Raw genomic sequence first — 144,179 nt, 5'->3', positions numbered from 1 at the left:
CTGGTTGTCATGGGGGGGGGGGGGGGACAAGAGTGTGTCAGTTAAAAGGTCTGTAACACTTTTCATGTTTGTTTATTGGTATGTATTGTACTCAGTGTTTCCCCGGTTATCATATTTGATCAACCTAAATAACATACATTTGTTATGATACAAAATGTTGAAGATGATGACGAAATAATGATGAATAATGGTAGTAATAGAAATGGCCATTACATTAAAAGTGATACAAACAAAAACAACAACAGCAGCAGCAATGTTAATAACTACATCATCAAAACCTACAATGATAAAAACAGCAACAATACTAATAATAATATCAAGAATTATCGCATTTCATTAACAACGTTTTTGAGATTCTTAGATAGATTTCGTGAGTGCAAGGCTGTAAGAACAATACAATTAATTATCTAGAAACATTCCTTCTCGAGTTTTCATTCATTTTCTCGTAAACCTGTAGGCAAGTCCAAATTATGTTGTCCAATATACATTGCCAACCACACCGAAATGTTAGTATACATTATGAGTGCATGAAGTTGATAACTTTAATATGACTGAGATTAGACCAAATATCAAAGACATTTATCGTTTAAATGTTTATAATTACATTACTTGGGTAACGTATGTGACACAAACAACCCAATACTTACACAATCGCAAGGAGTTTCGAAAAATCAACCTATACCCCAGTTTCAATAGAATTGTGTTTCACCTATTAAAACGTGCGAACAGCCGAACACGATTCTTATAGGCAATCACAATATGGCATTAAAAATGTCATCAAGTTGATTTCCTCAAAGTCATTGCGATCGGGGCACTATAGCGTATTTGAAGGAGGGATAAGGGACTGGGGTGGGGATTTCCCCTCCCGTCAGATTTCCAACCAAGAAAGAGAAATGCCGCTTCACCTATAGTCAGCAGGTTGGGAAGCACAGTAAATCATGGAACACATTTTTGAGGTTTAATTTTCTTAATCAAACCAGTCATTTAGGGCGACCGATGCTTGCGAAACGTTTTCAAAAAGTAATTGGTAAAATTATTCATGAAAACCAGTCCGGTTACATAAGAGGTCGTCTGGCGGCTTGCAATGTAAGACTTACTAATTTTGGGCCTGTTTTTCAGAAGTGGGTAACAATTTTATACACAAATATTGCAAGTTCTGTAATTCTAAATGGTTGGTTATCTGAAACTTTTAGTGTTTTGAGAGGAAAAGCCAAGGGTGTCCCCTCTCGGCCTTATTGTTTGTAATGGCCGCAGAATTAATGGCGAATAAAGTAAGAGAAAATAAGGAAATCAAAGGTCTAGATATTGATGATAAAGTTATTGATCTGAAATTGCTGCAATATGCAGATGACACCTTATTTTATGTATCTGATATAAATTCTTTTGAAAATATTTTAATCGAATTAGAGGTTTTTGGCGATGTTGCAGGACCGAAGTTAAATAGAGAAAAGACTGTCTTGATTTGGATTGGAACAGCCTGTCAACTAAGGTCGTTATCTTGTTTTGGCTTACATTGGGCAGATGAGCCAGTAAAATACTTAGGACATCATATCGCACCTGATCTGCAGTGTGCTTTAAAGATAGATTGGCAAAATAAATTAGAAAAAATGCAAAAACTGCTAGATAACTGGAGAAAAAGAAACCTGACTTTGTTTGGAAGACTGACTATTATTAAATCACTTTCAATTAGTCAAGTTATACATTTAATGATTGTTGATACAATACCGTCTACTTTTATGATAAAACTTAATATCCTGATATTTAAATTTCTTTAGAAAAGAATAAAACGATGTATTGTTACTGAGGATTATTGTGAAGGAGGAATACGAATGATCGATGTGAAAAGGCAATAGTGTTTAGTTTTAGGCTGAAGTGGCTTGGGATGTTTTTAGATAATACAACAGGAAATTGGAAAGTTATGTGTAAACATTGGTTTGACTGTTTGGGAGGGCTGCATCTACTGCTGAATTGCAATTATACTGATTATACTTTAAATATCTTAAAAATTAGAAATGTCCCTAATTTTTACATAGAAATATTACATGCGTGGTACCTAAAATAAAAATTCACATCAGCTGAATGTCAGACACAGAAACATGTCGACGAAAATATTTTATGGTATAATCAAGATATTGTTTTTGAAAAGAAAATGTTATTTTATGAAGACTGGTATTATATACTTAAATGATATCTTTAAAAATGGTACTTTTGTTTCAGTAAATGAATTATTTATCCGCCTTAAAACTAGAAGAAGTAAACAATTTTTGATTTTTGACTAGACAAAGCTACAAAATTCAATTCCAAAAATTTGGATAAATGCATAGGGTACCTTTGGGTTTCAAAGACCATAATTTCTCTATCCCTCACTTTGTATTTGGAAAATCAGTTAAGCCTGTTAGTCTTTTGAGTAGTAAACAGTGGTATAATATGATAAGTTTTGAACAAATTAAAATAAATAAATGTTGTTTGTATTAGGAAGATGTCTTGGAGAAGGACGTTAAATGGTCCTCTGTTTTTAATAGGAATTTGATTGGGATTAAAGAATTTTGTCTACGTGAATTTAATTTCAAGCTCTTATATAATATGCTACCAGTTTGTAAAAATCTGTTCAAGTGGGGTCGCTCATATACGATGACCTTTGTTTAAAATGCAAAAAGACTGAAGATGTGCTTCATGCTTTCATTTCATGTAAGACAAATGAAACCTTCTTTGAATATTTAAAGGACTTAGTTTTACGTGCTTTCAATCTTAAAATAGAGATAGATATTGTTTTATTACTCAAAATGAATTCGCAAACCGAAATCGATTTGATAATGACGATTGCTTTTTGGTCGATTTATAAAATGATTATTTTTCGTAATAAGTATGGGTATGATAATAGAGATTTGAGTTTGATTTATTTATTTAAGAGAGAAATGACTAACAGAATAGAAATAAACGAACATTTGAAAGTACAACATATGCAATTTCCTGCGAATTTGCTTAGTTATATTTGAATAAATAATTTGTGTATTATTGATGTTCCATTGATTTGCTAAATTGTAAGCAAAATTTTGTTATTGTTTGAATATTGAATAAACACCTCTAAGAGGCAAAGTGAAGAAAAAAAATGTTGTCCAATATACATTGCCAACCACATCAAAATGTTAGTATACATTATGAGTGCATGAAGTTGATAACTTTAATATAGCTGAGATTAGACCAAATATCAAAGACTTTTATCGTTTAAATGTTTATAATTACATTACTTGGGTAACGTTTGTGACACAAACAACCCAATACTTACACAATCGCAAGGAGTTTCGAAAAATCAACCTATACCCCAGTTTCAATAGAATTGTGCTTCAAATATTAAAACGTGCGAACAATTGAACACGATTCTTATAGGCAATCACAATATGGCATTAAAATTGCCATTAAGGTGATTTCCTCAAAGTCATTGCGATCATGTCACTGGCCTTATTAAAGGAGGGACAATTGGGTGAGGGATTTGTCCCCCCTGACAGATGTCCAACCAAGAAAGAGAAATGCAGCTTCACTATTAGCATGCATGGAACACACCAAGTTGTAGACACATTTTAAAGATTTACTTTTCTTTCTCAAATAAATCATTTTGAGCGATGCCCCCACCCCCTCCTGCGACGCAATCCAGGGCCCTCCTGACGAAAAGTATAATGGCGGCATTATTATTAACCGACGAATCCGTAGAGTAATAAATACGTGTATTCGTCGGTTCATAATAACGCCAACGAATCATGGCGACAGTAAGTTGAAATGTTTTGTCCCTGGGGCCAATTTCTGGATATGCCGCTGGATCGCATTATATATCTTATGATATCATAGCATATAATATGTTCATCATTAATGTTCCCTGAATGTTCCCTAAATGTTCCCTGAATGTTCCCTGCAGGGGGAAAACACCTCTCGAACCCCGTAGGAGAGAACAACATCCTCTCTAACTTTTCGATTTCCATGCTACCAAATTTAGAAGTCATATGTAGCAAATTTCGTGGATATCACAATAACTTCCGCAGACAGGGGCTTGGCAAGCTTTCCCCTTTTTAGTCTCGATTCAGCTAGCCGGATAATTTTACCTCGTGCTTTTTTGTCTTCGACCACGTTAAGTTTTGAATTGTCAGGAGCAATCGGAACTCTAAGCTAACTTGTAGCAGATGAGTGAAGATTATCTCAAGCGAGAACAGCAGTTTCATTCCAATTTTTTAATATCCAATAAAGCAAAATATTCACATTGACCAATTTGGGTACTCCACGTCCTGTATAAGCCTAATGATTCAAATTAATGTTTTATGAATGTGTTGGTTTTGGAGAACACATTAATTGATGAAAAGCGTTACGAAATGTTAAACACGTTCGCAAACACTTTCGAAAAACCAATTTGAGGCAGTTTCAAAAGCCATGTCCATTGTGACTGTATTGATATGTTTGAACATGGCATTATTAAATTATTAAGTAATCAGAAAATGATTTTTATGGGAAATAGAACAGGGTATTAAAATTGCCCTTGTGGTGATTTTCCTCACGTCTTGGTGATTGCGTTGTTTATACAAGCGCATAAATTCAATTTTAATTCGATTCAATTTGGTCTTGTTTCTAAATCGATGTTAATCACAAACAAATGTAAATATATTTCATATACATCGATAACAGACATAACGATAAAGCAAAGAAAGCAAATAAACTACCTTAAATATATACACGTATAAATCAATCCAACAATAATATTTGGAGCCAGAATCGCTCCTGATCACGTGATCCTAGCACCCATCATCAAATGTTGGAGTATGGCCGAGGGTGATGCAGAGGTAGAAGAAAAATAAACTGAAGAAGAAAAGGTTTGTTGTAAAGCTTGTGAGCAGGCTAGTTATTAAGTGAGTAAGGTTCTGATTCATCGGGATATGGAGCATGAATGTCGAAGATTTTAATGTTCAGAAGAGAATGAACTATTCAACCCTCCCAACAGCGAACAGAGTATAGAAGATCAGTAGAAAATACATACAAGCAGTTGTACGTAAATATAGACCGCGGGTATACGTGCAATCTAGACTGCCACCCCCTCCCTAAAGACGAAATACCCAAAGCAAGTATATGAAACAAAATTATGATATAAAAACCACAAGCATAAATAATAATGGCTACATTTAGAACACAAAATTATATTTTCCATACGAAAAAGATGCTAAAGGCGCATATAGATCTACCGTCACCTTTATGTTTGCCTTTAGCCAAGCTGGTCTATGGCACTGCAAGCATTCAACGAATTACTTCCTACCATGCAGGTAACTATTTACTACACCTCAATTGGTTGAGAGTGACAAGCGTAGATCATTATCTAGCCAAAGGATATAGGCGCCGTGGCTGAGACTTGCACCGCGGACCTTGTGATCCACAGTCCAGTAAAGGTAACCTCTCTACCGACGTACCTGTGTAAAATGTGCGTCCAAAAGATGGACATAATACATTTTATATATGTTTTGTTTGATATGTAGGGGGAAATGCTAACAGTTCGGGAGCCCTACCTTAAACCATTGCGTTACCTACTCACGTTGCGTTATTTTGGAGCGTGATGTCATCCATGTTTCTCTTCGAAGCTCCGCCTCCTCTTTCCCTTCTCCTCGCCCCTGTGTCCCCTCTGAATGACCGATGGGAGGAGAGTGAATCGAAGGCTAAGGACACGTGATATCCGAGGAAGGTGGATGAGGTCATTGGCAAGAAATGAGCTGGAAAACCAAGAAAGAGGATATGGCGGAGAAAAAGGGGAAGAAGAAGAGAGAAAGAGAGAATAAGATAAAGAGAGTTAAAGGTGAAAGGTAAAGAAAGAGAGATAGAGATACAGAGAGAGAGAGAGAGAGAGAGCGAGACAGAGAGAGACATACAGAGAGGGAGATAGATAGAGGAGAGAGAGAGAGAGACGGACAGACAGACAGACATAGACAGAGATAGACAGAGAGAGAGACAGAGACAGAGAGAGAGAGACAGAGAGAGAAAGTGACGTAGAAAGGTTGATACCGTAGGTGAATTCATTCTTCTCTCTATAAATATGAGGTGTATGTCGTTCATGTGATGGTTTAAAACGGGCTAGCCAGAAGCCTTGTAATTCAAATTGAACTTTTTGTTGCGATGAACACATGGCTGCAAGGACATGTCGTTAATTAAAGGGAAAGTCCACCCCCAAAATAAGTTTGTTTCGATAGAGGCAGAATAATAAGAAAATCAGGTGAGTGAAAGTTTGAGCAAATTCTGAATGAAAATAAGAAAGTTATGAATTATTGAAGTTGTGATCAATCATATACAAATTGGCAACTCTGTGACTTATTATACGAGCTCTCCTTCATTTGCTTTGTGCATAATATTCCATAAAATCATGTTTTCTTCGTTATTGATGACGGAATATATATTTGTTCCTTGCAGGGGGAGTATAGAAACATATTTTCAATTATTATATTTAGGGTGCATGTATGGTTGAAATTTTTCTTGAGGGAAAATGAAAATTTTAGATTTTTTTAGTACTGAGCAAATGGAAGTTGAGCTCGCATGATACGTCATAGAGTTGCCAATTTGTGTTTGATTGATCACAACTTCAAAAATCCTAACTTCCTTATTTTTAATCGGAATTTGTTCAAACTTTCACTGACTTGTTTCTCTCATTTTTCTACTCCTATTAAAACTAACTTAATTTCAGGGTGGACTTCCCCTTTAAAGATGATTCATTGTAGATCACATGATCATCTCAAGCCAATCAACAGCTGGAAATCACTCAAAAGAACAGCTAACCCTTAAAAAAGAAGATTGTTATAAGATCATCATACCGTAGCAGATTTTACCGTTGTATATAGATATATATATATATATATATATATATATATATAGACTGTCACAAATTCAAAAATAGTTCATATCCAAAAGATGCATTTCTATAAATGTGCAAATCATATACCCCTTAAAAGGCCAACATTATGAGTCTCCATACTCCAATGTTACTATGAGATCACACTGATCTATTCTCGTTTATAAAACAGGACCGTCACACAAGCTAGGAAAACATTTTGTAGAATCAATAGGTATGTAGCCGAAATATCTATATTTATTTCTTTGTTTTATATTTCTTACTTACTTGTCATTTATTTATTTACACCAGTTGTATTAATGAGTTGGTTTATCAATCATTAATCAAGTTTTCATTTTAAATATGTATTTATTTATTTATTTATTAGTTTATATATTCATGTTCTTCTTTGTTATTGTGTTCATTAAGGTATTTTTGTATTTATTATCTATCCATCTGTCTATTTATTTATTTATTGCTGTTATCTCAAAAGGTAAAACAGGGCTGGGTTATTTCCAAAGATTTTGTAGCGACTGTGGCATTATTAGCTGACGTAAAGCTTTGCAAAGTTCTCTGATCGCGATGGGACCCTCGCGTGATACATAAATATTTATTCATTATTTCGTAAATACGTGCAGCTCAGGTTTCATCGTGAGAATCATCAAACATTTGACGAGATTATCGGCCTTGTTTGGAAAGACATACATCAACCTAAGCAGACATGTGCACATGGAATGAAAATAAACATAAACATTGTTTACTCGTGACTTGCGTTTTTTTATCAGGTTTCATCAATAAAATTCATCATTAATCGGAACAAACACGAGAGGACCGGGTGGGGAGGGGGGGGGGGGGGGGTTATACCTTGGCTTAGATTATGAATCATTGCTGATGATAAACTAACTTTGTAACGAGTCAAAAAATTACACGACACGCTAACGACTTGATGATAAAGGGATGCTATAGACTGTGACAGTGGCGTAACTGCATGGAACAGGGAGGAGTACACGCCCTCCCCTATTGGGTGGTTACTAAGGGAGTGGGGTGGGGGTTGGGGTTGAGAAAATTTAAAAGAGAGAGGGGGAACATGAAAAGAAAACGATATGACCCCTTCCATAACCTCACATAATTTATTATTCGATTGCCTTGCTCTCTCGCATTCTATCCATCTGCACGGATGGGTACGTGCCCCCCCCCCCCATCTGATGGTGCCCCGAAAGTGGGAAAGGGGAACTTCAGAAAGGAAAGAGACAGGGAAGGGAACATGAACAGAAATTGATACAACCCCTTCCCAAACCTTTTCTCGTGGTCTTGTTTTCGCATTCTACCCGTCTAGTACAACAACCAGCCACCCCTCCCCTCCCTCTAAAATGACACCAATGCCCCTTCAATAGCTGGACTCTCGCTACACCACTTGTGACACAACCTCACTTCCCTAAATTTAGTTAATCGCAACCGGCTTCATCAAGACAGTGAACAAGTCGCATACACCTGGGTGCAGAGAGACAGCTGCACAGGAAATGCCTGTGAACGAATACGTTCAGAAAAGAACACACAATCTTGAAAATACTGTCATTATTTAAGGTCACGGTCAAAGTCTATCGTTATTTTCTACGTTTGAAAGACAAAACTTTACAGGGGGCCTATAATTCTGGAAGAAATATGAAAGGTATCAGCCTCAGAGTGACCTTAGCTTGCAGGTACAATGCAAAACTTTAAATCGAATAGTAAGGACAAATGTATTCCAAAAAGAATGATACAAAACTTGGCTATAGTATGGAAAAGAGCATATCCTTTAAAATAAGCCATTCCCAGAGAAACACAGTCGGATGCTAAGTGCGGAGTGGGATCAGGAGATATAAATAAAGATTCCTAAAAAAAAGGCGATAAAAAACCGCGCTTTTTTTCTCTTTTTCCTGATCACATAATAGTGTCAGCGAAAGGTCACGTGTAAAACGGGAAATTGACAAAAATGTCGGTGGAGTGACAAAGCCAATAACAGGTCACGTGTCGTGAGTCACTTTCATGCTTTAAAAGATGCTTTCTCACTGTCCAACTTGTCGCAGATACTTTTACAGAATGTCTATATTTAATGATTCCACTTCTCGATGAACTGACACCCCCCCCCCCATCTCTCCGATTTCTCCCGCTGAGACCACGATATAAATTTAATATCTCTACGAAAAGAATTCAAGAGTTTTGGATTTGACCGATTTGGCCGATCCAGGAAATGATAGGGGGTCCAGAAACTTACACAGTTGTGTGGGCATTTGTTTGTATGTACTTAAAAGTTATACCATGTTAGGTTTCCAAAGGTGTACAGGTCCAATGCTCCCCCCCCCCCCCCCCCATCAGCAGGCATCCGCCTATTCTTTTTGCCACTGAGATTAGTCACGCTTTTTATGGAACTGAAACAAGGCGGTTACACACTCAACTCAATTGGTCACTTATCTTACTTGAAATAAACCTCTCTCGTAATTAAAATGATGTAATTTCATGGGAGTAGAGGCCATAACGTCAATTGTTCGCAAGAACATCGTAAGACTAAGATATATATAGTGTTAATGGCAGCAATGGCCTTCTTGCAGGCAGCCATTAAATAGAAGTCTTAGCAAAATGGAGTTTGAGCAGTGTGGACAATTCTTCCCAAGCAAACGCATTTAGTACTCAAGATAGATTCTTCGCAAAAATAGCTTACTACGCTTCACAAGGAAAGGGATAAAGGGCGGGAAATAACGATGGCAAAAATTATTCGAATCTTTTTAACGGGAAACACGGTGGGCTTGAGAAACCGCTGAAGGACTCATACGTGTACTTGAAAGCAGGAACAGAAGCTGAAGGGGAGGGGTATGAGGCATGATTGGAAAAGGTCAGTTCGATCTAGAGCAAGTGCCAAAAATAGAGTAAACTTAAATGACTAAATATATGATTTTAACTTGATCTCGTATGATTTTATTCTGAATGCTTTTTCAGTTACTTGGTAGAAAGATCTTAATAATGCGACATTTCTAAAGTAGGTACCTTTATCGTGTGGAAAATTTTGAAAATCAAGAAGACTAAAAGCGGCTTAGCGAGGGTCCAGCCAAATATTGAGGGGCCCTGACATCATGAGGAAGGGGGAGGGGCACCATTTAATAAAATGCGATTTAGGAAGTCTATTGATTAGAGGTAGGGTGTGGGAAGGGGGTCTTATCATTTTCTTTTACGCCCCTCTCCTCATCTGTTCTCTCTTTTTTAGCCCCCCCCCCCCCCACATGGATACGCCCATGAAGACAGATAACGTTGAGAATGTTCACGATGAATGAAAAAGGAAAGTCAATTTATGGAAAAAGTTAAAGGAGGAAATATAAGAGAGAGAAATTTCTTAAAGTAATAGATACAGAGACCGCGATGTAAGGAAAGTGTAATTGGAGAGGAGGGAATCTTTGAGGATAAACAGTGAATAGTTTGAGGAAGAAAAGTACAAATCCACAAAGGAGATATAACTATACAAATTAATAATCACAAAAATATAGATTATAAATGTGAAATGAATCTTCAGCAGTTAATAGCATTTCGCGCCGATCAACCCACTCAAATAAACAGCTCCTAATTGGAAACACTGTCGAAACAATCCCCAGTTAAGCCTCTATCGTCTACAACTTGTATTAAAGTCTCGGCAGTGAACGGATATGAAACCTGAGAACGAGAAATGACGAGGAAAACTTGTTTAATTCTCTAAGAAATTATTATTGTCCATATTAGTGATACTCCTGGCCCGGGAACGAATTCACTAAACCCGCATGACGACGCTGAATTTGAGCTTGTTTGGACAGAAATAAAAGAGTTTGGAGGAGAGTTCGATCCGCGGGTTCTCAGAAGACCTTCAAATGATCGAATTACACACAAACAAGAAGGGTTCATCGAGATGCCAAGTTAAAGCACATGATTCAAGGAGAGTCAGCAGAAAGGGGCCACTCTGACAACCAGATGAACAAAATTACAACCAAAACAATAACAATGAAGAGTAAGATACCACGTTGTGAATAAAGTTAGAAAGGAAGGGACTTTAGAAATGTAATTTAATGAGGGATGTATTTGGTTTAGGCTATATGTATTTGGAAATTAAGTTACAAGTGGTTGCGATGGGAATTATGATATCAACATTTTAAACAAACTTATTTCATCTAATTGAACTTAATTTGTCACTTCCCTGCAACAAAATAAATTTAAAAAATCCAACATGAAAGATCATTTCAAGCAACTACTTTTACAATTCGATAAAAAGTGTTTTATAAAATAAAGGGAGTTGTAAATATAGTGAGTTTGATGACGATTTTGGGACTGAATATAGGGGTTTAAAAAATAGGTCTTAAGTTAGTAGGGGACGATAACAATTAAAAAATAATAAGACAACAGACTAGAAGAAGACGAGAAGAAAGTGAAACTTATTTGAAAAACAAAATGGTGAAGAATGAGGGAGAAGGAGAAGGAAGGAGGTAGGTGAGTGGTAGAGAGAGAGAGAAGGACGGAGGGAGTATTATGAAGACGGAATGACAGAAGAAGTAGCAGAACATTTGAAAAGACGTTTAATATCCAAGAGAAAGGCAGAATCCAAGAAGTGGAAAGACGGAACAAATCGAGGAGAGATGAGAGGCAAGCATTCTCGTATACGTCTTGAGAATGACGTAATCCTTCAGGGATCACGTGTTAATCACATCGAAGGGATCACGTGACTTCCACAAAGCAACCAACCAACCAAAGCTTTTTCCTCCACTGAGTCGCTTCTCCCACGTGACACCGATGCAGGGAGAGATAAGAGAAATTGATATATTTATTCTTTGTACAGTCACTCAATAATACTTTGTCTTCAGGGATAACGTGATTAAACGTGACGAATAGATAGAGAGAAACAAAATGAGAGTGTGCATGAGATGGTGTATGAAGAGTAAAGGTGGAAGAGGAAAGGAGTAAGAGGAAAGCGATAAGAACAGCGGGAGGGAGAGAGAGAGAGAGAGAGAGAGAGAGAGAGAGAGAGAGAGAGAGAGAAGTGGACAATAATCAACATCACTAAATATAAGAGGAATAAACACGATATTAGTGTACAACAAAATAATATTCAAAGACAATATTTTTCCACACTGTGATTATCTGAATCATAACCATGCGACGCTGTTATTGGACTGTAATCTTTGCTGACTGCGCAAAGCATCTTAAGAATGATTTCAAATATTGACTTTAAATCTTCTTCTTCCCCATTGAACTCATTAAAACTGGAAAGCAATGTACACATGACCTACAATTCAACCATAATCGATTGTGACCATTATCATCTGGCAACTGCAGGTTGATTCCTTTTACTTACCTTTCCACTCATTATTTCTCTTTCTTCGTTTTCTGTATTATTTCGTCATATTCTTCGCCTCCCTCTTTCCCCGATGCTTCCTTTCTTTCCTACTCTATCCCGTTTAAACATCCCCCAAATCACCCACCCGCTTTCCGCCATTTATAATATGACTTCATCTCTCTCTCTCTCTCTTTCTCTCTCTCTCTCCCGCTATCTCTCTCTCTTCATCTACCTAGCTCTCTTTCTTTCTCCTTCTCCTTCTCTCTCTCTCTCTCTCTCTCTCATCCTTTTCTCTCTCCATCTATCTATCTCTCTCTCTCTCTCTCTCTCTCTCTCTTCTCCAGCTTTCACATCTATCCTCTCTCTACTCATTAAATAATTTTCACTTAACTATTGCTAAATTTACATAAAACCAAAGGAATTGACTGAAAAAAGTAGATGCATTTGCAAGAACGAGAAAAATATAAACCAAATGCTGATTATGTGTTTAAAAGATGAAACGTATATGATCAAAGACAGTCTTAGCTAATTAAGAGGGCCGAATGGAACTGTACCTTTTTTTAAATTTGGAATTAGAAATAATATTTACCATCAATATCAAAAAGATTTGATAACCTATCCCCCCCCCCCTTCCCCGTATATAAACAAAAAGAAATTATGTTGTTTACTGGTTGTTGCCCGTAGTGAAAATTTCTAGCTACACCACGGGCGGGGGGGGGGGGGTGGATGGGACTGTGGTGCGTAGAAGGAAAATAGACTGGCACTAAACGAGACGGCTGGTTGCAAAGACAAATATATTGTGTTCGACGGGTAATGGGTAACTTTTTCACAAAAATATCCCTAAACATGGGTCCGATTTTTCAAAATTGTGGAAAATTGTCGAGAACCCCCCCCCCCCCCAAAAAAAATATCCTTGAAAATGGGTAGGGGTGTTCAAATCTGAACACCCCCGCCCCCCCCCCCCCCCGGTGTGACTGTCGCCGACTTGAAGCCTGACAAAAAGCGAGTCACAAGTTTAGAAATCAGTGTTTGCAAACTGCCACCATTGTATGAAGTACCATTTAGAGAACTGGCAACAACAAACAGCTTATTTAGTGGATATCTTGGCCCCATTTTGAAACTTGAAATTTAGCATATGAATGAGAATTAAGTTAGCCAAGCCCATGTTTATCGGCCTACTCGTGGTTCAAATCACTTGTACTTTGTTCATTACTGTGTAGTTTATACAGGCCTACTCACCTTTAGATGGATTTCTTCCTTTTGTAATATTGGCACGTGATGCTGCCCTGATCAGCTTAATTCATAATTACCTCAAAATTCACAGACGTCTTTAGTTACTTCAGTAACAATACATATTTTTAGATAGGATTTGTATAGGCCTAATAAGTAATATCATGACGGAGTTAGTTCAGCTCATCTTTACCAAAGCACTTTGGTTCGAAATCACACAAAACGCGGTCGCAGAGACTTTCGAAAATTAAACTCAAGTTGAATTGCAATATAGTTATACCTCATAGAAATTATGTTAAGATTACGTAATAAGTCAATGCAATTCTCACACATTTCAATAGGTGACGCACACGCCTACTTAATAATTGCCTATGGTTGAGTTCTCGAAAGTCTTCACGATCCTGTTAAAAGTTAGTGACTTGAGACAAGATTTATCGAAAAGTTTATATTCTGCACGTTCCAAAGTCATTTTGATAGTAATTCGTTTTTATTCCATCTCTGACCGGTTACTCAAATACAGCCATAATCATTATGGTCGTTACAAAGTTTGCACTTATTTCAGACAGAATATATAGGGGAATTAAGCAATTGAAGTATATATTATTTTCTCGAGATGCCTCATAAAACGGCATGTTTACATGTCAAAGGTCTGAAGTTGATTTTGGTAATGCATTTTGACAATTTTAATCTTAGTGCTGTCCGTTCAAGAAGCATAGCATAGTTCAGGGTATATTGATATTAAAGATACAGGGGATTAACCCTGCCTTTTAACTCAGCTATTTCTCGCACTTTCAATTTAATTCAATAAGGGAGTTTACAGATAGCACATGGTACAAATGACCCCAAATATCCACAGATCTTTTACACATGGAGAAGTTCCACTTTGAGCATCTTAAAATAATAACTGCCAAAATCCTAGATGTGCTTCATGAATACCTTTTGTTTGCCCTCTTGAAAAGAATACTTCCACCTGCGTATCTTAGAATGTACCGTTGGGGCATAAATGAATAATGTTACATAACTTTCATGAGCGCATATCCAGTATTCATCTCTGTAGGTTTTACCTTTTTCGTACAAATGACCTTTATCTGCTCATGCTCAGACTGCAACCGTAAACTGGCTTATTCAAATGAACATTTATTTTCTTCCATTCAATTTGGCAACATATTTTACATTTGTTCAAACAATACAGTTTATATGTAGAAACGTAAATATAATTTAAGAACTTGTATTACAAGGCAGAAGGGGTGAATCCCGGTAAGCAGTAATGGGTATGCCCGAATACACAAATACATAATATACATTATAAATAGAAGAAAGGAAGAAAGGGATAGACAAGGAGGAGAAGAGGATAGAGAGCTTGGAGAAATAGAAAAGAAGAGGACTGCAACATAGTAGCAATGGAGTGTATGGCATGCATAGACAACATAATGGCAAGATGTAGGTGAAGGGTATAATGTGGAAATATTAGACTGCATTGTTATAGGATAACACTGGATTTATCACCCCTACTTGCATGTAGGGGTAGCGATATAACAGCGATAAAAGACATCCTTATTGAATAATAATTTTTTTTTTATAGTTTTAGAGGATAAATATATTTTGATATGTTTTAACAAGTCTCTTTCTTTCTTTTTTCTTTTCTCTCCTTTTATTAGATTGGTCTTTTTGTTAGAAGGATCATTTTTTATGTTTTATCGACACTAATTTGGTAGACTGTGCGTGCAGGCAGGGCCCTCAGAACATGGACCATCTACTGTGCTGTCACATGCTGGCTGACACATACACTGGGAGGAACCTGGCAGAGACCAACGACGTGGTTCTTACTTTTGCTAGATATTGGGATGTAGTTGCGTGATGAACCGAAATGATGATGACGATGAATGTTTTCATCTGTAATTTCATTTCCAACTTCTGTTCCAAACAACGCCTTTAGATGAATCAACTAATCTAGAACAAAATGTACTATTATACAGTGAAACCTGTTTATAAAGACCACCCAAGGGAGACAAGAAAAAAGGTCTTTATAGGCAGGTGGTCTTTATGTACAGGTTCCTTTAGTACATGTTTCAATTAGAAACTATTTTTTAGGGGAACAAAAAATGTGGTCTTTGTAGACAGGTGGTCTTTCTATAAAGGTGGTCACTAAAGCAGGTTTGACTGTACAAAGGTAATAGAAAACATTAACATCGTATGAATGAATGAGGAATAATTATAAGAAGGACAACAATATTATTAGTAATGTGTTGTACAGGCTCTGTGTATTACACTTCCTCAAGGGGTCAATGTTCATGCCCTCTTTATCGAGTAGGACAACCTGAAATTATATTTATAAAATGATAGCATTTAGATAATACCTCAAAGTAAGAAGTGTGGTTGAAATATCCAAATATATTTCAAATCGGTGTTGATCAAGTCATTAAGAACATTTTCTTTGATCATGAAAATGTAACTGTTGGTTTGGATCAAGAGGATCAAGTACAATTATAATTCAGTCCAATTTATTCACAAAGAAATCCTTTTCAGAGTGGACGGGTTAAGTGACTTGTTTCATTTCACATTTAGGATAAGAAAATGCCACTTTAATTAGTAAAATTATATCGTGTAGCTCATATTCACTGTTCATCTGAAAATTTGATCAGTGTAAAGAAGCAAAATGTGCTTTATCACACCGGCAAACGTCATGGAAAGAGTTCAATGTCAAAATATTAAATGGTGTAATTTAATGAGATTCTTTAAAAAAAAAGTATCGTAGGCATGTTGACAATTTTAATCCAATCTAAAATTCAAACTCAAACCTAGTTTGGAACCAGGAGGCTTGATGGCCCAGTGGTAGACCAGTGGTTCGGTGCCCGGGGTCTCGTGTTAGAAACCTAATCGATGAACTTTTAACCTGTGGAAAACATTGATCCTTATATGCAAATTTCTCGGACAAGTCTTAAAACCGTAATTCCTGTGTTTAGGGGTGGGGCTTATCTACAAGCATATGTGCCTTCTCAAAGTCGGAAAAGGTGACCACGAAACATGAAATCAATTATGCCGTATAATCTATTTTACCCTTGTTACTCAGGGCGTGGGTTTTAAAGAAATTGCACTTACGTCTTCAAGGGCGGATATTCTAGAAAAAACTGTTAAATCCCTTTTGTACTGAACTATTATAATCACCATACACCCACGCAGAGGTCATTGTCACGTGTATATTGTACATGCTTAACCACAGACCATCTGGGGCTTGAAGGGGCTATTACTTGTTGGGTAGAAAGAGAGATAGATAGGTAGAAAATAGATAGATAGATAGATAGAGAGACAAAAAGAAAGATAAATAGATGATAAGGATGATAGATAGAAAGAAGGAAACAGAGAAAGATAGATAAATAGCTAGATACATACGAAGATGAAAAGATAAACAGAAAGAAACGAACATTAAAAGATAGACAAAAGAAAGATAAATAGCCTAGATAAAAGATAGAAAGTAAAAAAAGAAGGGAAAATAAAGAGATTTAACAATTACATGTATATTTTAAAAAAAATATGTGAAACAAAGATAGGGAAATAAAGAGACAAAAAGAGAGAAAAGAAAAAAATATAGATAGATAGATAGATAGATAGGCGGTTAGGTGTATCTTTTACCGATTGAAGTTTTACCGGACAAATTTCTGGGCATTGTCAAGATGACTAAATCTTAACCAAAACAGTTTTTCTAGAGTTTACAAATGAATGAATAACTCATTGTCAAACGATCCCCTTTTGATTGTGTCATTAATTGCGATAATCAAGCCAGGGAAAACAATTAGTGCATATAAGCCATACTTTGCAATGTTTGCGCGGATCGTTGTGCTGTCATTTTATTTCATAGTAAAGTCTGGCTCATATACAACTGGTCAAAGAGCGTGCTAGTCGGCGACGCATTACAACGCCAGGCAAATGACACCTCAAATGCGTCGGTCATAATGTCTCCGTTAAATTGAACACACATCTTCCTATATATAATGCCATCTCCAATCAACACATGGTATAACGGATTCATTGACTATCCTTTGTGATAATCCAGGGCCCTGCATTCTTAAAAGGAGTTGATACCAATCGCAGCTATGTACATAAGATACAGGAACCTGCAAACTTGCAATTGATTGGAGGACTTGCGATTGATTTGGGTCAATCGCAACTCTTTATAAGACGGGGCCCAGGGTCATTGTGACTTTGCTATTGTTAAAATGAAAATAAACAACGATCATAAATCAAAATCTTGAGATTTTTTCAACGATTCATAAATTATTTCATTTGAAAAATGCTTTCGAAAATCAGCTCAAGGGCAATTTCAATACCCTATTTGTATATCCCATAAAAATCTTGTTCTGATTACGTAATAATTCATTGCAATGTTGGGAAATTTCAACAGGTGATAAACCAACTGTGAACATGGCTATTGAAATTGTCTGAGGTTGATTCACCGAAAGTCTTTGACATCGTGCTCAAATTAAACACTTAACATTTCCATAAAGTATGTCCAAGTCGTCAACTTGACAATACACTGGAGAAACACGTTCAAGAGCATTTCTGTTGTGCTGACGTCATCAAGCTTCGACCTTTCAAGTCACACCTATAAACGAACAATAAGCACGGGACAATTTGTACCTGATCCCATTTCTCTCCTAAGCCCTTATACTCATCTTTCGTCAGCAAACTTGAGGACTTATTCTAGAAAGAAAAAAAAAACGTGTATCGAGCTGACATCACTCCAGTTACGTAGACGAGACACACACCAGGGCCCCCGTCTTTCAAAGAGTTGATATTAATCGCAACTCATTTGCCATTGAATCGCAAGTATGTACAGAAGAGATAGGAGATTGCTAAATTGCGATTGATTGGAGGACTTGCGATTGATTTGGATCAATCGGAACTCTTTGTAAGACGGGGCCCGGGATACCTAGTCGATGCGCCAGTGCCCTCTAGGAAGGCATAAATCCGTACTACCAAGTCCATCGGAGAGGACTTAAAGCCGTCAGTCCTCAGGCTGCTTATTTACAAGCAAACAGTTATTTCTTAGCAGTCCGTCAGGTAAAACAAAACAAACCAACTAACCAAACCGACTAAAGCTCAATTAAAAAATTAAAAAAAATTATACCCCGAATGGCCAAGTAATTCCCTTTGCACACGAGGCGTCATTTGTCTGACGTATGTCTGCGTCAGCGACTGCGTCAGTGACTGGCGCAGTCCATAACGCACCGTGTGAGAGTAATATTGTATGAAAGGTGAATGCGCAACGAATGCCTACCTCGCATGCAAATACAGGTGCGTAGGCCCCCTACATTGATTTCTTTTATAGATAATGACGCAAATATTATGTGGAGGTGTTGTCACCGGACTATGGATTACAATGATTTGCGGTTCGAGTCCCGCCGCGTCACTATTCTCCTTTGGCAAGAGATTAGTTTTATATTTGCCACGCTTGACCCAGGTAAGGTGGATATTAATTGTTGGGTGCCAGGAGTGCCAAGTCTGATATTTCTATATAAGGAACCACTATCATTTTCATTGAAATGACTTCTCGTGTGCAATGGGGATTACTGGTCGACGAGACTGGGGTATCAACATAGTGATGACGTATTAGCATCGTGACTGGTTCAGCCGCGAGGGTGACTTATCTCATTAAAACATGACGTCCTTTGAACCTTGACCTTTCCCTCATGATCTTCAGTGTCCATCAAAGTGTGACTGCTTTGAAAGGTGTGATAAGGTATCATTTGATTTTCTCTGGTTGCGATCAAAATGAGGATCTTACCTGTCAGTGCTATCTACCGAAGTTGGGATACCTCCAATTTAGCGACACCGTACTGTGAATTTCCTCTTACGTTTTTGGAAAATTCACTTCCTTTTAGACTGTAACTTTCATGTGACATTCATATAATTAAGAAGGGTGTATATGGAGTAGAGAGAAAACTAGGTCATATCGCCCACAAATTGTTGCAAAGACTGAATGCAATGTTTGATGATGAATATTATTATTATTGTACATAATATACACGTCAGCAGATTGAATAACAATGACTTGAGAGAAATATATGCAAGATTGTCACTTTAGGAAGAAAAAATCTTTGAAGCACAATGGGACAAATTATTTGTATAAAGATTTGGCGACACCTGTGCCTGGTAGGCGAAAAGCGAACTGAATCATTGGCACTGTAACCCTCGGGTCTCTCCTCCTGGTATAACTGATTTGGGGTGTGCAGTTTGACCACTACACCGGGGTTTCCCCCTACTCTATACGAATAGTGAATAGATAGATATAGGTGGGAAAAGGGAACAGAGAGAGAGAGAGAGAGAGAAAAGGGGAGAGACGAGACAGACGTACAGACAGATTGTCTTTCTGTGTTTGTCTCCTAATCTTGTTTATACCCTTCTTTTTTTGTATCTGTCTATCCCGGCCCCCCCCCCCCCCCCCCCCCCCACTCAGTGTTATTTAGGGTACGCATATGCGTGTTCCAACCGACCCCCCCTTTTCAGCAAAAGTCCGGTGTGTAAAGTCAATACGGCTCGACCTTTTTCTTTTGTATACGAGCCTTTTTCAGCATCCCCCCCTTTTCAGCAAAAGTCCGGTGTGTAAAGTCAATACGGGTCGACCTTTTTCTTTTGTTACGAAAAGGACATTTTGGCAACACGCATGCGGTCATTTTGAAACCTGAGTGGGGGGGCCGGGCTGTCTATCTGTTTTCCGATCTTCACGTCTATCTTTCTTTCTTTCTCTCTCTCGTTCTTTCCGTCTGTTCCTGTCTCACACGTTGCGATGTTTGCATATCAGTCTTCATCCATCCACAATAATATGTGTCTACTTTTATCTACCCCAAGTAGGCCTATATCAATAGTACTTGGTCTAGCACCTCAGTGGATGGTGACGTTAAAGGTTGGCCCCCAGACGTAAATAATCATATCTGATTGATACACGTCTGTAAAAACCCGATTAAACACACCTACACCTCAGTATAGTGCGAATCCCCATCCGCCTTAGGAGTTATATAATATAACAACATGGCTCTAATAGTTTTCAAACTTTTTAATTCTATTTATTGGATTAATATCCGCAATGTATGCACCATCTCCAATCGTTGGTAAATGTTCCTACCCACGGTCATTTTATCCATATCCATAGCCATATCATACATCTACATGTATTCCCCTCATATAACCTCTTTCTTTATCCGTATTATTTTCTCTCTCTCTCTCTCTCTCTCTGTCTCTCTCTCTCTCTCTCTCTCTCTCTCTCTCCGTATATCTCATGACCATTCCTCTTACTCATCTCTGTCTCTCTCTCCCTCCCCTCCCTCCCCTCCCACCGCCTCCCATCCTCTCTCTCTCTCTCTCTCTCTCTCTCTCTCTCTCTATATATATATATATATCTCTCTCTCTCTCTCTCTCGACCTCACGTTACGTTTTTTACACCACACTTTCTTGTCTCTCCCCTTTTCGCTCATTATTCCGCTCACCAAAACCCCTTTCGCTATAGCTACCAATCTTTCTATTATAACATGGACTTAATTCTGGAAGTAACTGTGCATTAAGCATGGTACCAAAAGACGCTAAATGGATTACCAATTCATGCATTATTATTCTTTTCCCTCGGGATCTTCATTCGATTTAAAATGACAAAATCTACGACAAACATGTACATCTCACAAAATCACATTACGAAGTAGGCGATGACAATGTTGAGTAATTCATCCTATGAAATATTACTTCCGATTCCAATCAACTTTAAGACGGTTATCTGGCACTGTCTCGGACCCATCAAACCCAAAATAGCGCCCGATGATGCAAAATTTAGAACTTTGTGGTCAGACGGCAGTATTAAACGTCCGGGTCTATATTTAGAGCTGCCTTTTATGACCATGGACCTGACATACATTCTTGTGACAGCCATTTTCTTTTTTACAGTCATTTTGTCATTTTTTGCGATGCACGTGATCTCTCTGTTATGTAACAGTTGTCATTACCATCAAACGTACTTAAATCTGCATTTTGATGTTAGGGAGATTCATAGAGGGAGAGAGGGAGGGAGAGAGAGAGAGAGAGAGAGAGAGAGAGAGAGAGAGAGGGGAGGGAGAGAGATGGGGAGGGAGAGAGAGAGGTGGGGAAGAGAGACACGGTGATAAAACACAGTCAGAGAAAGGATTGTCAGAAGTGGAAAGAGAGAGAGAGAGAGAGAGAGAGAGAATAGGGGGTGGAGGGGAAAGGGAGACACACAGAGGTATACAGACAGAGAATTTTAGGCAGGGGGGGGGGGGGCGAAGAACTTCTCATTAACAAGGTAGGTATTATGACCTTTAAAGTGATGAGTATTTATCAGCTGAGGATGATGTTCACGGGTATACTCTTACTTTTATATACCCTTTCCTTTCCTAACTGTGCACCAGTGTTTCTGTGGTGGTATTTAATCAATACACTTCCTCCTTTACCCCCCCCCCCCCTCCTCTGTCTCTCTCTGTCTGTCTGTATGTCTGTCTGTCTCTCTCTCTCTCTCTCTCTTTCTCTTTCCCTCCCTACTTTCTTATCATCGATTAAAAATATATATATATATTTCGCCAGTCTGTCTGTCTATCATTTCCAGTGTTATGTGACCATGGCAGTGGTTGACCTAGATAAAAGGTCTCGTTTTGGCGTCTGTCATGAAATGAATAGAGATTTTTTCATTGTCCTTAAAATGATGAGAGCGCATATTTATTTGTCTGACAATGGTAAAGCCCCATTGGTTTGTAGAGATAGTTCGATGACCTTACAGTTAAAGAAAACGAATTGAATTCTGAATCTGAATTAGATTTGCCATATATAACTCGACATGACAGAAACGATATAGTTTTAGCGAGGAAGAAATCTCTCAATTTTTTTACAAGACATAATCATATGGGTAATTCCAAGTTATCTCGTTTTGGTCTCTCACAGCAGCTTAAACAGCTCATCACAGCTTTAAACCTCTCTCATAACAACCAACTTCACTTCACATATTTTTCTTCACTTTTTACACCAATATGCTAGGCCTTTTGTCGTCATAAAAATGTCAGATGTATTCGACCATCCAATGCTAATTTATGCATAAGAATGTAATTTGTAACGTGTACTCCGCAGTATCCAGATTGTGGCATGCCCATTGCACCTACGAGTAAACCTGTTCACTAAGTGTTACTCTTAACAACTCAAAAACTTGTCAGAGGCTTGCTAGACAAGGCAACAGTTAGTGTGGGCAAAATATTCCATCAATAGAGATGTCACGATGTATAGCATGGGAATCAAAAGGGCAGTAACCAGGGATGCATAAAATCTAAATAAAGTCAAACCTGCTTTAGTGACCACCTGTCTACAAAGACCACAATTGTTTGTTTCCCTTGAAAATGGTTTATTATTGAAACATGTACTAAAGGAATCTGTACATAAGGACCACCTGTCTATAAATACCACTTTTCTTGTCTCCCTTGGATGGTCTTTAGAGACAGGTTTCACTGTATATTATTAAACGGGTCAATTACGCTTGTCTTAACCATGCTGCCACAGAAATATTTACTGATATATTCCAATTTATGCTTGTTGCTCTCCAGAACATCACGATACCAATACTTATTTGATTCACTGGCTATGTAAAATTGCATTCCTAAAGATTGAATCCATTTTTGCATTCATTAATTGTTGCTATGTCGGACAAACTTTTGGTAAGCTTTTCAGTCTTCAAGAGAAGCTTTGATTAAAAAATATGCGAAAATGCAAAATGCATTCATTAGTTGTTGCTATGTCGGACAAACTTTTGGTAAGCTTTTCAGTCTTCAAGAGAAGCTTTAATTCAAAAGTATGCAAAAATGCAAAATTATTAAATAGGACTATTTAGACTGATTGTTGTCATGTACAAAGTAGTCTAAAAGCAGCATTTTGATTTGATGATATTATTAAAAACATCCAAATATAGATACTATATTTAGACCACATAGACTACTTTTTACATGAAAAAAAATCAGTCTAAATAGTCCATGTGGTCTATATATAAATATCTTTACTTTGATGTTTTTAATAATATTATCAAATCAAAATGCTGCTTTTAGAGTGTAATAAAATATGTCGTTCCAACACAACCCTTGAAGAAAAAAATACACGTCGTGATCTGCCTTTTGGTTTGATATCCGTCTATGAAAAGATTTGAAAAAAGACACAAGTTGCTGTGCAAGCAATTTTTTTTTTGATTCGTCATTTTGCATACAAAGCATGTGCACGCTAAACATCGCAGCTTGCACAAAGAGAGCGAGGTTTAGTAAGTAGCTCACAATTGAATGTCCTCTTTTTTTTAGAGTAAAGTTCACATCGGAAGACTCGAAGCTAGGCTAATTATGGCTATTATAATCGTGCTGCCCTGAAAAGAAAAAGATATTTGATACATGATTGATTGAGTATGATATGCTGAGCAAGCACATTTTCTGTCTATTATGGCAGCGCCTTTTGAAAAGATATCCGTAATGCGACTAATTCCCATCCAAATAAAGTTCTGTCATTTTCTGACTCTAAATCTAAATTTCAACGGTTCGCTTCAAACTGGTTTCGATAGGTTTGTACAAAGTATATCAAAGTAATGATATTAATAGAATGTACAGTGAAGGGCACTTTTGGGTAGTTCCGTATTACAACAAAAGAATAGATTTTGACAATAAATGAATTTCATATGAAGATTTATTTAAGGGTACTCATTTCAAGTGATTCATCTTTTTGGGTGATGTAAATGAAAGTGGGCACATGTCCCGACGTATCCCCATTCATTCGAAAACGAAAAGTCAGCCGATATTATGGTATGTTATTTGTTTATCAAAGTTATGCAAACGAGTTGTCATAATAGCCTTTCTTTCTTTCACGGAATCACCTTAGGTTTAAAAATAGACAGATACAGAAAGGAGAATATGGAGCAAAAGTAGGACATGTGAATAAATAGAAGAAAAAACAAGGACTCATACAAACATATACATACAGACCATAGCAACAGTCGTTATGTGCATGGTATTATGTATCATATGTTTCTTTGAGGCAAAAATGATTATCTATTACTTGTCAGTAAGTCATATACATTTATAGGAAGATTTATAATTCATTTTGCAGAAGAATTTATGAATAATTGGGAAACTTAAAGATCTAAAAGATGGGAAACGAAGTAAAACATGGGCAAAATGGAAATTTTTTGAAGCATTCGTAGCTAATTCAAAGAAAGACGATGTATATAGAGATATAGAGCGAGATGGCCTAGTGGTAGAGCAGTGGTCTCGTAAGCGGGAGGTCCCGGGTCCGAATGCAAGTCGAATCGCTAGTGCTCTTTGGTATATAATAGGCTACATTAAGCATCATTAACCTCGGATAGGACTTAAAACCGTCGGTCCCCTGGTCGCTTCCTTCAAGCACACACATATTTTCTCATCAATCAGATTTGTTAAAAGACCGTCAGTATATTGGAAGCAGGAAAAAACATATTTGAAGGGAAAAAAGTTTTCGATACACAATTCTTCGCGAGGATGTCGATTGAAAAGAAATCATCCGTATAAAAAAAATACTCAAGGTATATACAACACTGCAAAGGGGATATGAAAGTGGTATCTTAAAAACTAACAGTTTATAGCAACACTATGACAATGGCCAGAAAAACACCTTTCCCCCTCCCCACAACATACATGAAAGTTTATACAAAAAGAATGGGCATTGATACAGGACAACGCCCTTGATACATACAATAAGCTACTTAGTGGGGAAAAACACAAAATAGCCTGCCATGCATGACGGTCAAGTTTCTTTGCACATGCGATGATGCTGTTAATTGTTTCTCTCTATGTATTGGGCGAAAGGGTTCTTTTCTTCAGAACGGTCTTTAGAAAATGACCAGGTCTAAGAACTTCGACAAGAACAGTTTCCTGGATGAGAGGATTCGAACACAGGTAGTGTCATTCATGAGATAATATGCTGGCAATTAGAAAGATAATGGGGGGGGGGGGATATCATGAATGTACACTTTGAGATAAAGCCAAGCAAAGAAAATTCGTTACTCGTTCAAGTGTAAGTTTAGGACCAGGTTCGGTTTCACTTTGTGCATTAGTCCCGACTAAATCGGGACCAAGCTTTCTAACCACTGGGGATAGGTTCTCATTAGGAACTCTCGTAACATAATTAGTGAATTTTGCTTAGGATCTTCAGCACCAACTGGTCAGAAGGAGAGAAAGGATAAAATCAACAATTTTACTATCAAACTATTTTACGTGCGCGGCCAAGTTCATGGACTAATTTACGACCATCACGCCCAACAGTACAGCTAGAAAATCATTGGATGAACGAGGTAGGAAAAGTGTTTTTTTTTCTCCACACTTTGCACGTATTGATGACTTTTTAGCGTCAAAACCAGGAGTGGTATTTTTGTATTACATCGTATCTAAGAACTAACACGAAATTAGAAGGCTGTATGACTAATACATGTTTGCATATCAACGTGGACAATTTCTTGATTTTTCTCTTATTCTACAAACTTATAGGTATCTTTAAATAATAGTTTTCGAAGCAACTTTAGAATACTTCGCCACAAAAAAAGGGTGGGGGTAGGGGGTGCGCGACGGGCCCAACGGCTCCAAAACACGTACAAAAACGTAAATTTTACCTTTTTAAAACAAAACAAATGTAAATGGCCCCTGGCAACAACAACAACAAAAAGTAAAACAAATTTCTTTTTCTGCAAATGTCGGGGGCAAAAATAATTGTTTTTGTTTTGTGAGTGTTTACTGCCCCCCCCCCTCCCTCCCCACTGAGCGAAATATCGGTTGGGTCAATTTTCAAATTTCGGGGGCAAAATGAAGAGAAAACCAAATTAGTCCCCTCATTTAAAACATTTCATATTCAGGCGATCGGTCACCTCACAATCTGTTGCATCACAACCCTGAATGAGCAATATTCATAACATACAGAACTCATTACAAATATTTGTGGGTATGGGTACTCGGAAAGTTTGTTCACCCCGATAGAGCCATAACTCCTCTGGTCAACTTTCCCTTTCATGAGCCAGTAAGAAAAGAAATTAAAACTTTGATCGTTCAGAACGCCTTCGATGAGAAGAAGGTTTGGAAGCTCTGACGCAGTTTGGTTCCAACCGTTAATCATCTATTCTTTCCAATCCCATCCAAATACCAGGATCCCAAGTCCCTTTACTAATCCCTTCATTAATCCCTTTATTGATTCTGGACCCGATGTTAATCCGTAATTCCAGTCAGGTGTTCGTATTGTTCCGGTCTTGTAAGAGCTTTTTGCCTTTAAGAGACTTTGGGAAGGTAAGAACAATAATAAAACTCACAATGAAGCAAGAAAAAGGTATAGGGTGACGTCCAAATATAAGTTGATTCCTGTTGATGTGCAGGGCTGCATACAAAGCACAGCTTTTACTACACAGCCAGGATAGTGATGCTCCTATGTGTGGCATACATCTCATACCGGTATTTTGTTATTCAAAAATCTAAATAAATTTCATAGATATACAACATATCGCGAACGCTTTCAGATTCTTATCTTTTCCTCTTCCTTTTTTAAATTTAGAAAAGATGAATCTTACTAAATTCATACTTATGTTTGTTTTCTCTACAGAACTGAGAAACAACTTGAACATTATAAATGCCAATTTTCGAAAAGAGATCGGAAAATTCTCAAGACAAGGTAAGATTTAAAAATATCACATAATCGTGATGGAGATTTTCTTACACTCACTCATGTTTCGTCAATGTGTTTCTGAACTAACATCTCTCCACATCGGCATAACATTCATCAAGTTTATTAGAACTTTGATATCTACTCTTAAAGACTAGCTATACATGTATACTTGACTTTAATTTATGTACAAATTACATTACTCAGTGAAAAAGAAGGAGAAAAAGCTTATATATGTTGTATATGTGTCTGATCGAACGAATAACTTTTTTGTTGATGCTTTGAGTATAGCAAGTATGTCGTGAAAAGTATTTCGGATTGCGATAAGGGTTACAAAGGTCAAAGCGACGGGTCTAGGGCGTGAGTTAAACATTTGATTAGTGTTCGAAATTGACCGCTAAACATTTTATTTTTACTGAAGTACTACATGAAAACGGAAAATAAAAGGGTGTGGTCAGTAATAGTCTAACAGTAACATTCTAAACGGTAAAGGTCACCGGTTTCGTTTCAAAATACAATCTACTTTTACGTGTATAATATTATGTTGAAGAAAAAAAAACCTGACATTAGGATTGCACAATTGGCATGGTGAACACTATCTAAACTATCTAAACATGAGCGAAATAGGGAGAGCGAGAGACATACAGACAGAGAGGGGAGAGACAGACAGGCAGACATTTTTTTTAAATTGAAAAAAGAGGTAGAGAGAGAGAGAGAGAGGAGAAAGAGTGAGAGACAGCCAGAGACACGGGGAGAGAGACAGACATAGAGGGAAAGAGAGCGTGAGAGACAGAGATAGAGATACAAGAGGCGGACCAAAAGCAAATGTACGCGTCGTCACATGAGATGGTCTAAAACTAAGTTTTCTCATTATTTATGTTCCCATGTTAATAATAGTAATAATAATAATGGCTTCTAATATAGCGAACATGTCCGCCATGTCATGACGCTCCTGGCGCTGCCAGTTTATTACTCTGGCTTTAGCAAGGCGGTCATTACGGCGCTCTAGCATTTCAAGGCATTTATTTCCTGCCAGGTACCTAATTACATCACCTGGGTTGAATGTGGCAAATGTAGATCAATGTCTTGCCAAAGGACATTAGTGCTGCGTCGGGAATAGAACCGCGAACCTTGTGATCGACAGTCCGGTGACGCATCCACTCACCACGAGACCTCTATTAAAGAATAATATAAAAGTATTCTCCTAAATAAATGGATTGCGCTTGAAGTTCTATTATGACTAGAACATATTAAAGCCCTGCTTTAGACCTATTCTCATGGCACGTCATGTTTGAGTAATACCGTGTGGCCAGTAAGTACCTATTTGTTTGTGAAATTTCATCGGATTTAGGTCTTTTGTGGCAATTTTGATGATTACAAAATCTAATGACATACTCAATAGTTACCTGAAGTGTTGTGATGTTTTAAATAGTGTCCAACTTTGGACCAAATTCCGATTACACATGCCATCTTCGTGGAGTCTCGTGTGTCAATGATGTCCAGTACTTCCTTCATTGTAATTTTTCAGCATATTCATAGTAGCAAATTTGGGTGTACCTTTAGTGACTACAAAAAATCTCACAACCCAACGTTATTCATATTTACTTAATTAGTGATTTGCTTTGTTCTAGACAGCTGTCTATCTCTCTATCCCCCCTCTCTCTCTCTCTCTCTCTCTCTCTCTCTCTCTCTCTCTCTCTCTCTCTCTCGCTCAATTAAAACTACATGACTAGTAGTAGTACACAGTCTTCTGCATAGAGAGCAAGGGCAGTAAACGGAAATAACACGGATTGACCCTGTAACGTCAGAAAGATTCGTGACGTCACGGCTTCTGCCTTTCCGACCGACCGGACATTAATTAATGTGGGGTCGCATGTCACGTGATCCGAGAGAATCCATTAAAAAAAAGTTTTTTATGATTGATAGACTACTAGGGCGAATTCGGATGTAGCTTCTAAAACACACCCTTCCAATGCTTCATAGTAAACGTTCTACAATTCACGTGAATATGTGTGTGTGTTGCGCTCGATATAGGGGGAAATACAGAATAAAAAAGAGAACCCCCCCCCCCGGTCAGGGGCGGCGATCCCGGGGGGACGGGGGGGGGCACGTACCCCCCTCAATTTTTTTAGGGGGGGGGGGGTCGTCCCCCCTGAAATTTGAAAAAGTGCATAAAGAAAATGTATAGCGAATACTAATTAAAGACTGCAACATACTTTAAGGCTCTGGAGGGCCCAAGAGTGCTGCGTTTAGACCTAAAAATGCAAAAATCTTCTAGCTCGGTCGCTTCGCGATCTCGCATAATATCCTTTAGAATCTACAAGTAAATATTGTAGAAAATCTGTATTCCGTTGGTATCACCGTGATACCCACTAGCGTACTGATGGGGGGGGGGGGAGGATTTGCCTCCCCCAAATAAAACTCAAACTTGTTTTATTTCTAATTCGATACCCGTGATTTGCAAATGTTGCTGAAATGACATGATTTTTCTTAGATGCTGCTTGTAAGTGTCGGCTTGCATGGTGATGTAGATATACAGTAGGTTTGCGGTTGCACCATGTGAGAGAGAGAGAGAGAGAGAGAGGTTTGAGGAGTCCTGAAAAGGACTCTGACTCGGTAATCTTTCTTAGAGGAGTGTAGTCCTGAAAAGGACTGTTTGTTATCTTTCTTAGCATATAGTTCTCAGGAGAACTATAGCGCTTGGAGAGGATGAGTGGCTCGACGTTTTTTTTTTCTTGACGTTTCCTCACTTTTGTCTAAATTATACGTTTTTTTGCGTTTGTTGGACAATGAAACATTCCCAAATTTACAGTCAAGCAAAACATATGCTTATTAAAAAGCCTACATGTCAGGGCGCACGGAACGGAAGGTTAGGGGGCTCGAGCCCCCCTCCCCCACTTTTTTTTAAAAGTATGTCAAAGATAAATAGAAAGAAAGAAAGAAAGAATATTGGCCTGCAAGTGTCCAGATAAGGTTTCAAAATATGCTCATCCGACCTTAATTAAAGGCCTAAAACATCTGAGCTTGCAGAGGCTTTGTCCCCTGGACCCCTCAAGGGGCCATATGACGGGCCCCTGGATGCCCATCTGACCGTAATTTAATGCCTAAACCCTTGAAATGTTCGCCCCCTGGATCCCACGCCAATGGTTGTCCTTCCAGTGTTACAAATAAGGTATCAAAATATGTTCAGCTTACTGTAATTAACTGCCCCAAACCCCCAGCTTCCGGTGGCTCTGGACCCCACCAAGGGCCACAGGGTGGGCCCCTGGATGCTCATCTGACCGTAATGTAATGCCTAAAGCCCCTGAGCTTCACGAGGTTCAGCCCCCTGAACCCCACAATTAATGACCTGCCCGATTCACTAATAAGGTGTCAAAAATATGCTCATCTGAACGTAATTAAATGCCTAAAACCCCTGAGTTTCCGGGGGGCTCCGCCCTCACCACTTGACTTCGAATCGCATTAAGTCTTAAGAGATGTAACTGTTTAATTGATTAATTGCTGTCAATTATGATCATTCAAATAGATGAGTGAAAGGACCGGGAATATGGAACGGGGCTAGGTAGTAGTAGCAGTAGTTGAATGAGTAGTAGTAGTTGTTGTAGTAGTTGTAATATAAGTAGAAGAAGTTACGCAAGTTATCCAAAACAAGACGAATATGGCGTGACAGACTTATGGGGATTTATCTGTCATCATATAACGTCAAGTCCTAGTCTTTGAGCTGAGAAGTCTTATACAATTATATTTGTTTGATTAATTAATTGCTGCTAATTACGATTGTTCACGTAGCTGCTTGATAAGACAGGGAATATATTATATCAACATCAATTACCAAAATTAGGTAAACAACGTGTGACATGCAGCGTGAAATATCGCGATAGACTATCGGCTTTTATCTATTATCGTATAACGTTCGAGTCATCAAATTAAGAACTCTTATACGTAACTGTTTAATCAATTGATTGCTGCTAATTATGTCTGTTTATACGTAGCTGCTTGATAAGACAGGGAATATATTATAGCAACATTAATATCAATATTTGATAAACGGTGTGTGACATGAAACATGAAATATTATTTTCTAGAGAGTATTTCCATGTTTTATATTCATATTTTGATATAGTCTGAAAAACAAAGAGTATTGAATACTCAAATTTGCATCCTTTTTAGGTTTCACTTTTGTTCCATCAAGAATGCAAATTTGAACATTAATTGTTTGTATTAGTCTGTAGAAGTAATCAAAACAATCAATAATTAGGAAACATATAAAGTAGTTCTTAAAACTAAAATATTATGAGTATACTCGAATGATTTATAAAAAAATTGAATGTTAGAACAAAGAAGAGATTTGCATATACATTTAAAGCTTATCGTTAACAAAAAACAGAACAAAAATTAAACATTAGAATGAAGAAATTTATGCCATACCGCACCCGTCCCTCCCGAACTTTTCCCCTCGCTCTCACATGTTTTCTTCCCCTCTTTCTGAGGGTAAAAGCTGTAAGTTAAGATAGGCAACCTGTTTTTCCAGACGAAAGGCAAACATTTTTGTTTCGTCACGAATACTTTTGATTAAAGACTGAAAGACTCTTCTCTTATCTCCAGAATGACGAGGCGAGTTTTTCTATGAAGAATTCACAAATGCAAGGACGTAATGAAGCTGAAAATAGCTCGTTAGTCTCATGCTATATTTCCATAAAATATATCCCTTGACTCCATTATGTTTTCTACACCCATTCCTGAACTTGTAGACTTATAAATTATCAGATTTATGTTTCTTTGTTTATATGTTTTTGTGGGGGGGGGGGGAGGGTCTTCAAAGTTCTCTCAAGTATTGGGGGTAATCAACTAGATCACCAATACGAGAAACTAATTGATCAGGTTGAGAGAGAAATAGAAAAGGTAGTCCAAACAATAAAGTGGGAGACATACTTTGGAGACATGGGAGAATATTTTACTGATATAACAATGTAGTAAACAAATCTATTCGTTTTCTCTTTACAAAGCAAATCAAATATGATGTTGATTATCGATTGCAACCTTACAAACATTTTTTTCAAACTCCCAATGAATTGGAAGGCTCATACTTTACGCCACAGTTCTTGTTTAGTATAATTGAATTAAAACAATACATCCGCTTGAGGTTATAAAATAAATCCAACGTCATTTTGATAAACAATAGTTGTCATGGGAACGATAACGCAAACGTAAAAACAATATGGATTATCCACGTCAGCAGCATCATCATCTTGTATTTTTTGTTTGTGTATTCTTGCAGGGAATCAACAACCTCGTGATTCATTAATATCAAACAAGAAAACTACGTCAATGGCTTGTTTTGTTTTCTTCAGCCTAGTGTTGTTTTTGTTTTTGTTTATTTCATTCTTTTACTATTCATAGACTTGAACGTCACTTCTGAAGAAAGACAAACCTGTGATGTCTATAAGGGGGAAGGATTGGCAGTTTTGTTCATATTTAAATCTAAAGAGGAGAATTGCAGCTTATGTTATTGGTACTATCTTTTTATCTATCAATTTGTAAATTTGCAAAACGTAAATAGACGTTAATGCTTTAAAGGCAATGTAAGCACTAGTCAACTTTCACAAAATATTTATATAGAATCTTACCATTTTGTGAGTGAAATACTACAACTCTTTAATCTAGAAATGGCATGGGGCATGTCGTGGAACAACTCACTTTGTAAATGTCATAAGTTTGGGTATGGGGGGGGGGGGGGGGGTCTAAATGAGAAATGTACCCCAACACCTAACTTTCAACTTTCTATCGTAATGCCGTTTACGGTGTAAATTCTCCACATGAGTGATGTGATAGGAATTTCATTCATTTTTTTCTAACCTTTGACCTTTACGGTCAGCGGATGAATTCAGAGATAAGAAATATGAATAGATATGCGAGCCCAATGGAAGAATGATATTAATCGATCTATGATCCCTATTAAAAATGAATAAAAAATCAGCCATTTTTAAAATGGCTGATTTTTTATTTTCTATAAATTATAGTCGATTGGAGCAGCTTGTTTCGAAGGGGTTGCTGTGAATCGTAATAAGCAACAGTCGGTAGCTGAATAAGGCTAGCGTTTCATTGCTAATCTAGAAGATTATATAGATTAGCTATAGGCGTGTCAAGTAACACTTCATCGACCACTGTCTGTACGCTTCAAACTTATTAGAGAGATGGAGAGGGAGGGAGAGAGACGATTTTATCAAACTTTTAATACATTTTGGAGACAAAGAATGTTCACAGTATACTCTTTCTGGCATTTAAGGGCAAAAACACAACGTCTTCGCCTCGTCGCAACAAGAAAAGTGAAAAATTAATATAACTTGTAGATACGAAAAAGAAATCTAGTTATCGAAAAAGAAACATCAAAGGGCAGATTGTAGTACCCATGGCGGGGCTGATCGTCCAAGGAAGTATCATGGTATAAAACTTCTTAAATCGACGAACTTCGACATAAATATAATTTTAGTGCCATAAGTCCATTTGTCCATTTATGTGGGCTGGAATTTTCTTATCACTTCTTCACCGAATCAAATAGTTTTACAACCTGATAAATGCCAGTAAGATCAATAACTTATAGGGATGCCGCATCTAGGGTGCGATAATTTTAAGTTATGATTATCAATATTGATCTGATGTATTTGACATGCAGTCTTAGGTGAACTTTTCCTGAACTGTTTCGTCCTTTTCTTGAACAGTGAAACACGCAGCTGCAAAAATGCAGGAAACACGTGATAATGTGGTGTTCAGATCTATTTAGACATAGGTGTGTCGCTATGTATAAACCAGGGGCGTCGGTAGGGCATTTTGAATCGGGGGTTGGGGCGGACGTCGGTCCAATCTATTTCGTTAGCCGAAGTAGTCAACAAGTAACAACAACAACAAACAAACAACAAATCAGATTTTCACATTTTTTACAGAATTAAAAAGGAAAATCCCCCAAAACCCCAAAAGAGGATAAAGAACGAACAAAATATAATTCAATTTTTTGCAATTTATCTCACCAAGGCTCGATAAAATTCAATGGGAGGGGGGGGGGGGCACACCCCATGTTTTCCTCCACAGCGTCACTGTCTATAAGACAGAGCAATGACTGTTCTTGCTATTGTTGATTGTTTCATGTTTCCTATTTTTGACTAGGCGAATACGTAGGTTACTCATTATTTTGTGGTCGGTTGGCAATTACGCAGTTTCCAGTATATTATTTCATGTTCTATTTGGATTTCGATGTTTTGTTGTATTTTTAGGCATATGTAGTTGAAATAGAAACAGACAAACGATATGAACAACGTAATTGATAAATTTTCTTAAGGAATTTTATTGCCGACATTCCTTTGATAATTTGTTTTTGATTTTCATGTGCTAACAAAATAAAGATGCCCATATCCAGGGATTTCAGCTTTCAAACAGTAACGAATTTCTTACCGTTTGTCTGTTTCTTGTACAACTACAAATTTGATCTTTCAATGTTCTGCTGTCTTTTCAGCTCGAAATTAAGTTTGGAAATCATGGATTCATTTCGCTTTTATTTTTGTTCCTTTTTTAAAATTTTAGATTGAGCAGAATAATTGTAGTACCACAGGTTCGCCTATAGCCAATATTACATGAGAGTAGGAAGCCGTTAACGTTTTAACCTCGATTAAGAGGCTAACATAGAATATCTGCCAAAAGAGAGATTTTCATTTATTATCCCCTAGAAAGTGTGAAGAAAAAAATGGTTGCGAATGGTAATAACTGGATGGGCAGGAAATAATGGATAAAGTAAGTAGAGTGGAAACAGGAACAACGATAATTATGTCTAGGATAATTCTTGTCTCTTCTATAAATATCCTTTCTCTGGTTCCACTTCTCCTCTCCCCTGCCCCCTCCCATCATTTCCCTTATACTTCCCGTGTCTGCAGCTGTATGTTCTGACATTATTTAAACATTCGCTGCCCCTCAAAAAATCCCTTCCCCTTTCGTTAAGGCTTGAGCAACCTCGCCATGATATAATCAACCGATAAGTGGTAAACAAGCTTGTTACATAATTTGCACGAATGGTATCAACTGGCAGAGAAGTGATTCGGTGGAATTGTATGATAAACTTTAATTGAATTGAAAAGGTTTATTCATTGAAAAAAGAAGAAATGTAGAAGGAAAAAGAGAGTTGATATAGTCTAACAAAGCCTGAAGAAAATTAATCACACACATGCAATCGTGAAATCTTGAAAATGTTTAAGCCTTGGATTGGATCAAAGTGCAGACCAGGTAGTTATTGCACGTGTTTTGTTTACCATAAAGAGTTGATTTGAACATGGTGGATACGCCACTGCTCCATCACCCCACCACCACCACCACCACCAACACCACCACCACCACCACCACCACCATCAACACCACCATCACCACCACCACCACCACCATCAACACCTCCACCACCACCACCACCACCACCACCACCACCACCACCACCACCATCAACACCACCACCACCATCACCTCCACCACCACCACCACCACCACCTCCACCACCACCACCTCCTCCACCACCACCAACACCAACTCAATAATTGCAGATCATCTACATCAGTACCCATTTTTGTATGCATGGGGCATGTTTTCTTAATCTTCATGTTCGCAATTCACTTTAAGATTCACTCACAAGAACCAAGACAAATGTATTCTATGGTGAATTATAAATTGGGAAAAGAAACCTACTTATTATTGACAAAGGTTAATACTTTGTTTTCTTCAATTCAACATGGATGCGAAAGTTATTGAGATGCATTTTACAATGCGTGTTTGCCACATGCCCCAGACAGCAACACAGTGTGAACATGAGATGTGACAAATGAAGGAAAAAAATTACTTGAATAAAAGTTAGTTTGTATTGCTATTTTATAAAAACTGAACGCATCGTGTACATCTTTTGTATTGCCTTACATTTTGCCAAAATGCTAAAGACACAAAAAGAAATTCGGTTCAGAAAGGACAATAGACTGCAATGTTACGTGCGTGTGTGTGTGTATGTGTATGCGTGTTTTTTTTGCCAACCATTTTTCGTGAGTTTTTCGAAATTAGCAAGTGCTCACTTGAGCGTAAAGGATTGTCGTTATATTTAGTGCCATACGATTGAATATAGACCATCACCCGTAATTTCATTAGAAAAATATCGCGAATAAGATGACAGAGGATACTTTCAAAGGGTGTACTTTTTTATACCCACAGTAGATCTCATTCGTTTCGTTTACAAAAACACCACAAAATCACCTTCCCTATTTACGTCAGAGACTATAATCAAATCATGATCTCGATGAAAACATATTGTTATCATTCCAAGGATTGAAATATTTACTCTAACAAATTTAGTGTTTGAAAGTGCTTGCGTTTTTTCCTCCCTCCCTCTTTCCCTTTCTCTGTATTATCTTCCCTCTCTCTTCCTCTTTGTTTCAATTTTTCTTCCCATATCTTTCTTGCTATTTCTCTGTTTCTTTCTTTTCCTCTTTTTTCTTCCATCTCTCTGTTTTCCTGTCTAGGTTTGTATCTCTCTTGATCTCTCTCTCTCTCAAGAAATCGAATGTCATATATAAGATGAGATGAACTATTGAACTTCGATCTAGGTCTTGTATTATGGGGAATTTGAGTCGTTTATAATTATATAATTAAACAGTGTTATCACACTCTTATCACATTCTAAAGTGTGCTGAGAAGAATAAAATGGCAGGTCGCCAAGACAGATACAAAGCTTGCTACTACCACTACCAAGACCTCTTCAAAACCATCCCCTGATTCGAACCAGAATTATGTTCCATGTATTCTGCTATACGATGGGTCTATTAAGTCGTATTCAACAACAGAAAGATAGAGCTCTTTTTACGTTAAAAATCTACTTTAGACCGAGCTTGAAAAAAAAGCGAAGGGTTGAAGTTTTAGTAATCAGTTCCTCCGGGCCCCGTCTTACAAAGAGTTGATATCAATCGCAACTTATTTCTGATTAATATCAATCGCAACTATGTACATAAGAGATAAGAGACTGCAAACTTGCGATTGATTGGAGGACTTGCGATTGATTTGGATCAATCGTAAGTCTTTGTAAGACGGGGCCCTGCTATATACGGTCTAAGTCTAAGACTTCACCACCAAATTCTTACCACGCTGAGCTATCCCGATCGGTATGGACAGCAAAATCTTATCGTGGATATCATTAAAAAATGACAATATCCTGTCCAAATGGCATTTGAGATCCCTCACCCCGTGTACAGCTAAAGGTCATCTCAATTTGCATGAAATCACACTCACTATGAAGTACTAGACTTGACCAAGTAAGGCTAGTACTGATCGAAGCAGGGCAAATAAAACCTGGTATGGACGCAACATCTGTGACAATAGTCACAGAATACGTCGAGTTAAAGTTCTGTAGGGTTCAGTAAGCAAAGGGAATGAATTTGTGAGATAAAGAGATTCAAAAGGTAAAAGGGCGAACTTAATTTTCATGACGATTGCATAGAAGTGATAAATGGGTAACCCATAGAAAATGAACAAAGAGAAACGTGTTGCTTTTCATTCAGCACGCCCCGGATCTGTGCTCATTGCAAACGCTGCGCATGTTATTTTGTTTGAATACTATATACAAATTGATGTTTAACTTTTTATTTGTTTCAACAACAACAACAAATACAAAACAAAAACAAAACAAAAAACGGTATAATGTGACAAAGATAATTCGTTTTGGAATAGAAGTGTCCGATTTATTTAAATTTCTTGAGGTTGCTTGTTGGTGACCCCAAATCGTTTGTATCATAGTATATGATCATAATAGAATTAAAAATGAGCTTCCTAGTGGAGCCCAAAACAAAATATAAAAAAATACAGCGACGAAAAATCACGCTGATGGAATTGGATGTTCTAAAACAGATAAACAAAATCTCGTGACTTTAGACCTGCACAGAAGACGATACGAAAACATATCGCATGAAAGAAAAAGCTTCAAAGATTTGGAACACTTTCAATGAGAAGAGATGAATGAATTTAGCACCGTTGGATGATATAGACGAAAAGGTGTACTGATATGGAGACCCACTGCAGACTGTCAGACTATAGAAATGTAGTGTTTTAAAAACGACCTACTTGTACGGTAGCCAATGACTTAAACCCTGATTCAAATAGGAAGTTTGGTAACCTGTAGTTACCGCTCCCCCGCTAATTGAATTAGAGGCAACTTCTTACTGACATGTCGATGACTCGTGACACACTAGACGTGACCAAACAACTAAGGCTACTATTGGTGTAGTGATTTCGTCATTAAATCGGCAACGCGAACAAGTCACGGCAGAAAGTGGAGGCGGCGCGCGCATCTTTCGCCAGTGACTACTATATATCGTCTGCTAGCACCCATCCCCTCCCCCTATAGGGTCTCGTGAATCCGCGGCCCCATGCTGTACCCGTTTCAGTCATAGCCTTTTGTAGTAGGCGAGCAGGCTCGGCTAGCTATACCAGAAAACGGGGGCCTCTTGTCATTTGTGAAAAGATTCAAAACCGAGGTGTAGTTAGCGGAGAGCCCACTTCGAAAGCCAAGCAGTGGACGATTAACACCCAGTGGGAAGCCTCCTACTCCTCATCACTCTTCCCCATTTCCCCCTTTGCTTCTCTGAGTCTGAGAGAAAGAAAGATAGAGGTAGACACTGACGGAGTTGGTTGGTAGATCCACTGGCTGAATTGTCGAAGTCTTATTCCTGCCTTTTTGCACTCGGTGAATATCTTCAGTGCCTCTGCTCACAACCATCTCACAGGATTCTTACGGTTGTCACCCTTCCCTATTGTCACAGGTAAGCTTCTTAAGATCATTACGACATAGGTTCGAACATGTATGACTGTTTAATGAGTTAAGTACCATGTAGGCATCATGGCATGCACAACATCATAGTCTGCTACTTGTCTTCTGGGGGGAAGTGAGCAATCAGAAAAATCTAGACCCAAATCTGTTTTCACTTTCTTTCGAGATGCCTTGTAATTGGGGAAGATATTGAACACTTCGCGGTTTGATTGCTACTTCTGAAAAAATCTATTCCCGAAATCGTATCGAAATTGTTTGATTTCAGTCCTACACATTTATATTAAGAGATGCATTATGTCATCATTAGTTCAATATTTTGATATGCAAACTGCCATTGGACGAAGAACTTACAAGATATTATGTAATGCTTTTCATGAAACACGCGTGTTCAAGCGCATGCGTATCGACAGACGTCGCTGAAAGAGTTTGCGTATTCGTTTGCCAAAAATCGAAAGTATTTCACTACAGTTTATCAAATTGTCAAATTTGACTATTGTCGCCTTCAACTTGTAAAGGAAACAAAATTGGTTTCCTATGTTAACTTCTCGTCATGCTTACAGCTGATTGTGACAGTAAACGTCACCTCTTCGAGATTTCATTTGTTATAACTTGGCAAAGATATCTTGTCTAAGTATAGTGTATGCGTCAGAAATGACTTGTGAGGACTTTCGTCTGAAAACCCAGACATTTTTCTTCCAGGACTAATTTTAGAACGTGTATTTCAAAATCTTAAAAGCTGTGTGTACGATCGATGTAATACAATTCTACATTATTCTTTCAATGTCTTAATATAAGTTGCTGTTTCAGAGAGTGTGCAACCACTTTTCAGCTCATTACATTCTGAAAATCAATATTCTGAATTGTTTAAGAAAGATATGTGGACAGATGATGAACCTTATTATTCAACTAAGTAACCAAAGAAAAATGTAATTGCCCATTACAGGAACAATAGTTCTGAGTTTTCATAATAGAATCTGTTTTGAACTTTGCTTGATGAGCATGTCTGTGGCATTGTGTAAATACCATTTTTATTCCGTCGGGCACCACGGGTTAATGTGTACTTAATCCATGTCAGATACAAAATCTTTCTTGCAATTTGACAATTTCCTCTTTTGGGGGTCTAAATGTAAAAATCTAAACCACAATAATTGTCACATTAATATGTCTATACATGTAAATGCTAACAATCCTAATTGAGAGTGTAGGAAACGTTGATGATGTTCAGCTGACTAGCTAATTATAACATCCTATTATTTCTCAAAAACGTTATTCATATCAAATCTCCAGGGGAAACATCAATTTGTTTCATAATATAATTGTAATCGTTATGTCATGATAGCCCGGATACTAACGTGATAATTCAAACCAAGTTGGTCAAGTGAGTTTCAAGGACATTACATATTCTTTAATCTATGATAGATAATAAATTATCTTCAACAATTTGTTTTGGAGTGTTTTCGTTTGTTTGCGTAAGACAACGTATTTGAGAAAGGTCGTCAAATCGCCGTTAATCGTGTTTATTATAACTGATATTGATGAAGTATGCAAATTTAAACTTCAGTGCTATTGTTATACCACTTTAGGACTTGTCATTTATCTTCAGTATCGTACTGTTTGTGTTGGTCTTACTATCTTAGGAAATACGACAAAGTATGGCTCTCTTGTATTTATATACTGTTCAGTAGATGTTTAATATGATCATCGGTGAGAAGAAATTATCAGTGCTGTGTGGTTGTCATTTGAACTCTAAAGTTGTATATAAGAAGGAATCATCATGCTCGATTCCGAGGGAAGTCACTTGATAACTAAATATTTGATATAGGATACAACCTCATGAGTTACTTTTGAAGAAAAATTAAGACAATGCCTTTGCCAAGATAGTAGATATTCAATTTCTGGTGATAATCTAATTGATGTATATTGAAACATTATGATTAATGGGTCGGCAAAGTTTATATCCTACCGTAGTTTCGAGACGAAAATTGATCTATTTAATGCGCGAGATTACGTGGAGTGCCAAATAGACGCTTCTTGCTGTTGATTGCCAAATCCAATTTTACAGATTGTTGTCTGAGCAAGGATCAGGCTAATTGACGCTCTGACTGAAAGAGAAAGTTGAGTTCTGCTGAAGATGGGAAAATAATCTACGAGTTTTCTCATTGTTTGTAAATCATGTGGAAGAAGATGACAAGAAGAAATAGCTGTTCTTCAAGTGCCGTGGCATATCTGAAATATGAAGGAAAGGACGACAGCAACAAGATTTTCGTTGGTTTTGAAATCAAATTTCAGTACGTCCGATTGAAAATCCTGTCATTTTTAAGCGAAGCTTCTTATGTCTTCTTCGAATACATAACTTGTTTATATCTTAATTCGAAGGGTTGGCAAGAAAAGACTTTAGCTGTTGACCACTATCTTTTTTCTTAAAAGTGTATCCTTTCTCTTACATGTTCAACGATGCGAAGAAATCGTCGACTTCAACCTTTGATCAAATTATTGATTATTCTAGTGGATTTTTTTTAGCTGTTGATCATCTCATTCAGATCAATGGATTGGGGGTATTCAGGTGGAGTTAAGAGGAAGAAATAAAAGTGAAGTAATGATATGCAAATTAAATCCGTGATATAAGGGGACTTTTATTGTCCTGATGGCTTTGAAACGTTGGCATCCCTTGTTAAGCTTATACAAACTTGCATTTGAACTACTTTTATAATCAGCTGCTAGGTTGAACAAGATTTACCGCTATACTGTAACGTGACGTTAATTACCAGACGGAAAAAACATCGACTGAAGTAAGACGCCAAACATGCGTCGGCGGTTGCCAATCTAAGGAAGTTGAATTGTTGACACCTGATTAGCGTTTAATTTAGGACTTGAGAATGAGAGTAGAATGGAATTAGAAAGGGGTTAACGACTAACAGTATGCAATGCAAGTTGTTACGTAGGCTATATCAAATTGCCGTATAAATATATGAGAATAGACGGTGAGATCATTCGTCTTCTGGCCAGGATTCAAGTTCAGTTTAATGATTCACTGGATACTCCAAACATTTTTCATTAACAAACCACATCCCAAGAACAAATTATGATAAATGTTTAAATTATTAAATGGGAATATGTTTTATACGGTCTGCTTTACTCCAAACTTGAATAGAGATTTACATGATATTGGTGAAAGAACACAAACACACTTTCCATTCACGTGAATGTGGTAAACGATTTTGATCTTACAATATCATTTAGTGTCGACAATAAACGATATTGCCACAAATATGACTTTATTGGTATATTTGTACTATCTAGGACCGACAGGAATACATCAAAAATCGATTTCTCCAAAATGTGGTCACAAAGTCTCCCTATATATAGCCATAAAATAACCTCATCCTCTGTAAATAGACCCAGTAAAAATAGATCCTGTATTGTTTGTTTTATTTCCGAAAATCATCATAAAAAACAATAACACAATATAACAAAATCAAAGACTTATATAACAATGATAGAATGATAAAACGGTTGGATAGTCCATTTCAGAGCCATTAACCTAATGGCTCTGTTCTTCCATGGAGTCCAATATATATATAATGATACTATAATAAGCAATGATATAACAAAATAGTAAGTCGTAATTAAAAATATTTTTAAAAAAACAACAACATTGTACTCGTACTTAACTTAACTAAATCAAATTAAATTTAATTAAACAAAAAACACTAACAAAAAGCATTAAAATCTATTCAAATATCCCCTACCATCCCTAATTTAACAAAATACGACCCCACCCTTATCACCCACCCTGCTAACAATTAACTTGATTAGTTTTAAAATATTCTACACATTATCTAATTTAGTCTGTTATTAAATTGGTTATGTTTATGGCAAAAGCCAATGGGATTGCGAAATTTAAATATCAAAATAATTGAAGTATTTTTGAACATGTTTATTAAACAAATTTAGTGTGCCTAACTGACGGAGCTTAATAGGTAGTTCATTGTATAACACGGATCCCCGATATAAGAATGTACGTTTACACTGATTGGTTCTTGGTTTCGGAAGCATTAAATTGTCATTATATCTTAGCCCGTAACACTTTTCGTTAAATACAAATGTATCAGTCATATATTTAGGTGCTAGCTCATGAAATGTTTTAAACAGTAACGAACACATATGTCTCCGACGTCGAGATTTTAGGGTTTCCCAATCCAAGGTATCGTGAATCTGCTGAATAGATATATGTTCACCAGGTTTAACCTGAAGAATAATTCTTCCTGCTCGATTCTGAAGTTTCTGAAGTTGATCAAAATGATTATTATTTGCAGTTTGCCAAACAGTATCTGCATAGTCAAAGTGAGGCATAATTACAGATGTATAAATTAGTTTCAGATTTGACTCATTAATAAAATACCTCAATCTCCTCAAGAAACCAATCATTTTCCCAATTTTTTTGTTCAATTGCTCTATATGAATATTCCACTTAAGTTCACAATCTACATTTACTCCAAGATATTTGAAACATTTTACTTGAATTAGCTTAGTGGCATTTATCTCTAAATTGAGAATATCATGCTTAGAAAGCATAAACTTTGTCCCTAAAAGCATGCATACTGTTTTACTGGAGTTCACAAGATTGTAGATGTCCTAGCTCTTCGTTTAAAACTGATTGAATCACATCTACATCTTTGTGGGAATAATACATAACCGTGTCGTCGGCATAAAAGTGCAAATTGCATTTCGTGAAAGACCTAGGCAGATCGTTTATACAAATTAAAAATAGCAGTGGCCCCAGTATTGAACCCTGAGGTACGCCGTAATCAAGGGATAATTCCTCTGACAATGTTTGTCCTATGGAAGTTCTAATACGTCTTTTCATTAGATAATCCTGAAACCATCTTAATGAGGTACCTTGTACTCCAATATCATAAAGTTTTTTAATTAGAATTTGGTGATTGACAGTATCAAATGCCTTATGTAAATCGACAAAGACACACCCAGTATATTTCCCTTGATCAATTGCTTCAAGCCATTCATCAGTTACTTTAATAAGTGCAGTAGTTATGGAATGTTTCGATCTAAAGCCCGATTGCTCCTTCACTAATACATCATTGTCATTCAAGTAATTAAGTAATTGTTTTTGAACAACCCTCTCCAAAAGTTTGTAGTACAACATTAGTATAAATAAAGAGTCTAAATTCGAAACATTTTTGTTTATGTCGAGGGTATTGCGATGAAAGAAACATTACGCCACAGAAAGAATCTTAAAAATCAAAGTTTATTGCCCAATACAAATTAAGATTTAAACTGTAACCGTATAGTTTGACGGGAAAACTGATCGGTTTCTAAGCCTGAGAAAAGAGTGGATTTTGCAAATTTGTAGAAGTTAGAAGGGGAATTCATGGGGTTATTCTACTCTTTTAAGTCTAGAAAAGCCAACCAAATCTCTGCTGACCCCTGTTACTTTTACCCAAACCGCCATTTTACCGGGCGTTTCATAGTATCGAGGTCTGATTGATTCCCTTGTGTTAAGCAGCACGTTTGCAGGCTTGTGACTTGTCAAAAACAATCACAATTTGGCTAACTCTCTTCTCCCATCTTCCTAACCGACTCTAAATCTATCCCCCATCTTGAACGGGTGCCAGCGGGAGCCCTGACACCCAACTTGTGCCCATTTCCGAGCTTAGGACAAATTTGCGGCAACCAGGTCTAAAAATGGCGGCGTGACTCACGAGCGCGCTGAAATGAACAGCTTGTATAACCTCGCGCGCTCTCTTTTTCTCTACTGACTGAGACTTGAGTGAAACTAAGCCATGTTGTCTCTGGGGCAGGCTTGTCTGCCTCGTCTATCTTTTTTTACTAATTTTTGTTAAATCACCAATTTTTGTCAAATTACCAGGGGAAAAATCAGGTGGAGAAAAAGGAGCCGTATGGTTAAACTTAAGCAGTCTTTGCTGTAATCTGCGCCATTTTTTTCTTCTAATTTTGTCCGCACATTTGGGACCACTCAGTGTGGCAAGATATCTGTTCCCCATAGGTTCTGATCAAATGTAGATTAATGCGGGATTGAAATACTTAGATTATCACGTTAGACACCGTTTTATGAATAATAATGATAATGTCACTCAACTAGAATATATTTAAGTATAGAAATGTGTATAAAATAATTAATTTTCTGGGGTTTTCTTGTATACAGGGCCCTTGTGGAAAGCAAAACCCACATTGCTGCCATACATTATTGAATAAAATAGTTTAAATAGTCTTAGGATGATTGTTTTATTTAAACGATTTTCACATTTTAAAATGTCTCGCTGAGTAGGCCTTGATTGTTTTTGAAATCATACTAAAATGAGTTTCCCCACTATATCTCTTGGCGTTTTAAGGTAATATTAGGCAAATTTCATTAAAACACAATTCTTAACACTTTTGCGAGAAGTTTTCCTACATTTGTTATTCTCCATCCAAGTGATGTAATTGGTAGGAAGAAATTCCTTAGATTTTATGCGCCTAATCTGTGTTGTACTAAATAAATCCATCTGTTATCAATGTTATTATCATTATTATTATCATTATTATCATTATTATCATATTATCTGTTTTTCGAATCTAAAGATCTAAAAGTCGCTTTCGAGTCTATTTTGAAAAAAAAGATGAATGATATCCCATATCATATATTGGGCATCACATTTTCGCTTTTTCTTATTTTTAAAGATTCAGAGTAGACTCATTTCTCTCATCATCTACTCGATGCACGCTTTCCGGGCGTAACTGTTAAATGACGAGCACAATCTTACTTTCCATTCCCAAAGACATTAATAAGTCAAAATGGTATGAATAAATATAATCTGTGCGTGCAAGCGATCATCACATCCTGATTATGTCGAGAAACTAAAATTAGAACTTTCATTTGGCGTGGATGAGTAAGAAACCAGGCAAGGCAAGCAAACGTATGATGAAGTCAAGGATTTAAGGGAACTATGATGAAGAATTTAAAAAATGTATGTCGTGGAAATGGGTACGGTTGTGTACAAGGGTTTAGGGACGTTTGGTGACATCCGTTTCAGAAGAAGAAATGGATAAATAGCTGCCATCGCTGAGCCAGAGACGGCGTTAAGCCTAATCTGAAATAGTTTTTCTCTCTCGAAAGGGAGAAAGCTGCTCTCGCTGACTGGAGCTATATCAGAATAGAGAGGAAAAGGGGAACATCAAGGTCGGGAAAGGTTCTGCTCAGGGAGACAAAATTCAGGGATTCTTTTCAGGAAAACGTGGGTTCAAGGAGATTGCTTTTTCTGTCTTAATTTATCATATGGATAAAGGAAATTATTTGTGATATCAATTTTAAGAGGTATACATTGTCAACGATGTGGCGACGAGCAAGATCGTTACAATTCAAAAAGGTAAGAGCATGATGGTTTTTAGTACTTTTGTTTATAGTTTTGAAAAAACCTGGAATTTAAATGATTTTTTTTTAAATATAACCTAGCGATACCTTCACTCAATCAAACAGGTGAAGTACCTTTTTTCAATGATCAGTGCTATTACCAATGGTCCCAATTACACATTTCTCTATAACTTCATATCCTGTTACTTTTTGTTAGTTCGTTTGTTATATATCTATAAAGGTCGATAACCGATTTCCATTTTTAATGTTTTAATAATATTTGTCTAATGTGGTTTAATAGTAAACATACATGCAACAACGAATTAACAAATTTGAAATAAGATAAAGACAGACATGTTCTAAAGCCGTGCAAGGAGACCAAAACTAAACCGCAATGTCAGATACGTAAGGTCGTGAACGTGAAATAATCCCTTCTTATCTCACTAATACTTAAGGTCAGGGGCGTTTTCGATTGAACTAGAATTTGAGATCGTGTGTTACCATGTAATTCCGTGAAATATTGACAGAAAGTTCTAAAATCATATATTTATTATGTAAGCCTATTCAATAATACCGTAGTTCTGTAATTTTATTTTTAAGTAGAAAGATTCATTTGATTTTTCCGCAACTTCAGCAATTTTGTTTTGATAAACAGAGTCGTTGCATAATGTGATTCGCAGAAGTATGGGCAGTAAACAGAATTAAAAGAACATTATAAGTTAGTCATAGTTACATTAGGTTGCATTATCAGTACTCTTCTAACACCATTCTATAAACTTCGACTGAATCAACAAACTAATCTTTATGGATCAACGTCACATTTCATCTATTAAAATCTCTCATTACTGAACATAAATAGAATCACGCACGCACGTATTACCTACCTATAATCAAATACAGAAACTTACAATAACTAGTATGATTCAGATGATGTGACATTTTCAAACGTCAACATTATTGTTTTATCGCGTGATTTGAAATAGAAGTATGACGCAGCGAGGGAGAGCATACATAAAGTATCAGATAAAAAACAACAATGAATTACTGAGAGGGTGACAGATCTGTAAATGTTAGTGTTAGCGGGTAAATCCAGAGTTTTGTTTTGTAGAGATCAGTCACATATCCGGTTATCTGTAATAAAATTGGAAGGATTTTCATTCTATTATTCGTTGCCCCACTTCAAACATGGGGGTTATTGTATTTGGTTTAAGTTGGATCTTTACTTGTGATTTCCTTTTTTGTTCTTTATCTTTTTTTAATAATATACTATGGCACTATTATGCACGGTATTTTTGTTTAGTTCTTAATCGGGATTACATGATTGGATTTGATAGTGTTTGATTTAAACATACCATATCGTATGGTATCGTTAAATGAATCCATACATGTATATATCCGATCATGATGGGTTTTGTTTCTCCAAGTCTTCCAACAATGTCAATATTATTTTCATTGTCCGAAATAAAAACAAAGCGATTCTAGAAATCAATTCGACAAATTATACAACTTACGTCACCTTTTGCATTATTATCTATATTTAATTTGTTACGTAATCAAAAAGAGATGCCCCTCCCCTTCTCCAGATGTATGTCATACCTACTCCACCAACTGTTTTCAAGCATCATGGCGGAAATTTCTAATCAGGACCCAACACTTCGGACAGGTGTGGTGTGCCTTACTACGTCACACCCGCCCCCTTCCATTAAGGTCTTGTCCACGCTGTTGTTGGCTATGTCACTGTCTTGAGCTATTAAACATGACATTGTGTGCGCGATGGGCGGGGAGGGTGTATATAAAGGGGCGTACTCTTTGGGCGGCTGTCCGGAGAAAGTCATGTCAGCTAGGGGTCCGACGAGGTGGCAACAATAACCATCATACTTCAGTCATACCGACAAGACCGTCACCAAACCGACGATATATCGAACAAAATAACACCTTATGCCTAGTGTACAGTAAATTGTTCTTGTATGAGTGGGTATGGCCTTGTGACGAGGGGGTTTCATGGACCGTACACCCTCGGCCGATCGTCCAATGAAAAACCACTTGTATGCCCCTTGCACGCGGCGCGTCATTTACTTGACGTAAGGACTGCGTCATTAACCTGACGTAAGGACTGTGTCAGCAACAGGTGTTCGGTGTTGGCTTTGACGCGCCATACGTGAGGGTGGCATCGTCAACAAATGTTTGCGAAATGAACAGTGCTAACATTGCGATAATTAATGGAGCATGAGCTAATTTCCTCATTAGGCGAAGGTATCAACGCAATAAATGTTTGGAGTTGACCATAAAAAATACAGTATGTATAGGGAACAATCTCGTTTGCGTTGTGTAGGGTTAGCCTTGTATGGCAAACGGGATATTTTAGTTATACTCGCATCCAGGGCATTATTAGAGGGCGTTCTCGTGGATAAAAAGTTTTTAAAAGTTCTGAAATAATGTTACTGTTCCAGCATGCATCGAACAAATGCATATTGTAATTAACCAAGATAAAATCTAACTCACTAGCAAATTATACAAATGCATGTCGTTTTTGATAAAATAATTCTAGAAAAATTCAGCTACTTAAAATCGCCCCTTTACAGATATGTTGAAGTGCAAAAGAAAAAAAAACACCTTATGAACTTTACCTGTGAGAAAATTTCACATAATTACAAAAACTAAAAAAAGAAGAAAATTAAAAATAGTGATATGATTTAGATACAATTGGCTACAATTAATTAAGTCACTTTTTAAAGTCCATTTGATATTAATTGCGTTATATCCTGCGATAATTCATGATGCTCAATTTTCATACCATTAATTTATGTTTTGGAATTCACGTTTGGTTCTATGTTTATAGCATAAACAGAACAGATGAATTTGGAAAGTATTTTCCAAATCTATTTAAAGTAAGTGACATAGCCTGTGCGTGATACCTTTAAAAGATACGCATAGAATCTAATTTATGTTGTATTCTGTCTGTCTTACGTACATATGTAAATGGTAAATGCTAGCTATACTTGGAACTCAAGCTTATAACTGTGTACTTTTCTTACGTAGACGATCATTTCAGGACTCCTAGACATTTAACCAATAATCGGTTATTTCCGTCGACATTCCGGACCACATAGTGATTAGACACGTAGGAAAGCTAAGATTAACCCATTTAAAACGAGATTAAGAATGTCCATCAAACTTGGAGACCAGTATGATATTGTTTTGTTTGCCTTAGTCTTGCAAAAAATAAAGAATGATCTATTTCGATATTTCTCGAGAAAGATAAATATCCAAGGTTGATATTGGCTCGTGATTTTTGCCGGGTTAGTAAACGTCTTATCGGTACGACAATGACGGGTTCTTCTTGTACATAAACTACATTTCGATGTAATTTCATAATATATATAAGACTACACTTCTACTACTATTCCTAAAACACTTATGCCACAGTATTACTATTCCTATTCTACGACAGCTGCTACTACTTACACCATTACTATGTTTCTATATTGTCAGGACGACGTATAGTCAACCTGTTCGATACGTCGAGCCCCCCCCCCCTACTACCCATCCTCTCCAATTGGACCTTTAGTTCTCTAAGCTCAAAAAAGATTACCAACAGTCCTTTTCAGGACTACACACACACACTCAAGAAAGAAAGATTACCGACCATCCTTTTCAGGACTCCACAATCCTTCCCCTCTCTCACATGGTGCAACTGTAAGTCTGATGTATATCTACATCACCATGCAAGCCGAAATTATAAGCAGTATTTACAGGAACATTATAAGAGATTTATTAAATATGTTATAGATATGTGAAAATTGTAAGACTGTTTAACTATCTACAGTAGCCTTCAAACAATTTAGCCACTCATCCAAACGGGTCAAAATAGGGGTACATTTTATCCCTGGACATCTAATTCTAGAACGGAATGTAAAACACGCTTCACTACCCAACAGCCTCACTGCGGGTCATTAATGGTTCCAATCCTTTGTGCTTCCTTTTTATTGTAACATCCGCTCCTGAATATTGTGTCGCTCGTCTTCCCCAAAACGTGTACAATGGCTCTAATCTCCCCATTTTTTTTTCAATCCTCAATACAAATGCGAAGTCCAAAGACACTTGCTTAAATAGCCAAGTACGTGGGCCATACAATGAGGAATGTGTCATAAAAGAAGTTTACTAGCTACTACACCATTTTGCATCGTCGATCGCAGGGTTACGTTTTGGAGTGGTGTTTTGATTTCTATTTTAAAAGAAAACTTGATTTTGAGGACCATAACATATAATGTCTTTCCACCAAATTCAAGTGTATCGCCGGCGTCCTTTAGACTTGGGAGAATGTAGTTTTGACGATGATCGTATTTCGACGTCGACCAAGATCGACGTCCCTGTCTTGTCTATGGTATGTAAAAGTGACTGCCTAATCATGCTACATGTAATAGTCTATCTTGTTGTAGTTTTTCTCAGTCTGTGCGTTTCTTGCCTTGTTTGTATTGTAATACATGCTACATCATGCTGCCTGACTAATATTACAGATAGTGTTGTTGTTGTTGTTGTCTTCCGTGTTGGTCAGTCTGACAACCATTTGGTCTATCACAACGTTTACTATCAGCTAGATAATGTCTTAGTTGATGCAGATATTGTCCTCAACAGTTAATGCATGTTGTTTTGGATAAGTCAATAATGTGCGTGGGCTTTCAATACCCACCATTTATTTTCACAGGGATTAGGATTCGTTCAACTTGTTCACTATACTTCTATTGTGGTTACATGTTTCAATTAGTAGGAAATGAAAGAACAGGCATGCGCATTTGTATAACTTAAATCATACTGATTTATTGCCGAATTTAGGGGGCATGTTCATCGGGAAAAATTGTTGCTGACATTTGCATCTAAATAAAACACAGTTTGTAGCATTAACCCCTGAATAGTGTGGCCTGTGAGCAAGTTGCTAATTAACGAAAACTTTATGATACCTCTCTTTAATGACTTACTGAATCGGGTCACGAATTCAAGACCGGATGAATGTTAATGAAAAGAGGAGAATCTTTCTGCATATGTATGCCTTACCGCAACTCGATATGCCTGCGATATCGGACCGAAAATAGACCGAACCAAAACAAATTACCCCAAAAGACCGAGAACCGATCGGGCATTTTCACGATGTGATTGAGGTACTACCCTAGTAAAGCACACGAGACCGTCACCTGACCGACACTATAGACCACACACAAATTACATGGAGCAGGAGTCGCTCGATTTGGAATCGGTAGGGGTCGGTTTGGCGGTGCGACTTGGCCTTTTAAAGAAAATATGCTAAGAATTAACATTTTAAATAAAAATGCTCGTTATTAAAACCTTTTTCCTTTTCTCTTTGAATTCGTAGGACAGAGGGTTGTTGCAAGAATCACCGGTATCATCTCGAATCCGAAGAGCTCGGGGCAACATGAACGGGCCTGTCGGAGACGACACAGACGTGGTGGTGGATACGGGAGCTGGACGAGCCAGTCGACACATCGACAACAAGGACATATCAAGTAAGAATACTTAAAAATCACCTTTATTAAAGCCTATCTGCACTAGTTCTGCCAGGAGGGATTATACCTCCATGCATGGTCACTGACAGGTGGTTATCTCATTAAAAGGGGACCATGGGGACCAACAGTCACCGAGTAGGCATTGTTTGTTATATAGAGGGCCCAAGTAGCTATAAGTAGTGCAGTGGGGCTTTAAGTCAATGACAGATTTTTCAATGTGTCGAAAAATAAAAACTTTATGCCCCTGTTTTTAAATTTCTCCCCCAGATATTCCTCTCTTTTTTCCTTTTCCCCTTTTTTATACGCTTTATTTAAATTATCACCATGTGTAAATCAGTTAATAAATCAAACAAAATGATACAACGCGGTATTACATCACACGAAATAATAAGAAATAAACATAGTACCAAAAACATTTGAAGGAATGTCTTTCACACGTTTCAGTGCTACATGATTTCATCACTTTTAAGCAGATACTGACGTGTCGTAAAACAATATTCATAAAAATCTGTTTGCATGTTATTCATTGACTTATAAAACTGTACGTTTACCTCACTCAATGGAATTGTGACTTATTCAGGGTCCATAATCCAAAATAAATTTATTTTCATTGTTTATGCACGGATTACGAACAAATAGTTAACTTTTTAACGATTCTGGAAAAATGTATTCTTCTTAGTGATAACAGAGTAGGAACTTGTTTCAATTTGAAGTTCATGATTTTTGTTTTGATTCCAATCTTTCATAATATTTGTTTGAATTATACTTTAATTTTACTTTATAATACCAGGCTCACTCGTAAGGCAGTTCTATATACTGAATATACCATTCGGTATAATAACAAAGGATAAAAAACATAAATAGTTAGATACCAAACGCTTTCAATAATAAGGTGTTTTTTTTCTTAGCTGCCTTGAGTAAATTGCGCAACGATATAAGCTACAAGTTGATGTCCAAAATAAATAATTGGCTCATGTACAACATGTAGGATGTAAAAAGGAGTAAAAGGGAACAAAGAAAAACGGGGCAATACATCAAAGGCTAAAAATCCCTTTAAGGATTGTGTCAGAGAGGACTATATTCATTCGTATATCATTTGATAACCAACGGGGATCATGATAAATGGGGATCTTTGAATACAATTGAGCAACAACTTTTCATCTTTGTCTGCCTCAATTGCATGTGCAATGTCAGCAATTCTCGAGGTATTCATGATTCAGCACGAGATTGTAAAGGAGTCGAACAATCAGACAAACCGCGCAGTCATTGCATTGTATGTCAACACTTTGTGAATATTCTTTTGATAAGATTACTACCCAAGCACTTTTTTTCAGGGGCCTGACTAAATATGGCCTGATGCACGCTCCAGCATGTTCGGTATTAAAAAAATACGTGGATTGAAAAAAACAAAATTATGATTTGATTTTGTTGTTGATTTTGGTACACTATAAATTCTATAGGCATATAGATTTAGACAGAGGGCGCTGTCACGGATTTATTTATAGTAGTGAACAAAGTCTAACATTAAATTTAAAAAAAGATAAGGTTGCTGATTCAATGTAAAAAGCAATGATAAGTCCCTTTATGATTTCTTAGTTGTTATGGAACTGATTAATGTAATTCAGACAGAAAGATGTGTTGACCTAGTATGATGATTTCACGGGTGTGTTCAACAATTTACATCTCCGCCTGATAAACAGGTCCCATTTTTAATGATCAAGTTTTTAGGAATTTAGTTGACTAGGGAATATGTTCGCAACTCATGGGGCAATCGAACATTTCTGATCATGTTTCGATTTAACCACAGCGAGTAACACCTCTATTTAGCAACGAGGAAAGTTTAGATGACCTGGATGTCCTGTTTTTTTAACAGTTGCGGTGAATTAAAACTAATCTAACGGAAGATTAATTATAATGAATTTTCTTTACTAAAGATATTGGAGTTGTATGTTTGCGATTGATCATGTGGATTAGAGAATGTCAATAATGATATTAAAATTTGTTACCTGCCAACATATCTTATTATTTTCTCGTAATATCTGAACACGTATCATTTGTAATAAAGTTATTTGCCTTGATCAAATCTGTTTATTCTGAAAACTGATCCGGATGTCACACATTGACTCTTACATCTCAAATAATATCACAACTATATAATCCGCCAAAGATGAACTGGAGAACTTGTGGGCGAGAACCAAAGTGCAACTGGGGAAAAGCACTGTTGTCCCTTCTCCGAAGCCTCTGCCCTGAACTCTTTTCGATTTACTTTTCTCAGTAAATAATATCTTATCGTTTTTGCCTCGTTAAATCAGGTAGCCAGCAAGGACCCCCTGAAAATTAAAATATGAAAGAAAGCAAATCATGTTCAAGAAAAATCAGTGGACTTATTGAAGCCTTCATAATTTCACAAATCCATTGTTTTCTCTTGTGTCAGAAAAAGGACACTGAAGTCTATCCTTGTTGATACATGGCATGGATGGATTTCCGTTATGCTCACTGAATTTCAAACATGTCGTATATTGGTCTTAAATCCTAAGGGATTAATACATTTTGAGGGGAAAACGACTTATTTGAGCCCCTCCCACTTAGGTGATAATAATATAGATTTAGAGAGATCAATGTTTCAAGCCCCGCCCGTTGTTTGTTTGTCCGATCGGAACATTCTGAACGCTACTTCCGCTCAACGCAAATTGGTGAATCCCTGCAGCAATGGAGAGAAGTGCTCGAAATGCGTACTCTGCCGCTTTAGAAGAAACCTGTACTATAGTAGAAAGAATCGCTAGATAAGCAATAATCTGACTATTAGTTAGCTTGATTAGCATATCTTTTTGATAATGAAAGGAATCTAGACATTGTTTAGGTATCGATTTAATTAGTTAATCGAATATATTCAGAAGGAAGAGTCTATCTACTCAAACATCTAAACGCTCTTTACAAATCATAATAATAACTTACGCAGAGCGCATCCTAGAAAATCGGCATTACACGATGTCATATTGATGTCAAATTGAATGTATTTCTCAAAGAAAGGTCACGAGGTACATTGCATATTTATACCATTTCAATAAAATATGGTTACTTCATCATTTTTTCAGTTAATCATGACTCATAGGCCTAAATCGATATATACAGAATAAGAGAGTGTAACATTCACAAGATCCGGCTTAGAATGTAAGACATATTTGTAAGAGGGATGTCTCTGAATAAGAAAAACGTTTATGTAATGCAATTCAGACATATTCATGAAAGAGAATATACTTTGTGCTAATCCACACGTATATTACTAGGAAAGACTTTGGGCACACTTATGCTGTACACCCTTTCGCTGATAGTATCAGACGCCAAGAGTTTCCCGTAGTGACTCACCTAACGTGCCCATCCTGTCAACACTCTACTAACCTCTCTACACCTTTCTCCTAAATATAATTTCCTTTATCCTTTCATAAACTAATGATAGTTTTCGCAAATGTCAATCGGGTATTATCCATAAAAGAACATTGTTATCTTGATATTATCATCCTCATTATTCTACATTTTGTCATTTTTTCGAAAGACAATGATGATTAATTCACATGAGCCCCGGTAGATTTTCAGAAGTGCTGTCTTGTACCTTAGTCTGGGGTCAAGGCCTATATGATGTTTAGCCATGGTCTCATGATGACCAAAGAGGGGCAGAGAAGGGGGCTAGTCACTCAGAAGTGACCTCTTCAAGATGATTAAAGCTATTTCCTCTTCCTATCATAGGGCCTACCGGTAATTCATGAAGGTAAAAAGATGTGGAGCATGTATTTATTTTAACGAAGCGGTCGTGACGGTTGATTAAAGTTTGCTGTGCACGTTCTATCGAATTGTAACAAGGGCAGATATGTATCTTAAGCTGGCTACCCCATTCAGCATCAATCTGTCCAAGCAAACGTAACACAGCGATCATGGTGATATAGTTCTTCCCTACTAGAAAACCAAGATTTATAAGGTACCCATGCATTTAACTTTGAGCAAGATCGGAAAGACTTTCCAGAAGTCGGAAATGATAAATTCAGCAGCATTTTACGTCACTTTTTGAGATGTGCGAGCGTGACTATGGCATTATTACGTAATCCGGAGAATATTTCTATATAGGCAAATACTATAGGGAAGTGGAATTGATCTTAAGTCAATTTCTTGACAGCCTTTGCAATCGTGATTTTGTGAGGTTTTGAAGCACTTTCAAACCTCTTTTGCGAACCGTTTCATCATTTAATCAAAACAATAAGTTTTAGGAGGAGTATTTTTAGGAAAGAAAAAAAACAAACCTGGTTCTCATGAGTATAGGCGAGGATACCAGGGGGAGTATGCCTTTTGTTTATGATTGTTGACGTCACGTCAGAGAATCGATGGAAGGTGATAAGGCATTCCCGATCACCTGATCTAATCCCTGGGCCTGTATTCATGCTCCCGAGATTAACCTGACTCTGTCCTTGGGACGCCCTCTCTTTCTATTGAACTTTTCATAATCGATGGAAAGGGGACTTGGCTTTGGAAGATTAAACTAAAACTATAATCAGTGGTGACAGCTAAGGTATACTCATGACGTGATGATACTGCCTTTATACAAATTGTCTAATCCAGGTTTTTCTAAGAGGGGCACTGAAAGTCCAACCTTTCAACTTAAATTGAGGTACCTGCGATTTCATTTTATACTTAAGGCAAAACCTAATTACGTTTTTCTTCAGAATCAAATGATTTCTTCCGGCCTTCTAAAACGATGAATCGCAGTTAACAGAACGTTTTAAAACGTGTCTTTTTCTCAATCCTCTAGTAAAAATAGGAAAATACATTTAGAGCTCTTAATTATATTTTCTTATATTACTGCTTTAAAGGAGAAACATTAACTTTTACGTAAATATTTACACTTGCACAGCACAAATAAAGAACAAGGTCCGATACTTTTATATCTTCACCTGAAGTAGACATAAGAACTTGGTACCTTGCCCATCTAAAACAGTTAAAATTTGATCAATGTAATCTATAAGTAGACGTGATTCATTTCCATCATCCAGGGATTTGTGATAAAATAGGAAAATATTAAACACTAATATCTTAATATATATATAAAATGCTTTCGACAGAAAAAGGCGTGCGTCTGCTCTTCTCTTTGTAAGTGATACTGGACACATTATCTTGATAACCTTTACTGAACCACCTAGTCGGTATCAAAATAGTTCTTTTCCTTTTTATTTGTCATATTTCTCGTCAAATGAGATTATACTTATTGATAACATAAGGATTTTCCTGAAAATTCACAATGGGGGACGTAGAAAACAACTATGGTAGAAATAGGAGTTGTGAGGTGGCAGCAGTAACACATTTCCCACGTATTACGTCAAAGGGGATTTCCCCTTTTCCAGAATGCTCGAATACATGTTTAAGTCTGTCCAGTTGTTAGGTGATTCAAGTATTTTACTTTCCCCCTTTGGAAGCCCATCCTATTCGTCATTCTTATTGCAATGGCGTACGTCAGAGAGATAACACAGTATTAAAGGACATTCCAATTTATTTTGTAACAAGTCGAGTCGTGTCATGTTCGTGGAAGCATAACAACAGGTTGGTGAAATCTTGAAAGAAATTGTCAAATAATAAGAAAATTATGGAATGTTTAAAATATAGGATCAGTAAGTCTGTGTCTTCATCCAATTTCGTTCAAACTTTTTACTTTCGTTCGGTGCAACTTGCTACCAAATTCGAATTTTCCTTCAAAGTTTGAATATCCTTTACGAATTTTCGGCGTTGTCGCATTTCTCGAACATGGTTTTCAACAGCCATTAGTCTTGCCAAGAAAGCGCTTGGCCTAGGGTGATACTAATTGAGTTAGAACAAGCCAGGGTCACCTTAAGGTGAGGAACGTTTGGTGAACTTCTATTAATGATCCTCTGGCCTTAAATAAATAGAATAAAATAGACCGACGTTTGAGGTGACAAAAATGAAAAAGCAAACAAGTAAATCGTGTTATGACATCGATGTCTGATAATTCTGGATCAGTGCGAGTCCTTGGCTCGCCATGATGTAAATTTAGTAGAATTATTGTATTTGCACGACAGGATACTCAAAGCCCTAAATAGAAAGAGTTAGAAAGGGGAGCAGTATTAGGTCCTTATCGTTACCGTATTACAAAGCATTTTTACTGCGCAAATCAGAATCATATGTTTTATAGATGTAAGTGATAGCGTTTATGTGTGTCTCTACTAAATATACTTGTTGCATATTGCCATAAATTCCGTCAGCAGTTTCTCAACAACTACATCACGACCAGAACGTGTTCCCTCCTCACTCGCGTTTTTTTCCTTCAGGTGTTTGACAACTTTTGGGATTGTCGTATTTTTATTTTAATTCTGTAAGTTGTTCTTCGATCGTGATGGTGTATTTCGTCGAGTGGGTTGAATAGTAGATTAACATTGATTGTTACTGTGGGAAGTATCAACAAGACTTTTTCTCTCCTAGCTGGAAAATTTTCATCACAGACACACAGGTAAGGCATCTTCTTGTCGAAAAAAAAATCATTTGATCCCCTCGCTTGGACGCAAACCGCTTCATACCTATATTTGTACATGTAACACTAAACTAATCAGCGGTTCCTGACGTTTCCTTTTGGTCACAATAGGTGTAATTTAATTAGGAATTAATTAATGGTGCATTGATTAATTGCTAATTTTCTTGGCTAATCAGTCAATAGAGGGCGATGTTGTCCTTAGAATAGTTTATTCATTCTTAGATACATGTGCCTCTTGATATTGATATCGCCTTCAAGGTTCAGTTAACTAAAAGGATTCTTTTAAATACCATTAACGACAATAACATTTGATTAAACAAGGCCATTTTATTTGAAATGTGTCAATTTTAGAGCGAAAGTTAAGCGTGTCTCGATTAGAATAACCTTCTGGGATACAAGTTTTCAACCTTTCGTCTGATTTCATGGTCTGTCAATAGTTCTCTTTTTCAGTCTTTCATACTTCATATAGTACAGAATGGGACGTGATGGCTCTGTGGTAGAGCAGTGGTCTCGAAACCGCAAGGTCCCGGGTTCGAAACCGATTCGATGCGCTAGTGCCCTTTGGTAAGGCATTAATCCTCATATAAAAGTCCCTCGACGAGGACTCAAAGACGTCGGTCCCCTGGTTGCTTACTTACGTGCATACACATGCTTTCTTAGCAGTCAGGTAAAACCAACCAACCAACCAACCAATGTATCCCGGAAATATGAATTGATGTGTATGAGAAGAAGATGCTTCAGAATACGAATATGTTGTGTAATAGAAGAGTTTGAATGATTTCGATCCATTTAAGGGTTTCAAAAGTAGGGCCTTGTCTGTAACCTTTTGGTTGTAAACCCGTCATGTGGTGTTTACTGCAGTTGCTGCGGAAGCCTACTCACACAAGCCGAGCTTGCCGCTAAATTGAGTTTTCCTGCTATTCATCCACTCGTGTTCGCGGTTCGTGGGCGGACAATGTGCCCCGAGATAGCGTAGATTAAAAGTCAGCTCGACTCAGCCTGGCTGTTAGTTAGCTGCAGCCAGAAAGACCTCCTCACCGCATAGGCACAAGTTGTCACCCAGGCTCTGAGGAAGAGTCTCGAAATAGAAGCTAAAACCAAGTCACACGGGAACCTGGCACACAATAACTTTTAAAGTCAGAGAAGGTAATAACTTCTAAGTCTACTATGTTCCCGTGACTGACTCTGAAGCAACTGTAGCTCCTGATTTAGACTTGCTGTGGTTTTTCCCCAACAAAGAATATTCCAGCAAAATTTATTCTCCTCTTCCTATGGTTGATCTCAATATGTAACCATTTCAGTAGACGATGGAGGTAGACCAACTAGGACCCATGAGGCTTTGTCAGTTAGTAAGATCTGAGAATAGATTGCCCATGTTAACTTTCCCTATGCATGTGACAACATTGCGAAAGGGAAATTGATTATTAACGTCATATAACAAGCTTTCTAATACTTAAAATGTCAGTTCTGGCTGAAAATTTAACACAAAACGGAGATTTCTGATTTGAAAAGCTGTGACCTTTTCCGTTCTTGATGCATGGCAGCTATATTAAGCTTTAGTGGATATTTTCGTGCTATAATTGACTTTTAAAGTAATTTAAATAGAGTACATTACGTTTCCACACAAGTGTGTAATGGCCCCAAGTGGTTAGGAGCTTTTGAACAAATCTTCACGCTTGTCATACTTCATTATGTGACTTGCATATCATATGCATGGTATATAATTTCGATCAATTTTGCTCATATTTCATTATCAAATGTGTGGACATGTGAGTAGACCCTCTCCTTACATTTCTGTCGTTGATCATGATAGAAAAATGTAATTCCGCAGTGGCGCCTTTTCTTAGTAAGATTTGGCACCCCACCCAAATATCCATCATTACATCTGTTTCCCGCTAAACTTTTCACCTCGTTCGCGACCCAACTGAACTTTTGACCTTAATCACGCTAATCTTAAAAGTTCCTCTTTATTTTGGGAATGTAGAATAGAGGTCACGATTATCCCCAAGATCGATGAAAGTTTCCTTTAAAATAGTCACGTGGTGCCGGAAAGCAGGTCAAAACAATGAGAAAGCCGTTTTCTACAAGTTAATCATCCGCAAATGAAGCTCAATTTAGTTTCATTAGATGCAGACATCCCCTCATAAACCCTCCCAGTTTGTTGAGCGTCGAAACGACTGTCTTAGCGCAATTAAAAAGTGCGCCGTCTATTACCCTCACCCATTTCATATACCCTGTCACCAATGAAGTTGGAATACATTTTGATACCTCTTTTCATGAAATGATTGTACAAATGTGATTTATCCTTGATATTAAAGTGTACATCTTGTGAAAACTTTATCATTTCTTTGTAATCAGTATTTATTGATCATTCAAGATTTTAACTACACGCCATTTTTCGGCACGTCTCGGGCAATAGCACGATTGTAACCTCCCATTGAGCTAATAAAAACAACTATGTCTCTCAAAGCAGTCATTATTATTATACTATCAAGAATAAATCATACTGTCATAATCATTTAATGACAAGAGGTTAAAAATAGGTATTTCTACTTCATGGGCAACAGTGTACAAGGTACAGGTTATATTTTGGTTAATTTATCATTTCAAGATCTTTAGTTGTCTCTGTTGAACGAACTGTTTTACATCCTATACACATTTGTTTATATACCCCGGCTATATAATAGTGTAGTTTTGATTATTATCATCACTGTTAGTATCGGCACTTTGGATTCTCAATCCCTCTCATAAATGGTATATGCTCTACTTATATTTTTATGGAAAAATGATAAACAATCCTTATCTATCGAATAAAGGCATTTTGAGAACAACGAAAACGTGAATCAAACAAATCACTTCACAGAATTACATGACTTTTGGGCTAAATGATCATCGAACTCTATGTCAATATTGCAACAATCTTAACAATTTGATTTTTTTCATTTTAAAACGTACATTGCTCCAACTGGAGTCGTTTCATATATGATGTACATGTTCTATTATTGTATTATATGCATGTATTGTATTTATGTAACTCCCTATGTTTTGCATTTGTGGAGAAATGAATTGAATCTTGAATCGATATGCTTGGATGTTATGATCTGATTTATAAAATATATCAATGTAAACTTAGCATGAGATCGCATGACCCATTGTCCTATATTGGCGAATCCCTGCTGCAATGGAGGGAAGCGCTCGAAATGCATACTCGGTCGCTTCAGAAGAAACGTGCATTATACTACAAAGAAGAAAGTCCTATACTGTATAGAGTTGTTAACATTATTTTCCGCGCTTTCTTGGAGATTGACTCCCCCCAAAAGGAAAGATTTCGACTCTCTAAAAAATGTATTCGTAGTGCTAAATGAATCACTGAGTAATATTTTGTTATTACAATGTGTCAGGGCGATACGTTGAGTGCTAAAAGTCCCTTTGGGAGGTTTACTCTCTTTAATCTTGATTTCCAATTTTGCTTATTTCTTCAGTTGAATCATAGTGTTTCCCTGAAAGATAGAGTAAGTCGGAGGTGGTTCACCTTGTTGTAGTAATCTCAACTTTTACAGTTTAGTTTGGAAGGTGTCCCAGTAATCCAATTTCTCTGACCCGAAGTCGATTCCCGAATGATTCGTCCTTGTTCGGTAGACATGGTAGATGGAATAATCTTTGATACTAAGTGTGGAATAAATGACACCCCACTCCAGTAAATACAATCCTACTAGAGGTGTCACTTTTTTAGGATTGGGGAGGGGTGCGGAAAAGTATTTATCAAAAATCTTATACTTTTAGCAGAGGGTAATGATAGTATTCAACGCTTTATTTCTTCCGGAAATACACTCTGTCTCCAGCTGCTAACATAATAACGATTGTGACGATGGTGATGATTATATCATCATCATCACCAAACTCATCATTATCATCACCGTCCTCATCATCGCCATCATCAACAATAACTTTATGATGTAAATGGGAGCGACGCCCTGGGACAACGTATGTTAAAGCTTTTGTGTTTCAGAAATGCACGGTCGTCTTCAAGTCTGTTGTGCTTTGTCGGGCTTTTAAGAGAAGAGTCTGTTGAAAGTGTGTGGTTAAAAGTTGTTTCCGTCTCCGAGACGTATGTGAAATGTACATCACGTAGTTGTTATTTTTATCCAAAATACAAGTTAGTCACATTCTCCAGAGTACACCGGTTGTCAGACTATGTTATCTACCTCGTCGTACCTAAGATGGGCAGACCTTCGAATTAAGAGTCCTGCCCACAGAGGGAAGGAAGACGACAAATTATGTTTGTGGAGACGTTTCTTGTGAGTCATAAGAAAATGACGTTGGTGCATATCCATAAAAACCCTACCAGGGTCGCCGAATTGATCAAGTTTTCGTTATGGCAGCAACCAACCTCTCAGCATTGGTTGTTCTATTTGTTGTGCGCCCTTGGCAACAGGCAAGACGATTTCTTTAGCGGTTATGCTTCCTCTGCGAACCCTCTCCTGTGTGTCCTACTCGCAATGTATGTGTGACTTGTGTGACTTGATGGACTTGGCTGGTTCAAGTGCTTCGGTTTAAGCAACCTAATATGGGCATAGTAACCAATGACAGACTTGAACCATAAACCAGCTTCCATAGTTAAGTTCGAATATTCGTCATTGTCTTATGCTCTCTTATGTGCGTTAATCAGTGGCAGTCGGATTTCTTTTTTTCTAATACACATGTTATATTCTAGATTCTTGCAGTGGCATTCCTATTAATAATTTATGAGACCAATAGTCTTTTAATATCAGATTCATGGATCTTGTGACTTGACTTAAACTCTCCACTTACATCAAGAGGAAAGCTAGGGACAGATCTACACGAGATGTATAATGATGATATTGGTAATGACTATTTGTTAACTCGACAGGAAATTAGATCGAGCATATAAAGGCAACATTCGTTTTAGTCTTCACATGAGCAATACTGGGATTGAAGACGAAATTGGGTTGATCAGTTGCGGTTAGGGAAAGGATAATTTTAGAAACATGCAAAGCGTCTCATCCTCATGCCAACTTTTACGAACGTCATACGTGGTTGATTTTGTATACAGTAGATGAATATTCTTATGGCAATAATGCTTCCCAGTTCCTTCCCAACAAAGGGTACTCATTTAACGGTACGTGTAAGTGATGTTAAGTTAGCTTAGGCACAACATAACCTTCCTTACTTGGAAATCGATTGCCCTCGGTGAGTCAGAGGCTCTTTCGAGAACTGAAAAGAAAATCCCTAAATTCGAGTGAAGATGTGACAGGAATTGACAAAAAGAGAGTAAAAAGGGGTAAGCAGATCGATGACGAGATGAGTCGATGAGAAAAAAAGGGAGCCCCGTCGAAGCACGAAGTTTAGGGTTATGACGAGTATCTTTGCCAGGGTACTGGCTGGTTTCTCCGAAATGTGTAAGCTAAGGAACCATCCCAAAATTGTCTTGTCTCTGTAACGTTACTATGTTGGCTTAAAGATCTTATCATCGCACTTCCTCACCCCCTCCATCAGAATTGCGAGGATTAGAATCTGGTGATCAATTAGTTGAAGTCAGAAAAAGAGTGAGCTTTATGGAGAGGCCATTATTACGTGCACAGATTATACTATAAAGAATCGAAAGAGCGGCATGCTATTGCCAAGATTGCAGATGCTGCAAGATGATGTTGCGAGTCACAAAGATGCAAAGGAAAAAAACTCGAGGAGATCGAGGCTTTCTCGATTTTTGGACTTACTCCAAATTCTGACTGTCTACACTACAGCAGAGTTTGTCTCGTGGCCGAGCTGGCTACTACGATGAGTTCACATCCGCCAGAAACAAGGTGGATTCCTTTTTAGAAATGTTAAGGGGGAGACGAGATGAAAGCTCTTTAGATATTGCTTTGTAAGGAAATCCCTCGCCCTTGACATGCAAATAACCCTGTGAGTTTGTGAGAGCCTTAGTATTTGTAAAACGTCGTTCATCGTTCGTTAGCTAGAATTTCCGGAAAGTTGAACTTCTAAATAGCTGGAGAGAAGAAGCGATTCCCTCCTACGCAGATTTACCGCTGTCAGACTTCTTTTCTTCTTCTTGAAGAGGTAGCATCTTCATCCAAATATCAATCTATCATCATCACGGTAACTATCATCAGCTTCATCGTCATCAGTGGCGTTTTCGTCACTGTTGGTCGTCAAAATACAGACACGATAACGTTTATGCATTTACCAAACATTAAACTTCGTCATCATCCGCGTCAGCTTGTTAAAATGAAATGTGATTGTCTTGGTTCAACAAACAAATCTTACTCGGATGAAGGCGCCAGTGCCAAGTCACCGAAATAGCTCTAGCTCTAGTTAAAGTTATAGTACAATTAAAACCATAACTATAACCCTAACTGTAAATATAACTAGAAATGTAAATATAACTAACTGGTCTTTGAAGTTTGTGAAAAGGTATGGATATCACCGGTTAATACTTATGAGCCTTTAGTACCGATTTTCTTGGATCTAATATGTTATCCTATAACGATTTCATAGTTATGATTATGGTCATGATATTGAGCCGGCCCCCTAAACGCCTACTACCCAGCTTTGCTTTCTGAAAATCTGGCGTGTTTATTCAAAAGTTTCTGTCCAATTTAACATCGTCACAAGTCCTTGAACGCATGAAGGGTGCGATCCATGCTCCACCTAGTCCCATCTCTCATCGACCTACCGTACATTCTCCCGGGCCAGCGAAAGGAATCGAGGGGATATCCAAGCTTTAGATTCTCTCCCGGGCCAGTAGCGGGGGGACTGCCATCAGCGGTTAGGCAGCGTGACTCACTCCATGGCGGCGCTTCGTGGTCGGCGTCAGAACGCTGTATGTGTGACATTTGAATTTTTGAGATGATGTCTCGTCTTGCAGATGCAAAGAGACGTTAGACTGGCGTTAGACGGGAGAGTCACTGTTGCAAATGTTACGATTGAAACTATGTAGAGAGAAGTGAAAACAAATGCAATGTAAAATTACAGAAAGAAGAAAATTAATAGAGAATAAAGGAGAAAAAATTAAACAAAATACTATGAAAGTGAGGCGATTTAAAAAATCTTATTCACTGTTAAAAGAGAGATATACGCACCCATTACAGCGCTCGAGCTTTTTAAGGAATTTATTCCTGCCAGGTACCCATTTACCTCACCTGGGTAGAGTGTGGCAACTGTAGATTAATGTCTCGCCCAAAGTACTGCGACAGATATATCTAGCCCTATCTAAGAGAGAAACATTGGGTGATATTCAGAAATACAAAGAGAATATCTATGTACTCTATCGGTCAAAAAGTGGAGAAGTATGATTATGATAAAGATCAAACGACTTTTTGCTAGTGAAAACGGTACTTACGATGTTCTTGCTCGCATGATCCAGGTGTGAGCTTGTCTAGATAGATGCGTGCTAGTTAAAGACTTCCCATTAGCAATGACTAGAACATATCTCACAGAAGAAACACAACTTGCGAGATATCAATGTTCGCTGACTAACTAGTTCCTGATGGCGGTATACTCGGTGATAACTCGTCCGGTAAGGGTTAGATTGCCAAAAGATAGCCTCTGCTAAGACCCTTTCTGTGTTTGTGGATGAAAACCTGTGAGGACACTGGAAACATATTAGCGATCATATTACAAAGACAAACATCTATTGACGGTTGCTAAGCAAATTAACGACAATGCTCAACTCTTCAAAGAATATTGTTTGATTATAGGACCAGCGCTTAGGCGTTGTTAAAGAAAACTTTTAAGAATTACAGGTACTTAATCGGAACTTGAGACAACATGAAACATGGATTAATTTTGAAAAAGTATGGACGCTTTCAAGAGGTCTATGATAAATATGGTTGATATCGTGATTCAAAAGTCACAGTAGTGTGTTCTCATGAGGAAATTCGACCCCATTCGGGTGTTAGCCCAATAAAAGGTGATGTCAATCACCAAGAATGGTCTTCATTTTTAGACCGATAGGTCTTTTGTAATGCACTGTGTGCCCTGAACCTAGAGCCATACGGAATTCTTATCATAATAAGATTTCCCTCATTCTCAAGATAATATGGCAAGTTGGAGTGTTTCCCGGTGGGACAACGGGCTAGCTGCCCGAGATACCTGTGCACCCATCAATCGGAAATTCAACCAAATTTGGTGTCAGCGAATTATGATGCAATACACATGGAAACTGACTACTATGTGGCAGAAATATTAACGTAAATGTTTTTTTCTTCTTCTCCTTCTTCTCTAATTTGCAGACCACCGATCAGGAGAGATGTACGCAGGTACTGATGGACCGGACCGGAAGAAAGGTCACCAGAACGGTCATGCTAACCCGGTCAGCAACGGACCAAACTCCCCACAGAGTCCAGCGGCCCAAATGAACTTTGAAAACGGTAAGCACCGGTCAACCCTCGTCTACAAACACATACTTTAATTTGACACTTTACCTCAATTCCTAAAACCTTGAGCAGAGCCTAGATTGACGGTCTCTCGCTGTATCAAATATGAGGAGCTGCTAAAGGACAGAGCATATCGTAGTCTCAAAATGCAGGCACGGTCTCAAGGTGCCATATACTCAGTTAACTTGAACCATGATTGCAGATTAAGTTTAAAAGTCAATCCAAATTATATGCAAAGATTGTTACCCCTTCTCAATCTACAGAGGTTGGAGAGACCCCATTACAGCGTGTGCAGTTCTTGTTGGGTGGTGATGGAGAGGGTCGTCAGAAGGACACTCCACCAGTCTACTCTGAAATGGAAGAGTTGTTTTATGATAAAGAGGGTCGTTTACTCGAATGGAAAGAAACTGCAAGGTGAGCTTCTATCCCCATAATGATGATAACAGTAGATTTAATATCTTTATAATGAGGACAACAAATGTAGTAGAGGACCCAATACAAGATAACAATTATGATAAAATCCCACCCTCTTCAACATGCGGCCAGCCATTATGAACATAATAGGGCTTGGCGGTTATGTACAGTCAAGCCACCATTTTACTCAAACTTACATCCATCTTTTGTTCAATCTTTTATCTATTATTTTCCACATAAAGGGGAAGGGTATGTTGCGGCTCTACGCTCATTAAACATGAATATATGCACATCGTCTCACCAATTAAGAATATATCATTTTCTCCCTTTTTTGCTATTCCTTTCGACAAATCACCAATTATCTTCCCTCTACACTCCATTTCTTTGTCACCCCTCTCTCTCTCTCTCTCTATCTATCTCTTTCCTTCTCTCTTTCTCTCTATCTCTCTGTCTCTCTGTCTCTCTTGATCTCTCTGTCTATCTTTATCTCTCTCCTCTCTCTCACCTCTCTCTCTCTCTCTCTCTCTCTCACCTCTCTCTCTTCGTAGATGGGTGAAGTACGAGGAGAACGTCGAGCACGGGGCCGGCCGTTGGAGTAAGCCTCACGTCGCCACCCTATCCCTTCACAGTCTCTTCGAGCTCAGGAAGTTCATCAGGAACGGTGGGGTCCAACTCGACATGGTGGCAGACGATCTGGAACAAATCATTGGTATGTCTTCAAAATGACAACATTTTAGTCTCAATTTTAGGTTAAGGCATGTATCGGGTGGAATTATAGCCAATGAAACATTTGAGGCTACCCTTGTCAGAAAATGGAACACTATTTAAATGTCTGTCAAAATTATTCTTACATTTCACAACATATATTATAGGCATGTAGATAGTAGGGGTCGACCTGTTGATGTTTTGGATTTATGTCCAGTTGAGTACGGTCAGAGTGCTGTATAATTGTTCTATTAACCCTGTTTGAACCAATTTCGAAACGCAAACAGATTTTAATCTAACTTTATGTTGGTGTCGCTGCTTCTTTTTTTTCGTCACCGTTTACACCATCACCATCTTTTGTTGCTCCCTAAATTTGTTCAGATCTCGCACTGGACAACCTGGTTGCCACAAACGTCTTGGAGGAGGACCAGCGAATCATCGCTCGCGAAGCTCTCCTTACCCGTCATCGTCACCACAAACAGAAGAAGAAGAAGGAGCCCGAAAACAAAGCCTACAACAAAGGTCGCAGAAAAAGCAGCATGTTCCCGGGTATGGACCGCGCCATGTCCGATATCGGCCGCAGCCAATCCACCGGAAACAACACAGTCAGCATGGAACAAGGTACGTGAAGCGGTTTCTTTGCGGTTACTATGCGGTCAAAGACGGTCACATTTTGATCATAAGAGCAGTTTGTGTATGATACAGTTTTAGTTATCATTTTGTAAACCTTAATACATTTCGGCTAAGACTAAATAACATAAATAAATATGAACACCATTGATACATGATACATTTTCACTGCGAATGATTGTCATAATGTAATTGAACATACCCATTTATACAATTCAAGACAGAAAGAGTATAGAATGTGAAAAGTGAAAATCGCAAATTTTCTCGTACTTTGCAGAAGCACAAGAAAAGGATGGAGAGATGAGGAAAAACTCAAGCGCCAATGCTCTGTCGAAGATGCCCGATGGCGCCCGAACCGAGAGCCGAGGGTCTGTCGGCAGAGTCGGCACATCGGACAGCCTCGATCAGAAGGAGAAAGAGGTTAAGAATGAGAAGGTAAGACGATTGATCAGGTCATCATCTAATTATATTTGTCATAATAATGATGAATTAAGTAAGTGGGAACCAGTTTCAATAATTCATTCTCCGTCGATTAAAGCTCTGCGGTCAATCTTCTATAATAGTCCTTACCGAATCCTGACGTAATTCCTGAACATTAGCTAAAACCCCACTGCAACTATAACCCTAACCGTATTTCTTTGACATGATAACGCCCAAAAGCCCGAAGCAAATAATGTTGCAGTAGTAAATGTCAGGTCAGTGTTACTACATGTAATCATGGTTAAATTATTTCGTTCGATATTTCCACACTTTCACATATCTTCCTCAAAATTGTTTCAAGGATAAACATATTTGAAAAGACGGTGAAGAGGATTTATTTGACTGAAATCAACAATGCATTTCAAGAATATTCAACAAATTCATAGTCAATAGGAAACATTGCTGTAATCCAATAAATGCCTATCGACTGGGGTGTCCTCCTGACTCCTCCATCCCATAAGACCCCAGTATTGATAACCTGATGACTCTTTATCCAACCTGAACAGGCGAAGTTCCTTCGTAAGATCCCAGCTGGTGCCGAGGCTTCCAATGTACTCGTGGGCGAAGTCGACTTCGTTGAGAAGCCCATGGTCGCCTTCATCCGCCTCAACGAAGGCAAGGTGTTATCGGAGATTACCGAAGTGCCCATCCCGACCCGTTTCGTCTTCCTACTGCTCGGGCCACCTACAACTGACAAGAAGAAGTACCGTGAAATCGGTCGTTGCATGGCAACCCTTATGACAGACGATGTAAGTTATCAACGAATGCAGTTTTTCTTTTAAGGCGGCGGCGCGCGTCGCAAAACGAGCGGTTACACCCTCCAGGGAAAATTTCTGTTGCCAAATTTTTAAGTTTTAAAGACTTGTCTGAAGATCACAGAAACTAAAAATGCATTTTTTGTTTATTTAAAAATTGTTTGAGACCTCTTTCGGCAAATTGGAAGATCTGAAGACCCCTTTGTGATTTTTTTTTAGCAATGTTGAATTATTTTTGCTGACTTACGAAATTTTTTCAGAAATCCCCAATTATCTGTTTACGATGACAACGGGTTACCAATTCATTGCTATGTGCTCAGTTATTCAGTCCAATCAAAGTCCATTTCTTAGTCGAATTATAGTTTACGTTCTGCTAATATCTGTAGTAGATTTGAAGTTATCAAATGAATCACCAGTACATGAATTGTCTATGTAACGTCTATCTTTTTTATCTCACAGGTCTTCCACGAAGTGGCCTACAAAGCAAGAGACAGGGAAGATCTGCTAGCTGGTCTGGATGAGTTCTTAGAACAGGTCACTGTACTTCCTCCAGGTTAGTAAAACATCATAGCTTTACCTAACTCTACAAACTTTAAGTTCAAGTTATAGTCAATTTCTTTCCCCGATTTGAATAAAATCACAAACACACAAACTGACATATGGACAAGCCTGTAAACAGAAACTATTAATTAGATAATGAGATGCAATACAATTCAAATTGTGGTGGGTAAACAGAGGTCAATTAGCCGGTCGAAGGTCAATCTTTTTTTTTGTAAAGCAATCACCAATATATAAGTATATTGCTTTGTATGTTTTTTAATCAAAATGTCAGTTTTCAGGAATATTTAGTCATTTTGTTGTAAATCTGATTATTTCAAAAAACCTCATAGTACCGTACACAATTCTTTCTGTTTACAACATAAACAACCACTCAAGGATACACTTCTAGGTGTTTCTTTCATAAAGCAATCGCGTGACTATCTTTGAAACCGAAATGATTTATTTGCAAACAGGTACCTGGGATCCTAACATCCGTATCGAGCCTCCCAAGCAGACACTATCCTCTGAAATGAGGAGACAATCTCAGCACTTCACCCATCCAATCGACATCATCAAGGAAGAAGAAGAAGACAAGGTCGAGCTAGCAAGAACAGGAAGGTAACAAACATAAAATAAAACCTTGAAACAGACATGGGGCTTCTCGCATGAAAAAAAGTTCATTAAACGTAGTTCATTGCTCCTCAAATCGCACGCCCTAAATACGCGGTCCTGAGTGGTAGAAAATCAAGTTGCGTTTGGGTATTGAGTTGCGTTTAAATGCAAAGTTCATTAAACGTGATCCATTGCTCATCTCATGGAACGCACGCCCTAAATACGCGATCCTGATTGGCGGAAACTCAAGTTGCGTTTGGGTATTGAGTTGCGTTTAAATGCAAAGTTCATTAAACGTGATCCATTGCTCATCTCATGGAACGCACGTCCTAAATACGCGATCCTGATTGGCGGAAACTCAAGTTGCGTTTGGGTGTTAAGTCGCGTATAAATGCAATTCTGCATGAGGCTCATGTACTCCAAATCACGCGTGTCAACCCCAACCAAAACAACGACTGCCGTCGAAGTTTTCCGAAGACGAGTACACTAGATCAACCCCCTCGACTAATTCCTCTCCGAAAATCAAATACATTTTCAAAAACTTTATGTTATTCGTCGTCCAGCGTAATACTACTACTACTACTAATAATAGCCTAATAGTCCACTCCAAATTGTATTAAACCGAAACGGAAATTCTTTTTGCCCGATTGATCGTGAGCCCGGCAGCCACTGAGCAGCGCCAGATCGACGTTGCTCTATCCCTTATTGTTGAACGCCAAACAAGGTAGCAGCAACTCCCATCTTTTAACGTCTTTTGGTATGAGGCGGCCGAGGTTCGAACCCACGACCTCCCGGTTGTGAGGCGGACGCTCTACTGACTGAGCCAACACATCCCATGGACCTAATGATTTAACCCTCACTAATCTTTCCAATTTGATTCCTCCAGACTATTCGGTGGTCTCATCAACGACATCAAGAAGAAAGCACCCTTCTACTGGAGCGAATATTACCACGCCCTCAACATACAATGTTTGGCCTCCTTCGTCTTCATGTACATCGCCTGCATCACTCCCATCATCACCTTTGGTGGGTTGCTAGGCGATGCCACCGAGGACTATATCGTGAGTATATAAGGGAAAGCCCAAGATTAATTTAAGTCCCAATATACTTTAAAGTCATTCCTCAGACTAAGGGCGGATTCATGTTTTTTGTTTTAAAAAGGGGGATAGGGCACGATATATTGAAAGAGTTCTGGCAAGCACACAATTAAAAGGTGAATATTGGGCCAGTTTTTGATAGGGGTAAATTTGTTATTTTCACACCAAGGGTTTGCTACGTTAGCTTAAAGAAGGGGGTACAGGTCGGTTGTGTCCTCTGATTCCGCCATTCTCAACACCATAGTATCATAAATAGTTGGAGCACTGGTATTATGGTGAAGACTGTCGACTCTGATATGAAAGGTTCCAGGTTCGATCCTTGCTGGGCGCTTACATCCTTTGACAAGGTTTTACTTACCCCAAAATGTCCATCTTGACCCAGAGGTAATGAATAATATAAATCATAACTAGCAATGCTGGGATTAAATATTGATACTGATGTGGCTGCCCTGGGTGAATAAGACCGAATTATTATTATCATTATTATCATGCTAACCCTTTATAGGCGGCCTTTGAGAGTTTGATTGGAGCGGCTATCTGTGGAGTTGTCTATCATATCTTCTCTGGTCAACCTCTCACGATTATTGGTAGTACGGGACCCATCCTCATCTTTGAAACCATCATGTACCAACTCTGCGGGTAAGTGCATGGGCAGCTTCATGATCAATTTGCGGGTTGGATTGCAATGAATACGATGTGGACCTCAGTAAACACCCGGTACTCACCCGGTTCTTGATGTAAAATAAACAAACAAATACCAACTTGCAGAGTATTTGTTGAGATGCATAACCAAAATCAAATACTTTCTTGATACAAGGTGTACTTGGAATTTCATAGCTATCATGCAATGTACGGTGCAACCTTTCTAAAATAAAGCTTTTGTTCAGTATAAATGAAGACGTAGAGGTGTCACGGTCTATATTTGAATATGAACCACACGATCGAGGCTAGTACCCATTTGAACAGACATTCATCTTTATATGCCACTCTCGACCTAGGTTAAGTAATTAGGTACCCGGTATGAAAAACCGAAGTAGTAATAGAAGCTCTTTGTATCCTTGAGAAATCGACGAGAATGAAACCATACTTGTCAGGAAATTACATTACGACGAAATATAAAATCTTGGTCGACTGACGGTGTGTATGGAGTCCGTTTGCCGACGTGAATGGAGTATTATAATTTGGTAAACATATCTAATGAGTGTACGGTTTATTCTCTCTAGATCGTTTGGGATTGATTACATCTCGTTCCGTGTTTGGATCGGGTTCTGGACCTGTGTTATCTGTATCGTGTTGGTTGCTACGGACGCTAGTGCCTTGGTTCGTTACTTCACCCGATTCACCGAAGAAGCCTTCTCTTCTCTCATATCCTTCATCTTCATTGTGGAGGCCTTTGAGAACCTGTTTGAGATCAGCCACGAGTACCCAATCAAGACGTGAGTTATTCAAAAAAAGATGCCAAAATTAAATTTATCCAAAACTAAAACATCAATAATGCTAAATATATTACTCATTGCGGATATAGTATCGAAAATAATATCGCTAGTGACATTCGTTTGTCTAAAACATCAAATTTGTCTTATAACATTTTTGTTTTGAATTTCCTTAATACGATTGGAAAAATTTGACGTTGTGAATTGCCATCAGAGCATCGTAATAGGCCTGCGCAGACTTGTGGTTATTTCTTTAAAAAATTAGATGAGATTCAAATTGCTGTCTAATATTGTGACTTCGGAACATTTTTTTCTTTTAATCCGTCGTTCTAGGTATTAAGTGAATGGTTCGCTTAATTATTTAGTATTTAATTACTGGGCATTGTGTTAGATTATGCTTACAAATTAAGCACCTCATGTATAGTGGAACAATGTAACATTAGATCATCTTACTTTGTCACGGCTTTCGAGATTTTTTTTTTCGGGACGAAAACTGTACAAACAATACTAATATCCTTAATAGAATGCTATTATAGATTGTGTTGATGTCAATAATAACACATTTTCTTTCCTTTTTTTCCAATCCCATTTTTTCTCGACTGTTGACAACCACAATCCACGTTCGTCTTCTATACGACCACCAATGTCAACTTCCTCCACCCCCTCGTCATTGCTCTCATCGCACGCAGTCATGTGAAACTGGGCGAGTACTTCGAAGAGCACTCCACGAACGTTACCGACATGTGCATGTGCGAGTACGAGAACGAGACCATCGATCCCGCCATGTACAACTGGACAGAAAAACTCACCGAGGAGGACTGCAAGACCGTCAACGGGACCCTTGTCGGAGACTGTGAAACCCATCACGAAGCTGTCCCGGATGTGTTCTTGTTCTCTTGCGCCCTCTTCTTTGGCACCTTCGTCCTCTCCTACGCCCTCAAGAACTTCCGCAACGCCAACTTCTTCCCCACCAAGGTAAAGATTGCCAAAGAATTGGCAAACGTTTGATAAGTTCTTGTTACAATATTGGAGACTAAATTTTTGGTTGGTTGAAACTATTTTCTTCTTAATATCCTCGACATTGTATCACTTGTGCAGTTTTTTTTTTTTACTTGAACCGTTTCCTTCAAAGTCTATTACAATAAGACGTCAGTTTGATTTCGTTACGTTGAAAAGCAAAACAATCTCGTCCTAAGGATTACAACATCAAAAGCCTAGATCTACCAAAACTATAAATATCATAAACTTCTTGTCCCACTCTTTGAGTTTTATATATTATTTCCCCCACTTTATTTTTCATAAGGTTTCAGCATGTCAACATTTTGGCCACACAACTTACTGAATAATAGAACTGTTCCTGCTCCTATGGCGTAAATGAAGATAACTGTAATTTGCAGTATCATTATAGGTATAACGCTAGCCCTAACCAAACCTAACCCATAACGTCACAGTAACGTCCATTTCGTCATTCCAGTATCCCCTCAACGTCGCAGTAACGTCGCAGTAACATCACATTTTTGACGGGTTTTCTCATGCACAGGTTCGCTACATCATCAGTGACTTTGGAGTCTTCATGGCTTTCCTGGCTATGACTGGAATTGATATCTGGGTCGGCATCCCCACCCCCAAGCTCACTGTACCAGATACATTCAGGGTATGTATCACCACTTCTTTTACCTATAGCACCAGGGTGGCATCAGGATTATGTAGGAAAAGGGGGGGGGGTACAATTCTGAAACGATAAAGATTGAAAGACAAAAGTGTGTACAAATTCTAGGGTGACACAATGATACGTTTAGGAGACACATTTCATTCTCTGTACTTACGGCATTCCTGGTTTGGTTTTTAAATGAAGCGCGGTAGTTCTACAGTCATGTAATGATCATTAGCGCGATACAGAAGAAGCCACATTGTTATCATTATAAGAACTGATATCGTTGTTATCTTCGTTAAATTGAGTACCAAATATGAACCTATTTATTGTTTTAGGTACATCATTAGTTATCTAACACTCTTTCATATAGTTTCATTTGCCCTTGCAATAAACGACCACGTTTTTTTTTACCCTAATGTTTTAAAGTTAGAAGTAATCTTATTCATGTCGGTTCTGTCTCACCATGCTTAGCCTACCCGCGCAGACCGTGGATGGGTCATCCCTCTCTTCAACAACCCATGGTGGACTTACTTCGCAGCCATCGTCCCGGCCCTTCTCTGTTCCATCCTCATCTTCATGGACCAACAGATCACTGCCGTCATCGTCAACCGTCGAGAGAACAAACTTAAGGTAATAACGACCAGGGTGTCATTCATGGATGATACGTTTAATTTGGAATTATGATACAGTCAATGATAAATGATGATGGTGATGATAAGAATATTGATGATGATGATGATGATAGTGATGATGATGGTAAACATAACAATTATGATGACTATGACGTTGCTGATGATGGTGATTGATAGATCAAGTTGAGGATATATTCATCAACACATACATTTGAGAAATAAGATGAATATCGCTAATTATTATCATGATTATGATGAAGATCTATGAAACTCACTCAGGATATTATCACGGTATCAAATAAATCAATGGTGTATCAAAGTAGAAATTTCCTCAATTAAATGACAACTTTTGATTCTCTTCCTGGAAAATACAGAAAGGATTCGGCTACCATCTCGATCTGCTCGTCATCGCCATCCTCCTCTTCGTCATGTCCGTGCTTGGTATGCCCTGGTTCGTCGCCGCTACCGTTCTCTCCATCAACCACGTCGACAGCTTGCGTGTCATGTCCGATACCACCATCCCCGGAGAACCCCCTAAGGTCGTAGGATGCAGGTACGATCACGTCCGGGTCAAGCGTTCTCTTCACTAAATGGGTGGTGCGGGATGATGCCGAAGAATTTCTGTCAAACAAACCGTTCTTTTAACAATTAGTTAAGATTTGGGTTTAAAAGAGTACGACTGTGCCTCCTTACATCGGTCGGGAGAGAAGGGGGGGGGGGGAGAGAGAGAGAGAGAAGGGAAGAGTGGGATATGGATGAATATAGAAAAAAAATGGATAAGGAGATATGAATAGGAAATACAATAACAAGAGAGAAGAAAGAAAGGGGACATTTTTTTTTGACATTTCATATCTTGTTTACATTTTGGGAATTATTCACTATTCATTATGTCAACGCGACTCTTCTATTTTCTTTTTGGTTTGATTCTCTAGGGAGCAGCGTATTACAGGTATCCTTGTGTTTGCCATGATCGGTATATCCAGTCTGCTGACTTCAGTTCTTAAGGTAAGGACCTTGGCTTTCACTTCACCATGTAAAACATGAACATATTGCAATAGAACAGGTTGAATTCGATCATAGTAAGGCAAGGTATTTTACCGACATCGCTACCATTTGTATATGTTCAATTGCGCGACCCGTTGGTAAAGGCTTAAATAAAGTGATTTCCGGCTCCAGTACCCAAACATCGTCACGCGCGCGTCTTGTAGTTGGTGATGCATTGTGGGACATGGCTGTCGACACATCTGGACATTACGAGCAGCAGATGGCAGTCCACGTGAATCTAAAAACGTGTCAATAGAATATGTTGCCTTTAAGCCCTCTATATTAATTATATTCTATGTTGACAGTAATCTTTAAATATATAAGAGAGGATGATTTCAGACATTGCCGGAATGTAAGTGCAACATCTGCATGTAAATCAAACCATTACAGAATATTCTACTATATTGTATCTTTTAGCACAGGATTAACCTCTTTTCCGAATTAGCCCGAAAAAAGGGAGGGCTCAGTCTAATTATACATGATTTATAGTGACATAGATCTCGAACAATATCTCCTTAGTAGAATATGAAAAAATTTGTTGTAAATTTCTAAAAACTTATCATCTACCTTCATGTCTTTTTCCTCAGTTCATCCCCATGCCCGTACTCTTTGGTGTCTTCTTGTATATGGGTATCTCATCTCTGCGTGGCGTACAGGTATGTGTGTGGATTTCTCTTGCTATGGCGGGGACGAGGGAGGGGGGGGGGGTAATTCCCCCGTGACGTCATTAAACCATCGGGGAAGCTGATAAACAAGAGGCCATTTTACATAATCAACCAAAGTTGTTTGGAAGACACCGTTTATGGACAGTTTTGAACAGTGAATTCAATTTAAATAACAAACAAAACAAACAAACTTTAAAACTTAAACAAATTAAAAATTTGAAACTAGTTTTCAAACTTTAAACTAATTTTGTTAACTTTTAAACATTTTTTTAACTTTTAAACTAATTTTTAAACTTTTAAACTAAAAAACTGATTTTTCTTTTCTTCAGTTCGTGGACCGTATGATGTTGTACCTGATCCCAGCCAAACATCAGCCTGACTATGTCTATCTGCGTCATGTCAAGCTATGGAGGGTCCATCTCTTCACACTGGTCCAACTCACCTGCCTGGTCCTGCTCTGGCTCATCAAGACATCCAAGGCTTCCATCGTCTTCCCTCTCATGGTAGGTCCTTACCGTCACCATCGTCGAACTCGAACACGGTCAATAATATTGAATGAATTGCCAATCAGGAGTTTCATATGATTGCGCATGCGATAACTCGATCCTGGGCGAGACCAGAAGCTTTCGCATATTTCATAAGAAGTCCGCGAGTGGTCAATTTATGTTCCATGACGCAAAATTATATGATTTCACATTATAATTAAAATGTCTATTACCCGAACTTATTTGTTGTGGCATAGTTAGGCCTAAGGGGTACAGGGGCACTTGCTCCACCCGAATGGAATGGCGAACAAAGGAAAAGGAGATGACTGTGTGAAAAAGATCTTAAGAAAGAAAATTTAAGAACCAGGGAGAATTCAACGTGAATTTAATTCCCTTCATTCAAATTGTCTTGTTCTGTCACATTTCATCCACTAAATTAGACCGCCCATGCTATATCTGTAAGACAGTATTTTATACCGTTATAACCATCACCTACCTCTTTCTCCCTACCCCAGGTATTGGCTGTTGTGTTTGTTCGTAAACTCCTGGAATTCGTCTTCACTCAATACGAACTGAATGTACTTGATGACGTCATCCCTGAGAGTCAGAAGCGCGCCAAGGATGATGAGGAAAAACATCTCGAGGATCAACGCGAGCAGGTAAGTCACGTGACCCATCTCTTTAAATCGTCGTCTTATTCCTCTTCCTCCTAACTGCTCCTCTTCTTATTATTATTATTCTGCTTCTCCCCATTCTTCTTATTCTTCTCCTTCTCCTTTTTCTTCTTCTTCTTCTTCTTCTTCTTCTTCTTCTTCTTCTTCTTCTTCTTATCTTTCTGCTTCTTCTCATTATTCCTATACCTTCATTAGATTTTTTTCCTGCTGTCTTCTTTCTCTTCATCTTCAAGTGAAAGTATCAATTGCTTTAAAACAGGAGGTTTACTTGAGATTATTTGGTCAGTGAAATTAGCATAAAAGGCAATTTTCCCCGTCTATTTACTACTTTACGGGGCAAGTACTGAACTTTAAATCAATTTAATAAGTACCCGATAAAGAGCTTGAAGAATCGAGGTTATATCTGATTGAATATTGCTGTTATTTATTCAAAGACACATGACCATTTATTTTCTTTAAATAATTCGGAGAAGGAATTTCATATATCATAGTCGAAATGCATAACGAGTTGGCCTTAGTTTACACAGTGCCTCAACAAATTATAGTTTCAGCTAATTTTATAGAGTTTTTATTGTTCTATCCCTTCGAAAAGGAGTCATTCTGTTCTGATTATAAAGGTTTAATCAAAGGCCATTGGAAAAATCTCGACAAATACAATGTCATGCAGTAAGTACGAATTTGTGAATCATCTTCCGGTTTGTATTCCGGTCGACCTAACTGTTCCCAAGTTTTATAGTCTTACACATTGGTTATCAATCATCAGTGAGTTACGTGTTGAATGTCAGGAATCTTTGGAGTCCGCTTAATGTTTTCATTTTTCGTCTTAACTGTTTATTTTGTGTGGAATACTAAACCTATTAATCGTTCTAACATCGTCGTTGGGGTCGTATGTATGTGGTTTATTTTTAATCACAGGTGACCCGTGCTCGTACCGGTACACTCACCATCGCTCTGGAGAGCGGTCAGACACTGACCGTGCCCGCGGAGAAGGTCACGTACAACCCACGTGACTCGGAACCGAACTCTGACTTTGAGACGGCCAAGGCACTCAGCAAGCTCAGCGGATCACCGCTACCAACGGTTCGCAACCGGTATGCACTCATAGAAGAACGGGAAGAAAAGCTGTAATATCTTCCTTGCATGCTCAGATGAGAAACCTGCATGACCCGGATGTCTTCATCCCGCATGAACTTTAACCTATAGTTTCGTCATCCATCCATCCATTCATCCTTGAAATAAAAAACCATGACTAAATCATTAACAAGTCTATGACTTGAACAACCAGTGAATTATTGTACTGATTGTTTTGTGTTTGTTTTTGTTTGGTTTGTGATGTACACACTATACACAGAATGCACGAAATATGAGTTGTATTGAACTAATACTGATATCACACATTATGTGCTAATGACTGAAATATATGCACTAAAATCTTTCGAACTGAAAATACTGAAATACTGCATGTTTAACCTTATCGTATTGTGCATTTACATACGCATTTCGATTAAGTGGCACCATTTACTTCGATGTTTGCTCATATAGTAGAAAATACTTTCATCAATATTTGTTGTTATACTATTATTATTTTCTGCGAATCTGAAGCAATTGTGCGGCATGTGCATGCATTAGTTGAAGACCGTTGTTTGAATAAGGCATATTAACAAAAAACCGACCCCAAAATCTTGAAATCTAGGCTTCGAAATGAGAGATATTAATATTTTAATTCTTGTAAAGAAAGTGCGTGGAATGACACCTACCTACGTTAACAAATAGATCATGTCTAAAGATTGATTGTAGATGTGGATAACACATAATGCACGGTGGAGGGACCATGTAAAAACGGAACTAGGCACTGATTTTGACACTTCTGTTTGCACCCAATTACATTTACAGTCGCGCGGCGTCTAAAACAATCAAGGATCCTGAAGCGAATCCGGGAGCGAACACCGAAGAAGGAATCGACCTCCCCAGTGGTACCGGTACCTCAAGTTTCGGTGTTCAGGCTGACATGGACGATACGCGATTTTAAAGAAAGAGAGACATAACAAAAATCCCTGCTGAAATGGAGGTGCTTTCAAGTTTGTTGTTGACTATTCTCTGGTGTTAACCTGAAATCCACGGTTTAAAAGATCGTGTTAGAATGTACTTCTGGATTCACATGTTGGCTTTGGTATTTGGTGTAATATAGATGCCCCAACACCCCCCCCCCCCCCCTCCCCACAAGAAAAGTAAAAACATAGGTTGATCTAACACCAAAGTTCTTGGTCTACATTTGGCTACATTTGATGATAACACCATCCAAAATTCTTTTCAATTTTCATCTCAATACCGACTAAATCCTAGCAATCTAGCAAGATGGCAGACTGTTGTGTGTTGTTCAATTTGATTTTACACCAGACTTCAGGAAAAAAACACCCTACTTGAAATCACCCTAAATATGATTACATTAATCATATCCTGATCAATGCGAGTTCTCCAGAAGTCGAAGGATAATAACGACTATCAAAGTCGATTGGATTTGAATTAGATTAATCAATAAATGGTATATTCTTTTCTTCCGGATTATCTCGTTGAAAAAAATAGCATATCAAGTGCAGTATCATGTGTTTCGTGATTTTGTATTCTTATTTGAATTCACAAATTAATTGAATTTCACACTATTTCGGCTTCCATGTTAATCAAATATTGTATTCATTTTAATTTCATTTCACTCGTGTGTGAAATCATATTTATCGCCACTTCGCTATATCAGAAAAAAAAGAAGCATTTATTGAATTTGGAAACGGTATTCATGTGGTTATACTACTATGGCGTTTAGTTTGTTTTAGATATTCGAAATGACATGAAATATGGTGTGTGCTTTGTGCGTAGATATCCGTTTTGTGAAATAATTATATTTGCCTTTCTCTCAATTCATATGACGTATAACGGATGAAATTTTAAATTTGTTAACGAGTCACTAACTTCTCTGCGCGATCTTCATGTTCATGTTTTTCTCGTGTAAATATTCACCAGCACAAAATAAAAATGTCAAGAACAAAATTTCACGCCGTGATACTATGCAAAAAGATGACATTGTATGTATAATGAAATTTAATGAATTCACGTGTGTATTGAGTCTTTCTTATGATTAGTCTTTCAAAGCAATTTAAAACAAATTCAATAATGAATGCAATGCTATATTTTTCTATTTCTATTTGATGATTTTGTGAGTTACGAAACATAAATGCCAATGTCTTTCTGAAGATTTGTTTTAGAATTGTCCATGATTAAAACATTCATTCCAATACACTACTTGAATACTTTAAATACATGTAACATTCATCTTCCATAGTGATTTTAAGGTGCTGAGTACAATAAATGTTTTATTTTGCAATATTTTGAATAAAATGTGCTGCAGTAAACCAGAATTGAATCATGAATTGATTTTCAACAAATAATGCACTTCAGAGCAGTTGCAATTGTAATTATAGAATGATAAAAGCGGAATAATTTAATTTGTATTAGATAGCTTTACCGTTTTTAATGATCATTAACGTTTTTAACTTATTTCTCTCATTAATCTTGTTGGCCCATACCCATTAATGTCATTATTTGCTTTTACTGTCGAAGTATATTTTCTATTTGCTCGGTGATATTATTTTAGTAGTATACCGTATGGTTTTAGCTGTCTTGAAATATTCGCTTTTTACCCATGTTTTCTATGTTTACCAATAATGTTTGCTTTATCGAGAAAATTACACTTCCAATAAGTGCCTTGTTTATGATTTTTGTAGATATTTTATCGAACGAAATCAAAATTCTTAAAAGTGAAATTGACCTCATGGTCCTAAAAGTAAAATTGAAATCATTAGAAATATATATTTGTTCTCTTATACGTAAATATGTATGTTGCATTGTATACATTTGAGATGATAGTATGGCTAAAAGTGGTATTCATGGAACTTTTTAGAGTAACTGATTGTTTGATGGTAAACCGATTTTAAGATGAAATAATATTTGGTCCTGCATCGCTCATTTTAAGGTTATGTATATGCACTGTTGATAAATGTATGTTTCTTTTTTTATTACTAAATGTATTTGAACGCTCAAAGATACCTTAATTTCTGTAATGAATATCGTGATGTTTGAGAGTGTGACCGTAAGCTAAATTAGTGTTAACATTAAAGTATTGGAAACGGTGAATGGAGATAAATATGTGAAGATTAAATGAAATAAAAAAACATTTTAAGAGATTATTTTACCTTTTTTTGGTACAAAATATTTGTATTATAGCAAAAAGCAAGCGATGGAATGTTGAGGGGTAGGTGTTACGCAGTAAATTGCTGGATGCGAATATCAGCAATTTTAAATGTGTTTAGTGACATTTCTTAACTTTTTTTTTTACTATTCTATAATTGTACACAGTCCACACCTCTCACGTTATAGTGAACAATTTGATGCATGTTGAAATAATGTAACATAATTCCGTTATTACAAAACTTTACGTTTTTCTGGCGCCGCAAAGGGGATATCAAGGTGGAGCTTTGAATTTGAGTGGTAAGTGGTATATGTTTGGCGCTTATGTCGTAAGCGGGCTTACAGTAAAAAGACAACCCCTGGTCTTCTTTGTATTCTTGTACGATTAGTGAGTCTTTATTTTTACAGCAATTAAAGAGGCATTGATAAAACAAAATAATGAGCGAACGATTTCATGTACTTTGTTTGTGGCGGGTCCTGTTTGTTCTAAGAGACAGAGAAAGTCACATAAAAAAGGAAATAGAGGGAGGGAGAGAGCGAGAGAAAGGGCGAGAGGAGGAAAGATAGAGAGAGAGAGAGAGAGAGAGAGAGAGAAAAGTGATAGGCACAATGTGTGTGTGTGTGTGTGTGTGTGTGTGTGTTTGCGCGTGAGAGAGAGAGGGGGAGAATGAGATCGCCAAAAGGGAATGGAGGGGAAAATAAAAATATAGGAACAGATGGCAGTGGTTATAGCCCCTCATACCCCCTTCTTTCGCCCCCTCCTCTCTCTCCCTCTTTCTCTCTCTCTCCTTCTCTCTCTCTTCCACTCGATGTATTTGTCTATGGTATATGGGGTGCCCCATCTCAGTGGTACACCACTGTGGAAAACAAATAAGTTTGCTTCCAGAAAACTGTAACAGATGCAAGCTCAAATTAAATACAAATTGTAAACCACGAATTTATACAAAAACTGCCAACATAGGCTTTTAATACAAAATACAAAAAAGAGATCAATTCCTAATCCACACAATATCCGCCATTTGCTGTTTTATTAATTGTGCACCATTGAAAATAGCAAGAAGAAATAGGCCTATTATGGTAAGTCGTGGACAGACAACCCCGATGACATATTTCATAAAGAATTCTACCATTGCGCCCAACGAAATACAAAATATAAAGGCTACATTAAACAAAAAGATAAAATATCAAATAGTCCTCATGCATAATTCACGTCATTAAGAGCCAACAGATAATATGAATTTCCATAGGCCGCTTCCAAAAGCGTATAATTCCAACAAGTTATACAATAATATTAAGGTGGTCTCAAAAGGGATTGTTAATATTGCGTTATTGCATTGATGCAAACATACACACAAAATTAGAAATTCAAAAATATACGTTATAAAATACGGACATAATGATTAAAACATTAACGAGTGAATCTATCAATCAGGGTTTAAAAAAAACATTTAGTACCTGTGGACGGGACAGTTAAAATCGACAGTTTGATGGAATGGTAACAAGATAAGACAAATGGAGAGAAGGTGGAAAATACCATAGACGAAAAGTAACATGGAACAATGAGACAAGCATAATGTACATTATAACTATACAGACATTTATATCGTGGTGAAATTAACGCACTCATATTTTCTAGGACAAAATCGGTTCCCTTTATTTAGAGTACTTGAAAGACAAAGTTTCTGACACATTCAATATGTTTTTCCCAAACTCTTTTAAATGTGTGATTAATCATAAATTCTAAAGATAATTTTTGCATGACGTCATACAAATTAAAACAGGACTTACCATTTGGGGGCGTATCAGTGACATATTATGTAGCTATGGGGATACAGAGGCATACGTGCTCAATTCAAAATAGAATTGACAATTGACACATGCTTATGCCACTGCTATACCAAGCGCTGATCAGTCATACGAAGTAAACAACAACAAAACAAAATAAAACAAAACAAAGCAAAGATGACGAAGAGACAGCCCAGCTCATGACAAGCTTAATTTTGTTGAATCATTCTATAATTGTTTCACCCTCTCCTCCCCCATTCTGCCTCAAAATCATCACTAAGCATATACCTCGTGTTTTTAGTTTTGCTATTGACACAAATAAAATTGTCGTAGAATCTAACGAATTGGCCATGCATTTGAAAATTACTCCATAGAGAGTGTATGATGATATGAAAGTAAGAAAATACATATTGAAAGAAAGATTATGAAATTACTGAAAAACGAACAAAAAAACACTGGGTAATCGAGATATTAGAAAATGGAATCCGTTGTATGCATATCGGTGCTGGTGGTTTACGGAACATGTCATATTGCTGCAAGTTTTCGTAAAAAATAAGCAAAAAAGCAATGTTTACTGGTCCAAACAACCATTCCATTGCATGATAAATAATTCAAAATGACCTGGAATGTTTAAGATTACCTAAAGACGAAATCCATGCTCACTTTTCGCAAACTCTAGTAGAAAAGGCTGATCATTTCTTTACCCGGAGTTCTTATTATATTTTATTTTTATCGTCATTATTTGTACCTGAGTTTGTTTGCCAGATATAATCAGAACCCGAGGTGAAACTGATGATGATGATAATAATCATCAATCTCGATTTAAGCCCCTCTAAAGTGTTGGGAGCTCCACAAATTTCACTTAAATTGTATCTTAATGTGAAAAAGGATGTCATTTAAAACACATTTCCGCAAGGATTTTCAAAACAAATGTGCCTCAAGTCGAATATTGATGAAAGAATACAAAATTTAGGTTTTCTGCGTACAAATTATGTATTCTTTTATCAAGATTCGTCTTCTATTTGCAGAAGTGTGTCTTAAATGACATCCTCTTTCACATTATGATACAATTTAAATGCAATTTTGCCATCAAACTTTTTGGCGAAATTGGGGTTCTCAACACTTTAGAGGGGCTTCAAGTACCATCGTCAACAGTAGCATGAGTACCGTGTATACAATCGACGTTGTCTGATTGTTGTAACGAGGGAGATTCAAATTTAATATGAAGAGATGTAAAGAACGTCATTATAAACATGATAAAATGGCGTGTTCATTTTTTGGGTGTAGTTTGGAAATCTTGGATTGTGACCACCTCCAAACAAGTATCCATATGTTTATTAGAATATCTAAATGTCTGAAATGTCTAAGACACAATACACTCTGCAAAAAGTTTGGTAAAGTTGACCCAATAACGGATAACATTTTACCCGGCTTATTTTAGTCATTGTATAATTTTTTTGTTGATTAAAGGCGTGGACTAATGTTTACATCCTGAAACCAAGGATAAACAACACTATTCATTTGATTTAGTTTATTCTTAGAACTTTAAAGATAAAGAAATATGAATTCTCATACACTAATGAACAAAGAGGAATCATTAATTTTGATGACATCACCCTCTTATCAATGTTTGTGACCGATTGCCGAATGGCGATTTCTAATTTACATACTGTACATACTGTCTCTATAAATTTACATAAATCTCAATAAACTATCATTTAAAACAAATACATGCAGAATTTAAAAAAAAATAATGTCAGCGTTTGTTAACATTTCGTAATTTCTCGTTCTTTTTTTCTTCATTTCGTTAACAATCACTAATTACTTTTAAACATGATTTTCTGTTTTCATTCGAGGCAAGCAAACTAGGATTTCGCAAAAAACCATCCCAATCTTTATAGGGTAGTAGATATTGTATTCCAACCACTGAGAGACATAGCGAAAAAGGCTTGAAGCAGTATAACCACTATTGATGCGGCTACTACCGGGTTACCTTTGGCGTATGGCCCACAGTATGGACTATTTGCAAACCGAGCACACTGAAGCCACATGATTTCCCTAGTAAAATAAAGAACAAGAAATATGACAGAAAATTGCGGTAGTAATTGGAAGTCTGTAAAAGAAAGAAAATTATTGGAAAAATATAATGTAATGTGAGTGAGAGAGAGAAAGAGAGAGATAGAAAGAGAGAGAGAGAGAGAGAGAGAGAGAGAGAGAGAGAATGAGTGAAAATAAACATGCATGCATTCAACTAATAATTTCATTTTATTCACATGTGATTGCCTCTGTTACAATACATTGTTAACACAATCATGCGCACTTTCAAGAAATCCCATGTAATAAGGGAGTTTACAGATAGCACATGGTACAAATGACCCCAAATATCCACAGATCTTTTACACATGGAGAAGTTCCACTTTGAGCATCTTAGAATAATAACTACCAAAGTCCTAGATGGGCTTCATAAATACCTTTTGTTTGCCCTCTTTTAAAGAATACCTCCACCTGCGTATCTTAGAATGTACCGTTGGTGCATAAATGAATAATGTTACATACCTTTCATGAGCGCATATCCAGTATTCATCTCTGGTGGGTTTTACCTTTTTGGTACAAATGACCTTTATCTGCCCATGCGCAGATTGTATCTGTAAACTCCCTTATTTCAATACCACTACGTTGTTTATTCCATTGAAATCATATTCAGATTACGTAATCATCATCAGTATGGTGTTCGCACATATCAATCGGTGGTGGGCTATTGAAAGTGCTTGAGGCCGAGTTTCAGAAACTCTTTTGCGATCATGTTTAACAGGCTGGCTTACTAACATATTCAAAATGTGCACATTATGCATGTTTTTTAAAACGAAATTGGTTGTTCTTGCCAACCTGAAAGCTTGCCCGACACTTGCCCGACATAGCAACATGTAATGTTTGCAGACTGGATTCCAAGTATTGTTGTTCATTCACTAATACCATGATAATGGAATAACTCGTCACTAGGTCCCCATAAAAGAAACATCCATACATTTGAATATGTTAGTATACCCGTCTTATTGATATTTCCAGGATTTTAACTTACTTAGGGTTCTCCTCACATGTCACATTAAAATTCATGTTCATCAAGAAATTCTGCAAGTACAAAACGCTTCCATTGGTACACGTCTCTCGATACCTTGGATGATAAAAATCAAAATCAAAAATTGATTTAATCCTGAATCTAAGCTATATAAACTCAAATAAATGTCAATGGTACAGCTTCTTGTAAAAGCCCTCATGTCCCTCACGCCGTGACGCTCCTGGGGCCGGTTTCTTAATGTTTAATCTATAACAAATGCTAAATTTGCCCTAACTTTATTACCCCGGTATCGTCGGGGTATTTAACCAGCAATATTATTGCAAAAGCCAGTTTGTGGATATCACTCAAAGAGAAAGACAGACAGACACGGAGAGAGAGAGTGGGAGATACAGACAGACAGACAGTTAGTCAGACAGACGGAGAGAGGCAGAGAGACAGACAAATACCTTTTGGTCTCGCTGGCCTTCAATCTGGGACTCCATACGTCCCCATGAAGCTTAGGTCGACCGGAGTTAAGTTCACTTTAGGTCATGTGAGGCGAATATGAATGGACCGTTATTCGGAAAATTTAGTAATTAATCCCGCAGAAAGAAAACAAAATGAAGAAAGAAAACAAATATTAATGTCCTTAATTTGTTCTTACATCTCATTCGGAATTGCAAGTTGGAAGTCTGGGATGAGATAGATGGCGACATTTGTGACCACGTCCTGGTTGAGATTAGGTGCTTCTATCGTGGCGAATATACTGAAAAATGACAAAACAACACAACAAATGAAAGGTAATACACAGTCTGGTATATTAGGTTTATTCGACTGAACAACGATTATCTCATTTTCTTAGCTTTGAAGATAATCAGACAGTCACTACTTGCTATATACTTTCCCCCTTTCACCCTTGGATAGTCCTGGCATAATGCTGGTACGTGTATTTTGATTTTCAAAAAATCCAAAATTCCATTCGCATGGTCGGGGGGGGGGGGGTAGCGTATTCCCCCCCCCCCCCACCTTTAATCTATTGATGGGAAAATTACAACATTTCCTGGCAACTACATGTTTCATGCCAAAAAAACTTTCTGCTCAGTGTTTGATTCGAAGAAAGGAAGAATATCAATTTTAATGGCAAAATGCCACGGCTGTCTTTTTGTTTTGACAAATGTGCTCTCAGCCAATCACATGCCATGATTTCAGTAGCTTATAACAGTAGCTTGTAACTTGTTATTGAATAGTTTTATGAAACGGGCCCCTGGGCCATGTTTCACCCTTGTATCCCCCCCCCCCCCCACCTTAAACCTATTGATAGGAACATTACAACATTTCCTGGCAACTACATGTTTCATGCCAAAAAAAACTTTTTGCTCAGTGTTTGATTCGCAGAAAAGAAGAATATCAATTTTAATGGCAAAATGTCACAGCTGTCTTTTTGTTTTGTGTGTGGTTAAAATTTACAATGCCCTTGGTTGTTAGTTAAATTTTGATGAGATTATTTGCCACGCCAACTATCAAAAATATCATCAAGGTGTTGCAATCGTCAAATGTTTAGGCATACAGACAGTGGTTAATCCGGAGGGGATGGCGGGGAGGGGGCACGGGAAATAATAAAACAAAAATCATAGACTGATTACCCCTCCCCCCCCCCCCCCCCATCGGACATGTGTCCCTCCCCACATCAGATAATCCTGGATCCGCCAGTGACAGAAATAGGGATCTATGTTAGTGGTTCTCTAAAAAAAAATAGGGACTTTTAGATTTGCACGTCGACAAAGTGGACTGCTACGTGTGACGTCCTTTTAAGGCAGTGTGACTTTCCCTTAAAATGAAGTCATACGTAGCAGTCCACTTTGTCGACGTGCAAATCTAAAAGTCCCCAATCGCCGCTGTGGGGTCGAGATAAACGAGTTACATGATAATTTCTTACCTGCCATTGTTGAAAGCCCCGCCAGCTCTTTGCGCATTCAGAACAACATAGACGTCACCAACAGCTTGCGTTGCTAGCTGTACCAGGAAAAAATATTATCATCGGAGCGTTTAGATTATATATGCATAAGAATTGTATTTATTCAAATACAATGATGGTATTCATAATCAAATCACGCTATGCGAGTTCGAGTCCAACAATGCACTATGGCATACTTCGATGACTGAATAGTTCAAAATCACTTCCCGTAAACCTTAGAATTAAAACGCACGTTATTATTAGCTTCAAAGGGTGAATTGTTGGGTGAATAGCTACATCGGTGGGTTACAAACATATTCCTACCAATATCTCATTTAATTGCTACAGTAAAAAAATTGCAACTATAATAGTAATAATAATAATATGGATATTTATATACCGCCGGTATCCGCCAGGCTCTGACGCTCATGGCGCTGTACATACATGTATTACTATCACAAAAATATAAATTTCTTAACTAAAATAAAGTAAACTAAAACAACACAAATTATTACGCTACATTGACATGATTAAATAGCACTGTTTAGAAAGAGATGGGTTTTTAGAGCAACTTTGAAGGCATGAAGGGTAGTTAAATTACGAATACTAAGTGGCAGCTTATTCCAAAGGGACGGACCGGAATGAGAAAATGCTCTATCCCCCAGGAACTGCGCGTCCTATAGTATAGTATTGGGTCAGAATAAGACTTTGGGCATTTTGATTCCTCATGGTTCTTACTCTTTCCCGACTGCTGTAACTTGCCATGTTTTCTCATTCTCTTCCGATTATTATTTCACACAATATAGGCCTAGACTATTTTCAGAAGCACGTAAATATTGCTATCATCTTGATATTATTATCTAGTTGAATTGCTCTCATATAATATCCATGTATTCTATGTCCTTAGACAATGTATGTGAATGCAGTATTGTTTCCAAAAGAAGTAAAGCTCATAGGGAATTCTACGAATTATTATGCGATTTATAAGCACTTTCCACCATCATCGTGATGTACTTCTTCGTCCTGAATCAACACAACTGACCATAAGTGATTGATTTCTACTCATATTTTTTTGTTTTGAACTTAACCCCTCACTTTTGAAATAAGTATAGTGCATTGAAATTGTCTCAGTTTTTTAGTTACATATCCGATTATTTTACTTTGGCATAGAGGCCGGCACAGTTTTATGTACATTAGGCGCTAACACTTTGTAAAGAAAATAATCTGATAATAATCTGGATGTAGCATCTCAAGGTTATTCAGAAATAGTGATTCTTTTTATCTGTAATAAATGTTGAATTGAATTGAATTGAATTGGATAAAGCTGACGGCGTGCACAAAACACAACTTTAGACATGCACTATAGTGTTTTAAAAGGGAGCAGGTGCCGATTGTGCCCGTGAATAGGGACTTTCGATTGACGGTGCCTTAAAAGGACGTCACATGACTGTAGCAGTCCACTATATCGACGTGCAAATCGAAAAGTCCCTATTGATCGAGGATGCACAGACTCACCATCTTCGAGGCGCTGTTCCAGAAGGCCGTCTTTGTATTATTGGGACAATTTAGGGATTTAAAAGGGGGCAGGGGCCAGTTGTGCCCCCATAAAGGTCGCGAGCGCCAAGACTCACCATCTTCGATGCCCTAGCCCAGAATGCCGCCTTGGTATTGTTGGGACACGTTTCACTTGTCCATGTCGGACAGACGGTGAAGTTGAGTCCGAGTCCCGTGCCATCACCGTCCGTAGCGCCACACCAGGACAGGTTACCTGCCATGTAACCCGGAAAGGTCTCCTCTAGCACACTGAACTCAGGGGTGACCTGAGCAACGTCCTGTGGTATGTTGTTGCCCATAACACCCGACCAAAACATCGTCTGTACAGAAAAACAATTAAAAGATTAAAGAAGGGAAAAAAGGGTAGACCACAGGATGATCATTGAAATTAGTTTCGTGCATGTTCTTCATTTTGCTCCATATAGGCCTAATCTTAAAGCTTGTAAAGTTGACTGAAAATACAGAAACACTAATGGCATAGACTAATGGAAAATGTGAATTTCATTTTTATTGCATTAAAAAAAAATATAAAGAAAGGGTAGAATGATAAAAAGGATAAGAAACTACTAACAAACGCTAAATCACAACAGAAACAGGTCGAGAAAATGAGAATGAGTGGGAGAGAAAGAGAGAGAGAGAGAGAGAGAGAGAGAGAGAGAAAGAATGGAGAGGGGCATAAATCTGTTTAATGATTAAGAATGTTAACATAATTCGATGATTATAGTACAGGACTTGCATGAAATTTAATGATAATTGGAACAGCGTTGAGAGGAATACTATGGCCTTCAGTTACATATCGAATGTTTTCTGAACTATAAGGATATTAAATAAGTGCCTCTTTAAACACCACCATCTACCATCAATTGAGTTTAAGTGCCGTCTTCAAATACATGCTGGTCCATATGCATGTATATTCAGTGGCATAGCTACAATGGCGCAGGAGAACACCCCCCCCCCCCCTCCATTCGAATGGTGAGAAAATAAAACGTAAAATAGAAAAATAGAGAAAGGGATAGATTGAAGGTGGAGATGGTCGGGGAAAAGAAGACGAAAGGACCCTATCCCGTACCCCCCGAATCAGTAGCCTTGTCAATTCCCGTTTCATTTTCCGACTAGATATCCACATGATGTCAGCTTGTACCCGGCCCCTCAATATCAGGGGCCCGTTTCATAAAACTTTTTATCTATAACAAATGCTTAATTTCTATGATAATTCTGCTCTCATCCAATCAGATGCCATGGTTCAGTAGCTTATAACAGTAGCTTGTAACTTGTTATTGATATCAAGTTTTGTGAAACAGGGCCCTGGATTCGCGCTACGTCACCGTATGTTTTATCGGAATATAAAGAGTTCGATTTTCAAACTATAAAAATATTAAAATTAAAATATATGATCCCTATAAGAATGATTGTAATACAAAATATGAAATAGAGTGGTGTATACCTCATCTTTAAACAAAATGTAGACATTTGCAAAAGAATGTGGTAAAATATCTACGTGTTATTAATGCTCGAATATTTTTGTTTGTATAATTCATTTCAATTCTTCTCTATTTCTCTCTCTCTATCTTTTTAAATGGCACATATGACCCCTGACCCGTGCCCCGTGTAGCTACGACACTGGTTGCTTTCATTCCAATTCGTCGTATTATAACCATTGCGACCAGTCTGCTAGCCTATATTTAATAACAGAGATACATATTAGTTCTTTCCAAGCAAGTAGAGCTAATAAATGGTTAGATCGAATTATAAAAGTGGGACAATTAAATTACACAGTTCCTCGTTGACTCTGTGCTTGAATATGGGACATGTGGTATGTAAGTGTACGTGTAGATTGTTTAATTCTCCTAGCCACAGATTCAAGATTTGAATCACTCTTCCTTCCTTTGTCCAATGACATCCTTGTTTATGTTTCCTGTTCTATGCATGTCTAAATCCTTGCACACATTTATTCTGATCTAATCAAGTGAATTATATAGTTTTAAAAGCCAATTGTTAGGTGAGTGCTACGAACGCATACGGTAAGTCAGATGTTAATAATTTTTTGTATCACTTTTTTTTTTAAATCGTGGGGTGGACGCGAAAGGGGCACGTGCCAAATTCGGCACTTAAAGGGGGTGGGAGCGAAATAATGGAAAATAAAGACAAGAAAATTAAATGGCCAAGAGAAAGAGAGTGCACGTCCGATCAGCCCCCCCCCCCCCCTCTGTGAAAACCCAAGTGGCATATATACCTCAGTAGTAGTAGTAGTAGTAGTAGTAGTAGTAGTATATTGGTAGTAGTAGTAGTAGTAGTGGTAGTAGTAGTAGTATAGTAGTAGTAGTAGTAGTAGTAGTAGTAGTAGTAGTAGTAGTAGTTCTCTAAGAATATGCCCCTATCCCCTTTGATGAAAACCTTTTTCTTTTGTTTATCAAATAAAAATAAGAATATTGTGCCTTCTTTTTTTACAAAATCCTAGATTTGCCCCTGTTCATTTTCTGTAAGTATCTTAAAGGTAATACAAAGTTTTGGGAAATTTTGAAAATTGGTTGGATAGTGAATCTTTACATTTTTTTTATATATTTGGATGCCCCTGTGGATGTATTATAAGTACTGAAAAAATTGGCCCCTAAAACACTTCTGTTTTCGAGAAAAATTGAATATAAAAATTTACCGGTGCTCCCGGTAAATGTTGATAAATTTCAAATAGCGACTATGGCCGTAAGGTAGATGCAACCATGAAAATCTCAGAATATGTAGTTGTGATATATAATTTTCAAACGGGAATAGCTAATCGGTCGATTTTAGTCAAGAAACATTGTTTCATAGCTGAATTGATATCTGGACCTTGAGAGGGAGCTATACAACATAAATAGTATATTATTCATAATTTCATAACTTTAGCCGGACTCGATTTCAACCGCGACAACGATCAATGAATATTGCATATGCTTCCAATGTGTTAATTTGAACCAAATTCATGACCCCATACCAAAACTTTGTAATACCTTTAATTAGGCATAAAACTTACCGTGCCACGAACTGTGGTGGGTGGGACCATGTTGAGGAATTCATCATATGCGTTGTCTGGGGTAGCACATGGATCCATATTGCGAATGCCTTTAAAAAACGACTCCACTGCTGCACGACACTTGACATTGCGACTATGACAGAGAGTGGGGGATATATGGGTAGAAAGGGGTTGAGAGAGAGGGAGAGGGAGGGGTGGAGAGGGGGAGAGGGTGAGGGGGTAGAGAGGGGGAGAGGGAGAGGGGGTGGAGAGGGGGAGAGGGAGAGGGGGTGGAGAGGGGAAGAGGGAGAGGGGTTGAGAGAGGGGGAGAGGGAGAGGGGGAGAGAGAGGGGGTAGAAAGGGGAAGAGAGAGGGGAGAGAGGGAGAGAGGGAGAGAGAGAGAGAGAGAGAGAAAAAGAGAGAGAGAAAGAGAGAAAGAAAGAGATGGAGAAAGATGGAGAAAGAGAGAGAGAGATAGAGGGAGGGAGAGAGAGAGAGAGAGAGAGAGAAAGAAAGAGAGAAAGAGAGAAAGAAAGAGATGGAGAAAGATGGAGAAAGAGAGAGAGAGATAGAGGGAGGGAGAGAGAGAGAGAGAGAGAGAGAGATAGAGGGAGGGAGAGGGAGAGAGGAGGGAGGGGAGGGAGGGGAGGGAGGGGAGGGAGGGGAGGGAGGGGAGGGAGGGAAGGATGGGAGTGATGAGACAGAGTGAAGGTGGAAAGGAAAAGGTGAGAGAAAACAGGTGAGCTAGAGTAGTCTACATGTACATCTAAAACGATGCGAAGAGAAAGGTTTCACCTTAGTAGGCCCATGGTTTCTCGAAAAATTTCCAAATGAGATGAACATTACTATACATAAAAATTAAAGATGAGAAAAGGCAGGAAGAAAAAGTAAACTTACTAGAACGGGAGACATGGCTCTCCCAGGAGGCACTTCCGGTATTCCTCGCATCTACCAGTTAAGATGTCAGTAATGTTGGACGTGGTCCCTGGTCCTGTGTTGATGTAGGCAACGGTCATCGCCAGCATTGGTGACAAGTAGATGAATATGGTGTAGATGCCCATTTCGAATTTTGGTTCGTTCCTAAACATAAACGATTACAGTGAAGTTACTCAAATATTCCTGCTACCATGGAATTGGAGTGTAACTATTATTGACTCAAGACTGAGAGTATTCCATCATAGTATTGTCAATAGTTCGATCTCTGCTAATAGTTGGTTAAAATGCATTGGAAAAAGGGATAGGAAAGAATACACATTTTTGTAAAACAGTGGATGTAACAATAATTATTCATTTATTCTTTTCGAGATCCAATGTCAATGCATTTAGGAGAAAAGTCAAAACATATTTTCTTTTATTAACTTTCCACGAAATACAACAATACAGGAAGTTATAGTTGATTATAATCCTTGATAATAAAACTACAAACGTTAATGTTATCATATTGTTGGGTAAACAATTTGTATTGCAGTGCAAAGTTTAATATGTCCGTCACACCTGACATTTCTTCTTTCTATCGGCGGTTAAGATATTATTATACAGCAGAAGAATATATATCTGAACGAAAAAAAAAATCATTATACTCATCTTAAAACTAAAGTCGAATAGAATATTAGAATATTTAAAGTAGCACATCATGCGTATTATATGTACGTAAGACTTCCTATCATAAAATGTCTCACAATATTCTTTGTTTATATTGTTATTGTGTTTGTTTTTTGGTCTTTTTAAACCTAGTCGTAACCATAATACTTTATTCAAGTTCAAACAGCATGAAATATAAGGAACCGCGATCTCCAGCTACTGACAAAACTCTTCCCATGTAGTGATAGAAAAGAGGTCTGAACTATTCGAGACTAGCTTGCATGGGTCAATCTTAAAATGAACTTGACTCAATACCACTAAACTCTAGAGTTTAATGCTCAATATACATACCGTTTTCTGTTTAACTGTGGCAGGGTTTATACTAGCGGACTATAGTGCCATTGCTGTTCAGAAGTACACCATAGAGCCTAGTTGTTCAAAGCAGTGTGTAACATCGCCGCTTATTTGTCATTTTATTAGGGTAGTCACGCGGGCAAAGATAATCAGCCTATTATTGCCTGTATAAGTAGTTTACAAATAATGGAAACCTACCTTGATACGGTTATGTACTTGTACTTACTACTGAGTGAAGATCAAGCACTGTCAATTTAACAAAATACTGTCACTCCTGCCTCAAAACCCCGGGTCAGTGAACAGATATCCAGTGTTTAGAAGTCCAGTAGGGACCTGCATCCAACCAATAATGAATTCAAAGTTGAAATCCGCGGCTATATACTAGTATGTCTGTGGTGAATGTATATAGAGTGAACTATATAATCTTCGTTCTGTGGGAGCTCTTCATTATAGATGCCTGGGTAATTCCGAGTCCAAGGTGCATGGGTAATGTTGGTTTGTTAGTTCAGTCTAGCTTAGTGTTTCCTTATTGCACTTCAGATTCATATTGCACAATGAACTGGAAATGGCTTTACAATAACACTTAATTGTTACACTATTCATTGTTTTAAAGGCCCACTGCACTACTTGTAGCTACTTGCGCCCTCTATATTACAAACCATGCCTAATCGGTGACCATTGGTCCCCCATGATCCTCTTTTTCTTATGTTAACTTAGAGCTGAGTTGATGAGATAACCACCTGTCCAGTGACCTTGCAGGGCAGTCTAATCCCTCCTGTAAACTATGGCAGATACGCTTTAATCACAGCAGGCGACCGAAAGAGAGAGAGGGAGAGAGAGAGAGAGAGAGAGAGAGCGAAAGAGAGAGAGAGAGAAAGAGAGAGAGAGAAAGAAAGAGAGAGAGAGAGCTAATGAGTGATCGGCAGAGAAAGAAAGAGAGAGATAGATAGAAGAGAGATAGAGAGAGAGAGATAGAAAGAATCGAGAGGGAAAGGGAGAGAGAGAAGGGGAAAAGGAGAGAGACAGACAGACAGAGGGAGAGATAGAGAGACAGAGAGAGGGGGGGGGGAAGAGGGTGGGACGAGTGAGACAGCGGGGGAATGTTAGATAATAAAATTTATGTTAGGAAAATATTTTGAGTATTTGAAGTACACAAGGAATTGAGTAATTGGTCATACTCCACAATTGCAACACACACCGAAACCATGCAAATTGCCATTGGGAGACTTTCCATATCGAACTTTCTACAGTTTCAAGGTTTATGAGATTTATGCACATTGCAACATGAACATGAAATAGCTTTACAATAACTGTCGTATTATCGTATATTACACTTATGTATTAAAGGTAATGCAAAGTTTTGGGAAATTATGAAAATTGGATGGATAGTAATTCTTTACAATTTTAATATATTTGGATGCCCCTGTGGATGAAATATAAGCACTACAAAATTTAGCCCCTAAACACTTCTGCTTTCGAGAAATAAAATAATGAAAAATTTACCCGTACTCCCGGTAAATTTCAATTATTTCAAACAGCGCGTAAGGCCATTCCACGGTAGTTGCGACCATGAAAATATCAGGATATGCAGTTCTGATATATAATTTCCAAACGGGAATAGCAAATCGGTCGATTGTAATCAAGAAACATTGTTTTAAGGCTAAAGTAATATGTGTCTTGAGAGAGCGCTATACAACATAAAAAGTTTAGTATTTACAATTGCAAAAGTTTTGAAATGAAAGAGGGAGCATATTATTTAAATACTTAACCCTAAAAAGGCCGGGCTATTTGAGGTCTTAGTATGGCCGGGGGGGGGGGGGGCATTAAATAAGGTAAAATCATTGAATTATACAGTAAGATTAAAATATGTTCTGGAAAGAAGTGGCGCAGTTTGCTGATGACACCAATATTCCTTGATATGTTTTTAGATATAGTAGATTTATGTTCGACCCATGATAAATGTTGATCGATAACAACTCCTATGAAATTTGTGGATTAGACACGTTTTATGATTACATTATTCATACTAATATAAAGATTGGTCAATACATTTTCTGTTATTGTATTTTGCTTGCGCTGAAAGTATATAAAGCTAGATTTGGAAATGTTAAGAGATAACATATTACAATAAAACCACTGTGAAACATGGCATAATTCCTCATTAAGAAATTTACATAAATCATAGAAATTGTCATGGCTATAAAGGATATTGGTGTGATCAGCAAAAAAAAAATGAATTTCAATTTATCAGAGCAATTAATCAAATCATTTATATACAGTATAAAGTAAAGGGGCCAGGATTTAACCCTGTGGTACGCCACACTTTACTCTCATTGGATCTGATAAAACGTCGCTGTAAAAAGTTATTTAAGTTCGATTTTTTAGTAGTTTTCAAACCATAAGGATACTGTGCCTCTAATATCATATACCTTCAATTGTTCTAACATAATTTCATGGTTGATCGAATCAAATGCTTTACTCAAATCTAAAAACACCCCCACGGAGTGTAATTTGTTATTCAAAGAAGATATCAGATAATTATGTAAACCAACAAGAGCCATTTCAGTGGATACATTCCTGGTAAAACCATACTGGCAAGAATTTAATATTACATGTTTTGTTAAAAAATGTTCTAAACGATTGTAAACAATTTTTTCTAAAAAATTTTGAGAAAAATGGTAGTACTGATATTGGTCTACAATTTCCAATAACATGTGTATCATCCTTTTTATGTACTGGGGTTACTTTAGCAACTTTCATATCAGATGGCACAATACCAGTACATAAAGATAAATTAAAAATATGAACAAGAGGTTTTGAAATATATATTAATACCTTCTTTAAAACACATGGATTAAGATTATCAAAACCACAACTACTAGTACTCTTCAGCGATTCCACAATTTTTAAAAGTTCTGATTCATTTACATGAGTTAAAAGTAATGAAGCAACATTAGATTGAGGCAAGAATTTACTAAAATCATATTCATTACTTCTGGGGATGTTATTGCACATGTTAGGACCGATAATAATTTTTAAAAAATCATTAAAACAGTTTGCAATAATAAGAGGATCATGAATGTCTTGACCATTAATACTAAAATATAAAGGTAAAGATTTACTTGATTTATCAACAATTTCTTTTATCACTGACCCTGTTTGCTTTATATCACCTTTTGTTTTTTGGAATTTATGAGCAAAATAGTTACGCCGTGCTTTCTTTCTCAGCTTATTCACTCTATTACGAGCTTCGTGAAATTTAGTTTTATTTGTGTTTGATCTCACTTAACAATATCTTCTATACGGTTTATTTTTGCCTTCAATTAATTTTAATAATTCAATATTCAACCAAGGTTTTTTACATTTCTTTTAATTTTTTTTTTGTAATTAGTGTTAATTTTTTTTCATAATATAAGGTAAATTTGGTTTTAAATTTCTTGTAAGCAATTTCTGCATCGTTAGAAAAAATGACACTTATCCAATCTTCAGTCATCAAATCAAATTTCAAGTTATTCATGGTTTTATCATTAATCAGCCGCTTTTTTACATTCTGCACAGGCATACTAGATCCAGCATTATTCGTAATTTTAAAAATTGGTAAGTGATCCGTGACATTGTTGTAAAAAATCCCAGAAGTAATGACGGAATTGATATTATTGGTAAATCTATCAATGTTTCAATACGAGCAGAAAGACGAGTGGGCTTGTCAATTAATGGCAAGAGTTGTTACGAGTATAACAGTTGTAAAAAGTCAACACTATATTTATTATTAGATTTAAAAAAATCAATATTAAAGTCACCCATAATGTAAATTAGTTTATTTTCTGTATTAAGCTCCTGCAAACATGTGTCAAAGTCACTTATGAAACTATCGATTCCGCCCTTTGGTTGCCTGTAAAAAAATTCCAACAACATTATTTTTCCCTGATTGAACAATTATTTTAATAAAAAGAAATTCAATGCCATCAATATTTAAATCAATATTTTTTCTAATATTTAGATTGAGAGTATTTTAAACAAATAATGCTACTCCACCACCTTTGCCATCAATTCGATCAGAATGTTTAAACGAATATCCCTCTAAATTAAAAAGCATAGGCATTTAATTACTGTCAGATGAGCATATTTTGATACCTTATTATTTTGTGACACTGGCAGGACACAAACTGGTGTGGGGTCCAGGGGGCGGAGCCCCAAAAGCTCAGGGGTTTTATACATTAAATTATCGTCACATGAACATATTTTGATACCTTATTTGAGACACTGGCAGGTCACGAGTTGGGGTGGGGTCCAGGGGGCGGAGCCTCCGGAAGCTCAGGGGTTTTGGGCCATAAATTACGGTCAGATGAGCTTATTTTGATACCTTATTTGTGACACTGGCAGGACATAAATTGGTGTTGGGTCCAGGGGGCGGAGCCCAAAAAAAGCTCAGGGGGTTTTATACATTAAATTATCGTCAGATGAGCATATTTTATACCTTATTTGTGACACTGGCAGGTCACGAATTGGCGTTGGTTCCAGCGAGCGGAGCCCCCGGAAGCTCAGGGGTTTTAGGCATTTATTTACAGTCAGATGAACATATTTTGATACCTTATTTATGACACTGGCAGGCCACTAATTGGCGTCAGATGAGCATCCAGGTGCCTGACTTTGGGCCTTAGGTGAAATCCATTGGGGGGGGGGGGCAGAGTCCCCGGAAGCTTAGGGCTTTTAAGGCATTTAATCACGGTCAGATGAGCCATTTTTTAATTTTTTTTTTTTTTTTTTTTTTTTTTTGGGGGGGGGGGCACCGGAAATTTGGAAATTACGTCGTCAGATATTTCCTTCAGTGGCTGGGGGGGGGGGGGGGGAGGAACTTTTTGTTGTTGCCAGGGGGTCGGGTCCCCTGCCCACAACTGTAACTGTTCGATTTACATCTCTCAAGTGTCTGAGATGAACTGAACGCTGATGAAAAATGAGTACTGTACCATCAGCTGACGATAATATTTTGTGTAACCACTCAATTCACGAGTCCTCTTGGATTTCTGTTCGAACAGGTCGATCTGCTCGGGTCGAGATTGTGTAGAGATCGTGTGTACGTCTCTAGTTGGTCTAGTAGGGATCGCGTCGGGATTGCATGTAGATCGGAATGATCGAGAAGAGATCGAAGCTGTGGTCGACTATACGTCGTGCAGGAGTCGTGAATGGTCGAATGTGGGTCGTGAATGCTCGAATAGCGATCGGGAAGAGCTGCTGTTTAGGCATGGGGTCGGGATTGGTCGGGGAAAAATGGGTAATCGGGCTTGATTGGGCTTGATTTGGCTTGGTCGGGTTGGTTTGATCGGCAGTGGGAACCTACCATTATGGTAAGTCGTGGACAGACAACCCCGATGACTAATTTCATAAAGAATTCTACCATTGCGTCCAACGAAATACAAAATATAAAGGCTACTTTGAAAAAAAAAGGATAAAATATCAAATTTTACTCATGGCTCACATCATCAAGAGCAAAAAGATAATATAAATTTCCATAGGCCGCTTTCAAAAGCGTATAATTCCAAAAAGTTATAACATTAAGGTGGTCTCAGAAGGGATTTTTAATATTGCGTAATTGCATTGATGCAAACACACACACAAAATGAGAAATTCATGAATATACATTCCAAAATACGTACATAATGATTTAAACATTAACAAGTGAATCTGTCAATCAGGGTTTAAAAAAGCAACACTTAGTACCTGTGGACGGGACAGTTAAAATAAACAGTTTGATGGAATGGTAACAAGATAAGACAAATGAAGAGAAGGTGGAAAATAACATGGACGAATAGGAAAGGGAAAAGTAACATTGAACAATGAGACAAGCAAAATGTACATTAGATCTATACAGACATTTATATCGTGGTGAAATTAACGTACTTACATTTTCTAGGACAAAATCGGTTCCCTTTATTTAGAAAACTTGAAAGACAATTTTCTGACACATTTGATATGTTCTTCCCAAATTCATTTAAATTTGGGATTAGCCATAACGTTCAAAGTTATTTTTTGCATGACGTCATAAAAATTGAAGCAATTCTCACCATTTGGGGAGTGACATAATGTAGCTATGTGGATACAGAGGCATACCTGCTCTATTCAAAATAGAATTGACACTTGACACATGCTTATGCCACTGCTATACCAAGCGCTGATCAGTCATACGAAGTAAACAACAACAAAACAAAACAAAACAAAACAAAGCAAAAATGACGAAGAGACAGCCCAGCTCATGACAAGCTTAACTTTGTTGAATAATTCTATCGTTGCCCCCTCTCCTTCCCCATTCTGCCTCAAAATCATCACTGAGCATAATTATACCTCGTGTTTTTATTTTTGCTATCGACAAAAATAAAGATTCTCGTAGAATCTAACAAAATTAGCCCTGCATAATACTCCATAGAGAGTGTATGATGATACGAAAGTATGAAAATATATTATATGCAAAGAAAGATTATCAAACACGAACATTAAAACTTAACGAACAAAAAACACTGGGTAATCGAGATATTAGAAAATGGAATCCGTTGTATGCATAGCGGTGCTGGTAGTTTACGGATAATGTCATATTGCAGCAAGTTTTCGTATAAAATAAACAAAAAAGGAACTTTTACTGGTTCAAACATCCATTCCATTGCATGATAAATAATTCAAATGACATGGAATGTTTAAGATTACCTAAAGACGAAATCCATACTTACATTTCGCAATATCTAGTAGAAACGGCTGATCCAGAGATCTAATTATGTTTCATTTTTATCGTCATTATTTGCACCGGAGTTTATTTTCCAGATGTAATCAGAACCGAATGTAATATTGATGACAGTAATGATCACCAATCTTGATTAAGTACCATAATCAAAAGTACCTTGAGTATCGTGTATACAATCGACGTTGTCTGTTAGTTGCAACGAGGGAGATTAAATGGAAAATGAAGGGAAGGTGTAAAGATCCTCATTATAAACAAGAAAAAATGGCGTTTGCATCATTTTTGTAGTTTGGAAACCTTGACATGTGACCATCATCAAACAGCCATTAATTTGTTTGGTATGATGTCTTAAGTTATATCCTCTAAAAAGTTTTAGACAGAATACATTCTAGAAAAAGTTTGGTAAAGTTTACCCGAAAATAAATAAACTTTTACCCGACTTATTTAAGTGTGTAGAATTTAATTTTGATTAAAGGACGTTTGATTTAGTTTATTCTTAGAACTTTAAAGATAAGGAAATAGGAATTATCACACACTAATAAATGAAGAGGAATCATTTGATGACATCACCCTCTTATCAATATTTGTGACCGATAACCGATTAGCGAATTCTAATGTATATACTGTCTCTATAAATTTACACAAATCTCTATAAACTGTCATTTAAAACAAATACATGTAGAATTAAAAAAATAATGTCAGCGATTGTTAACATTTCGTAATTTCCTGTTCTTTTGTTTCCATTTCGTAAACAATCGCTAATTACTTTTAAACATAATTTTCTGATTTTATTCGAAGCAAGCAAACTAGGATTTCGCGAAGAACCATCCCAATCTCTATAGGGTAGTAGATATTGTATTCCAACCACTGAGAGACATAGCGAAAACGACTTGAAGCAGTATAACCACTATTGATGCGGCCACTACCGGGTTACCTTTGGCGTATGGCCCACAGTATGGACTATCTGCAAACCGAGCACACTGGAGCCACATGATTTCCCTGGTAAAATACAAAACAAGAAACATTACAGAAAATTGTAAATAAGTGTGGTAGTAATTGGAAGTCTGTAAAAAAAAAAGGAAATTATTGGAAAAAATAATGTATGTGAGTGAGAGAAAGAGAGGGAGAGAGAGAGAGAGAGAGTGAAAATAAAAATGCATGCATACAATTAACTAATCATTTCATTTTTTTCAAATATTACTGCCTCTGTCGCAATACATTGTTAACACAATCGCGAGGACTTTTAACAAATCAACTAATTTCAATACCATATATTGTTTATTCCATTGGAATCTTGTTCATGGTTGATTCCATCCCTCCAAACTTTTTGTAGATGATACTATTCAAATGATGCATGCGCATGAGTTCATTATACGATCTATCCGCACTCGAGTTGAGGCTGTGTTTATCTATCGCACGAAGCCGTTAGGCTGAGTGCGATAGATACACACAGCATCACGAGGGCGGATAGATCGCATAATAAACGAATGAAAACATGCATCATTTGTTTTATACAACGAAACTCCTAGATCCTTGTTATTTGATGTCAAAATAATTAATTCAAGATTGTTTCGTGACAGTATTTGGCTGACAAATAAATCTCAAGTTTTAATAAGTCTCAATTTAGTGCGCACACCTAAGTATAGATATACACCGATTCGGTTTGGGGGTTTTATGTACCTGCCCGCCGGTGGCGGCGCTATAACTGGGGGGGCTTCTCCGATCCAGCTGACAGTACAGACGCCCCCCAGTTATGGCGTCACCTTATGAGGGAGCACTTCCACCAGAAGTCGCCCGAATCGGTGTATAGCAGGCAAGCGCGTAGCCAGGATTTCATTTTAGGGGGGGGGGCGGTAGTGAGCACGCGAAGCGTGCGAATCATTTAAAGAGCACGCGTAGCGCGCTCCCTAGGGGGGGTGGGTGCAGGGACGGGGGAGTTTCCCCCCTCCCGCGCGAAGCGCAGAAGCTTTGAAAAAAGACGATTCGTTGTACCTTTCTCGACTCATAATCCTTGTCTGAATTCAGTCCGCCCCTCCTGCGCATAGCGCGGAAGCTTTGACGTATTATTAGACAAAGAAGACGATTCGTTGTACCTTTCTCGACCCTTAATCCTTATCTGTATTCAGTCCCACTCACGCGCGAAGCGCGGAAGTTTTGACGTTTCATTAATTTATTAGAGAAAGAAGACTATTCGATCGATGTACCGTTCTCGACTCTTAATCCTTATCTGAATTCAGTTTCCTCCCCTCCCGCGCAAAGCGCGGAAACTTTGAAGTTTCATTAAATTATTACAGAAAGAAGACGACTCGAAGTACCGTTCTCGACTCTTAATCCTTGTCTGAATTCAGTCCCCCCCCCTCCTCCTGCGCGAAGCGCGGAAGCTTTGACGTATTATTAGACAAAGAAGACGATTCGTTGTACCTTTCCCGACCCTTAATCCTTATCTGTATTCAGTCTCCCTTTTTCGAAGCGCGGAAGCTCTGACGTTTCATTAAATTATTAGAGAAAGAAGACGATTCTTTGTTCCGTTCTCGACTCTTAATTCTTAATTTGAACTCAATTTCCCCCGTTCTGCGAAAAGCGCGGAAGCTTTGACGTTTCATTAAATTATTAGAGAAAGAAGACGATTCGTTGTACCGTTCTCGACTCCTTTCCCTTTTTCTTTCTACGTCCTCTTTCTCTCTTTCTTTTTTTTTTTTGGCCGGCGTTTTTTTATTTTTTTTATTTATTATTATTATTTTTATTTTTTTTTTTTTTTTTTGGGGGGGGGGGGGGCGACCGCCCCCAACGCCCCCCCCCCTGGCTACGCGCCTGATAGCAGGGATATGTGAGTTTAACTCACATATCCCTGGAATAGCAAGCGCACTTACCTCTGAACCCATTAACGCATAGTGCTGCGCAAGAATAGGCCCATGCACACGCAGTATTAAGCGCTCTAACCTCTTCGCGCACTACTGCGTGCTCTGAAAACGAGTTCAATAGTACTGGAAAATTCTTCACTCATTTTCATGAAAACGAGTGCAATAGGCTCAGCAGTGGCGTACGCAGGATTTTTTCAAGGGGGGGGGGGGGTTTAAAATCGGGTCCAAAATTTTGCAACGACTCAGGAAAATTTGAAAATCGCGCCGGTCGAAAAGTCGCTCAGTGGGGGGGGGGGGGGGGGGGGGGGGGGGGGGGGGGGGTAAGAGGTAAGAGGTAAGAGGCCTCTTTTCTTTTTTTTTTTTTGGTCTCCAAATTTGAAAATTTGATATTTTGCTACGTTGGGGGGGGGGGGGGGGTAAGGTCAGCTTTTTAGGTCGGCCATGGGATTTTTTTTTAAATAAAAAAATGAATTAAATTTTTTTTTTTTTAAATCCAAAGGGGGGAGGGGGGTTTTAGGGGGATTATGGGGAGGTTTACACAAAAAAAAATACCAAAGGGGGGGGGGTTAACCCCCCCCTCAAACCCCCCCACCCCCTGTGTACGCGCCTGAGGCTCAGTAAATGAATCACACGTGACCGCGCATGACCAATCATTTGATTAGGATCTTGGAGTGAGTTGTATAAAAGGCATTATATTCAAATTTATTTTGAGTGGGAAAACAGAAAAAATCAAAAGGGTTTCTCTTATGGAAGACTGCAGTAAAGGTGGTATAAAAATACTTGACATACAAAGGCAATCGTTCAGCTTCGACTGAAATGGTTTGGTAGATTTTTAAAATGAGAGTAATGGAGCGTGTAAAACATTGTTTTCTTACTGGTTCAACTTATTGGGAGGCATCAAGCTACTGTTGAACTGCTCTTATAATATAACCACACTTAATGATATTCTAGTTCAAAAGAAAATTCCGTCATTTTACGTAGAAATCTTAAGGGCATGGGAAATGATTAGATACTGCACTACAGTGAAAGATGTTTGTATATCTATACATGAACCAGTATCAGATTATTTGGCATAACAAACATGTGGTGTATGATAATCAGTCGCTCTTTTATAAAGGCTGGTACGATAGTGGTCTAGGATTTTTAGGGGATTTTTAGATGGCTTTCGGTCAACAAAATATATTAAATCGCAGGTGCATTCCAAACGAAATACAATGCAATGTTTGACTATGCAAGACTTAAACGAGCGATACCACCTGTATGGGTCATGCATGATTATACTAGACAAGAAAATGAAAACAAAGTTCCATATCTGTTGCTGGCAAATAAGGTAAAACATGTTACTGATATAAGTAGCAATCGTTTCTATAAACTCATTCCTTCGAGAACTGTATTAACTAACACATGTTTCCTTTCTTGGGAAAAAAAAAACTTAATGTAGATATTGATTGGTCTACGGTATTCAAGCGTAATCTTGCACAAATTAGAGAAAGCAAATTACGAGAGTTTAACTTGAAATTACTGTATAATCTATTGCCAGTAAGAAGTAATCTTTTCAAATGGGGAATATCCAATGACGATGTATGCCCAACATGTAATATAAAAGAAGATATGAACCACGCATTTATAGAATGCAAACTAATTGAGCCCTTCATTAAACATCTGAAAGAAATATTAAGAGATATATACAAAGTAAAGATACTGACGTTCTGTATCCAACACCTGCTCAAAATAGATTGTGAAAGTCATTGTACTTTATTCTTTACAATAGCATTTTGGACCATTTATAAATTGATTGTTAAACAAAATATAACTGGGATAGACAAGAGAAAAGTTGCTTCTAAACAAAATCTCCATAAAGAAATTATAAAAAGAATGGAAAGCAAATCAAACATAAAGATGACCAGAAAGCTTTTACCAAAATAACTGTTGGGTGTTATTTAAGAAAAGAAAAGAAAAAAAAAGAAAAAAAAAGAGAGGGAAACAAAACTATCAGTATAATTTTCATGTAAATTATGATTCAATTGCTTTGCAAAGCAAAACTTAATTTCAATTCTTTGTTATGACAATAATAATGCTTTTGCGATTATGCAAATTTGATTTGTAGTATTGTATCTTTGAATATAACCATGTATATATAATCAATAAATCCTCTGATGCTTACTACCCCCCCCCCTCCCCCACTGAGCGAGTTTTCGGCCGGCCCGATTTTCACATTTTCGGGGGCAAAAAAAAAAAAATGGGCATCACCCCTAAGAAATCCTGGATCCGCGCCTGCCTAATGCGGTGGTCACATCCCGCCGTACTTGCAAGTGCGTGCTGTCTACGTGCAAAAACGTAGGCAAAATGTGGGTATCCGTACGTGATGAGTACCGCCTCCGTACGGATTTGGGAACACGCAGACACACCGTAGCACTTTTAGTGCACGAGGAACTTTCGCTGCGTTCGGGCTGCGTTCGGGCTACCGATTCACCCCAGTGCGTGTGACGTGCGTGCCCGGTACTGCCAACGAGCGCACAACGCACTGACTCCGTGCGTCTTTTAAAGGCGCACGTGTTAAGTGCGTGGTCCGTGCTTACTCGCCACTTCCCCAGTTCAGCTATCCAATGAGCACGCAGAACTCACGTGGACTGTACCGAGTAAGCACTTACAACGCACGTTGTTCGCTCTGATTTATGCAGTATATAGTCTCTTCGGTGGAATGGGCGGCATCTTAAGGTAGCAACAGCTGGGACTTCTGGAGAAAATCGGAATGTCGTCCTTTATATACACCGAGTTCATCGCACGTGCACGCACTCACAACATGCGAGTGAGTAAGGACACCGTACGTGAGCAGCACTTGTAAGTACGGCCTCCGTACGATAATGTGACAACCGCACGGAGACCGTACGTTGTAAGCACGTTGTAAGCACTTACAATGCACTTACCACGTGCGCAACGTACGATGCACGCAACCGTTCACGGCCATGCGTGGCGTGCGGGCCACGTACTTACACAGTGCGTGTGACGCGCGTTGCCGGTACTCCCTCCCTGCCTTTGCCACTCCCTCCCTACGTTTTCAGAAAAACGTGGCGGCCGTGGCCTCCCCAAAAACCGTACGGACTAAAAACACGCACGGTGGGATGTGACCAACGCTTTATGCGGTGGTCACATCCCGCCGTACTTGCAAGTACGTGCTGTCTACGTGCAAAAACGTGGGCAAAATTTGGGTATCCGTACGTGATGAGTACCGCCTCCGTACGGATTTGAGAGCACGCAGACACACCGTAGCACTTTTAGTGCACGAGGAACTTTCGCTGCGTTCGGGCTGCGTTCGGGCTACCGATTCACCCCAGTGCGTGTGACGTGCGTGCCCGGTACTGCCAACGAGCGCACAACGCACTGACTCCGTGCGTCTTTTGAAGGCGCACGTGATAAGTGCGTGGTCCGTGCTTACTCGCCACTCCCCAGTTCAGCTATCAAATGAGCACGTAGAACTCACGTGGACCGTACCGAGTGAGCACTTACAACGCACGTTGTTCGCACTGATTTATGCAGTATATAGTCTCTTCGGTGAAATAGGCGGCATCTTGAGGCAGCAACAGCTGGGACTTCTGGAGAACATCGGAATGTCGTCCTACATATACACCGAGTTCATCGCACGTGCACGCACTTACAACATGCGTGTGAGTAAGGACACCGTACGTGAGCAGCACTTGTAAGTACGGCCACCGTGCGATAACGTGGCAACCGCACGGAGACCGTACGTTGTAAGCACGTACAACGCACTTACCACGTGCGCAACGTACGATGCACGCAACCGTTTACGGCCAGGCGTGGCGTGCGGGCCACGTACTTACACAGTGCGTGTAACGCGCGTTGCCGGTACTCCCTCCCTGCCTTTGCCACTCCCTCCCTACGTTTTCAGAAAAACGTGGCGGCCGTGGCCTCCCCAAAAACCGTACGGACTAAAAACACGCACGGTGGGATGTGACCAACGCTTAACGCTTACCAGACAAAACAACAAGTGATGTATGCAGACTGGATTCCAACTATTGTAGTTTATTCACTTATAACAGGTTAATGAAATAATTCGTCACTAGGTCCCCATGAAAGAAACATCCATAAATTTGAATATGTTAATAAACCGGTCTATTTACATTAGGGACTTTAGATTTATACGACGAGAACGTGGACCGCCACGTGTGACGTCCTTTTAAGGTAATGTGACGTCCTTTTAAGGCAATGCCGGGCACGGCCCAGTGCCTTAATACAATGTCACACGCGGCAGTCCATGCTCTCGTCGTGTAAATCTAAAAATCCTTATTTACAGGATCTTAACTTACTTAGGGTTCTTCACACATGTCACATTCAAATTCATGTTCATCAAGAAATTCCGCAAGTACAAAACGCTTCCATTGGTGCACGTCTCTGCATACCTTGGATGATAAAAATCAAAATCAAAAATTGAATAAATCCTGAATCTAATCTATAAACCCATATAAATATGATTGGTGCAGCTTCTTGTAAAAGCGCTCATGTCCGTCACACCGTGACGCTCCTGCAGGCCCTCAATTCATAAAACTTGTTATCAATAACAGGTTACAACTAGACTTTAATTCGTCACTTAGACGAATTAGGTGATACGTATGATAATGGTTTACATAACGAATAATGCATTACACGATATATTATTTTGTAAAATGCTTCTCCCATTTATATGCTTCTCCCATTATGATCTATTCAAATGTCAAGATTAGATTGTGTCTCCTTGATCATCATGGATCTAGGAAAGATAGATTGAAACAATATATGACCTTTGACCCTGTGCAGTAACCAGTTACACATTTGACTCTAAAATACATCATGAAGAACACCTTTTGACGATTTTATCTTATTCAAAGAAATGAAAATGTAATTGATAAATGATTATCATCATTATGATAATGATGATCATGATCATGATCATGAGCGCGATCATGACATCTTATTGAAAAAAATGAGGGTTGATTTAGATAGCATATAGTCTCAGCTACAACATATTCAAAAATCAACAATATCCAAGCAGAAATAACGGCGATATTGCTCGCAAAAGACAGGAATGTAGACTCCAGATTTGAGAAAAAGTCATTTCCCATAGGGATTACACCAGAAATTAATGGATTAAGTGAAAATAGGGTAATAATAAAGTAAAAAGGGTTATTTATGACATTATTTGCGAATCTACGTGTTTAAACAATCAAAGGAGATGGTACAGTGAAGGTCAAAAGGAAAAAAAAGTGGAGCAAAAAATTGTTTGAGACACCCGGACTCGAACCAGGGATCTCGAGGTTGGAAGTCAAGTGCGTTACCGATATACCAAAACATCTCCCATAGCGATTACACGTAAACGGGAAATGGAATTCAGAAATCCTACTTTGCAAGTGAAATATCAGCATGATCCCGGCATCTAATCGAAAAAATAAAGGGCACACTTGTGATAGCTTATTGTCTCAGCTACAACATATCCAAAGCTCAGCGAAAACGAAGCTAAAACAACGGAGATTTTGCTCGCGAAAGACAGGAGTGTAGAATCCAGTTTTGAGAAAAAGTCATGTCCCATAGAGAATACACGCAAAATGCGAAAAATTGACATGCCTCCTTTAATCGCAAAAATACACCATGATACTTTTGTCAAAAATAAAAATTGTGAATACTACATTTGTAGAAAATTGTCTCAGCTAGAACATATCAAAATTAAAAAGAAAATTGATCCATATTTACAGAGATACAATCAATTTTCCAAAAATATGCTGACGTCATAATATGCAAATTGAAATTTTGAGTTTGAAGGCCATTATGATGACGTCATGAGTTAATTGAGGATAAAATGAGACATGAAATCATATCTGCAACTCATAATCTATCCAAATATGAAAAAATATTAGGAGTTTCTATCTATCCTAAAGAGTTACAATGAATTTTATATAGGCATGTTTTTGCCCATGTATTGTGGATAAAGATAACGCAAATCCGCGCGTGCTGTCAACTTTGACGGACGCTCATTGCGTTAATAAAAGGTGAACAAATTATCAAAATGCTTGGAAAAATGTACCGAATATGATGACAGAAAAAAATCGGCGATTCTATGTTGCAAAATGCCAGTACGCGCGAAAACGCGCGCGCATGCGCGTGTGCGTAATTTTTTTTAAAATGCTCCATATGACCTGAAACGTATGCAAAAAAAATTTAAGACGATTTTGAGCAATTTAAAATTTTACGCGCGCGTTAACGCGCGCACAAACGCGTACGCGCATTTTTGCGTGCATTTATTGACCTGAAATTGACCGGTCGGATATTGATCTTAATCATGATAAATATGAATGAAAAATTACTATCCGTTATGAAGATATGATCATTAGTTGATTTTCACAAAATGGCGCCTGGATGACGTCACGATGACTTTGAGTCTTTGAAAAGTCACGCAGTTCTAAGTTAGACTAAGATCTATCATCATTGAAAGTTTCATGACAATGGCTTTATTCAGTCTTGAGATATCCTGCGAACAAATTCGAGGAAGAATAATAAAAACTAGACTTTAATTCGTCACTTAGACGAATTAGGTGATACGTATGATAATGGTCTACATAACGAATAATGCATTACACGATATATTATTTTGTAAAATGCTTCTCCCATTCATATGCTTCTCCCATTATGATCTATTCATATAACAAGATTAAATTGTGTCTCCTTGATCATCATGGATCTAGGGAAGATAGATTGAGACAATATATGAACTTTGACCCTGTGCAGTAACCAGTTACACATTTGACTCTAATTTACATCATGAAGAACACCTTTTGACGATTTTTATCTTATTCAAAGAAATGAAAATGTAATTGATAAATGATTATCATCATTAAGATAATGATCATGATGATCATGATCATGAGCCCGATCATGACATCTTATTGAAAAAATGAGGGTTGATTTAGATAGCATATAGTCTCAGCTACAACATACTCAAAAATCAACAAAATCCAAGCCGAAATAACGGCGATATTGCTCGCAAAAGACAGGAATGTAGACTCCAGATTTTAGAAAAAGTCATCTCCCATAGGGATTACACGCAAAAAGTAATGGATTAAGTGAAAATAGGGTAATAATAAAGTAAAAAGGGTTATTTATGACATTATTTGCGAATCTACGTGTTTAAATAATCAAAGGAGATGGTAGAGTGAAGGTCAAAAGGAAAAAAAAGTGAGAAAAAAAAAGTGTTGGAGACACCCGGACTCAAACCAGGGATCTCGAGGTTGGAAGTCAAGTGCGTTACCGATATACCAAAACATCTCCCATAGCGATTACACGTAAACGGGAAATGGAATTCAGAAATCCTACTTTGCAAGTGAAATATGAGCATGATCCCGGCATCTAATCGAAAAATAAAAGGCACACTTTTGATAGCTCATTGTCTCAGCTACAACATATCCAAAGCTCAGCGAAAACAAAGCTAAAACAACGGAGATTTTGCTCGCGAAAGACAGGAGTGTAGAATCCAGTTTTGAGAAAAAGTCATGTCCCATAGAGAATACACGCAAAATGCGAAAAATTGACATGCCTCCTTTAATCGCAAAAATACACCATGATACTTTTGTCAAAAATAAAAATTATGAACACTACATTTGTAGAAAATTGTCTCAGCTAGAACATATCAAAATTAAAAAGAAAATTGATCCATATTTACAGAGATACAATCAATTTTCCAAAAATATGCTGACGTCATAATATGCAAATTGAATTTTTGAGTTTGGAGGCCATTATGATGACGTCATGAGTTAATTGAGGATAAAATGAGACATGAAATCATATCTCCGACTCATAATCTATCCAAATATGAAAAAATATTAGGAGTTTCTATCTATTCTAAAGAGTTACAATGAATTTTATATAGGCATGTTTTTGCCCATGTATTGTGGATAAAGATATCGGAAATCCGCGCGTGCTGTCAACTTTGACGGACGCTCATTGCGTTAATAAAAGGTGAACAAATTATCAAAATGCTTGGAAAAATGTACCGAATATGATGACAGAAAAAAATCGGCGATTCTATGTTGCAAAATACCAGTACGCGCGAAAACGCGCGCGCATGCGCGTGTGCGTAATTTTTTTATCAAATGCTCCATATGGCCTGAAACGTATGCAAAAAAAATTTGGGATGATTTGGAGCATTTTAAATTTTTGCGCGCGCGTAAACGCGCGGACGAACGCGCACGCGCGCATTTGCGCACTTTTATTGACCTCAACTTAACCGGACGGATATTTATCTTAATCGTGATAATTATGAATGAGAAATACTTTTCCGTTATGAAGATATGATCATTAGTTGATTTTCACAAAATGGCGCCTGGATGACGTCACGATAATTTTGACTCTCTAAAAAGTCACGCAGTTCTAAGTTAGACTAAGATCTATCATCATGGCAAGTTTCATGATAATGGCTTTATTCAGTCTTGAGATATCCTGCGAACAAATTCGAGGAAGAATAATAATAAATAAATAAATAAATAAATAAATAATAAAAATCTTGACGAAATCAAAAGGTGATACGTCTACGTACGTATCACCTAATAAACTAGACTTTAATTCGTCACTTAGACGAATTAGGTGATACGTATGATATTGGTTTACATAACGTATAATGCATTACACGATATATTATTTTGTAAAATGCTTCTCCCATTTATATGCTTCTCCCATAATGATCTATTCATATGTCAACATTAAATTGTGTCCCCTTGATCATTATGGATCTAGGGAAGATAGATTGAAAAAATATGACCATTGACCCTGCGCAGTAACCAGTTACTTCTTTGATTCTAATTTATATCATGAAGAACACCTTTTGACGATTTTATCTTATTCAAAGAAATGAAAATGTAATTGATAAATGATTATCATCATTATGATAATGATGATCATGATAATCATGATGAAGATCATGATCATGAGCGGGGTCCTGACATCTTATTGAAAAAATGAGGGGTGATTTAGATAGCACATAGTCTTAGCTATAGCATACTCAAAAATCAACAAAATCCAAGCAGAAATAACGGCGATATTGCTCGCAAAAGACAGGAATGTAGAATCCAGATTTGAAAAAAAATTATCTCCACAGGGATTACACGCAAAAAGTAATGGATTAAGTGACAATAGGGAAACACTAAAGTAAATAGGGTTGTTTATTACACTATTTGCGATTCTACGTGTTTAAATAATCAAAGAAGATGGTACAGTGAAAGGTCAAAAGGAACAAAAAAAGTGGAGAAAAAATTGTTGCAGACACCCGGACTCGAACCCGGGATCTCAAGGTCGGAAGTCAAGTGCGTTAGCGATATACCAAAACATTTCCCATAGCGATTACACGTAAACGAAAATGGAATTCTAAAATCCCACTTTGCAAGTAAAATATGAGCATGATCCCGGCATCTGATCGAAAAATGAAGTACACATTGGAGATAGCTCATTGTCTCAGCTACAACATATCCGAAGCTCACGGAAAACAAAGTTAAAAAAAGGAGATGTTGCTCGCGAAAGACGGAAATGTAGAATGCAGTTTTGAGAAATAGTCATGTCCCATAGACAATACACGCAAAATGTGAAAAATTGACATGCCTCCTTTAATCGCAAAAATACGCCATGATACCTTTGTCAAACTGGACAATTATGTACACTACATTTGTAGAAAATTGTCTCAGCTAGAACATATCAAAATTTGGAAGAAAAAAAAATCAATATTTACAGAGATACAATCAATTTTCCAAAAATATGCATCCGTCATAATATGCAAATTTAAATTTCGAGTTTGGAGGCCATTATGATGACATTATGAGTTAATTGAGAGTCAAATGAGACATGAAATCATATTTCCATTTCATAATCTATCCACATATGAAAGAATATTGGGAGTTTCTATCTATTCTGAAGAGTTACAATGAATTTTGTATAGGCATTTTTTGGCCCATGTATTGTGGATAAAGATCACGCAAATCCGCGCGTGCTGTCAACTTTGACGGACGCTCATTGCGTTATTAAAAGGTGAACAAATTATCAAAATGCTTGGAAAAATGTACAAAATACGATGACGGAGAAAATACGGCGATTCTATGTTGCAAAATGCTGGTACGCGCAAAAAACGCGCGCGCATGCGCGTGAGCGCGATTTTTGGTCAAATGCTTTATATGGCCTGAAACGTATGCAAAAAAAATTTGGGATGATTTGGAGCATTTTAATTTTTTAGCGCGCGTTAACGCGCGCACCTACGCGTACGTGCATTTTTACGCGCATATATTGACCTCAAATTGACCGGACGGATATTGACCTTGATCATGACAAATATGAATGAGAAATGGCTTTCCGTTATGAAGATATGATCATAAGTTGATTTTAACAAAATGGCGTCTAGATGACGTCACGATAATTTTGAGTCTTTGAAAAGTCACGCAGTTCTAAGTTAGACTAAGATCTATCATCATTGAAAGTTTCATGACAATGGCTTTATTCAGTCTTGAGATATCCTGCGAACAAAATCGAGGAAGAATAATAATAAATAAATAAATAAATAAATAAATAATAAAAATCTTGACGAAATCAAAAGGTGATACGTCTACGTACGTATCACCTAATAATAATAAAGAAAAATCTTGACGAAATCAAAAGGTGATACGTTGACTTCGTTACGTATCACCTAATAACTGTCATAAGCTGCTGAAATTGTGGTATCTGTTTGGCGGAGAGCAAATTTGTCACGGACATTTGGCATTTGTTATTGATACAAAGTTTTAGAAACCAGGCCCTGGCGCCCCAACTTTTTTTTTACCCCGGGACTCAGCCCCGCCACTCATCCTCTCCAAGCGCTATAGTTCTTCTAAGAAAGATAACCAACATTCTTTTCAAGACTATACCAAACAGTCCTTTTCAGGACTACAAACCCTCAAGAAAGATTACCGAGAGTCCTTTTCAGGACTCCTCAATCCTTCCTCTCTCTCACATGGTGCACCCGCAAGCCTACTGTATAAAGATGATTTTGTCATTTAAATATTATGTTCTTTCAAATTTGACACTCAGTTTTTCATTATCTCACAAAAAATTATTTTGTGTAGCGCCCTCTGCAACAGAACTCAACTATCCCTTTAAGTTCACTTTAGGTCATTCGGAAAATTTAGCAATGAATCCCCAAGAAAATAAAAATGAAGAAAGAAAAAACAATACTAATTTCCTTAATTTGTTCTTACATTTCATTCGGAATCGGAAGAGTGAAGTTTGGGATGAGATAGATGGTGACATTTGTGACCACGTCCGGGTTGAGATTAGGTGCTTCTTCCGTGGCGAAGAAACTAAGAAATGACAAAACAACACAAATAAGCATAGGTATATTAGGTAAGGCTTATTCGACTTAAAGTCGATTATCTCATTCTCTTAGCTTTGAAGATGGACAGACGAACACTACTACTTCCCCTTTCATCCTTGGATAGTCCTGACACATGCTTGTACATGTATTTGGATTTTCAAAAAATCAAAAATTCCATTCGCCAGGTCGGGGAGGGTGGGGGGGGGGAGGCGTATTTCCCCCAACCTTAAAACAATTGATGGGGAAATTACAACTGTCATTTCCTCGCAACTACATTTTTCATGCCAAAAAACGCAAACTTTGTGCTTTAAAGGAGCTACACAAAGAAAGTTCACTAACAACTCATAATTAGAACAAATTACATATGGATGGAAAGATTTTCTCTTGAAAAACACGAACAATTTGCTGAGAAATCATATAGATATCATGGAAAGGCGTAAAATGCAATTTTTCAAGACCCTCCTTAGACCCCCGAACGCCCCTGAACGTAAGTCAAACACAGAAGCGTAGCGAGCTCTGAATTGTGACGTCACACACTGGACGAACAGCTCTGTGCCGTGTAGCAGTATGCAGCTAGCCAGCCGTGTCCCGTATGTGACGTCACAAATATTGACGCTCTACAAAGGACCGCTGAAGGCAGAAAATCTGGGTCTCAAAACTAACATTTTTGAGAGTTGATTACTGCGAGCCCCAAACATATTTTGAAGAGAAGAGTTGTTGTATTTGATCGGCAAGGCTTCCCCTTCGCAATGATATGAGTTTTGCATCAATTCAAAACACTTTTGATTCTTCGTGTGGCTACTTTAATGATTGGTTTGCAGAAAAGAAGAATATCAATTTTAATGGCAAAATGCCACGGCTGTCTTTTTGTCGTGTGTGTGGTTAAAATTTACAATGCCCATGGTTGTTGGTTAAATTTTGATGAGATTATTTGGCACGCCAACTATCAAAAATGTCATCAAGGTGTTGCAATCGTCAAATGTATAGCGCACAGATAGTGGTGGATCCGGAGGGTATGGTGGGGAGGGGGGCACGAGAAATAATAAAACAAGAATCATGGACTGATGACCCCTCCCCCCGCCCATCGCTCTGTTTGCTAGTCAAAGAACATTCGGACATGTGACTCTCCCCACATCAGATAATCCTGGCTCTGCCACTGACAGACATGGGACTCTATGTTAGTGGTTCTCTAAAAAACTATAGGGACTTTTAGATTTACACGTCGACATAGTGGACTGCTACGTGTGACGTAACACGTAGCAGTGCACTATGTCGACGTGCAAATCTAAAAGTCCCTTATCGCCGCTGTGGGGTTGAGGTAAACGAGTTACATGATATTTCCTTACCTATAATTGTTGAAAGCCCCGCCAGGTCTTTGCGCATTCAGAACAACATAGACGTCACCAACAGCTTGCGTTGCTAGCTGTACTAGGAAAAAATATTATCATCAGAGCGTTTACATTATATATGCATAATAATTGTATTTAATCAAATACAATGATTGTATTCATAATCAATACTATGCGAGTTAGAGTCCAACAATGCACTATGGCATACTTCGATGACTGAATAGTCCAAAATCACTTCCCGTGAACTTTAGAATTAAAGCGCACGCTATTATCAGCTTCAAAGGGTGAATTATAATTATTTTAGTGTACGGCTATACCAGTGGGTTACGAACATATTCATACCAAGGTTTCATTCAATTTCTACAGTAAAAATATATGCAACTATAGTATTGGGTCAGAATAAGACTTTGGGCATTTTGATTCCCCATGGTTCTTACTATCATGTTTTCTCATTCTCTTCCGATTATTATTTATTTAAAATCCATATTACAAACACTAACCTACATTTTTAATAAATAATAATATGATAAATTTATATAGCGCTTGTGACAAAAGTTTCAAAGCGCTGTACATGTACACAAATCAAAATTACTTCAAACAAAAATCAATATTACTAATAGAATTAACATTACTCAAATTACCAAGAACACAAAATATTACTAACATAACTTAACAAATTAACATTACTTAAATTACCAAGAAGATCAAACATTACTAAAGAAATTAACAAAACATGTAAATTCCTTGGAAATTAACACATTATATCAGTAATAGCAATAATAATTTTTTTTTATTTTTCTCTAACATTTTTAACACTTTACATGAATGCTAATATAAGAGCATAATACAAAACTGATAATTTATTCAATTTTTGCCACTTACACCAATCCAGAAATGAGAAACAAAGGCATTAAATCCGACATTATGATTAATCAGAAGTGGAACACATTGATTATTTCAAGTCTATCTTAATGTCGTAGACGAGTGGTTTAAAATAGACTGGAGATGAGGAGAGTCATGGGTTCGAACTCCAGTAGGATGTGCAAGTCGTTACGCAAAGTATTTTAAACAATAAAATGGCTTTTCTCTATAAAGTGGACCCGCTCGGGTGCAAACGTTAATGTATTTTAAGGTGACAGGTTAAATACTAGATGGCAAAGACTTTCTAGAATTTATATCAGGGCAATTTTAATACCCTATAGTATATCTTGTATAGGTTTCATGTTCAGGTTTAAGATGGCATTGTACTGTGTTGCAGATTTTCAAAACTTGAGGGACAAGGCTTCTGAATTTGCTTCATGCTGATTTTCCGAAAGGCCTTGCGATATGTTGAGTTAATCTGGGTTAATCCTATGGGTTGCAACAAGGTTCTGTGAAAGCCTAGATACATTAATTGCATCATTTCAAACAATGAAGTACTTAAGTAGGCCTACGAGGCATAATGTAACTTTTAAAAGGATTTAATACCGAAGAAGGACATGCATATGGCCAGTCCCATATTCATGCCATCAGCCAAAACTTGGTACCAGGTGATTTTGACAACACTTGGATCCGCCCTTGGTACAATCTGCCCCTAACGGACCCCGGTTCGAAACAGAGTTACGTCCAGGCGTATATGACATCATAACTGACTGATAATCAGTTATCAGTTGTGAGCACTATTTATTTTTTGGCCCTCGAAAATTAGAAAAATTGCACCCCCCCTTTTGCGCCAGGGGGGGGGGGCATCTCCAAAAAAAAGGGTAAAATTAACGTTTTTTTACACGTTTTTCCCCCTGGGGGGGGGGGGAGGGGGGCCTGGATCCGCCACTGGTCCCGAGTGCCCAGACTCACCATCTTCGAGGCGCTGTTCCAGAAGGCTGTCTTGGAATTATTGGGACCCTTTAGGGATTTAAAAGGGAGCAGGGGCCGGTTGTGCCCCATATAGGTCCCGAGTGCCCAGACTCATCATCTTCGAGGCGCTGTTCCAGAAGGCCGTCTTGGAATTTTGACCCTTTAGGAATTTAAAAGGGAGCAGGGACCGGTTGTGCCCGATATAGGTTCCGAGTGCCCAGACTCATCATCTTCGAGACGCTGTTCCAGAAGGCCGTCTTGGAATTTTGACCCTTTAGGGATTTAAAAGGGAGCAGGGGCGGTTGTGCTCCATAAAGGTCGCGAGCGCCAAAACTCACCATCTTGGATGCCTTAGCCCAGAATGTCGCCTTGGTATTATTGGGACATGTTGCACCACTCCATTGAGGACAGACAGTGAAGTTGAGTCCAAGTCCCGTCTCATCACCGTCGGTAGCGCCACACCAGGACAGGTTATTGGCCATGTAACCCGGGAAGGTCTCCTCGAGCACGCTGAAGTCAGGGGTGACCTGGGCAACATCCAGATGTACGTTGGTGCCCGAAACACCCGACCAAAACATCGTCTGTATAGAAGAGTATAGAAAAACAGAAAGGAACAAAAAAATAGTGAAAATCAAAAGATTAATGAAGGGGGGGGGGGTGGGGAAGGTAGACCATAGGATGATCATCGAAATTATTTTGGTGCATGGTCTTCATTTTGCTCCACATACGCCTAATCTTAGCTTGTGAATGTGACTGAAAATACTGAAACACTAATGGCATAGACTAATGGAAAATGTGATTTTTTTTCTTTTCATTAAAACAAAATCATAATGAAAGGGTAGAATGATAACAAGGATAAGAAACTACTAACAAACGCTAAAACGCCACAGAAATAAGTCAAGAGAATGAGAATGAGTGGAAGAGAAATAGAGAGAGAGAGAGAGAGAGCGAGAGAGAGTTAGAGAGAAAGAGAAAGAGCGGGGGAGGGGCATGTAGACATTATTTTGCAAACGAATGTCGTAAAATATCTACGTGTTATTGATGCACGGATATTCTCTATTTTCTCTATTTTCTCTCTCTCTATTTTTTTAAATGGTACATTATGAGCCCGTGCCCCGTGTAGCTACGACACTGGTTGCTTTCATTCTAATTTGTCGTATTATAACCATTACGACGAGTACAGTCTGCTAACCTAAATTTAATAACAGAGATTTTGTTTATCTTGTCCTCTTACCGAGTTGTTTTATTTCACATATTTTAACATTTCATATATATTTACATCAATTTACATTTTAACATAATAAAAACAGACACAAGTTATTGAATAAATAGTTATATCCTTAACATTTCTTGAAAAATTTCTGTGTGTTTCGTCAATAAAAAACTTCGTTTATTTGCTATGTAATATTGTAGTTTTAATTTGAAATTAATGAACAGACTTTTACTATTGTACTCTTTACCACCACACACTTTTAATAACAGAGATACATTGTATATATCACTAACTTTCTTTCCAAGCAAGTAGGCCTAATACATGGATAGATCGAATTATAAAAAGTGGGACAATTAAATTACACAGTTCCTTGTTGACTCTGTGCTTGAATATGGGACATGATTGTGGTATGTACATTTACGTGTAGATTATTTAATTCTCCTAGCCACAGATTGGAGATTTGTATACATTCTTCCTTCCTGTTTCCAATGTCATCCTTGTTTATGTTTCTTGCTCTATGCATGTCTAAATCTGTGTACACGTTTATCCTGATTTGTATACTCCTTTTAAAAACCAATTGTAAGGTGAGTGCTACGAACGCATACGGTAATTTAGATGTTAATAACATTGTGTATCACTTTTTTTGGTATAAAGTCGTATTTTAGGGTGGACGCGGAAGGGGCACGTACCAAATTCGGCACTTAAAGGGGGAGGGGCTAAATAACGAAAACTAAAGACAAGAAAATGAAATGGCCAAGAAAAGGGAGGGCACATCCGATCAGCCCCCCCCCCCCCCCTGTAGAAACCTAAGTGGCATATATACCCCAGTAGTAGTAATAGTAACTAACTAGTGCTCTAAGAATATGCCCCTTCGATGATAACCTTTTTCATTTGTTTATCAAATAGAATTAAGAATATTGTGCCTTCTGTTTTACAAAATCCTGGATCTGCCCCTGTTCATTTTCGGTAAGTATTTCTTAATTAGGCATGAAACTTACCGTGTTACGAACTGTGGTGGGCGGGACCATTTTAAAGAATTCATCATATGCGTTGTATGGGGTAGAACATGGATCCACATTGCGAATGCCTCCTAAAAAGGACTCCACTGCTGCACGACAGTTGACATTGCGACTATGAGAGAGAGTGGGGGATAAAGGGGTTGAGAGAGAGGGGGAGGGTGAGGGGGTGGAGAGGGGGAGATAGAGGGGAGAGAGGGAGAGGGAGAGAGAGAGAGAGAGAGAGAGAAAGGGGAGGGAGGGGGAGGGAGGGGAGGGAGGGATGGATGGGAGTGATGAGACAGAGTAAAGGTGGAAAGGAAAAGGTGAGAGAAAACAGGTGAGCTAGAGTAGTCTACATGAGAAGAGAAAGGTTTCACCTTATTAGTCCAATGGTTTCACGAAGAATTTCCAAATGAGATGAACATTACTATACCAAAACAAATTAAAGATGAGAAAAGGCTAGGAAGAAAATTTAAACTTACTAGGACGGGAGACATGGCTCCCCCAGGAGGCACTTCCGGTATTCCTCGCATCTACCGATCAAGATGTCAGTAATGTTGTGCGTGGTCCCTGGGCCTGGGTTGTTATAGGCAACGGTCACCGCCAGTATTGGTGACAAGTAGAGGAATATCGTGTAGATGCCCATTTCGAAGTTTTGATCCGTTCCTAAACATGAACGATTATAGTGAAGTTACTCAAACATTTATAACATTTATAAACATTATATAATGCTATACCATGGATTTGGAAGGTAACACTCAACTTTCCACAAAATACAACACTACAGGAAGTTACAGTTGATATAATCCCTGATAATACAGTGGATACTAAACACGGTAATATTATCACATTGTTGGGTATACAATTTATATTGCAGTGCAAAGTTATGTCTGTCACACCTGACATTATATCTTTCTATCGGCGGTTATTATATTATGCGCAGGAGAGTATATATGAAGGAAAGAAAAAAACATTATACTCAACTTAAAACTTAAGAAGTGGAATAGAATATTAGAATGTTTAAATAGCGCATTACACATCGTGCGTATTATGTACGTAAGACTTCCTATCATGAATGCCTCACAATATTCTTTGTTGTTGTTATTGTGTTGTTTGTGTTTTTGTAAAACCTACAGCCTTTTCACACACAGCTAAAATTCATCGTATCTAGAGATGATTAGTATAAACGTGTTTAACTCAACAGTTTTAAACATGTTTATAGAAAATTTTCCCTGTGTGAACATCGTGTATACGATGTTGGGATAGATACGAAGTCGCGATTCATACGCCCCTAATGCAGGCTGCAGATACGAAGTTCGTATCTAGAGAGCTTGACATTTTGTGTGTGAAAGGTTATTCGTGTTTAAACGTGTTTCAGACGTGTTTAAACTGGATGGAGCGTGCGCTTTGATTGATATGACATGACCTTCAATGCGCAATGGCACTACTGCGCATTTTACGAGCAGTAGTTAATCACGAAACGATTAACGATCGCACCGAAATTTCTGTGTGTGAATGATGTCGTATGTTCAGGTGATTAGTTTAAAGCCCTTTAAACTAATCATGTTTATAGAATTTTAGCTTTGTGTGAAAAGGCTGCTAGTTAGTCGTAATCAGATATACGTTGTTCAAGCTAAAACAGCATGAAATATAATGAACCGCGATCTCCAGCTACGGATAATACTCTTCCCATGTATGCAGTCATAGAAAAGAGGTCAAAAATCACGTGAAAATCACGTCAATATCAAGGTATCGACTTGAGGAGATTTACGTTCTTCAAACACCTGACATTTACGTAAATGTGTTTGTAGTGATAGCTACATGTAGTTTAACAGAGTCTGCAAATACAGACTAGCATGTATAACTAAATATAGAATGACCTGCAACCCATGACTCATGCCAGGTCATGTTATGAAACAATGAGTACTTGTACAAGAGATGCCTACAAAGATGTCTGACTGACACAGAGCCTCAATAAAGCTATACAACTTATTAGTTCAATCAAAGCTCTCCAACTGGTCTTTTATAAGAACATAATATGGTGTCAGAACTTAGCAGCCAGTGTTTGTGCTGAGCGACCCAGCTTACAGTATATATATGGAGGAATCATTGAAATCAGGCCAGTTCAATCCAATTTTTTGTGATGTGAGAGATGAGAGCTAGAGGGCTTAGAGTCTAAGTGTATGTCCAGTGAATGTAGTTATGTCCATAATAGTTAGCGCTGTCGTTGTATGGATTGGAGTGCATAGTTCTGTGCCGGGCCAGTTCCAGTATAACGGGCAGTAAGCGTGACATATATGGGACATGAACATACAGAATAACTCAGTGAAAGTTAATAGTTGAGCTTAAAGTAATTGTTGCAAAGATACAAAAAGAAAAAGCTAATTGTTATGCTGTTCATGTGAGTGACTACACTAGGCTAAGAAACAAAAAGAAACAAAATGGCAAATCTCAGTCAACCTCCTCCACTCGACTTAAAGGGAAATATTTCCGAGAAATGGAGAAGATTTAAACAGAAATTCACTCTATACAATGTTGCCTCAGGAATGTCTGAAAAAGATGAAAAGTTACAAACATCAATGCTTCTACACGTGATTGGCGATGCTGCCTTGGAATTGTATAATACGTTTGTATTTGCTGAGGGTGAGAGCATGAAGCTTGAGAAAGTGTTGAACAAATATGAGGAATATTGCATGCCGAAACGTAATCTAACGTATGAGAGACATAGATTTTTCACAAGATCTCAGTTAGTGCTTGAGAGTGTTGATCAGTACGCAACAGAATTGCGGAGTCGTGCTCAGTCATGTGAGTTTTCCATGTTGAAAGAGAGTCTTATCCAGGACAGAATTATCTGTGGTATTTTAGACGATGGTCTAAGAGAACGTTTGTTGAGGCAAGATGATCTTACATTGGTTAAAACGTTGCAAGTATGTCGTGCGGCTGAACAAACGCGAACGCAGGCTCAAGCGTTGAGTTCCGCAGGGGAAAACGCCTCAATTCCGGTAGATTCTTTCAGCAAGACTAAGAAGAAATTTCCTGGTTCAAAGTCAAAACGGTCAGAACCTCAAGGTCGTACTAAAAGTGATGCATGTAGCAGGTGCGGAAACCGACATAGCAAAGACAAATGTCCCGCACAAGGTCAAACATGCAAGAAGTGCGGTAAGCAGAATCATTTTGCTAAATGTTGTAAAACCCCAGTAGCCAAGGTCAATGAACTGCAGCACTTGGAGGTAGATTCAGAAGGTTTCATGATTTGCTCTGTTGAATCAAAAGAATCCAAGGATGAATGGATAGATAATCTACTAGTCAATAACCAGCCGGTTGACTTCAAGGTTGATACTGGTGCTCAGGCGAATCTTCTTCCTGAGACAGTATTTCACAAATTGAAACCAAAACCAAAGCTACAAAAAGCCAAAGTGATGTTGACAGGTTATTATGAGACAGATATCCCGGTCAAAGGTCGTTGTTGGGTACAAGTTGAGTACAAAGGGATCAAACGCAATGTGCTGTGTCTAGTCATTCCTGGAAATCGTCAGCCTTTGTTAGGATTACGGACGAGTGAAGACTTGTATCTGGTGAAACGGGTGTATCATGTTGAGAAACAAACTGAACACGTAACGGGTAGTTCAAGTGTAGTTCAAGACTATCAAGATGTGTTTGTAGGTCTAGGTTGTCTTCCTGGTAAACACCACATCACATTGAGAGAGGACGCACATCCTGTTCAGCATGCATGTCGCAAAGTTCCATTTCCACTTCAAGATAAACTCAAAGACGAGTTAGATAAGATGGAACGAATGGACGTAATCACACGAGTTGATGAGCCAACTGATTGGGTTTCTTCTCTCGTGGTGGTGATGAAAAAGAACGGTCAGCTCAGGGTCTGTCTAGATCCAAGAGACCTGAACCGAGCAATCAAAAGAGAACACTATCAATTGCCATCAAGAGCTGAAATAACTGCACATTTTGCAGGAGCCAAATACTTCAGCAAATTAGATGCATCTAGTGGTTTTTGGCAGATCCAACTAGATGACGAAAGCTCCAAACTTTGTACGTTTATCACGCCATACGGAAGGTACAAGTTCTTGAGACTACCTTTTGGTATTTGTAGTGCTCCGGAAGTCTATCACAAGATAGTGCACCAACTGTTTGCACACATTCCGGGAGTTAACACAATGATGGATGATGTGATTGTATGGGGAACTACCCAACAGGAGCATGATGACAGATTGAGAGAGGTTCTCAGCATTGTGAGAAAAATGAATCTCAAGTTGAACAAAGACAAATGCGAGTTCAATGTCAAGAAGCTCACATTCATTGGTGACTTGATCAGTGATCAAGGAGTTCAACCTGATCCAAAGAAAGTGTCTGCTATCTTGAACATTGAGAGACCGAAATGTCGGAAAGATGTCCAACGGTTCTTGGGTATGATCAATTACCAAGGGAAGTTCATTCCAGATCTGTCGACCAAGTCAGCAGCGCTGAGACATCTACTAGACAAAAAGAATGTATGGACATGGGATCATGCACAAGAGGATGCATGGAATCAGCTGAAACAAGCTCTGATACAAGAGCCAGTCCTACATTTCTATGACAGCAAGAAACCAACCAAGCTGTCAGCAGACGCATCAAAGGATGGTATTGGTGCAGTGCTACTACAGCAATATGATCAAGATTGGGTTCCGATCGCATATGCATCTAGATCAATGACTGATGCAGAGACTAGATATGCACAGATCGAGAAAGAATTGCTGGCAATCACATACGCATGTGAAAGGTTCCATCAATACATCTATGGACGACAAGTAGAAGTGGAGACTGATCACAAGCCACTTATTCCACTGTTTGTAAAGTCACTGGGTGACTGTCCCCTACGCATTCAAAGGTTACTCATCAGGGTACAGAGATATGATCTCAAGGTCTTGTACACGCCTGGAAAGTACATGTATAATGCTGATACATTGTCCAGAGCAGTAGATCCAAAGGCTGAGTTGAATGTTGAAACTGAGGAAGATATCAGAGTCTACGTAGATGCTATTGTCAAGAGCATGCCAGTTACATCGAAAAAACGAAATCAGATTGTCGAAGAGACAAAGAAAGATGATCAACTGCAAGAGCTGCTAGGCATCATCAGAGATGGTTGGCCGGAAACGAAGCAGCAATGTCCAGTTCGAGTCAGGGAATACTGGAACATCAGGAGTGAACTCTCTGAAGCAGATGGCATCATCTTCAAAGGCAGCAAAATAGTGGTTCCCACTACTATGAGAAGGTTCATGCTAAACAAAATCCATGAAGGACACTTAGGCATCGAGAAGTGTAAGAAACGTGCTAGAGAAGTCATCTATTGGCCCAGAATCAACACAGATATCACTGAAATGGTCCAAAGTTGTACTTCATGCCTAATGTACAGACCAAAACAGCAAGCTGAAAGTCTACATCCTCATGACGTGCCGAACCGCCCGTGGGAAAAAGTTGCTGTTGATTTGTTCACGCTGAACAATAGAGAGTACATGGTCATCGTCGACTACTATTCACAGTTCATTGAAGTATGTACTATGACTTCTACTAGTAGCAAGGCCGTGATCAACCACATGAAAGCAGTATTTGCTCGCCATGGAACGCCATGTGAACTGATGTCGGATAATGGTCCTCAATTTGCAAGCCAAGAGTTCCAGAGCTTTGCAAAAGAATGGGATTTTCACCATACTACATCGAGTCCATATTATCCGCAATCCAATGGCCTCGCAGAGAATGCTGTGAAGATTGTCAAAAAACTCATATTGAAGTCACAGCACAGTGGACAGGATATCCACAGAGCTCTACAAGTCTATCGCAGTTCACCACTAGCATGCGGAAAGTCTCCGGCAGAACTCCTCTACAGTCGTCGACTTCGATCGAATCTCCCCATGCTTGACAGTTTACTCGACAACCAACAGGTCAATACTCGATTGGTGAGGGGAAGAAAGGAGGATCATAAGGTGAAGCAAAAAGAGCGATTCGACAAACAGGCTCGAGACTTGTCAAAGCTAAAGCCTGGAGATCATGTCATACTCCAAGACATGAAAACCAACACCTGGTCGAAACGTGGTATTGTCAGGTCTGTCCAGGATCGAAACAGATCATACCAGATCGAAACAGAAACAGGAGAGATACGTCGCAGAAACAGACGTCACCTCAGGCCAGTCCCACGTCAACAACAAGCCGAGTCTATTCCACTACCAACACAGGATGACTTTGAGCTAGATGACACTGCAGAAGCTACAGAGCAACCAGCATCTGAAGAAAGCTCAACTACGTCATCAACCAGAACCAGAAGCGGACGAGTGATTAAACCGCCAGATCGCTTGAACTTGTAAATAAATGAAAGCGAACTACAGAGAAAGACTTTCGCGTTTTGTAAATAGTTTATAGTTACAGAGTTCAACTTGAACTTTAAAACATAACTGCAGGATTGCATGAGCATGATATATATATTTGCATGTTATAGTTTAAAGATATAACCGGATTTAATCAGTCACTTTGATTACAAAAATCAACAGATATCACTCAACCTCAACGGAGAATTCCAGTTTCGCGAATCGCAACCTTGAAAGATATGGACTGTCGCGTAATAAGTTATATATTTGAAAGCGACAGTACTCCAGCTTTAAGGGACAGAATAATGCCCTAGTACAGTCGCGAGTGTATAGATAGTCCACTCTGTCACTCTGTACAGTTTAAAAAGTTTTATATATGTATATGTAAACCTCTTTTAAAGAAGGGAGGTGTAGTGATAGCTACATGTAGTTTAACAGAGTCTGCAAATACAGACTAGCATGTATAACTAAATATAGAATGACCTGCAACCCATGACTCATGCCAGGTCATGTTATGAAACAATGAGTACTTGTACAAGAGATGCCTACAAAGATGTCTGACTGACACAGAGCCTCAATAAAGCTATACAACTTATTAGTTCAATCAAAGCTCTCCAACTGGTCTTTTATAAGAACATAATAGTGTTGATACGTTTATTGCACTTAAAGCATACGTACACTAAATCATGCAATTGTCACTGCAATATGACTGTGACAGGTCGAAATGTTTCTTAATTCTATTTGTTGAGGAGGTCCCTGAATGAATGTCTCTGAATAAGGAGATCCCTTTAAGTGTACTTCTGAGGTGGTCCCTAAGGGAGGGTATGGGGTGATTTGGAAAGAAGAATGGTGGTCCCTAAAAGGGGAAGTTCACATTGACCTTGGGTCAGAGAGGGTATAGGGTAATGAGAGAAAGGATATTTTGCCACATCACAGGTTGAGAGGTATGAGCATTGACCATGTATCCACTCATGACTTAGGAGGTTTGATTTGACAGAGAAGCTAACTCTGAGTAGAAGTTCATACTTAAAAGTATTTCTGCAGCATCTATGGTAAGTTCTAAGTGTATTTGACATGCATCATTAGATTGAAACCTCATAGAGGAAACTTGATTACATGTGTAGTTGACAACTCTTGAGTGTATTTAGTTGTGAGTTGTGTTTCAAATTCCTTTGCTGTTATTATGTGATACTACTAGAAGAATCTATAGAGAAAAACTCTGTATAGTACCCAGGTGAAATTATGTCAATATTTAGAGGCCTATCATTAATTGCTTTTCATAATGAGTTGGTTTAGAAAACCTCTATCAGGCTAAATCTGATACGATTTGTGCTTCTCTGTATAAAGTATTGTGTATGCAAAAGAAGACCTGAGATACAGTAATAGCTAGGTAAAGAGATAATTTGTATCATTATTCAGGCGCGGATCCAGAATTTCTTAGGGGGGGGGGGGGCCCAAAATTGAAATTATGCGAGCCAAATATTGGTACGTAATGGTGACCAACAATGACGTAATGCGGGGGGGGGGGCGTTGCAGGGAGAGGCGATTTCCCCCTCCCTCCTCCGCAAAACGCGGAAGCTTTGACGTTTCATTAAATCATTAGAGAAAGAAGACGATTCGTTGTACCATTCTCGAAAATAATTCTCATCTGAATTTAGTTTTTCCCGTCCCGCGCGAAGCGCGGAAAATTTTACGATTTATTAAATTAGTAGAGAAAGGAGGCGATTCGTTGTCGAGTTCTCGACCCTTAATCCTCGTCTGGATTCTGGTTCCCCCCTCTCGCGCGAAGCGCGGAAGCTTTTAATTTTCATTTAATCATTAGAGAAAGAAGACGATTCGTTGTCGAGTTCTCGACTTTGAATTTAGGTTCCCCCCTCCTGCGCGAAGCGCGGAAGCTTTTAAATTTCCTTAAATCATTAGAGAAAGAAGACGATTCGTTGTACAGTTCTCGACTCTTAATCCTTGTCTAAATTCAGTCTCCCCCCTCCCCCTCCCGCGCGAAAGCTTTTAAATTTCCTTAAATCATTAGAGAAAGACGACGATTCGTTGTACAGTTCTCGACTCTTAATCCTCGTCTGGATTCAGGTTCCCCCCTCTCGCGCGAAGTGCGGAAGCTTTTAATTTTCATTAAATTATTAGAGAAAGAAGACGACTCGTTGTACCGTTCTCGAAAATAATCCTCATCGGAATTTAGTTTTCCCCCCCCCCCTGGCTACGCGCCTGCGGTCAGATAAACACATTTTGATACCTTGTCTAACCCCGCAAGCTCAGCGCAATAAATTACGGTCAGATAAGCATTCAGGGGCCCCTGGTGGGGTCGAGGCGGCGGAGCCGGCCCCGGAAGCTCAGGGGTTTTAGGCGTTTAATTAATGTCAGATGAGCATTTTTTGTATACCTTATTATTTTGTGACACTGGCAGGTCACTATTTGGCATGGGGTCCAGGGGGCGGAGCCGCCAAAAATCAAGGGTTTTAGGCATTAAATTACCGTCAGATGAGCATCTAAGGGCCCGCCGTAGGGCCCCGGGAGCCCTGGGGATTTTAGGCATTAATCACGGTCAGATGAGCATATTTTGATGCCTCATTATTTTTTAACACTGGCAGTTTACTATCTTTTCTTTCTTGCTCTCATTCTATTTTATTTCTCTTTAATATACTTTTTTCAAAAAAGTGGGGGGGGGGGGGGGGCGGGAGCTCGGGGGTCCCGATCCCCGCCGTACCTCGGGCCCTGACATGTAGGAATCTCAAGAATCATATTTCTTGCCTGGCTGTAAATTTAGGAATTCGTCATTTTCCAACAAACACATACAAACGTATAATTAACCAAAAAGTGAGGAAAAATCTCGGATATTATGTCATTTCAGCATTATTTGTAATCCACCGTTGTGTAATTAGAAATAAACCACGTTTGAATTTGAATTCCCCCAAAGCCCCCCCCCCCCCTCTATCAGTACGCCAGGGGTCAACAGCCTGGGAGGCAAGGCCCTTTCCCCCCCCCCCCCCCGATCTCCTTCTTCCCCCTTTTCTTTTATTCTTCATCTTCTTTCTTTCCCTTTCTCTCCTCTTTCCCTTTCCCTTCTTTTCCTTTCTTCTCTCTTTTTTTTTTGCGGGGGGGGGGGCCAAGGCCCGCTCGGCCCCCCCCCCTGGATCCGCGCCTGTCATTATTGATATTTGGTTGTCAAAGTAAAAGTTGTTGAGCTTGAGTTTGAAAAGGTAGGGAATATAAAATATTTGTTATATATCAAAAGCTTGCAAGTTGCATGTCACTTTCTAAGAATTTGAAAGTTATAGAAGTTATTATTTAAGTAACCATTAAATGTTGTCGAGGTCTTACTTCGTCATTTGGTTGGAGATGGTGCACTATCTAGTTGGTCTAATTCTAGTCTCGGTGTCTCGCTAGGAGTCTCTCCTCGAGAGCTCAAGAGGGGTGAGTCATTGTAATAGTAAAGAGAACTATACAAAAAGGCAATTTATATTTCTGTATTCATGATTACTTATGCATATTTGGGCATTTTATTGTTATACCTTGCTTATTGCTTTTGGATGTTACAATGTAACTATAAACCATTTATGGAAAAGTATCCAAAATGTACAGTATTTCTATAGTGTGGGGAAAATGCCAAGTAGGGCAATAGTTATTATTGATGTATCTATTCCTATGAATGATCATAATAGTTATCATTGATGTATCTATTCCTATGAATGATCATATAGTTTTGCTGATGTTTAATATGTGAAAGAAACAAAAACTAATCTGTTTGACTGTTTCTTTTTGTCTCGTTAAGGGTTGATCCATCCTCAAAATAAATACCATGCACATAAAACTCTGAATGAATTCGTCGTGTGTCATTTGTGCCTGCTGTTACATGACCATAATAATAACGTGATTATCCCTACCTTGGAGACCGTGGTTTGTAAACCTAATACTCCGTTTTTGTTTGGTTATGAAATTACATCTTCATTAACGAAATTATCACATTTCTTTAGAAGTTTTAGAATCGCGTCACAGAAACACGTGAAGCGTTAGTGATAGTTTTAGTAAAAAAATATGCGTGAAATTCACGTGAATATTAAGAGGCTGACTTGAGATGAATCATGTTCTTCATTCACGTGAAATTTACGTCGAAGAGGAAATATGTTACTGTTACCCGCGTTCAACCCAATAATTACGCAAATGTTACACAATAAATGAACCAAAATAATGACGTTCTCATCCCGTTTCTGAACATCGTGTTTTGGATCTTCCATATAAAATACGTCCAGGCGCGCCGGAAGCAGTTTGGGATAAGAGGGTGGGGGGGGGGGGGGGGTCGTGGGTGCAAACATCCTAGAAGAAAAAGCTAGTTGCAACTGGTCCAGTTGATGAACCAGTTAATGCCAACTGGTAACCCTGGAAATTGAAATGGGCTAAATGAGCCATTAGAACCATTTGGTAAAACTTCCAACCAGTTGAACGGCAACAACACTTCAATACTGGTACGTCTGTATTTCTAATGTAAATGCATTGGTAATAAGTAGACTTACATCATTTAATTAATCGAAAGTTTTTCATATACTTGTATTTTATTTAAATTATTTTAGTTCATAGTTAATGTTTCCCTTATTCATGTTTAATTAAATGTAATCTATACGAAGTAGCGAAATTTCCTAATAACTGGTAATTTATATTTGTAGAATTTTCGAAATGACTTGCATATAACTAAATCATCAGTAATTAAGAAACATGCTGTAAATTCAGATAAATTGTTTAAAAAAACATAGATCTGCACGCACCCTATATTCAATATGCAAATTAATTGGTGTCAGCTGGTTCAACTGGAAATATGCCAACAGTCAGTCATCAACTGGTGCCACTGGAAATATGCACACAGATCAGTTATCCTTTGGGCAATAAAAATATGCCAACAGTCAGTAATCAACTGGTGTAAATAGAAATATGCCAACAGTCACGGGATTATCACCACGGAACTAAATGGTAACTGTGAAACCATCAAGACACCCAAGAATAACTCATTGTTCACACCTAAAAAATCACAGATTCACACCTAAGATTAATAACCAGTTTGAGTCACGAGATCATTACCGCGGAACTAGTGGCAACCTTGACTACCATTTAAAAAGGTGTTTTAAGACACCTAATAATTACTAATTTTTCACACCTAAATATCATGGATTCACAGCTTAAATTAGCAATCAGTTTTAGCCACGTGATCATCACCAAGAAAGTTATGGTAACTTTAAAACCATAAAAAAAGGTGTTTTCAGACACCTAAGAATATACTAATTTTTTACACCTAGAAATCACGGATGCCAAGCTTATATTAATAATCCGTTTGCGTCACGAGATCATCACCGCGGAACATATGGCAACTTTGACTACCATTTAAAAAGGTGTTTTAAGACACCTAATAATAACTAATTTTTCACACCTAAATATCACAGATTCACAGCTTAGATTAGTAATCAGTTTTAGCCACGTGATCATCACCAGGAAAGTTATGATAACTTTGAAATCATCTAAAAAGGTGCTTTAAGACACCTAAGAATAATTACTAATGTTTCACACCTAAAAATCGCGGATGCCCAGCTTATATTAATAGTCCGCTTGAGACACGAGATCATCACCGCGGAACTTATGGCAACTTTGAATACCATTTAAAAAGGGGTTTCAAGACACCTAATAATAACTAATTTTTCACACCTAAATATCACGGATTCACAGCTTAGATTAGTAATAAGTTTTAGCCACGTGATCATCACAAGGAAAGGTATGGAAACTTGGAAACCATTTAAAAAAGTGTTTTAAGACACCTAATAATTACTAATTTTTCACACCTAAATATCACGGATTCACAACTTAGATTAGTAATCAGCTTGAGCCACGTGATCATAACCAAGAAAGTTATGGTAACTTCGAAACCATCTAAATTACTAATTTAATATAACCAGAGGTTCACGGACAGAACAATAAGACGATTAGCCGGTGTGGATAACCTGTGAAACCAATCGATAAAGGTGCTTAAAAGACCAGATAATTACTTATTTATCAACATCATCGGTTAACGGACAAAAAACTCGTTGCTTGGTCAAGTGGTTATTTGGTCATAAACACTTGATTTACAGAGGTAAGTGGAATCACGTTACTCCAGTCGCGTGATAAATTGGTGGTTTTTAGGTGCGATGAAAACGTGAACGGCTCGGTGTAAAAATGTCAGAGGAAAAAATGTCAGAGGTAAAAATGTCAGAGGTAAAATGTCAGAGGTAAAAATGTCAGAGGTAAAAATGTAAGAGGTAAAAATGTCAGAGGAAAAAATGTCAGAGGTAAAAATGTCATAAGGTAAAAATGTCAGAGGTAAAAATGTCAGAGGTAAAAATGTCAGAGGAAAAAATGTCAGAGGTAAAAATGTCAGAGGAAAAAATGTCAGAGGTAAAAATGTCAGAGGTAAAAATGTCAGAGGTAAAAATGTCAGAGGTATAAATGTTAGAGGTATACAATAAAAACAAAAGCATGTGACAAGCTTGTTATAATTACACCCGGGTTATATATTTAATTAGGCTTATCGAAAAAGAACAGCGAGGGATATTCTGCAGTCGTTATTTCACCGCTGCTTTATTTTCCACTTTCCCAGTTTAAATTTATTTACCTTTCGGCCCAAAATTGTGACTTTTTGCCCGATTATTGCCGAAGGAAGACGGGGGGGGGGGGGAGGAGGGTATTCTTCTTCTGGGGCACGGTGACCCGGCTGCTCTCCCCTTCCTCTTAAATATATGCTTTGCTTTATATATCCTTCCGAACAGTGGTCAATACCTAGGCAGAGCAGGCAGACTATAATGGGACATGGTTTCTACTCCGAGTTTCGCGCCTTGCAAGCAGTTATCAGGCATTCTTAAAAGTACATGATTATCCTACAACCTTGGTACAAATTCCCGTAAAATAAGAATTAACTAATAAAAATACAATTGGAATTACTCATGAGTATTCTTATTGCATTGTATTCAGGTATTGTAGTCTTATTTTTCATTTCATTTCATTTATTTTCATATTTCTCATAAACATACAATGTATGTTTATGAGAAATATGAAAATAAATTTTGTACTTCATTTGAAATAAATGTCATTTATTTCAAATGAAGTACAAAATTGTTTTTATTTTAATAACAAATAATAATAACAAAGATAAGTGGTCAATATGAATTTGTGATTTAACTAAGAGAAATATGATGGGACCTACATGAAAGCAAGCTTGTAAGGCTGTAGGCCCCAGTAAAGTAATTGTGGTAATAAATGGAGGACGGATATACATGTATTGTATAGCTCTTATTTTGAGCGTATTTGTACCAAGGTTGTAGAGGAATCATGTACTTTGACGAATGCTATCAATTGTCTGATGATCGCTTGCAAGGCATGAAACTCGGAGTAGCAACCATGCATGTCCCATTAGTCTGCCTTATTCAATATTTATTTACCGGTATATTATGCTTTTGTATAAGCAAATGGTACTGGTACACTGAGCAAACTTCTGGGGGGAAAGATTTCTAAAATCGAGAAGTTTGGCCATGTTTTATAGGCTGAGTTGTCGCTCCATGGTGTAATCATTAAATAAAAAGAAAAGTCAGTACAGCCCACAAAATAGGATCAGATATCTATGAACCTCCCCCCCCCCCCCCACACTTCTCCTTCACTTTTGAAGATTGTTGGACATTTCAACTGCGTGGCAATGACTACTATTATATGTAATTTCCAATAAATGCATATTTCCGACAATTCCACTTTCTTGTGGGCTTGGTATTTTGATACTCTGAAAGTAGGGTCCATGCTGAAACAAAGCAGAAAGCCATGTTATCAGTGCTAACCGCACCATCACATTCCCGAAGTGCGCACGTTGCAATAAAATATTGTCGATTACTATTGCGGTATAAAATAGTCTGGGAAAAATCAATAAGCAGCTTTGTTACTCCGATACAAAGCAGAAAGCCGCCCACGTTACATCAATTAAAGAGAAGGTTGAGTTCTGGGGAAAGGTGAACAATAATATGTGAGCGTTTGTTATCATTCTTATTATGCAAGTGTGGAAGAACATCAAAGAAAAAAGTTATTCCTTGAAAATCTATTTCAAATGACTTCATATCCCAGATATGACAAGTAACAGCTTTAAAATGAGGCCCGATTTGTATGCCATATGTCTGTGTAGTCCCATATCAATATCTTTCTGTGTACAGTGCTTGTTACTTTACCAAGACTGGGCCAAAGATTTTATCATCTTGATGACTCCAAAACCTTGCACTACACACCAATACTTACATGTTTATGCTAGATGATCAACCTTTTCTGATTGCTTCCACACCGTTTCTTTCACAATGCAATCGCAAGACCAGAACTCAACTTTATCTTTAAATGCCAACCGCACCATCACATTTTAGAGAAGTGCGCGCTTTGCAGAGGTTCGGTTTAAATGACATCGTTATTTATAATTGTCGGAGAGTTTAAAATGGGGATGAGCTTCTGAATCGAGACAGTCTTTTACTTTTTGGAGCGGGTTTTTAGTTTTCGGAGCGACTTTTTACTTTTCGGAGCGACCTTCTTGATTTTCTTATTCTTACTCTACTTCCTTTGCCGCCATGAGGTGCTAAAGCTTTAGCAGTGTTCGGGGCGCCCAGCCCTTATATGTAACTTTTCGTGATTCCTCGGGATTATGTAACTATTTTGTACTAAATGCACTACTCACTTTAACACTTGACTTTTGTCGAGAATTTTCATTTCTTCGTTTGGACTTTGTTCGTCTCTGGAACGTTACACGGGCTATGTTGCAGGCTGCCACTGGCCGAACCGGTCCGTTTCACAAACATTAACACATCAACCAAATCAAAATATCAAAAAATGTTAGACATTCATTATATGCAAGCCTGATCACAACAAAATAAATTTCAAAATCTATTTTCCACATTGTATTATCCTCAGGACATGTACGAAATACTTTGCTAATTTTTTTGCTTGTACCTCTGACATTTTTACGACTGACATTTTTTCCTCTGACATTTTTACGACTGACATTTTTACCTCTGACATTTTTACGACTGACATTTTTACCTCTGACATTTTTACCTCTGACATTTTTACCTCTGACATTTTTACCTCTGACATTTTTATCTCTGACAATTTTACCTCTGACAATTTTACCTCTGACATTTTTACCTCTGACATTTCTACCTCTGACATTTTCTCCTCTGACATATTTTCCTCTGACATTTTTACCTCTGACATTTTTTCCTGGCACCACGTGAACAGGAGTATACCTTTTTAACAAAAATAAAGGCACGTGTCGATAACGTTTAAATCTAGTTCAAAAGGCACCAAACTTTAAAATCACTTAAAATACACTCCCCAAAAGGGTTATTTTTAGTGTTCTGTTTATTGGGATGGGTCAATCTTAAAGTAAACTTGGTCTGACTCAATACCACTAAACTCTAGAGTTTAGTGCTTAATACAATGTGTTCTGTTAACTGTGGCAGGGTTTATACTAGCGGACTAATGCCATTCCTATTCAGAGGTACACCATAGAGCCTAGTTGTTCAAAGCAGTGTGTAACATCGCCGCTCATTTGTCATTTTATTAGGGTAGTCACGCGGGCAAAGATAATCAGCCTATTATTGCCTGTATAAGTAGTTTACAAATAATGGAAACCTACGTTGATACGTTTATGTACTTGTACTTACAACTGAGTGAAGATCAAGCACTGTGAATTTAACAAAATACTGTCACTCCTGCCTCAAAACCCCTGGTCAGTGAACAGGTATCCAGTGTTTTGAAGTCCAGTTGGACTTGCATCCAACCAATAATGAATTCAAAGTTGAAATCCGCGGCTATATACTAGCATGTCTGTGGTGAATGTATATAGAGTGAACTATATAATCTTCGTTCTGCGGGAGCTCTTCATTAGAGATGCCTGGGTAATTCCGAGTCCAAGGTGCATGGGTAATGTTGGTTTGTTAGTTCAGTCTAGCTTAGTGTTTCCTTATTGCACTTCAGATTCATATTGCACAATGAACTGGAAATGGCTTTACAATAACACTTAATTGTTACACTATTCATTGTTTTAATCACAGCAGGCAACCGAAAGAGAGAGAGAGAGAGAGAGAGGAAGAGAGAGAGAGAGAGAGCGAGAGAGAGAGAGAGAGAGCTAATGAGTAAGCGGCAGGGAAAGAAAGAGAGAGAGAGATAGAAGAGAGAGAGAGAGAGAGATAGAAAGAATCGAGAGGGAAAGGGGAGAGAGAGAGAGAGAGAGAGAGAGAACGAGAGAAAGGGAGAGAGAGAAGGGGAAAGGGAGAGAGACAGACCGAGGGAGAGAGGGAGAGACAGAGAGAGGAGGGGGAACGGAAGGGGGTGGGACGACTGAATGTTAGATAATAAAATTTATGTTAGGAAAATATTTTGAGTATTTGAAGTACACAAGGAATTGAGTAATTGGTCATACTCCACAATAGCAACACACACCGAAACCATGCAAATTGCCATTGGGAGACTTTCCATATCGAACTTTCTACAGTTTCAAGGTTTGTGAGATTTATGCACATTGCAACGTGAATATGAAATAGCTTTACAATAACTGTCGTATTATCGTATATTACACTTATGTATTAAAGGTAATGCAAAGTTTTGGGAAATTATGAAAATTGGATGCATTCTTTACAATTTTAATATATTTGGATGCCCCTGTGGATGAAATTTAAGCACTACAAAATTTAGCCCCTAAACACTTCTGATTTCGAGATATAAAATAATAAAAAAATTACCGGTGCTCCCGGTAGATAATAATTTCAAAGAGAGCGCTATACAACATAAAGAGTTTAGTATTTACAATTGCAAAAGTTTTGAAATGAAAGAGGGAGCATATTATTTAAATATATACTTAAACATGATCGGTAAACTTTGTAGCGAATTTATGTCGAATACTGTTAGGGTTTTCAGTTTGTAAAATATTGGACTTGTGTGAGACAAATACGGTATGTATGTTTATCTGAAACAAAATGTAATAGTTCTGAAGTTCTTAATTGTATCTCTGGTTTCCAGCCTTTTATCATGCCTCCTAAAAATGTGAAACATAAGTTTGGTGGAGCACACGGTATTTGTATATATGTGAGATCAGCTCTCGCGAATCATGTAGAAGTTCTCAGTGACTCTTGTTCTGAATTTGTGTTTTGGTTGAAATTTAACGGTAATGTCAGTTGCGATCCCTTTATTTTAGGTGCGTTTATCTTCCTTGTGAAGGGTCACTATATCACCATAATGAGATTTTTGACAATTTGTCTGAGGACTTGATCAACTTCAGTGTTAGCTACGATTTTCCTGTGGTTTTACTTGGGGACTTTAATTCCCGAACTGGTATTTTGAATGACTTTATTGATCTCGAAGATGTAGTTGCTTTTGAAGGCGGTTTGGAGTTGGCAAATGATAATTCTTTCAGTATCAAATCTGACCTTGAAAAGCTTAATGTTAAAACCAAGCATTGTAGCATGGATAAGTGTACTAATAATAATGGTTACGGCTTAATAGAACTTTGTAAAAGTCTTGATATAAAAATTGTAAATGGAAGGTTTGGAAATGATGATGGTATTGGGAACTGTACTTGTCATACCGCAAAAGGGTCCAGTGTAGTAGATTATGTTCATGTTTCATCAATATTTATGCCCAAGATAACTAACTTTCATGTAGATGTGTTGGATAAATGCTTGTCTGATGCTCACAGTGCTGTCACTGTTCAATTTTGTTTTAACACAAATAATCGGGTCACCATGGATCCTGTTGATAATACGCAACGTGATGAACCGGTAAACCAATCTGATGTCACATTTAAATCTCTTAAAACTCTGTGGAATAATGACCTTAAAGTTGTTTATAAAAATGAGTTCAATGTTAATGAGATGGAGACTATTGATGAAAAACTTAGCGACCTAGACTGTAATTCTGTAACTCAGTGTGAATTGGATAGTATTGTAGATGATTTAAACAATTTATGCATTGATACTGCCAAATCTCTTGGTATGTGTAAAGAGGTAATGAATATCCATAAGTCTCGTAATGTCAACAGTTCCAGTCCTTTAAAGAATAAACCTTGATTCGATAAGTCATGTGACCTGAAGAGGAAAGAGTACTTAATGGATAAGCATAAACTGAAAAGAGTGAATACCGATGAAGCAAAATTAGAATTGAGGGGTAAAGCCAAGGAATATAAGAAATTTATCAGAAAGGCTTTTAGAGACTATAACAGAGACTTACATGTATCTATGCGTAATTTGAAAAGCAATAATCCGAAGGGGTATTGGAATATTCTGAATAAAGCATCTAATTCAGCTGAAAAGTCTGGTAATATTTCACTTGACGAGTACATGAGGCATTTTGAAACCTTAAGCACCAAGCCTAAAAATTCGAATATTTAAGTTGAGGCCGAGTTTGATCCTACAACTATAAACCATTCTACTAATGAGTATATTAATGGAGCATTTACTGAAAAGGAAGTTATAACCATTATCAAGAAACTGCGTAACAATAAGGCATGTGGCGTTGACAACATTATTAATGAATACTTGAAAAACTGTCCAGCTATGTTAGTTTCACTTATTGTTAAAGTGTTTAATATTGTATTGTCATCTGGTTTAGTGCCCTCCGTGTGATGTATGGGTATGATTAAACCATTGTATAAAAAGAAAGGCTCGCTGGACGATCCTGATAATTATATGGGTATCACACTTCTAAGTTGTGTAGGAAAATTGTTTACTGCCTGTATAAATGCAAGGCTAACTGGTTATTTGGATTGTGTAGGAATTATTGGTGAGGAACAAGCTGGATTTAGAGGAAATTATAGCACAATGGATCATATTTTTACTTTACATGGTCTAATTGATTTATATCTGCATCGACATAAGAGAATTTATTGTGCTTTTTATAGATTACAGAAAAGCAATCGACCTAATTGATAGGTCTTGCCTTTGGTCTAAACTAATTTCGAATGGCATCAATGGTAATGTCATCCGTGTTATTTATAACATGTATAAAAATGCCAAGTCCTGTTTTAAGCATGGTCGCAATTTATCTAATTCTTTTGCGTGTAATATTGGAGTTAGACAAGGAGAAAATTTATCGCCTTTATTGTTTGCTATGTATTTAAATGACTTTGAATATTTCGTGAGCAGGAGTTATAGGGGTCTTGATATGTGTGCTTCCAAGATTAGGAAAAACCTCAGTGATGACGATATTGAAGTTTTTCTAAGACTTTATGTGTTACTTTATGCTGACGACACAATAGTTATGGCTGAGTCGGCTGATGAGCTGCAAGCTGCCTTATCAGCCGTACATCAGTATTGTGAGCTCTGGAAATTGTCTGTTTATACTAGTAAAACTAAAATAATGATTTTTTTTTCTCGAGGGAAAGTTCGTAAATACCCTATTTTTAATTTTGGTGCTAGTACAATTGATGTTGTTGATGATTATACTTATCTTGGAACCACTTTCAATTATAATGGTTCTTTCAATAAGGCTATAAACAAACAGGTTAATCAAGTTAGGAGAGCCATGTTCAATTTAACTTGCAAGGCAAGGAAGTTGTGCTTACCTCTTGATATTCAATGTGAACTTTTTGATCAGTTAGTTGTTCCGATTTTATTATATGGTAGTGAAGTTTGGGGTTTTCAGAAGTTAGACTGTATTGAAATATTTCATAGAAAATTCCTTAAAAGCTTGCTTAAACTCAACCGTGGAACTGCAAACTTCTTCTTCTTCTTCTTCTTCCAGTTAAGTGCCGCTTCATGGTGATGAAGATAATCGCACTGGTTTTGTGTGTATATGTGGAGATTTTCACATGTCCCGTTATTCCACATTTTAACTTGTTGTTCTTGTTGTGCAAGTGCATATATACATGTGTAAGTAAAAAAAACATTCCCAGTCTTGTAGACATTACATTTGCATCCCTGTATGGTTTATGGCGAAGTTGGTAGATTTGCTTTAGCTAGTAAAGTGGAGAAACGTATGATCAATTTTTGGGCGAGGGTTAGTCAGGGTAAAAAATCTAAGCTTTCATACATTATTTATAGTCTGTTAGGTAAGCTACATGAAAGTGGTGATTTCGAATCAAGGTGGATTGTGAAAGTTAAAAGTATCCTAGACAAGAGTGGAATGTCAAATTTGTGGGTTGAGGATACCCCCTTGAACCTTGGTTGGGTTAAGTCAGCTTTGGAACTTAGATTAAACGATATTGATTTGCAAAATTGGAATAATGAAGTTTATAGAAATCGTCTATGCTTAAATTATAGGCTTTTTAAACAGGAAGGTGGTTTGGAGAGCTATTTGTTGAAATTGGACGTATGTGATAGGATACCTCTTTGTAAGTTTTGTTGTGGTAATAATAAGCTGCCAGTTACCAAATGTCGTTATTTATCTGATCAACCTCTTGAGTTATGTTCCCTATGTAATATTAAGGTGCAGGGCGATGAATTTCATTATGTTTTGGTGTGTCCGGCTTTCAATGACTTTCGTAAGCAGTATGTTAAGAAATATTATTACAGTAGACCTAACGTTATCAAATTTCATCAGTTATTCAATGCAAATTCTGTTAAGCAGTTAAAGAACCTTTCCATATTTTGTAAGATCATTATGTCTAATTTTGGATAATTTGTTTTGTCCTTTTTAATATCTTAGAGTTGTTGTTTAATTGGTTGTTGCCATTTTTAGTAGCATAGTGTAAATACATGTATATAGTAGTGTTAGTACTGCCAGTTGAGATGTAGGGCTTCATGTATTTTTTTTTTATTCATTTATTTTTAAAGTAGACCTATACCCTTAAGCTTGCCTTCATTTGTTTTTTGTTCGCTGCCAAAGATTTTCTTGTTTTTAAAGATTTTCTGTGTGTGTTTAAAAAAAAAAAAATCTATATGAATATCATTGTTGAACATTATATATGTACTATTCAACTGTATTTCTTCCATGCCCCAGAAGGGGCCGTTAAAGAAATAAAAAATCATTGTCATTGTCATTGTCATTGTCATTGTCATTGTCATTGTCAGTGGATATACGAAGGGCTTTCTTTTGCAATGAATAAATAGAGTCGATTTTGGTTTTGGCGCTGGTGGCCCATACTAAATTTCAATATGTTATTTACGGTAATATCAATGAATTATATAGCATAACACGTGTATAACATGGGATTAATTTCTTCATTATAATAAACCAACATTCCTAGAATTAGAAGTAGTGATATGACGTATATGTTCATTCCAGTTTAGATTTTCATCGAAAATGACACCCAAAAATTTAGTTGTTCTCTTTCTTTCGAGAGGGACATTATCTATAATTATGTTGTAAGGAAAGTCAATGACATGCGAATTTGCGTGGTTCAATACATACAATTTGTTTTATTTATATTAA

At 37.8% G+C, this 144,179-nt stretch overlaps 4 protein-coding genes across 8 annotated transcripts; 2 read left to right on the top strand and 2 right to left on the bottom strand.

The window, feature by feature from the left end:
* The first annotated feature begins 25,453 nt into the window (after positions 1-25,453).
* Positions 25,454-83,227, top strand: LOC580912 (sodium bicarbonate cotransporter 3). Of its 5 annotated transcripts, XM_003728845.3 has the most exons (24): positions 25,454-25,737; positions 27,027-27,095; positions 51,657-51,807; positions 66,589-66,726; positions 66,996-67,146; positions 67,695-67,855; positions 68,233-68,472; positions 68,759-68,916; positions 69,468-69,710; positions 70,176-70,269; positions 70,730-70,874; positions 71,755-71,929; positions 72,471-72,604; positions 73,189-73,401; positions 74,088-74,373; positions 74,939-75,052; positions 75,524-75,682; positions 76,059-76,237; positions 76,617-76,689; positions 77,316-77,384; positions 77,723-77,896; positions 78,394-78,537; positions 79,468-79,643; positions 80,446-83,227. In XM_003728845.3, exons 2-24 carry the CDS (start codon positions 27,054-27,056, stop codon positions 80,579-80,581), a joined length of 3,555 nt encoding a protein of 1,184 aa, XP_003728893.2. In that variant the 5' UTR covers positions 25,454-25,737; positions 27,027-27,053; the 3' UTR covers positions 80,582-83,227. The 5 variants fall into 5 exon arrangements, with proteins under 5 accessions (XP_003728893.2, XP_786033.2, XP_011663019.2 ...); XM_780940.5 differs by lacking the exons at positions 25,454-25,737; positions 27,027-27,095 and adding an exon at positions 38,525-38,911; XM_011664717.2 differs by lacking the exons at positions 25,454-25,737; positions 27,027-27,095 and adding an exon at positions 50,398-50,672.
* A 2,777-nt stretch (positions 83,228-86,004) lies between these two features.
* LOC115920041 (ADP-ribosyl cyclase/cyclic ADP-ribose hydrolase 2-like) lies at positions 86,005-96,677 on the bottom strand. Its single transcript, XM_030974927.1, has 8 exons — positions 96,290-96,677; positions 95,026-95,208; positions 94,150-94,282; positions 91,217-91,459; positions 89,568-89,644; positions 88,296-88,397; positions 87,656-87,748; positions 86,005-86,634 (listed from the first exon to the last, which is right to left on the bottom strand). Exons 2-8 carry the CDS (start codon positions 95,187-95,189, stop codon positions 86,472-86,474), a joined length of 975 nt encoding a protein of 324 aa, XP_030830787.1. The 5' UTR covers positions 95,190-95,208; positions 96,290-96,677; the 3' UTR covers positions 86,005-86,471.
* Positions 96,678-102,718: 6,041 nt separating this feature from the next.
* Positions 102,719-138,580, bottom strand: LOC115918149 (ADP-ribosyl cyclase/cyclic ADP-ribose hydrolase-like). Its single transcript, XM_030974316.1, has 8 exons — positions 138,479-138,580; positions 122,895-123,078; positions 122,413-122,545; positions 120,540-120,782; positions 118,366-118,442; positions 116,904-117,005; positions 109,977-110,069; positions 102,719-103,789 (listed from the first exon to the last, which is right to left on the bottom strand). Exons 2-8 carry the CDS (start codon positions 123,056-123,058, stop codon positions 103,627-103,629), a joined length of 975 nt encoding a protein of 324 aa, XP_030830176.1. The 5' UTR covers positions 123,059-123,078; positions 138,479-138,580; the 3' UTR covers positions 102,719-103,626.
* Positions 126,047-128,765, top strand: LOC115919875 (uncharacterized protein K02A2.6-like). The gene has a single exon (XM_030974445.1). The coding sequence runs from the start codon at positions 126,198-126,200 to the stop codon at positions 128,763-128,765; it is 2,568 nt and encodes an 855-aa protein (XP_030830305.1). The 5' UTR covers positions 126,047-126,197.
* Positions 138,581-144,179: the final 5,599 nt, after the last annotated feature.

The sequence above is a fragment of the Strongylocentrotus purpuratus genome, unplaced genomic scaffold (assembly GCF_000002235.5).
Source record: "Strongylocentrotus purpuratus isolate Spur 01 unplaced genomic scaffold, Spur_5.0 spur5_scaffold_7, whole genome shotgun sequence".
NCBI classification, from domain to species: domain Eukaryota; kingdom Metazoa; phylum Echinodermata; class Echinoidea; order Camarodonta; family Strongylocentrotidae; genus Strongylocentrotus; species Strongylocentrotus purpuratus.
Note: the sequence above shows the minus strand (reverse complement) of the source record. Positions and strands in the feature narration are given on the sequence as shown.

Excerpts from the sequence above, each read along its gene's own strand:
- LOC580912 (XM_011664717.2), top strand. The coding sequence starts at position 50,556 with ATGTCTTTCCACCAAATTCAAGTGTATCGCCGGCGTCCTTTAGACTTG. Across the intron at positions 70,270-70,729 it reads GGTCACTGTACTTCCTCCAG|GTACCTGGGATCCTAACATC; the intron begins GTTAGTAAAACA and ends ATTTGCAAACAG. Across the intron at positions 79,644-80,445 it reads CTACCAACGGTTCGCAACCG|TCGCGCGGCGTCTAAAACAA; the intron begins GTATGCACTCAT and ends TTACATTTACAG.
- LOC115920041 (XM_030974927.1), bottom strand. The coding sequence starts at position 95,189 with ATGGGCATCTACACCATATTCATCTACTTGTCACCAATGCTGGCGATG. Across the intron at positions 94,283-95,025 it reads GAGCCATGTCTCCCGTTCTA|TCGCAATGTCAAGTGTCGTG; the intron begins GTAAGTTTACTT and ends TCTCTGTCATAG. Across the intron at positions 87,749-88,295 it reads CTTGCAATTCCGAATGAGAT|GTATCGAGAGACGTGTACCA; the intron begins GTAAGAACAAAT and ends TTATCATCCAAG.
- LOC115919875 (XM_030974445.1), top strand. The coding sequence starts at position 126,198 with ATGGAACGAATGGACGTAATCACACGAGTTGATGAGCCAACTGATTGG.
- LOC115918149 (XM_030974316.1), bottom strand. The coding sequence starts at position 123,058 with ATGGGCATCTACACGATATTCCTCTACTTGTCACCAATACTGGCGGTG. Across the intron at positions 122,546-122,894 it reads GAGCCATGTCTCCCGTCCTA|TCGCAATGTCAACTGTCGTG; the intron begins GTAAGTTTAAAT and ends TCTCTCTCATAG. Across the intron at positions 118,443-120,539 it reads GGGCTAAGGCATCCAAGATG|CTAGCAACGCAAGCTGTTGG; the intron begins GTGAGTTTTGGC and ends TTCCTAGTACAG.